This window comes from Ranitomeya imitator, chromosome 3, assembly GCF_032444005.1.
Source record: "Ranitomeya imitator isolate aRanImi1 chromosome 3, aRanImi1.pri, whole genome shotgun sequence".
In the NCBI taxonomy this organism is placed as follows: domain Eukaryota; kingdom Metazoa; phylum Chordata; class Amphibia; order Anura; family Dendrobatidae; genus Ranitomeya; species Ranitomeya imitator.
Window position 1 is genome coordinate 249,497,946 of NC_091284.1, and position 144,179 is coordinate 249,642,124.

General features: G+C 44.6%; 3 protein-coding genes across 3 annotated transcripts in view; 1 reads left to right on the forward strand and 2 right to left on the reverse strand.

Moving 5' to 3' along the window:
• The window catches only part of CYB561D1 (cytochrome b561 family member D1), a 15,443-nt gene extending 7,091 nt beyond the window's left edge, over positions 1–8,352 (reverse strand). Inside the window, exons 1-2 of the mRNA XM_069756346.1 lie at positions 8,272–8,352; positions 4,429–4,594 (exon numbers count right to left, since the gene is read on the reverse strand). Of these exons, the coding sequence (XP_069612447.1) occupies positions 4,429–4,591 (163 nt within the window). The 5' untranslated portion in view covers positions 4,592–4,594; positions 8,272–8,352. The remainder of the gene's footprint in view (positions 1–4,428; positions 4,595–8,271) is intronic.
• Positions 8,353–25,098: 16,746 nt separating this feature from the next.
• On the reverse strand, positions 25,099–70,231 carry SYPL2 (synaptophysin like 2). The gene is made up of 6 exons (XM_069756347.1): positions 69,685–70,231; positions 69,527–69,595; positions 42,156–42,286; positions 29,525–29,723; positions 28,062–28,253; positions 25,099–25,983 (listed from the first exon to the last, which is right to left on the reverse strand). The coding sequence occupies exons 1-6, from the start codon at positions 69,748–69,750 to the stop codon at positions 25,852–25,854; spliced, it is 789 nt and encodes a 262-aa protein (XP_069612448.1). The 5' UTR covers positions 69,751–70,231; the 3' UTR covers positions 25,099–25,851.
• Positions 70,232–88,520: 18,289 nt separating this feature from the next.
• Positions 88,521–101,441, forward strand: PSMA5 (proteasome 20S subunit alpha 5). The gene is made up of 9 exons (XM_069756348.1): positions 88,521–88,658; positions 93,559–93,625; positions 95,321–95,447; positions 96,482–96,549; positions 96,630–96,737; positions 96,832–96,890; positions 97,392–97,494; positions 100,812–100,898; positions 101,225–101,441. The coding sequence occupies exons 1-9, from the start codon at positions 88,630–88,632 to the stop codon at positions 101,300–101,302; spliced, it is 726 nt and encodes a 241-aa protein (XP_069612449.1). The 5' UTR covers positions 88,521–88,629; the 3' UTR covers positions 101,303–101,441.
• The last annotated feature ends 42,738 nt before the right edge of the window (positions 101,442–144,179 follow it).

The window sequence follows — 144,179 nt, forward strand, 5'->3', positions numbered from 1 at the left end:
AAGTTCTCCTGAACCAGTCATTTCCTGAGTCAGGAATGTAACAATCTGTCTTCACTAAATACAGATTTCACCCAAGAAATGAGAAATCTGAAAATGAATGATCAGACCAGGAGGAGAAAGAAGAAGATTACTCTGAGAAGCGATATTACAAAGCTTCTTATTTTCATGTGTATTTTATACATAATTAAGGATTTAGCAGGATTTAGCACTATAAAGTAAAGGCATGGCCATAATGGCGCTGGTGAAGGAATCCGATCAGTGGTTGATGTTTAATTAGCCCCTAAGGTTCCCTTGTAATGATATATCTGTGCATCGAGGTGGGCCTAGGGAGTAGGGTCTTCTGCTCCAGCCTCACCGCCAGCCTCCTGTGTTTCCTGTACTGATCACTGATTATTCCGCACTGCTGCCGACATTATTGGGCTGAGCGGCGCGTACGCAGATCGGGATTTCGGCTCAGTGAGAACTGATACTTATGCCTGAACAACTTCTTTCCTACTTTACAAAGTAGTAGTTTCCTACCATATTCAATCCTTTTTTTAAAGTATGGAGTCTTCTGGCCTCTGTAGGGCTAATGTGTCTTTCCACATGTGATGATCCACTAATGTATCTAACCACAATATGGGCCATCACTCATTATTTTTGTACTTTTCTCCATATACTACAAAACATGCAGCAAAAACTACCCGTTCAAGCCTTCTGACCCGAACTGCACCACTAATCGCATTGTGACTCTTTAATCTCTGAGATAAAACAAGAAAAAATAATCAATGTCGGCTTCATTTAAGATAAGAAGTAATCATCTCCTATCTGAATTCTTCCACATTTCCTCATAATAATGGCAGCACTGTTTTCTAAGGCTCATTATCTGTCAGTGCAGTCTTTCCGTGAAGCGAGAAATCTGGCCGCCTGCCTAATAACTCCTCTAACAGCTGCTGTGTGTTGCTACACAGAATTCGCACACTTTTGAGTTTACAGGTTCAGAAACTGCATAGATCAGCAATTCCAATCCTAATTACCAGGGAGGAACCTTACTGTAAAGGGAGCCTGTTGGCAGATCTGATTCATAGTGCCTGTGGTTCAGAAGGCACAGATAATGTGACAGGTTCCCTTGGAAGGGCACCTGTCATGTCCCCAGTTATTAGCTTGGAGATATAGGATTAATCTGCTAGTTAATAGCGTTACAAAGCTAATTGACCGCCGTGTGACTACCATGAGAAGATGACCCTTATGCCTCCCGAAAGACACCGGCTGTCAGTCTTGAGTGCATGTACGGAGATGATACAGACACAACTAAAGGTACCGTCACATTTAGCGACGCTGCAGCGATCTAGACAACGATCCCGATCGCTGCAGCGTCGCTGTGTGGTCGCTGGAGAGCTGTTACACAGACAGCTCTCCAGCGACCAACTATGCGAAGTCCCCTGGTAACCAGGGTAAACATCGGGTTACTAAGCGCAGGGCCGCGCTTAGTAACCCAATGTTTAGCCTGGTTACCAGCGTAAACGTAAAAAAAAAAAAACACTACATACATTCCGGTGTCTGTCCCCCGGCGCTGTGCTTCTCTGCACTGACTGTGAGCGCCAGCCGGAAAGCACAGTGGTGACGTCACCGCTGTGCTCTGCTTTCCGGCCGGCACTTACACAGTGCAGAGAAGCACAGCGCCGGGGGACAGACACCGGAATGTAAGTATGTAGTGTTTTTTTTTTTTTACGTTTACGCTGGTAACCAGGCTAAACATCGGGTTACTAAGCGCGGCTCTGCGCTTAGTAACCCAATGTTTACCCTGGTTACCAGTGAAGACATCGCTGAATCGGCGTCACACACGCCGATTCAGCGATGTCTGCGGGAGTCCAGCGACGAAATAAAGTTCTGGACTTTCTGCTCCGACCAACGATGTCACAGCAGGATCCTGATCGCTGCTGCCTGTCAAACTCAACGATATCGCTAGCCAGGACGCTGCAACGTCACGGATCGCTAGCGATATCGTTCAGTGTGAAGGTACCTTTAGTACATGGTGAGCAGGAAAGAAATATATCTTGGTACCGTGTTAGCCAGTAGATAGAAAAATATTTAGAATTGAGAGTCCTCAGTGGTTGATACCTTTTAATGGCTAACTGAAACCCTAGCAGAGACCCTAATCACAGGACAATAAAACAATCCTTATCTAAGAATTGGCCCAATATTTATGGACATAACTGTTTATCACCCATGGTAATTCTGCTTCATGTCACCTGGCTTATCCATGGTTTTTTCCCCCTCTTTTTTTTTTTCTATACTATGTTGTGCATAAATATGTGATTCCTCAGGATTTGTTTTAGTCTTCGCCTGATGAAGAGATCTGTGCAGTCTCGAAAGCTTGCAATTTGTTACCATCTTTTCAGTTAGCCATTAAAAGGTATCAACCAACGAGGACTCTCAATTCTAAATATTTTTCTACATGGTAAGCAGCAGCTTTGAAGGGGTTGTCCACTACTAGGACAACCCCTTCTTAATCTAGATAATTGGCCCTGGTAAAATAAGAAAAAAAAAAAGCTTATACTCGGCTCCCAGTGTCGGCACTCACGGTGTCTGGGCTCTCGCATGGTTGTAGGACACGTGGCGCTCAATCAGCGATGGCGTCACTGTCCCCGCCATCGGACAAACTGAAAAGGAAGCTAGGGCTCGTACTAAGGTGGGGAAAATAAAGCCAGCATTGATGGGGCACCACAACTGCACAAGAGCCCCAGGTCCACGAGTGCCGACACTGCTGGAATGATGTGGGCACAAGGGGTGAGTATAAGCTTTTTTTTTGGGAGGGGGGGCAAACATTTAGATCAGCGTCTCCCACTCACACACCACCTCCTCACCTCGCCCCCTATCTGTCGGAGTCCCGCAAGGTTCAGTTCTAGGACCCCTGCTCTTCTCCATTTACACCTTTGGCCTGGGACAGCTCATAGAATCTCATGGCTTTCAGTATCACCTCTATGCTGATGACACACAGATCTACATCTCTGGACCAGATATCACCTCTCTACTAACCAGAATCCCTCAATGTCTGTCCACTATTTCATCCTTCTTCTCCGCTAGATTTCTCAAACTTAACATGGACAAAACAGAATTCATCATCTTTCCCCCATCTCACGCGACCCCCCCAACGAACCTATCCATTACAGTGCATGGCTGCCCACTCTCCCCAGTCCCACAAGCTCGCTGCCTCGGGGTAATCCTTGACGCTGATCTCTCCTTCAAACCACATATCCAAGCCCTTTCCACTTCCTGCCGACTTCAACTCAAAAATATTTCACAAATCCGTACATTCTTCAACCAAGAATCTGCAAAAACCCTAGTCCATGCCCTCATCATTTCTCGCCTTGACTACTGCAACCTCCTGCTCTGTGGCCTCCCCTCTAACACTCTTGCACCCCTCCAATCTATTCTAAACTCTGCTGCCCGACTAATCCACCTGTCCCCCCGCTATTCCCCGACCTCTCCCCTCTGTCAATCCCTTCACTGGCTCCCCATTGCCCAGAGACTCCAGTACAAAACCCTAACCATGACGTACAAAGCCATCCACAACCTGTCTCCTCCATACATCTGTGACCTCGTCTCCCGGTACTTACCTACACGCAACCTCCGATCCTCACAAGTTTTCTCTCGCACACCACCCCTACTCTGGAACTCTCTACCACAACACATCAGACTCTCGCCTACCATCGAAACCTTAAAAAAGAACCTGAAGACCCACCTCTTCCGACAAGCCTACAACCTGCAGTAACCACCGATCGACCAAACCGCTGCATGACCAGCTCTATCCTCACCTACTGTATTCTCACCCATCCCTTGTAGATTGTAGATTGTGAGCCTTCGCGGGCAGGGTCCTCACTCCTCCTGTACCAGTTATGACTTGTATTGTTTAAGATTATTGTACTTGTTTTTATTATGTATACCCCTCCTCACATGTAAAGCGCCATGGAATAAATGGCGCTATAACAATAAATAATAATAATAATCAAGAAGGGGTTGTCCTAGTAGTAGACAACGCCTTTAAGTACAGATTGACATCTGGATGTGCACTGCAGTACCAACTGTCAAAGTGTAAGGGTGTGCTTACAGCCGCCACTCTCAATGCTATGACCGATTGAACTGCTTGTGCATGCCACCCATGACTAAAAGCCAGCAGCTCCTATTTCTGTAGGGTAACAGCCTTTAAATGCCAGATATTTCCCTGAATTTTAAGCGCGCTAGTTCGAGAACACTGATTAGATGATCAAAAAGTCTGGACAAATATCTTGCACACATCATACTTGATTCTTCCCCCTGTCTTTTTAACCTGACATTCTTAATTCCTTACATTCTTGGAATGATATAAAGAAGGACACAAGACAGGATGGTATAAATTATGACTATAAAATATATACAGCTTAGAATCTAAATGCTACGTGTACTCACTAGTTCCAGGCCGAGCAAGAATCACTAAGAAGATGGTGAAACCAAGGGTGAGAACATGTGCCACAAAGCCGCTAAACCTCCGCAGACATTTGTAGAGCCAGTAATCTGGAACCCGTGGAGATTCTGCCCCAGGTTGGGCATAAAGGGCCGACACGTCCGGCATTGCCTACAAAGCATTTAGACAGCCTTTCAAAACACGGACAATTTCCACACACAGTAGATTATATTTACAGTATATAATGTGCGTAAAAGATTAACTATAACCTACTTGCTGCTCCCGAGTAATAAAACAGAAAACCTTGTATATGGCATTTTATGGTGTCGCGGCACACTAAGGTCTTACCTGTGAAACTTCCCACAGGGACGGTGCACCACCTTATCATTTGGTGGGAAATTCCATGACATCCTAAGATTTCACCTCTCGCTTCTGCTTGCCGTGCAGCTTTATCTGCGGCATTTAGGAGATGCTTTGTACGTGCGGGAGAGGTTTTTTGTTTCTCTGGATAAGTACATACCTGGTGAGCTTTCAGCGGTGTATAGAAACGGATTCAAGATAAAAAGATTGCTGTGTTCTAGACATTGAATTTATGGAAAATATCTTGTGCAATTACCGCAAGCCATTTACAAGTTACTGGAGAACACGAAGCCGCGCTCAGAGCTGTTACTCTCCAGCTTTCTCTGCTGCTTTATACTCACTAATGACTTCAGGGAGTTGCTAAATGGCTTAAATGCAGAAGATATTCAGAGTAGGAAGCATTTTTATGGGTTGTGCTAGAACGACCACTGCCATTAAAGGGGCTGTCCGGGAAAAAGATATTGATTAAGTATTCTTAGGGCGTAATCAGACGGCCCTCTAAATCGGACGGAGATTGGACCGCAATGCTCGGACTGGCCGTGGCTCTCCCAGCCAGAGCATGACAGCAGCATAGAAATACATAAAGCAGTCATGCTTGGGTCAGGACAGCCGCCATCCAGTCCATACATTGCGGTCCGATTAATACAGCCATCTGACAGAGCCCCAAGGATAGGTGATCAATATAAAGTCGGTGGAGGACCTACTGAGCACCACATCCCAACCACCAAGTCAGTGGAGGTCCTACTGAGCACCACATCCCAACCACCAAGTCAGTGAAGGTCCTATTGAGCACCACATCCCAACCACCAAGTCAGTGGAGGTCCTATTGAGCACCACATCCCAACCACCAAGTCAGTGGAGGTCCTACTGAGCACCACATCCCAACCACCAAGTCAGTGGAGGTCCTACTGAGCACCACATCCCAACCACCAAGTCAGTGGAGGTCCTACTGAGCACCACATCCCAACCACCAAGTCAGTGGAGGTCCTATTGAGCACCACATCCCAACCACCACATCCCAACCACCAAGTCAGTGGAGGTCCTATTGAGCACCACATCCCAACCACCAACTGATGACAATGATAGGTCAGTATAAGGCTGGGGCTACACGGGGACTTTGGCTGAGTGACCTGTGTTGTGGTCAAAGATCGCTGGGTGTCACTGCCACATCACAGAGCAATACAAGAGCATATGGTCGCATTGTGACCCCAAGGCTACCATGACAGGCAAGTCACAAAATATCCAACCCGACGCAAATGTCTGTGACTTTCTTGTGGTGGACCTGTACCCTGAGGATAGCAATGTAACCCTATCCACTTGTATTGTGCTGTGATATAATGGCGATAACCACCAATCTTCAGCCATGTGACTTATGTCACGGCCAAAGTCACCGTATCGCCCCAGCCTAAAAGGTGATAAATGCTGCCGATCTATCATTCACAGACCATATTTCCATGGGGCCACAATTCGGAAGATTGCTGGGGTGATTATTTCCCCTTGTATTTATAGGTTGTGATGAGTAGCTTGTTGCAGAACTGAGGAACTTTGGTCTCATCTACTGTTCATCTGGTACTTGGAACCTGTAGTGTGTGGTAGGAACAATTTCGGGGAACACGCTGGGCTAGGCTCACACACACTGGGACAGACTGTATATGCCCCAGAAATATGCACCGGTTGTTATTTTTCTGCATGTATAGTCTAGGGCAGGGATGTCAAACTCAAATACAAAGAGGACCAAAATTAAAAACTTGGACAAAGGTGAGGGCCAACCTTGATATTTATTAAAAAAAAAAATGTCTACAATTGAGGACATTTTTCTTTATCAAATAGAACGAACTTATTTTTAAAGGGGGTGTTCCACGAACAAAGTACATTTTAATTAAATAGATCTTAGACTACAATAAACACAATCACAAATGGGGCATACTGTAATAACATATGCTATCTAAGAGCAGTAAGAAGTATATTGCTCAATAATATAATATAAATATATATCAAAGCATAAAAAACTTTGAATTAATAAATACTACAGGTAATGTATCATGTCCACAAGGGTGACCCCAAACACACTAGGATATCCCCACAGTGAATTCCTCTATGGTCCTATTCACAAGCACGGTGAAATGACCCTATTGTATACCCCCTCAACTCTTCGTAGCCCTCCATACAGTATAAAGGGCCCGGCCCAGTCCTCCATACAGTATAAAGGGCCCGGCCCAGTCCTCCATACAGTATAAAGGGCCCGGCCCAGTCCTCCATACAGTATAAAGGGCCCGGCCCAGTCCTCCATACAGTATAAAGGGCCCGGCCCAGTCCTCCATACAGTATAAAGGGCCCGGCCCAGTCCTACATACAGTATAAAGGGCCCGGCCCAGTCCTACATACAGTATAAAGGGCCCGGCCCAGTCCTACATACAGTATAATGGGCCCGGCCCAGTCCTCCATACAGTATAATGGGCCCCGCACAGTCCTCCATACAGTATAATGGGCCCCGCACAGTCCTCCATACAGTATAATGGGCCCCGCACAGTCCTCCATACAGTATAATGGGCCCTGCACAGTCCTCCATACAGTATAATGGGCCCCACACAGTCCTCCATACAGTATAATGGGCCCCGCACAGTCCTTTATACAGTATAATTGGCCCCGCATTACCTTACAGTATAATGTCCTCACATAGTCCTCCGTACATGATAATGAAGAAAAAGAATTAGCCTCCTATCCTGGTTCCCCTGCTGCCCTGGTCGCTGCAGCGAGTGCTCTGAAGCTCTGTACAGCTGACGCAAAATAGTGACGTGATTGCGCGGAGATGTCAGACGCAGAGGGAGAGTGACGACGGAAGGAGTGGATGGCTCCCTTTCATTGCTTGCAACTGTATCAGCATCCAGGATACATTTGAAGGTGCGACGCCGGGAGGTGACAGCGCTTAAGGACAAATATAATCACCTTTCAAACCAGAGTTTGACATGTGCAGTCTAGACTCATGGAAAGTATACAATTCATACACAGACAGGGCAGACATATTATTGGTGCTACGTGTGCTGCAAAGGCGCCCAGCAGGTAAGGGGGCCACCATCAAATCAGCAAGCAGGTCCTATCACAGACACAGAGGGGGTCCCTATACTGTCCTTGCCCAGGGCGTGCGTGTGTGTGTGTGTGTGTGTGTGTGTGTGTGTGTGTGTGTGTGTGTGTGTGTGTGTGTGTGTGTGTGTGTGTACACACAAACTGTACAGGTAGGTGGGTGTGTGTGTATATACAGGTGTATATACAGTATGTATGTATATATAGGTGTGTTTATGAAGCGCGTGCTGTAGTGTGGGAATAGGCATACAAGCAAGGTATTATAGGCACCATAATCACCAGGGATTACAGCCATGCTGGGAGTTGTAGTGAGCCATCAGCCAGAGGACCACAGGTGGTAACAGAGTGCAGACTGCCGGTGCTGGCAGTGTACAGAGATGGCCATTCGGTCACTCACACTGACATACCGCGTACGATGCCGGGCCCGGGGACACAGAGCAGCCGGATGTGGAGGCTCCGCGGACACAACTTCCTCGATGTTACGTTTCCTGGTTTCTGTGTCAGTCAGACTCAGACATAACGTACCGGCGACCACAGCGCCACCCAGCGGTCCCCTGATGTAACATGTCAGCTGCTGTGTCCCAGTGCCACCGTGCGCCTCTCAATGCCCAAGCACCATGCCCGCTTCATATATATATTTTTAGGTTAGCTCATGTCTAGCCATTAATAAAAAGTGGCACTATGTGCACATTGGCCACCATCATGTCCTGCCTCAGGGTCCCTTAGTGATAAGGCTGTGGTAACAAGCGTCTCAATTCACGTTCTGGTTCTTGTGGGGTCTGGCTACCCTGTTACGGTACCATGGCCCCTAAATATGCCCATGTAAGGCTACGTTCATACTAGCGTTGTGCGCCGCTGCGTCGGCGCACAACGCACGCAAAAATGCGGCAAAACGCACGCAAAAACGCTGCGTTTTGCGACGCATGCGTCGTTTTTTGCCGAAAATCGGACACAAGAAAAATGCAACTTGTTGCGTTTTCTTGGTCCGACGCTTGCGGCAAAAAAGACGCATGCGTTGCACAACGCAACTAACAAAAACGCATGCGTCCCCCATGTTAAGTATAGGGGCACATGACGCGTGCGTCGCCGCTGCGTCGCCCGACGCTAACCCGACGCACACTAACATAACGCTAGTGTGAACGTAGCCTAATAGCGACATGGTGGAGGGGCGCTACAGGGGCCATGGGGGTCGGGTTTGTGGGTGGTGGAACAAGGAGGGCATCATTTCTATTTTAGGGAGCACCAAGGGGAAAAAATACTTTCAAAATGGGGCACAGTAATTAGGGGTCATTATTTATGAGTTAGGGGGCTTTGCCCTGGTCACGTGACTGCATCCACCGTTCATAGGAGATTCGCAATGACAGACATAGGGGGTCTTCTGCAGACCTCCGGCGCTCATGATAACCCGTCGGCGCCACTCGATCACTTGACAGGTACGCCGTTGGGTGGAATTTGTGACGTGTTTACGGCTGGTGCCAGTTAAATTCTACTGTCCTGACCGGGATTTATCAGGTTAACAGCCGTGAGTAGAGCACCCGCGGCTGTTAAATCAGCCATCACGTGTGAGGAAAGATGTGAACTCCAGATCAGAGCCCGCATCAAATGCAGGGACCTTTGACATAAATATACGCCAGCAGTGGTGAAGGGGGTTAAAGGAAATTTTCAGCAAAATTTCGCCCCCTAAACTAAGTATATGACCATGTAATTCTTTCAAAGACAAGTCCAGAAATACCCGTACATGACTAGTTCATTCCTTTTTTTTCTGAGAAATCAGTGCTTAAATTGATATGCAAATGAGGCTGAAGAACTATGGTAGATCTGAAAGCCTTTGTCACTCCAGCTCTATTTCCCACCCCGCACTGCCTCCTGCTTGACTGATGACTCCTTTGCCTGAAGACACAACACATAGAGGCTGTCGGTTAGGCTAAGGTCACACTGTCAGAATTTGAGCAGTATTTTTCATCAGTATTTGTAGCCAAAACCAGAAGCGGAACAATCAGAGGAAAAGTATAATAGAAACATATGCACCACTTCTGCATTTATCACCCACTCCTTGTTTTGGCTTACAGATACTGATGTGAAATACGGACCACATACTGATAGTGTGAACGTAGCATTAAGCAGGAGGTGGCGGCACTGGGTGGGGAATAGAGCTGGAGTGACAGCCTTATTTGCATATCAATTCAAACGAGGAACGGACTGGCCTTGTAAAAGTATTGCTGCATGTGCGTATAAATAGCTTGGGAAGTGAAATCCTTTAGATAGATTCTCTCTAAATGTTCTGTAGCAAACACTGTCCATGTAGGGGCTTGGCGGCCCCACTGGGGGATTCACCTGTTCCTCTGTGGGCCAGTCCAAGCTTAATTGTGTATGTGCCATAGTGGAACTATTGTGTGCAATAGTTATTGTACTGTGGCACAAATGAATATACTCTCCTCAACATTAAGAGTGGACACTAAGAAGGAAAAGTAGTGGAATTCGGGAAACCACAGATAGAGTTGATGTTGACATTTGTTTTTTAACTTCAAAAATGTGCCAGTCCTGCACTGAATCGCGTTGGTGTAATAAAAACCTTAAATTTATGCCATCGAGATTTCTTCATTTCCGCAGCGCAGGCCCGTGCAGCACCGTGATCTCTCCACTAAAGTCTGAAGGACAAAGGCCTCTTTCACACGTCCGTCTTTTCAGATCCATTGCAATGCGTCGTTTTGGGAAAAAAACTAATCCTGCAAATGTGCCCGCAGGATCCATTTTTTTCCCATAGACTTGTATTAGCGACGGATCGCGACGGATTGCCACATGTTTCGTCCGTCGTGGAGCTGCCGGTGCCTCCGGGCTTTGAGGAAATGCCGGAGGAGCCCCGACTCTGCACGAAGATACGCCGCCCCACAGCACAGAGCCCTGACGCTGCACGAAGAGGAGCCGCCGCCCCACAGCACAGCACCCTCGCGGCACAAAGAGGAGCAGCCGCCGCCGCTCCCACCACAGAGACCCCACGGTGCAGCTACAATGAGGAAGTAGGGGGATACTCCACTCACACTTTCCTGTGGGACGCCCCCCTCTTCGTCATCGGGACCACTCCCCCCCCCCCCCAAAAGGCACATTAGTCACCGGCCCTATAAGACGACAGATGGCATATCAGAAGATCCCCCGACTTTTAAGAAGATTTTATATTTTAACTGGAAAAGTTGGGGGGTCGTCTTATACGCCCAGCCGTCTTATACGCCGGAAAATACGGTATTAATTATTTATAAAGCACCATTGATTCCATGGTGCTGTCCATGAGAAGGGGTTACATCAAAGGGGTTACAGTAGACAAACTAAAAATGACAGACTGGTACATAGGGAAGAGGACCCTGCCCTTGCGGGCTTACATTCTACAGGATGATGGGCAAGGATACAGTAGGTTTGGGGTTTGCAGAAGCTCCGATGGTATTGAGGTGGCAGGGTGGTTATTGCAGGTTGTAGGCTTTCTTGAAGAGATGGGTTTTCAGGTTCCGTCTGAAGGAGACAAATGTGGTGGATAATTAGACGTGTTGGGACACAGAATTCCAGAGGATGGGGGATATTCTGGGGAAGTCTTGGAGGCGATTGGGTGAGGAGCAAATAAGTGTAGAGGATTGAAAGAGGTCTTGGGAGGACTGGAGATTACGTGTGGGAAGATATCCTGAGATATACGGAGGGGACAGGTTATGGATGGCTTTGTAGGTTACTGTAAGTAATTTGAACTGGATACATTGGGAAATTGGGAGCCAATGAAGGGATTTGAAAAGGGGGGAAGCAGGAGTGCAGCAAGGAGAGAGATTATTTAGTCGGGCAGCAAAGTTAAGGATGGACTGGAGAGGTGCAGGAATGTTAGAAAGTAGGCCACAGAGGAGGATGTTGCAGTAGTCAAGGAAAGAGATGATTAGGGCATGTACAAGTGTGGCACCCCAGGAGTCCCGTTGCCAGAGTGGCATTGCTTTCCTCAGGGGGGTGATGCCATGCCTGGAAGCAGGAGGGATCCCCTTAGCAGGTAATACAGTCAGCATGCAACACCTTTCCAGACTCCAGACCAGAAGGGGGAGCTCTAACCCGGTTTTCAGGGGAACTTCCCTATAAGTTCTGGTCTGGAGACGGGGTTAGTTAGTGTGTGTGAGGGAGCAGACTGAGAAGGAGAAAGAGGCAAGTGAGGAGAATCTGTGGGATAGGAGCTGCGACTGAGCTCACCCCAGGACTGAGCGCCGAAGATTGGACACCGGAGTCCATGGTTGTGTGGGAACTGAAGGTCCTGCAAACAAATTCTGAGGACAGCGAGATTGCAGGTCTCCTGGCCCCATAGGACACCCAAAGGCACAGCAGCATACCAGAGCCCGAATTCACCACGAGGGAGTGACACCTGGAACAGGCTCAAGCCTTAAGCTGCCTCCCATGCAGGTAGTGTTTCACTTGGTGGATAGACTGAGAGAGGGACTTGAGGAGAAGTAAAAGCACCAAGCACCCAGAGAACAGTGCAGCAAGGAGGCCTCCAACCCCACCTGGCTAGGAGGATCCTGAATTGCTTCCAGGCTGCCCAGATTTCCATCACCAACTGTGACTTGTGCCCCGGACTGCACCTGCAACCTGGGATTAAAGGTAAAGTAAACTGCAATCCTTGAGTCCTCTAGTTGTTCCTGAAACCTCATTCCTGCACTCCAATGTCCACCATCCCTCACAGACTGTTCTGGTATCCCTGGGCCCCCGCTCCACCTGTGGGGAGCAGAACCATCCCAGCTGCATCACCATCATCCTCAGTGGTCCCTTTAAGCAGCGTCGGCCATCCCTGGCTGAGTACCACAGGTGGCGTCACGAATGATCCCCTTTTTCTAAATAAACTTTATTCCTTTCCATCAGCCATCCCTTTTAATTGCGCGCCACCCAGGGCCACAGACCGTGTTACTGCTGCCGTGACCACCCCTTTAAGAACCATCCGACCCTGTTCCGAGTACCCCACGGCCCGAGGGGTGTTGCACAAGCATTTTAGTAGATAGTGGGTTGAGGAAAGGACGGATTCTGGAAATATTTTTGAGCTGGAGGCGACAGGAGGTGGCGAGAGCTTGGATGTGCGGTTTGAAGTACAGAGCAGAGTCAAGGGATACTCCAAGGCAGCGGAATTTTGGGACAGGGTAAGGGCTCCTTCTCACTTGCGTAAAATACGGCCGAGTTTCGCAGGTTAAAACCCAGCTCTGCCGCCGACACTCCAGAGTGGAGCGTTCAGCTCCATGTATTGCTGTGTGGCCGACGCTCCGCTCTGGAGTGCCGGTGGCAGAGCCGGGATTTAAGCTGCGAGACTCGGCCGTATTTTACGCAAGTGAGAAGGAGCCCTAAGTGTGATGTCATTTATTGTGATAGATCAGGTAGGGAAGATATGCAAGATGGAGGAAAGTTAATTAGTTCAGATTTGGCCACATTGAGCTTGAGGAAGAAGGAGGATATGGCTGATAGACACTCTGGAATTCTGGACAGCAGAGAAGCAAAATTTGGGCCAGAGAGGTAGATCTGACTGTCATCAGCATATAGGTGGTACTGGAAGCCATAGGACTTTGGAGCGCCAGCTAGGGCCGTGGCATACTTGGTACCGGGTTGGCACAGTTCTTAAAGGGGTGGTCACGGCGGCAGTGACCCGGTCTGTGGCCCTGGATGTCCAATTAAAGAAAATGAAGTGTAGTGGGAAATAAAGTCTAATGTAGTAATGTTCATGACGCCACCTGTGGCCCCAGGGTTACCAGGACAGTCTATGAGGGGTTGTAGATGTTGGGGTGCAGGAAATAATTGGAGGACACAGGATTCGCAGTCTCTTTACCTTTTAATTGTCAGTGCAGTCCGGGGCACAGTTTACAGGTGATCTTTGAAATCCGGACAGCCTGGAAGCAGTTCGGAATCCCCCTAGCCAGGTGGGGTTGGAAGCCTTCCCTTCTGCGCTGAATTCTAGGTTCTTGATGCCTTAGCTTTAATCAAGTCCCTCTCTCAATCTGTCCCTCAGGTGGGACACTATCCGCATGACAGGTAGCTCGAGCCTTTTTACAGGTGTCCCTTTCTCGTGGTGACTCCAGGCTCTAATCTGCTGCTGTGCCTTCGGGTGTTAGATGGTCCAGGAGACCTGCAATCTCCTGCCCTCCGGTTTCAGCTGTGGGGCATACAGTTCCCACACAACCTTGGACCTCGGGGTCTGGTTTCTTGCGCTTAATCCTGGGGGTGAGCTCAATTGAAGCTCCACTCCCAGTTTCTCTCTCCTTTGCTTCTTCTCCCTTCACTGTCTCACACAGACTGACCGTAACTCCTCCCCCAAGCTAAAACTTATAGGGAAGCTACCCTGAATCCGGGTTTAGAGCTCACCCTTCTGGCCTATGCTAGTGTTACATGCTAAGGGAATTCCTTCTCGCTTCCAGGCATGGCATCACCCTCCCTGGAGGAAGGCAATAGCACTGTGGCATCTGAACTCCTGGGGTGCCACAACGTTATGAGTTGTCCCAGGCCAAGGGTATATATTGAGAAGAGAAGGGGTCCTAGGACAGAGCCTTGAGGGACACTAACACAGAGAGAGTGGGATGAGGAAGTAGTGTGGGAGTAGGAAACGCTAAATGTGCGGTTGGAAAGGTATGAGGAGATCCAGGATAGGGCAAGCTCTTTGACGCCAAAGGAAGAGAGGATCTGTAGTAGGAAGCAGTGGTCAACTGTGTCGAAAGCAGAGGACAGGACTAGATGGAGGAGTATAGAGAATGTAGCTTTCTTTGGCTGTAAAGGCCCCTTCACATTTAGCGACGCTGCAGCGATACCGACAACGATCCGAATCGCTGCAGCGTCGCTGTTTGGTCGCTGGAGAGCTGTCACACAGACCGCTCTCCAGCGACCAACGATGCCGGTAACCAGGGTAAACATCGGGTAACTAAGCACAGGGCCGCGCTTAGTAACCCGATGTTTACCCTGGTTACCATGCTAAAAGTAAAAAAAAACAAACACTACATACTTACCTACCGCTGTCTGTCCTCCAGCGCTGCGCTCTGCTTCTCTGCTCTCCTCTTGTACTGTCTGGGAGCCGGAAAGCAGAGCGGTGACGTCACCGCTCTGCTTTCCGGCTCACAGCCAGTACAGGAGGAGAGCAGAGCACAGCGCTGGAGGACGAACAGCAGTAGGTAAGTATGTAGTGTTTGTTTTTTTTTACTTTTAGCATGGTAACCAGGGTAAACATCGGGTTACTAAGCGCGGCCCTGCGCTTAGTTACCCGATGTTTACCCTGGTTACCAGTGAAGACATCGCTGGATCGGTGTCACACACGCCGATCCAGCGATTTCTCCAGGGAGTCCAGCGACGAAATAAAGTTCTGGACTTTATTCAGCGACCAACGATCTCCCAGCAGGGGCCTGATCGTTGGTCGCTGTCACACATAACGATTTCATTAACGATATCGTTGCTACGTCACAAATAGCAACGATATCGTTAACAATATCGTTATGTGTGAAGGTACCTTAAGTCGTTAGTAATTTTGGACGGAAGCCAGATTGTAGGTTGTCAAAGAGCAAGTTAGATTCAAGGTGAGAGGAAAGTTCAGCATGGACGTGCTGCTCCAGCAGTTTGGAAGCAAATAGGAGCAACGATATGGGGCGACAGCTGGACATAGCGCTCGGGTCAAGGGATGGCTTTTTAAGGACGGGTGAGACTATGGCATGTTTGAAAGCAGAGGGGAATCTTTAAAGTATATTTTCTCTTATTTTTTCATAGAAAAATATATCCGGCTGTGATCATGTAATCAGACTCTGACTCATGCTGCCCGCAATTTGGGCATCATGAATCGAATGACAGATTCCCTTTAAAGGAAATCTGTAACTAGATTTTGGCTACTCCACTGGGTTGCTTTTGATAAAATCACTGTAATCTAGTAGTTGTCTGAATGCTGAGCTCTGTGTAACCCCGCCCACACCACTGATTGGCAGCTTTGTGTGTACATGGGCAGAAAGTTGCCAATCAGTGGTGGGCGTGGGGTTATACATTGTTTAGGAATGTGGAAAACTACATGGCAGCAGGTTTACTAGTCCTCTAGTGATAATCTCCTACTGATAAAACAGTGATTGCATAAAAATTACACTAAGTCGCCCAGTAAGTGACACATTGCTGGAATCAGGATCTCTACATTATACTACTCTCAGATTAGGTAGCAAAAACCTTGTGACAGATTCACTTTAACCCCTTCCCGACCCATGACGCCACGTAGGCGTCATGAAAGTCGGTGCCAATCCGACCCATGACGCCTATGCGGCGTCATGGAAAGATCGCGTCCCTGCAGATCGGGTGAAAGGGTTAACTCCCATTTCACCCGATCTGCAGGGACAGGGGGAGTGGTAGTTTAGCCCAGGGGGGGTGGCTTCACCCCCTCGTGGCTACGATCGCTCTGATTGGCTGTTGAAAGTGAAACTGCCAATCAGAGCGATTTGTAATATTTCACCTATTATAACTGGTGAAATATTACAATCCAGCCATGGCCGATGCTGAAATATCATCGGCCATGGCTGGAAATACTAATGTGCCCCCACCCCACCGATCGCCCCCCCAGCCCCCCGATCTGGCCGGTACACTGCTCCGGCTCCCCTCCGTCCAGTGCTCCGCTCCCCCCCGTGCTCTTGTCCGCTCCCCCCGTGCTCCAATCACCCCCCCCCCCCCGTGCTTCAATCACCCCCCCTGCACTCCGATCCACCCCACCGGTGCTCCGTTCCACCCCCCCGTGCTCCATTCCAGCCCCCCCGTGCTCCGTTCCACGCCCCCCGTGCTCCGTTCCACCCCTCCTGCGCTCCGATTCCCCCCCCGTGCTTCGAAACCCCCCCCCCCCCCCGTGGTCCCCCCCCACTCCATCATACTTACCGATCCAGCCGGGGTCCCGTCCATCTTCTCCCTGGGCGCCGCCATCTTCCAAAATGGCGGGCGCATGCGCAGTGCGCCCGCCGAATCTGCCGGCCGGCAGATTCGTTCCAAAGTGCATTTTGATCACTGAGATAGATTATATCTCAGTGATCAAAATAAAAAAAATAATAAATGACCCCCCCCCCTTTGTCACCCCCATAGGTAGGGACAATAAAAAAATAAAGAAATTTTTTTTTTCCCACTAATGTTAGAATAGGGTTAGGGTTAGGGGTAGGGTTAGGGTTAGGGGTAGGGTTAGGGTTAGGGTTAGGGTTAGGGTTAGGGCTAGGGTTAGGGGTAGGGTTAGGTATGTGCACACGTATTCTGGTTCTCTGCGGATTTTTCCGCTGCGGATTTGATAAATCCGCAGTGCTAAACCGCTGCAGATTTATGGCGGATTTACCGCGTTTTTTTCTGCGCATTTCACTGCGGTTTTACAACTGCGATTTTCTATTGGAGCAGTTGTAAAACCGCTGCGGAATCCGCACAAAGAAGTGACATGCTGCGGAATGTAAACCGCTGCGTTTCCGTGCAGTTTTTCCGCAGCATGTGTACAGCGATTTTTGTTTCCCGTAGGTTTACATTGAACTGTAAACTCATGGGAAACTGCTGCGGATCCGCAGCGTTTTCCGCAGCGTGTGCACATACCTTTAGAATTAGGCTATGTGCCCACACTGCGGATTGGCCGCTGCGGATTCGCAGCAGTGTTCCATCAGGTTTACAGTACCATGTAAACATATGAAAAACCAAATCCGCTGTGCCCATGGTGCGGAAAATACCGAGCGGAAACGCTGCGTTGTATTTTCCGCAGCATGTCAATTCTTTGTGCGGATTCCGCAGCGTTTTACACCTGTTCCTCAATAGGAATCCGCAGGTGAAATCCACACAAAAAACACTGGAAATCCGCGGAAAATCCGCAGGCCTTTTATCCGCGGATTTTTCAAAAATGGTGCGGAAATATCTCACACGAATCCGCAACGTGGGCACATAGCCTTAGGGTTAGGGTTGGAATTAGGGTTGTGGTTAGGGTTGTGATTAGGGTTATGGCTACAGTTGGGATTAGGGTTAGGGGTGTGTTGGGGTTAGTGTTGGAGGTAGAATTGAGGGGTTACCACTGTTTAGGCACATCAGGGGTCTCCAAACGCAACATGGCGCCACCATTGATTCCAGCCAATCTCGTATTCAAAAAGTCAAATGGTGCTCCCTCACTTCCGAGCCCTGACGTGTGCCCAAACAGTGGTTTACCCCCACATATGGGGTACCAGCATACTCAGGACAAACTGCGCAACAATTACTGGGGTCCAATTTCTCATGTTACCCTTGTGAATCTAAAAAAATGCTTGCTAAAACATAATTTTTGAGGAAAGAAAAATTATTTTTTATTTTCACGGCTCTGCGTTGTAAACGTCTGTGAAGCACTTGGGGGTTCAAAGTGCTCACCACATATCTAGATAAGTTCCTTGGGGGGTCTAGTTTCTAAAATGGGGTCACTTGTGGGGGTTTCTACTGTTTAGGCACACCAGGGGCTCTGCAAACGCAACGTGACACCCGCAGACCATTCCATCAAAGTCTGCATTTCAAAAGTCACTACTTCCCTTCTGAGCCCCGACGTGTGCCCAAACAGTGGTTTACCCCCACTCATGGGGTATCAGCGTACTCAGGAGAAACTGGACAACAACTTTTGGGGTCCAATTTCTCCTGTAACCCTTGGGAAAATTAAAAAATTCTGGGCTAAATAATTATTTTTGAGGAAAGAAAACGTATTTATTATTTTCACGGCTCTGCATTATAAACTTCTATGAAGCGCTTGGGGGTTCAAAGTGCTCACCACACATCTAGATAAGTTCCTTTCGGGGTCTAGTTTCCAAAATGGGGTCACTTGTGGGGGGTTTCTACTGTTAAGCCACATCAGGGGCTCTGCAAACGCAACGTGACGCCCACAGAGCATTCCATCAAAGTCTGCATTTCAAAACGTCACTACTTCACTTCCGAGCCTCGGCATGTGCCCAAACAGTGGTTTACCCCCACATATGGGGTATCAGCGTACTCAGGAGAAACTGGACAACAACTTTTGGGGTCCAATTTCTTCTGTAACCCTTGGGAAAATAAAAAATTCTGGGCTAAATAATTATTTTTGAGGAAAGAAAACGTATTTATTATTTTCACGGCTCTGCATTATAAACTTCTATGAAGCACTTGGGGGTTCAAAGTGCTCACCACACATCTAGATAAGTTCCTTTGGGGGTCTAGTTTCCAAAATGGGGTCACTTGTGGGGGGTTTCTACTGTTAAGCCACATCAGGGGCTCTGCAAACGCAACGTGACGCCCACAGAGCAGTCCATCAAAGTCTGCATTTCAAAACGTCACTACTTCACTTCCGAGCCCCGGCATGTGCCCAAACAGTGATTTACCCCCACATATGGGGTATCAGCGTACTCAGGAGAAACTGGACAACAACTTTTGGGGTCAAATTTCTCCTGTTACCCTTGGGAAAATAAAAAATTGCAGGCTAAAAGATCATTTTTGAGAAAATAATTTTTTATTTTTATTTTCATGGCTCTGCGTTATAAACTTCTGTGAAGCACTTGGCGGTTCAAAGTCCTCACCACACATCTAGATTAGTTCCTTTGGGGGTCTAGTTTCCAAAATGGTGTCATTTCTGGGGGATCTCCAATGTTTAGGCACACAGGGGCTCTCGAAACGTGACATGGTGTCCGCTAATGATTGGAGCTAATTTTCCATTTAAAAAGCCAAATGGCGTACCATCCCTTCCGAGCCCTGCCGTGCGCCCAAACAGTGGTTTACCCCCACATATGGGGTATCAGCGTACTCAGGACAAACTGGACAACAATATTTGGGGTCCAATTTCTCCTATTATCCTTGGCAAAATAGGAAATTCCAGGCTAAAAAATCATTTTTGAGGAAAGAAAAATTATTTTTTATTTTCATGGCTCTGCGTTATAAACTTCTGTGAAGCACCTGGGGGTTTAAAGTGCTCAATATGCATCTAGATAAGTTCCTTGGGGGGTCTAGTTTCCAAAATGGGGTCACTTGTGGGGGAGCTCCAATGTTTAGGCACACAGGGGGCTCTCCAAACGCGACATGGTGTCCGCTAACAATTGGAGCTAATTTTCCATTCAAAAAGTCAAATGGCGCGCCTTCCCTTCCGAGCCCTGCCGAGTGCCCAAACAGTGGTTTACCCCCACATGTGAGGTATCGACGTACTCGGGAGAAATTGCCCAACAAATTTTATGATCCATTTTTTCCTACTGCCCATGTGAAAATGAAAAAATTGAGGCGAAAAGAATTTTTTTGTGAAAAAAAAGTACTTTTTCATTTTTACAGATCAATTTGTGAAGCACCTGAGGGTTTAAAGTGCTCACTAGGCATCTAAATAAGTTCCTTGGGGGGTCTAGTTTCCAAAATGGGGTCACTTGTGGGGGAGCGCCAATGTTTAGGCACACAGGAGCTATCCAAACGCGACATGGTGTCCGCTAACGATGGAAATAATTTTTCATTCAAAAAGTCAAATGGCGCTCCTTCCCTTCCGAGCCTTACCATGTGCCCAAACAGTGGTTTACCCCCACATGTGAGGTATTGGTGTACTCAGGAGAAATTGCCCAACACATTTTAGGATCCATTTTATCCTGTTGCCCATGTGAAAATGAAAAAATTGAGGCTAAAAGAATTTTTTTGTGAAAAAAAAGTACTTTTTCATTTTTACGGATCAATTTGTGAAGCACCTGGGGGTTCAAAGTGCTCACTATGCATCTAGATAAGTTCCTTAGGGCGTCTAGTTTCCAAAATGGGGTCACTTGTGGGGGAGCTCCAATTTTTAGGCACACGGGGGCTCTCCAAACGGGACATGGTGTCCGCTAAAGAGTGGAGCCAATTTTTGATTCAAAAAGTCAAATGGCGCTCCTTCCCTTCCAAGCCCTGCCGTGCGCCCAAACAGTGGTTTACCCCCACATATGAGGTATCAGCGTACTCAGGACAAATTGGACAACAACTTTCGTGGTTCAGTTTCTCCTTTTACCATTGGGAAAATAAAAAAATTGTTGCTAAAAGATAATTTTTGTGACTAAAAAGTTAAATGTTCATTTTTTCCTTCCATGTTGCTTCTGCTGCTGTGAAGCACCTGAAGGGTTAATAAACTTCTTGAATGTGGTTTTGAGTACCTTGAGGGGTGCAGTTTTTAGAATGGTGTCACTTTTGGGTATTTTCAGCCATATAGACCCCTCAAACTGACTTCAAATGTGAGGTGGTCCCTAAAAAAAATGGTTTTGTAAATTTCGTTGTAAAAATGACAAATCGCTGGTCAAATTTTAACCCTTATAACTTCCTAACAAAAAAAAATTTTGTTTCCAAAAATTGTGCTGATGTAAAGTAAACATGTGGGAAATGTTATTTATTAACTATTTTGTGTCACATATCTCTCTGGTTTAACAGAATAAAAATTCAAAATGTGAAAATTGCGAAATTTTCAAAATTTTCGCCAAATTTCCGTTTTTATCACAAATAAACGCAGAATTTATTGACCTAAATTTACCAATAACATGAAGCCCAATATGTCACGAAAAAACAATCTCAGAACCGCTAGGATCCGTTGAAGCGTTCCTGAGTTATTACCTCATAAAGGGACACTGGTCAGAATTGCAAAAAACGGCAAGGTCTTTAAGGTCAAAATAGGCTGGGTCATGAAGGGGTTAAAAGAAAAGAGAGTCACTTTGTTTCAAATGACTTGAAGCACAAATGCAGCACAGAGCCAGGTGGTGATGTTGGTATTGGTAAACATATAGGATACATGTCTATAACGCAGAATTATGAAACTAGCTGCAGGAAAACTGTCATTGTTGCTCATGGAATCCATCCAATCACAGCTCACATTTCATTTCTCAAAAGAACTATGAACACTGAAAGCTGCACTGTTATTGGCTGCCAATACCTTTTTGGATGAAGGGAACCTGACAGTTGGTGCTACCCGATTCATGCAGCAGGTATCAGACACTGGCTGTATTATTCCAGCCTGGGCCGGCGTCAGCACCCGGTGCACTTGGGCAAGTGCCGGGGCCCTGAGCAGGCAGGGGGCCCACTCGCCGTCAGGGACACTGGCGTGTTATAGTGCCGGCCCCCGCGAGTGGACCCCCCACCTGCTCCGGGCCCCGATACTTACCTCTCCCGATTCCAGAGCTGCAGCGTCTTCCATCCTCTGACTGTGACGTTCAGGTCAGAGGGCGCGATGACGTCACCAGTGCGCGCCCTCTGCCTGAGCAGTCACAGCACAGAGAGCAGGAAGATGGTGAGGAGTCCAGAGCAGCGACAAGCAACGAGAGGTGAGTATTTCAATTTTTTTTATATTTGGAGCAATATATGGGAACCATCAGAAGGGGCCCATATATGGAGCATTATATGGGGCTAATTCTATATGGAGCATCTTATGGGGCAAATAATATAGGGAGCATCTTATGGGGCCAATTTAATAGGGAGCATCTTATGGGGCCAATTTAATAGGGAGCATCTTATGGGGCCTATTGTATAGGGAGCATCTTATGTTGCCAATTCTATAGGGAGCATTATATGGGGCCAATTTAATATGGAGCATCTTATGGGGCCAATTCAATATGGAGCAGTATATGGGGCCAATTACATATGGAGCAGTATATGGGGCCAATAATATATGAAGCATCTTATGGCACTAATTATATATGGAGCATTTTATATGGCCAATTATATATGGAGCATTATATGGGGCCCATTATACATGGAGCATCTTATGGGGCCAATTATTTTTGGAGCATTATAGGGGCCCATTCTGTATGGAGCAATATATGGGACTCAGTATACTGTATGGGGCCGATCATATACTGTATGGAGCATTATATGAGGCCCATTATATATGGTGCAATAGATGGGGCCCATCATATACTGTATGGAGAATTATATGTGGCTCACTATACTGTATGGAGCATTATATGGGGTCAATTCCGTATGGAGCAATATATGCGGCCCATTCTGTATGGAGCACTCTGTGGTGCCCATTGTACTGTATGGAGCATTATATGAGGCTCAATATTCTGTTTGAAGCAATATATGGGGCTCATTATTCTGTTTGGAGCAATATATGGGGCTCATTATACTGTATAGAGGACTATACTGTCCGGTTTCTGAGCTAATGTAGAATGTACAATAGATATCACTCATGTAATGTAAGAAGTAATTGAAATCTTTGGCATTGCACTATACCTATATTTCTCTGCCGTATCGGTGCATTATGAATTGTGGTATGTGTTAAAGGGGCCCACAGGGACTCATCCGCCCAGGGCCCATGAAAACCTGGAGCCGGCCCTGATTCCAGCCATATATGTTTAATTCTGAAATGTTACGGCGTTTCAGAGAAAGACATAGTGTAATAGTCGCAGGGGACCAAGTCGTGCTGGAGACTAGTTTGTCGGGTCCCTGGCTGCATATTCCCTATATACAGGTAGAGACCTATCACTTAAGGTCAGTGGGAGGGGAGAAATGTGGCTGGAAACTTGCAGGCACCATGGATTCCATGTTTCTATCTGTTATGATAAGATTGAATGTTTTTTTTATTAAACACAAAAAATTAACGGGCATTCATTAGATCGTATCTGCACCAAAGTGGTATCATTAAAAACATCAGCTCGGCACGCAAAAAATAAGCCCTCACCCAACCCGAGATCACGAAAAATGGAGACAATTTTTTTTTAAACAAAGTTTGGAATTTTTTTTTCACCACTTAAGACAAAATAGAACCTATACAAAAGGGCTCTAAAAGTGAACCTGGAAATTATAGGCCAGTAAGTCTAACCTCTATTGTTGGTAAAATATTTGAAGGGTTTCTGAGGGATGTTATTCTGGATTATCTCAATGAGAATAACTGTGTAACTCCATATCAGCATGGGTTTATGAGAAATCGCTCCTGTCAAACCAATCTAATCAGTTTTTATGAAGAGGTAAGCTATAGGCTGGACCACGGTGAGTCATTGGACGTGGTATATCTCGATTTTTCCAAAGCGTTTGATACCGTGCCGCACAAGAGGTTGGTACACAAAATGAGAATGCTTGGTCTGGGGGAAAATGTGTGTAAATGGGTTAGTAACTGGCTTAGTGATAGAAAGCAGAGGGTGGTTATAAATGGTATAGTCTCTAACTGGGTCGCTGTGACCAGTGGGGTACCGCAAGGGTCAGTATTGGGACCTGTTCTCTTCAACATATTCATTAATGATCTGGTAGAAGGTTTACACAATAAAATATCGATATTTGCAGATGATACAAAACTATGTAAAGCAGTTAATACAAGAGAAGATAGTATTCTGCTACAGATGGATCTGGATAAGTTGGAAACTTGGGCTGAAAGGTGGCAGATGAGGTTTAACAATGATAAATGTAAGGTTATACACATGGGAAGAAGGAATCAATGTCACCATTACACACTGAATGGGAAACCACTGGGTAAATCTGACAGGGAGAAGGACTTGGGGATCCTAGTTAATGATAAACTTACCTGGAGCAGCCAGTGCCAGGCAGCAGCTGCCAAGGCAAACAGGATCATGGGGTGCATTAAAAGAGGTCTGGATACACATGATGAGAGCATTATACTGCCTCTGTACAAATCCTTAGTTAGACCGCACATGGAGTACTGTGTCCAGTTTTGGGCACCGGTGCTCAGGAAGGATATAATGGAACTAGAGAGAGTACAAAGGAGGGCAACAAAATTAATAAAGGGGATGGGAGAACTACAATACCCAGATAGATTAACGAAATTAGGATTATTTAGTCTAGAAAAAAGACGACTGAGGGGCGATCTAATAACCATGTATAAGTATATAAGGGGACAATACAAATATCTCGCTGAGGATCTGTTTATACCAAGGAAGGTGACGGGCACAAGGGGGCATTCTTTGCGTCTGGAGGAGAGAAGGTTTTTCCACCAACATAGAAGAGGATTCTTTACTGTTAGGGCAGTGAGAATCTGGAATTGCTTGCCTGAGGAGGTGGTGATGGCGAACTCATTCGAGGGGTTCAAGAGAGGCCTGGATTTCTTCCTGGAGCAGAACAATATTGTATCATACAATTATTAGGTTCCGTAGAAGGACGTAGATCTGGGGATTTATTATGATGGAATATAGGCTGAACTGGATGGACAAATGTCTTTTTTCGGCCTTACTAACTATGTTACTATGTTACTATGTTACATGTTTTGTGCCTATGAACTCGTAATGACCTGGAGAATCATAATGACAGGTCAGTTTTAGCATTTAGCGAACCTAGTAAAAAAAAATATCAAAGAAAAAACAACAGTGGGATTGCACTTTTATTTCAATTTCATCGCATTTTCAAGTACACGACATGGTAAAACCAATGGTGTCATTCAAAAGTACAACTCGCCCTCAAAAAACAAGCCCTCACATGGCCATTTTGACCAAAAAATAAAGAAGTTATGGCTCTAGGAAGAAGGGGAGCAAAAAATGAAAATGCAAAACCAAAGGGCTTAAAGCAATTTCTTTGAGGAAACTGCTGAAGGTAGCCAAGCGCTGACTAGCCCCAATCAATAAATTAACCGGTCTGCAGACCCTCTGGAGTTCAAACTGTAAATCTTCACCAAAAGTCCAAGGAGAAGGCTCAGTTTTCTGCTACAGATGGAAAATTAGCATTCTGTGTGTTATTTTTCAGAGAAAGTATTGAATTGTAGCTGTGAAAAAAACTGCCTACTCCTCGATTTAAGGCATTTGTGTGGTTGGCACGCAGACAGGGCTACTGGAGGCAAGAGTCTGACCAAGACCAGAAAGTGGACATCATTTTATTTAATAAATAGCACCAGAGGAGGTAACAACTTGGAGACGGATTAATGACTTTGGAAATCAGAAAGATGTAAGAAAAATATTGTATTGGAGTGGATTTGTTTCTTTTTTTGGTACAAGGTGACTTAAGACCCGCATAAGAATACTCAGCAATTCTAAGTAAATAAAAGCAGAGTCACTTAAGAAGTCCACTCGAAGGAGCAAGTAGAGAGTCACAGTCAGAGAACGGCTTCCTGATCTAGATGCACAGGATCACTGCAGATCTTCAGCCTCCCCACGCTCAGCAGACTCCTCTTTGCTGGTGGCAGGTTTGCTCCATGCAGTTTCTTTGAACACAAACCATGCATTCGCTGCCCAGATCAGAAAATTCAGAAATCCAAAGAGCTGTGGTGAAAGCAAGGAAAAGTGAGAGTACAGAAATGTGGTAGAATACTGTAATAAATAAATCATTACAAAATAAGGACAGAAGTTCTGGCAAAGTCATGACTTAACTGTGCTCAAGCTAAGGGCTCATTTAGATGTCCGATTGTTGCGTACGAGTGCACTCCGTGTTTTTCATGGATAGCACTCATACCAATGATATTCTATGAGACCATTCACGTATCTGATTTTTTTTCTCAGACTGAGTGTAAATATCAGAGACATATCTGATTTTTAACCGAGGGTCAGATCAAAAATTGGCAATACAAGTCAATGGTTCCGTCTCTGTAGTAGATATTCAGAAGCAGCAGGAGCATGGGGAACATTGCAGTATTGAGCAGTGTAGCTGTCAATCCAGCACTGGGGCTTGATAAAGCTTTTAATAGAAAGAAGCATCACAGTCTGTGTAGATCTGCATCATTAGCTCTGCTCATTCTTCCCTTTCCCTCTCCATAGACTTTGATAAGTAGCTGTAATGTGGTCCCTCAGTGAGTTGGCAGTCTATCTGGTCTTAAGCAAGATGGATATTACCAGTATTCATAAGTAAATTATCAGTTCAGGGGCAGGGGGAGGAAGAGAAGTGGATAAAAATGCATATTTAAATAATAAGAAAGTTTCTTCTATTTCTTACTTATAGCGTAGATTAGTTTGGTGGAGTCCTGACAATGAAGACATGCTATCCCTTTTAATGCGGTAAATTAGTGGCCATTGGTCATTTACCTATCCTGACACATAAAATCATTGCTCTATACTGATTCTGTCCCCACACAGCTGTTCTTATCGGACATAATTTTCTTTAGGAAATCTTCATCTCTTTAGTAGGTCACCATGCAAAAAAAGGACAGTACATATTATACTCTTTTATAGGTGGCCAATTATACTGAAAAAAGGGTTTACTTACATGTACCTGCTTGTTGGATGCTAAATGATATATCTAAACTATCCATTCGGTGTTCAGCTATGGATGTAGCAGAACTATCTCCTAACACATGTGCTGAACGCTGGCACGGAATGTGTTAAACTGAAAACTGGTAGACCTCCAGGGATATAAGTCATTGATGCTTCATGTACAGTATAGCCGTTCTGTCTGACCAGTTGATGCTTCGCATTGGCTCGAACAGTGATGACAAAGTTGAGCACTTTTTATATCAGTCTGGACTTGAAAGACTTCTGCTGGTGGAACTAATACAACTCTAGAAGAAACTATGGGATCAGTTTTGACATCAGTTTTTACTGATTTTCTTCTATGCCAGCACACTTTTTTTGTAGACATATTTAGTACCTTCGGATTTGAGGTGGACATCTCTGTATATAACATTATTATTATTATTTATTGTTATAGCGCCATTTATTCCATGGCGCTTTACATGTGAGGAGGGGTATACATAATAAAAACAAGTACAAAAATCTTAAACAATATAAGTCATAACTGGTACAGGAGGAGAGAGGACCCTGCCCGCGAGGGCTCACAATCTACAAGGGATGGGTGAGGATACAGTAGGTGAGGGTAGAGATGGTCATGCAGCGGTTTGGTCGATCGGTGGTAACTGCAGGTTGTAGGCTTGTCTGAAGAGGTGGGTCTTCAGGTTCTTTTTGAAGGTTTCGATGGTAGGCGAGAGTCTGATGTGTTGTGGTAAAAGGTTCCAGAGTAGGGGTGATACGGGAGAGAAAACATCTGCATATACTGTATACAGTTACAGTATAATTATAAAGTGGGTTTACTGTAAGAAAAAAATTATCACCTAACCAAAGGATAGGCGCTAAATATGTGACAGCTGGGGATCGCATCAATCTCCATTTCCTTCTCACAGCTATCCGAATTGAATGGAATAGCATGATCACACATGACTTCTGCTGCTCCATTTATGTCTACGGCACTGATGGAAATAGCTTCGTTATCTCTGTCAATTCTGTAGTCACTAAATTCTTTCCTATTTTTCTTTGTGTTCTTTATTAGGTATAGTTCAGTAAATAGTATATACTCTCAAGTATATAACACTTTTGGCACATGGTACAGAATTTCATTTAGCGATTACTCTTACCACCGATATGTTGGCAAGGCCATAGTATGGTGTAACTCCGGCACTGCAAGACGCGTTTTCCAGCTGGCACAACGGCATTGACGACAAGATACTAGATGGGTGAGTAGCTAATTTCACATCCATGAGACCTTTTCCCCATGCTGAAGCAGCTACAAGCCACAAGAAGGCAAAGCCACCGGTCACACAAAGATCCTGCAAAATGACATCACCATGAAGGCCGTCAGTATTTGATTAATAGAGAAGATCTAGTGTAAATCAGCTAACGTTAATGTTATACTACAACATATTTTATATAGGAACATAACATAATAAATGCAAAGAAAAAGGATAAAAATGCTCTTCAGATACATTACTTATAATATTCTACTTTTAGTAATTAAAGAGATCCTGTCAGCAGTATTTCGCTATGTAAACTACAGACATGCCCATATTAGTGCTGTAATACTGATGAAAATGATACGTGCGGTGAAGAAATCCGTACTGTTGTTCTTGTGTAATGAGTGTCTAAAGTTTTGCTGTAATCATGTCTTCGTGCATCGGGCTGGGACTATGGGCAGGGTCTTTTCTTGTTGCTCAGGTCCTCCGTCTGCCTCCTGTTTGAATGACAGGTCACTGATCCGTCAGTGATTTGCCTCCTATTTTACACATCGCGCCTGCGCAGTACTTATTTTGTGTCCAAAAAACATTAGGTCTCCCACAAAATGGTGGTGGCTGCGCATGCATGGTACACAAGAACCACAAAACAGATTTCTTCACCGAACATATCATTTTAATCAGTATTATAGCACTAATATGGGCCTGTTTGTACTTTACATAGTGAAATTCTGCTGACAGGATCTCTTTAAATGGCAATCTGTCATCAGGTTTTTGCCCCATAATTTGAGAGCAGCAAGATGTAATGGCAGCAAACCTAATTTCAGCGGTGTCACTTACTGGTTGGCTTGCTGCAATAACGATAAAATCACAGCTTTATCAGCAGCAGATTATCACTAGAGGACTAGTAAACCTGCTGCCATGCAGTCCTCCATATTCATGAGCCATATATAACTTCACCTCCACCAATTGGCAGTTTTACGCCTATGCACGGTATACACAAGAGTTCTGCCAATCAAAGGTGTGTGGGCGGGGTTATACAGAGCTCAGCCTTCAGGGAATGGCTAGATCTGCAGCAGATAAAAAAGTGATTTTATTAAAGTTGCAGCAAACAGCCCATTAAGTTAAACATTGCAGGAATTAGGGTCTCTGCCCCTACATCATGCTGGTGACAGGTTCCCTTTAAAGGGGTTTTCAGTGCTTAAATGCAAAAATAAAATAAAAAATCAACACATTGCTTTTAGGCATCAGGTCATCATAAAGGAACCCCACTGCAGTCAGAAGAACTACTGATACATCCAACATTAAGACGTGTCCTCCTAGTTTTACTTAGGACCCCAGTAACTCTTGACATGACTAGAGCCACTTACCACAATTGGTACTCTCCGAATCTGAGTGTATCGTTCATGGAAGAGCAAGTAAATTACCAATGCAAACATGGAATAAAAGAAAGCAAACACGGACAAGGTAACAAAGAATTCAGCTGGTGCAGAGAAATCCCCAGAGAGGTGCAAGATACGACTTTCGGTGTCCCCACAGGCTGGCATCTCATACCGCTGTCGATACAGCCTAAAGACATGTGCAAAGATACAATCAGACGCGGAGTAGAGGCAGCATACAAGAGCAACTATTTACCCCTTACTATGTAATCATGTAGCCAAATTATAAGCAAATAATGAATGTGAACGCTTCCATAATAATGAATGTCAAAGCTAAGCAAATACTGCAGGATGAGGAAATGTCTAGTTTTATACATTCATGGTGTATGCTTTATTATGTTTTTATTAGATTATACTTTGGCAGAATGGCGTTAGTTATGCCCCTTATAGACTACAACCCACCAGGTTAGCTGAGACATTTTTATTACCAAGAGGAAAATCTCAGATAAAGATTGTTTTATACCATTAAACACTACTTTTTATATAAATAGGTCTGAAATTCTGACGTTATGGTAATTATTTATGGGACTGTAGGAAAAAATAACATTTGGGCTCGAACATTAATACAACCCCTCGCAAAAATTATGTAATCACCGGCCTTGGAGGATGTTCATTCAGTTGTTTAATTTTGTAGAAAAAAAGCAGATCACAGACATGGCACAAAACTAAAGTCACTTCAAATGGCAACTTTCTGGCTTTAAGAAACACAAAATGTGGTAGACAGTAATGGTTACTTTTTGTAACCAAGCATAGGGAAAAAATTATGGAGTCACTCAATTATGAGGGGAAAAAAATGGAATCATGAAAAACAAACAAACAAAAAAACAAAACATCACTAGTATTTTGTTGCACCTCTGGCTTTTATAACAGCTTGTAGTCTCTGAGGCATGGACTTAATGAGTGACAAACAGTACTCTTCATCAATCTGGCTTCGACTTTCTCTGATTGCTGTTGTCAGATCAGCTTTGCAGGTCGGAGCCTTGTCATGGACCATTTTCTTCAACTTCCACCAAAGATTTTCAATTGGATTGAGATCCGGACTATTTGCAGGCCATGACATTGACCTTATGTGTCTTTTTTCAAGGAATGTTTTCATAGTTTTTTCTCTATGGCAGGATGCATTATCATCTTGAAAAATGATTTCATCATCCCCAAACATCCTTTCAATTGATGGGATAAGAAAAGTGTCCAAAGTATCAACATAAACTTGGGTCTAAGGGGTAACGTTTCTCCTTATGGAGAGTGACATACCATCTCTGGCTTGTCAAGGTAAGGAGGCTTATTTGCCGTACAATGCTCCTCTGGGAAATATAATATGCAAATTGCCTCTTCTGAGAAAAAGAGGACTTAAACTCTATAGCGCCACCTGTTGGAAGTAGCGATCCTACAAGTCACAATCAACTCTTTAACGAGTCATGCAATATGACTTAGGATAAAAGCCAAATTAGTATCTCAATTCGCAGACACGGTGTTTCGGGCTGTTGGCCCTCGTCAGGCCCTTAGACCCCAGTCCAGAGCCTCTCACCTAGCCAAATTAGTTCTCATGCTTCGCACTGACGAGGGCCAACAGCCCGAAACACTGTGTCTGCGAATTGAGATACTAATTTGGCTTTTATCCTAAGTCATATTGCACGACTCGTTAAAGAGTTGATTGTGACTTGTAGGATCGCTACTTCCAACAGGTGGCGCTATAGAGTTTAAGTCCTCTTTTTCTCAGAAGAGGCAATTTGCATAACATAAACTTGTGCATTTATTGAAGATGTAATGACAGCCATCTCCCCAGTGCCTTTACCTGACACGTAGACCCATACCATCAATGACTGTGGAAATTTGCATGTTCTCTTCAGGCAGTCATCTTTATAAATCTCATGTGAATGGCACCAAACAAAAGTTCCAGCATCATCACCTTGCCCAATGCAGATTCGCGATTTATTACTGAATATGACTTTCATCCAGTCATCCATAGTCCACAATTGCTTTTCCTTAGCCCATTGTAACCTTGTTTTTTTCTGTTTAGGTGTTAATGATGGCTTTCGTTTAGCTTTTCTATATGTAAATCCCATTTCCTTTAGGCGGTCTCTTACAGTTCGGTCACAGACGTTGACTCCAGTTTCCACCCATTCATTCCTCATTTGTTTTGTTGTGCATTTCCTGTTTTGGAGACATATTGCTTTAAGTTTCCAGTCTTGACGCTTTGATGTCTTCCTTGGTCTACCAGTATGTTTGCCTTTAACAACCTTCCCATGTTGTTTGTATTTGGTCCAGATTTTAAACACAGCTGACTGTGAACAACTAACATCTTTTGCAACATTGCGTGATGATTTACCCTCTTTTAAGAGTTTGATAATCCTCTCCTTTGTTCCAATTGACATCTCTCCTGTTGGAGCCATGATTTATGACAGCCCATTTGGTGCAACAGCTCTCCAAGGTGTGATCACTTCTTTTTAGATGCAGACTAACGAGCAGATCTAATTTGATGCAGGTGTTAGTTTGGGGAATTAAAATTTACAGGGTGATTCCATAATTTTCTTCCCTCATAATTGAGTGATTCCATAATGTTTACCCTATGCTTGGTTAAAAAAAAGTAACCACTATTGATTGCCACATGTTTTGTTCTTGATTTCTTTTAGTGTTTCTTAAAGACAAAAAGTTGCCATTTGAAATGACTTGTAGTTTTGTGCCATGTCTGTGATCAGCTTTTTTTCTACAAAATTAAACAACTGAAAGAACATCCTCCAAGGCCGGTGATTACATAATTTTTGCCAGGGGTTCTATACTGGTGGACATTTAAAGTAACTCCAAAGCTTATGTACACCTATTTTAACAGTTCAAGTATAGAATTAAAATCTTGACTAATATTATAATATATTGCATTAAGTCCCATCTATATGGCTGAATTGTGGCTTCATTTTGCACGCAGCTATAACTCAGTGCCCATAGACGAGTGCAGAGTCTTTCTTGAATCTCCATGTGCTTAGTGCTGTGTGCGCAAGTCTTGTACTGCACAGCCTGACAGTCCAAAGCTGCATGCACAGTTCTGCTGGTTTAAAGTGAATTTACAACTAGGTTTTTGTTACAACTTCTGAGAGCAGCATGATATAGTGGCAAGTGACAGACCCTGATTCCAGCAATTGCTTATTTTACCAGGTGCTGCAGAGATCTACTGGTTCTTTAAATGACGAGTCATGTATAACCTCACACAGCTCTCCGTGTACACTGTGTATAGTGTAAGGTGTTTACTGGACACATAGGTGATGGGAGGTATGTATCACAGAGGTGGTTGTCATCTGTGATGTAAACCTGGAATATTTCTCTGGTGCACATACTGTAGTACTAGGAGTCTTGTTTGGTGCATCTGGGCAAGGTTCTACAAGCAGCCTTAAGAGGTTGGCGGGTCTGGCTGCCGACATACCCCATCTTTGAGTGTGGTTCAGATGTAAACATGGAGTCTGCTGTTTGACACATGGTCTGTGTGTGTAGAGGAAAAGGGCCTCCTATGTGCTATCCCCAGACTGAGTTGATATAATGGATGCTATCTAGCCTGTGTGACCAGGACTGGCTCTAAAGAAACTTTGTCAAGAACTCTTTTGCCTGCACTAAAAAGCTGTTTATTTTTCCTTTTTTTGTGGCTGGTTTATGAAACACCAATAAACCAGTATAAACATTTAAATGGAAAGGCTTCCTATGTAGCCAGATGATGCACCCAAGTGAGTACCAATCCAACAATTGATGTTAGAAGTGTGCACAGCATTGCCAAGGAACACATGTGACGGCTACAGAAGTACTGCATGTCCCGGGTGAAGGTGGCCATAAGTCAGCAAATAACGTCAGACAGCATGAAGGACCTGGTGACACACCTGGTGCAAACCCAGCTGTTGCAGCAGCACCAACAACAACAGCTGGCACAGCAGGAGGTGAATAAACTGCTTATGCAACAGATCCAGCTTGATCTACTTGCAGAAGTGGCTTGTGGTGCAGTGGCAGCTCCGACTCCAAGGTCGACTGATTTTTCCATCCAGAAGGCGGTAAGAGGAGCCCTGCAGAAAAAGACTGAGGGTGACGACATAGAGGCCTTTTTGACCGTTTTAGAAAGGGTCGCCGAGAGGGAGAAATTTCCGCCAGAGCAATGGGCAGAAGTGCTGGCGCTATACTTAACAGGGGAGCCCCTGAAGGCCTACTAAAACTTAGCCTTGCAAAACGCCAAGGAATATGTCAAACATAAATTTTGGTGCGATTAGGGGTGGTGTTGACTGTCAGGACGCAGCGGGTGCACCGCTGGGCGTATCACCGTGACAAACCCCCTCACTCCCAAATGTTTGATCTGCTACACCTGGTCCAAAAATAGTTGCAGCCAGAGTCCTCTACCCCTGCGCAGATGGTAGAGCAAGTGATGATGGACCGGTTCGTGCATTCTCTTCCGAGGCCAATACAGACTTGGGTTGCCCAGGGTGATCCCCGAAATGCCGATGACCTGGTCGGACAGGTCTATACTGGGGGGTCCCAACAGGGGGTGGGGTGTCCAAGGTCCAAAGGGGCAGGGGAGGTGGAGGTAATGCCCAGGGTCCCAGCTGGTGATATTATATGCTAGAAATGTCACAGCCCAGGCCATATAGCTGCCTGTTGTTCCCTGACCTCCATGTAGAATGACTGTACCCTGGGATGCCGCTGTTCATACTATGCATACCTGGCCTGCAGTGTGAACCATCCACCCAGCGAGGGGCCACAAGCTTTTCCTGTAAAGGTGAATGGTTGGAAAGTGACTGGACTGCTAGACTCAGGGAGTTTGATAACCCTCGTGAGGGCCACACTTCTTCTCCAGCTGAGAAGAAGGTTGGTGGCTGCTGCCATTCATGGGGATGCTAAGGACTATTCAAAGGCCAGAGTGGACATTGAAATGACCAAAGGTACTGAGTCCCACGAGGTCGGCATGGTCCAGGACTTATTGCACCCCATTATCACAGGCCGGGACTTTTGTTTGTTTTGGGACCTGGGGACAGGGCTCAGTGGTTTGGATAAGAGACTAATCGGCCCTTAAGAAATATCACCACACCCAGAGTCTGAAGGGTTTCCCTTCTGTGCTCTTGTGGGGGATGAGGAGGTAGTGTCCCCTGAGGCCAACATTCCTGAGTAAGGGGTGAACGGCGAAAATTTGGGGTTGACCCAACACAGGGACCTAACTTTAACCCCTTCATCACCTTGGGATTTTTCGGTTTTCCGTGTTCGTTTTTCACTCCCCTCCTTCCCAGAGCCATAACTTTTTTATTTTTCCGTCAATTTGGCAATGTGAGGGCTTATTTATTGCGGGACGAGTTGTACTTTTGAATGACATAATTGGCTTTAGCATGTCGTGTACTAGAAAACAGGAAAAAAATTCCAAGTGCGGTGAAATTGCAAAAAAGTGCAGTCCCACACTTGTTTTTTGTTTGGCTTTTTTGCTAGGTTCACTAAATGCTAAAACTGACCTGATATTATGATTCTCCAGGTCACTACGAGTTCATAGACACCTAACATGACTAGGTTATTTTTTACCTAAGTGGTGAAAAAAAATTCCAAACTTCGCTAAAAAAAATTAAAAAATTGCGCCATTTTCCGATACTCATAGCGTCTCCATTTTTCACGATCTGCAGTCGGTTGAGGGCTTATTTTTTGCGTGCCGAGATGACGTTTTTAATGATAACATTTTGGTGCAGATACGTTCTTTTGATCGCCCGTTATTGCATTTTAATGCAATGTCGCGGCGACCAAAAAAACGTAATTCTGGAGTTTTGAATTTTTTTCTCGCTACGCCGTTTAGCGATCAGGTTAATGCTTTTTTTTAATTGATAGATCGGGCGATTCTGAATGCGGTGATACCAAATATGTGTAGATTTGATTTTTTTTTTTATTGATTTATTTTGATTGGGGCGAAAGGGGGGTGATTTAAACTTTTATATTTTTTTCACATTTTTTTTTTACTTTTGCCATGCTTCAATAGCCTCCATGGGAGGCTAGAAGCAGGCACAACGCGATCACCTCTGCTACATAGCAGCGATCTGCTGTTCGCTATGTAGCAGAAAATCAGGTGTGCTGTGAGCGCCGACCACAGGGTGGCGCTCACAGCTACCGGCGATCAGTAACCATAGAGGTCTCAAGGATCTCTATGGTTACAATGTACAAGCATCGCCGACCTCCGATCATGTGACGGGGTCGGTGATGCTGTCATTTCCCGGCCGCCCGGCCGGATGCGGTAGTTAAATGCCGCTGTCTGCGTTTGACAGCGACATTTAGCTAGTTAATAGGCGCGGGCAGATCGCGATTCTGCCCGCGCCTATTACGGGCACATGTTAGCTGTTCAAAACAGCTGACATGTCCCGGCTTTGATGCGGGCTCACCGCCGGAGCCCGCATCAAAGCGGGGCTTCTGACCTCGGACGTACTATCCCGTCCGATGTCAGAAAGGGGTTAAGAGAGGCGTTCAATTATATAACCGTCATAAATGGTATAACGCAGGAGCCAGGGGCTGACTCCAGATTTCCCAATTTTATGTTGAGTGGGGACTTATTGTACCGGGTTACGAAAGTGAAGGAGGAGATAGTGGAACAGTCATTGGTACTCGGACCCTATAGACAAAGGGTGTTGGACATGGCCCATTCACATGTCTTGGGTGGCCATCTGGGGGTGGACAAAACTAAATAGTGGGTCATGCAGAGGTTCTATTGGCCTGGATGTCACCAAGAAATCTTAAAGTATTGCAGGTCCTGTTCCACATGCCGGCTAACCACCCCCACCTCTCACTTTCGAAGACACCTCGTGCCATTACCCATCATAGAAATGCCCTTTGAGTAAATTGCCATGGATTTGGTCAATCACCTGGCTAAATCTGCTCATGGGTATCAATATATATTGGTCATTCTTGACTATGCTACGCGATGCCCAGAAGCAGTTCCCTTAAGAAACTCCTCTGCAAAAAGTATAAAAGTATAGCCCTCGAGTTGGTCCACATTTTTTCCTGGGCAGGGTGACCAAAGAAGATCCTGACCAATCAATGAACACTGTTTATGAGTAAGGTGATAAGGAAATTGTGTAAGGCCTTGGAAATTACACATCTGAAGACGTCAGTGTACCAAACCCACATGGACGGCCTTGTGGAAAGATGCAATAAAACATTGAAGAGTATGCTTAGAAAGGTCACAGAAAAGTACGGTTGAGACTGGGACTGTCTCCTACCGTATCTGATGTTCTCTATCAGGGAGGTTCCACATGCCTCCATTGGGTTCTCTCTGTTCATACTTCTGTATGGTTAACATCCGCAGGGTCTCCTTGATATAGCGTAGGAAACTTGTGAAGCCGTTGTCAAGATTTGAATTTAACAAGGGGATATTGGCAAATCCCCATGTCACAAGAAGCCAAGGAGACAACGGCACTTTCTATGCCCAATGGATGCTTCCAATACGTCCTGATGCCGATTGGACTGCAGGATGCCCTGGCCAGCTTCCAGAGGGCCATGGACTGGATCCTCGCACCCCATAAGAATTATGTTGCAGCACACGTGGATGATATTGTAATCTTCAGCACGGTTTGGGGAGGTTATCTTTGAAAGGTCCAGGCGCTGTTTGATGCTCTCAAGAAGGTGGTGTTTTCGATAAATAAAAAAAAATATGGCATGGGGAAAGGCCAAATAGCTAGGATATGTAGTAGGTAGAGGAGAGATCAAACCCCAGATAAGTAAAGTGGACGCAATCCAACAATGGCCGAGAAAGCGCTCAAAGAAGTAAGTTAGAGCCTTTCTAAGAATCATGGGGTACTACAGGATACTAATTCCAAACCTTGCCATGATGGCCGCATCCCTAACTGACCTCCTTAGGGGGACAAAATCAGCGATGGCGAAATGGACTGCGGAGGCAGAGATGACCTTTCAAGAGCTGGAAGTAGCTCTGTGTAAGCTGCCGGTCCTAGTTGCCCTCAAAGTCAAGAAGGAATTTGTACTCTAGACAGATGCCTCAGAAGTCTGTTAACGAGCAGATAAAGAGATACATGGGGATGAGCACCCTATTCTCTACCTTAGTAGGAAGCTGTGAAAATAATTATTCCATTGTAGAAAAGGAATGCTTGGCCACAAAGTGGGAGGTGGACACATTATGGTACTATCTGTTAGGGTGAAAGTTTAAATTAGTATCAAACCATGCCCCACTCAAGTTGATGAGGGAGAAAAATTGGAAAAATGCTTGAGTTATCTGCTGGTTTTCAGCCCTGCAGGATTGCAGCTTACATGTGGAACAAAGAGCCGAGAAGCTACGTGGTAATGCCGATGCCCTTTTGAGAATCCCGTGTCTAGTATACGAAGATGCCAAGCCCCACGGCTTTAAGCACAGGAGGAGGTATCTAAGGTGACTACTGGACACATAGGTGATGGGAGGTAAGTCTCACAGAGGTGGTTGTCGTCTGTGATGTAAACCTGGAGTATTTCTCTAGTGCACATAGTACTAAGAGGCTTGTTTGGTGCATCTGGGCCAGGTTTTATGGGTAGTCTGGTGGATGGGCGGGTCTGGCTGCCTATATACCCCACCTCTGGGTGTGGTTCACATGTTAAAATGGAGTCTATTGTTTGACACATGGTCTGTCTGTATAGAGGAAGAAAGCCTCCTGTGTGTTATTCCCAGATGGCATAATGGATGCTATCCAGCCTGTGTGACCAGGACTGGCTCTAAAGAGACTTTGTCAAGAACTGTTTATTTTTTTTTGCCTGCACTGAAAGGCTGTTTGTTTTTGATTTGCTTGCGCCTGGTTTATGAAGCACCAATAAACCACCATGGACATTTAAATGGAAACACTTTGTGTGTTGCGTATCGATGCACCCAAGTGAGTAGCAATCCCACAATAAACAGAAAGTTGTCAATCAATGGTGAGAGCGTGGATGAACTACCTGGCTGCAAGTTTGCTAGTTCTCTAGTAATTATCTCCGATTTTTATAAAAACTACACTAAGCAGCCAGGTAAGTGATGCATTGCTGGAATCAGGGAAACTGACCCTACATAATGCTGCTCTCAGATTAGGAAGCAAAAACCTGGTGACAAATTCCATTTAAGAGCTAAAATCGTCATACATTTATTTACTTCACACAAGGTGTTAACTCGGCAACAAAAGGCAGCAGTATTTACCTGCAAAGGTCGCAGAACTAATGCACTATCATGATGCAGCAAACCTATATAGTAAAGATGGCGGCAACACAGGTGCAAAATACTGTTGAGACAACCACTCACAACCTACCAGTTCACTCACCCATACTATTAGATTAGGCATGCTGTCCAGCACTATCTAAGTGCCCCTCATGAGAACGGACACCCTAGTTTACAAGTCCAAAAATACTGGGCTTGGCTGCACCTTGAAAAATGAAGTGCAAAAAATATACATAATATATGAGGTCTTGGTCGCTTAATCCAATAGTATGGGCGTCACTAATAGGCTGTAAGCCAGATACTGCAATATCTGTGTGACCAGAGCCCTATACAAGCCTCTTTCGTGCATTCCTATACTAAGCAATCACCCCTTCCATGAACTGGTAGGTTGTGAGTGGCTGTCTCATCAGTATTTTGAGTCTGTGTTACCGCCATCTTTACTACATGGGTTTGCTGCATCCTGCACTAGTTCTGAGACCTGAGCATGTAAATACTGCTGCACGTCTTATGCTGTGTTAATTCACATTAATTTAAATTAGAATCAACACAAGTCAAGCACCACTCTATGAGTGCTAAGGTACAGTGGGGCAAAAAAGTATTTAGTCAGTCAGCAATAGTGCAAGTTCCACCACTTGAAAAGATGAGAGGCGTCTGTAATTTACATCATAGGTAGACCTCAACTATGGGAGACAAACTGAGAAAAAAAAATCCAGAAAATCACATTGTCTGTTTTTTCAACATTTTATTTGCATATTATGGTGGAAAATAAGTATTTGGTCAGAAACAAACAATCAAGATTTCTGGCTCTCACAGACCTGTAACTTCTTCTTTAAGAGTCTCCTCTTTCCTCCACTCATTACCTGTACTAATGGCACCTGTTTAAACTTGTTATCAGTATAAAAAGACACCTGTGCACACCCTCAAACAGTCTGACTCCAAACTCCACTATGGTGAAGACCAAAGAGCTGTCAAAGGACACCAGAAACAAAATTGTAGCCCTGCACCAGGCTGGGAAGACTGAATCTGCAATAGCCAACCAGCTTGGAGTGAAGAAATCAACAGTGGGAGCAATAATTAGAAAATGGAAGACATACAAGACCACTGATAATCTCCCTCGATCTGGGGCTCCACGCAAAATCCCACCCCGTGGGGTCAGAATGATCACAAGAACGGTGAGCAAAAATCCCAGAACCACGCGGGGGGACCTAGTGAATGAACTGCAGAGAGCTGGGACCAATGTAACAAGGCCTACCATAAGTAACACACTACGCCACCATGGACTCAGATCCTGCAGTGCCAGACGTGTCCCACTGCTTAAGCCAGTACATGTCCGGGCCCGTCTGAAGTTTGCTAGAGAGCATTTGGATGATCCAGAGGAGTTTTGGGAGAATGTCCTATGGTCTGATGAAACCAAACTGGAACTGTTTGGTAGAAACACAACTTGTCGTGTTTGGAGGAAAAAGAATACTGAGTTGCATCCATCAAACACCGTACCTACTGTAAAAGCATGGTGGTGGAAACATCATGCTTTGGGGCTGTTTCTCTGCAAAGGGGCCAGGACGACTGATCCGGGTACATGAAAGAATGAATGGGGCCATGTATCGTGAGATTTTGAGTGCAAACCTCCTTCCATCAGCAAGGGCATTGAAGATGAAACGTGGCTGGGTCTTTCAACATGACAATGATCCAAAGCACACCACCAGGGCAACGAAGGAGTGGCTTCGTAAGAAGCATTTCAAGATCCTGGAGTGGCCTAGCCAGTCTCCAGATCTCAACCCTATAGAAAACCTTTGGAGGGAGTTGAAAGTCCGTGTTGCCAAGCGAAAAGCCAAAAACATCACTGCTCTAGAGGAGATCTGCATGGAGGAATGGGCCAACATACCAACAACAGTGTGTGGCAACCTTGCGAAGACTTACAGAAAACGTTTGACCTCTGTCATTGCCAACAAAGGATATATTACAAAGTATTGAGATGAAATTTTGTTTCTGACCAAATACTTATTTTCCACCATAATATGCAAATAAAATGTTAAAAAAACAGACAATGTGATTTTCTGGATTTTTTTTTCTCAGTTTGTCTCCCATAGTTGAGGTCTACCTATGATGTAAATTACAGACGCCTCTCATCTTTTTAAGTGGTGGAACTTGCACTATTGCTGACTGACTAAATACTTTTTTGCCCCACTGTATGTCACTTTTTATGCAGACTATACAGTGATCAACCTTAATCTTAAAACCACCTGGCTCATATTGCACAGATCCCCCTGGTGCTGCCAAAACATCTGAACCCCCACAAAATGGGATTCAAACATATAGACTAATGTGGACATAGACAGTAATGATGCAGATGGACATCATTTTTGGCCATATACGCCAATGGAGATAATGAACTATGTCATTCTGCCACCCTCAACTAGGTGTATACTGCCGGAAACAATGTACGACAGAGCACATTATGACTCCGTCTGCATCATTAGTGCCTATGACCCCATCAGTACAGACGCCCAAATCCCATTTTGGGGGGGGGGGAGGGGGGGGGAGGGTTCAGACTTAAGCCCCGGTGGAGCCACTGAATGTATGCTAAAATGCTACGTGAATATAGTCTTACTCTAAACAGTACTGAGCAATTTTTGCAGTGTGGCAAGCACATTATCCTGCTGAAACTTTGCCATCAAGGGTTCTACATGGTCTGCAATAATGCAGAAGTAGATCTGATTGTCAGAATAACATCCATAAGAATGCCAGAACTCAATGTTTCCCAGCAGAACATTGTAAAGAGTATCACACTGCCTCCATTGGCTTGTTTTCATCATCATTTGATGTCATCTTGTCCACAGGTGAGCAGGCCCATTACCAGCTGTGGATAAGGATCAGGAGCATGCCCAGGCGTTGTAGGGAGGTCATACAGGTACATGGAGGCCACACACACTACTGAGCATCATTTCCTTGTCTTGAGGCATTTCCACTGAAGTTGGACCAGCCTGTAATTTGATTTTCCACTTTGATTTTGAGTATCATTCCAAATCCAGACCTCCATGGGATATTAATTTTGATTTACAGTACATTGATCATTTTTATATTTTATTGTTCTCAACACATTCCACTATGTAATGAATACAGATTTGCAACTGAAATATTTCATTCAGTGATATCTAGGATGTGGTATTTTAGTGTACCCTTTATTTTTTTTGAGCAGCGTATATATATATATATATATATATATATATATATATATATACATATATATATATATATATATATATATATATATATATATATATACATGCACACACATACAATGAGGGGTACCTGGACGAACCCTTTACTGATCAGGCAAAACAGGCAGAAAAAAACTTTCAGTATTCTATTCTACTGGCAGGGAATCAAGTGAAGATGACAAGGCATTACCTGAAAGGGTAGGAAAAAGGCACCGAAATGAGATCTGTGTCTGTCTGCGTTTCTGAAACCTTACACATCACGACTGCTGCTGTCTCGCCAATGAAAGAACCACAAGTTCCAAAGGCAAAGATGGCAAACAGCTGAGAAACAAAAGTGGACAGGAAATTTAATCAGCAGTAGATTAAAAAAAGGTCTTAAAAGTAATGAATTACAAAACATGACATCTGAAAGATGAACAAATATTTATTACACGGTTACAGGCAAATATAAAATCTATCTGTTTATGTATTTGAGGACAAAAATCGATATATCGACAATGTTTAATGTTATATGACTAAGGGTATGTGCACACGATGCAGATTTCGTGCAGAATTAGGCTATGTGCACACGTTGCAGATTTGCATGTGGAATTTCCTGTGCAGATTCTGAATTTCTTGGCAGAAAACGCAGGTCAGAATCTGCACCTTTTTTTGGTCTGTGCACACGTTGCAGATTTTTTTGCAGATTTCTTCCTTTTTTTACCCCTGCAGATTTCTATTATGGAATGGGTGCAGAGACGCAGCAGTTCTGCACAAAGAATTGACATTTAGTGCAGTTCTGCAGCGGATTTTTCTGCTGCAGAAACGCTGCAGATCTGCACTGTGATTTACAGTTCAATGTAAATCAATGTGAAAAAAAAAAAGCTGTGCACATGGTGCAGAAAAATCCGCGCCGAAACTCTGCAGATTTCAAAGAAGTGCATGTCACTTCTTTTGTGCGTTTCTGCAGCGTTTCTGCACCCCTCCATAATAGAAATCCGCAGTGGTAAAAACTGCACAAAAACTGCACAAAATCCGCATCAGTTCCGCACAAAAAAAACGCACTAAACCGCATCAAAAACGCATAAAAAATGCACCTGCGGATTCTGCCAGGAGATGCAGATTTAGTGCAGAAAATTCTGCACCACATTTCCTACGTGTGCACATAGCCTAAAGGTATATAAAACTATGTAACATAAACACAAAAAGTATTAAGTATTCAAGTAATCCAAATATGTATACACAAGAAATTACTAAATCAGGTAAGCAATTACAAGGGTAATCCTATACTCTGCCCTCCCTAAACAGAAAATACAATCCTTACAGCCTGTCAAAAGCAAAACAATACAGCAATGTACATAACTGGGCTCAGAACAAAAATCACAACAAATCTAGCAAAGTAACCAGACTGAGAGGGGCAAAGGCCCTGCTCTCTCCGTACGTACATGGATGAAACCAAAATGATCATAGGTGTACTACTCCTAAAGCATATAACAAACTAGAGAACATGGAGTACAAAAAGCACCAACTGATTGTAAAAGTAAAACAATCATTTTATTAATACATTAAAAACATACAAAAGCAGCCCAATCTGAGGGCAAAATACCATAAAGAGGAAAAATAATATACATATGTATAGGGAACCTACTAATACAGCAGACTCTATGGACCAATACTACAATATATGTACGGGTGGGTACAGTTAATCCTGAGTATAGTGAGAAGGGGGGAGAGATACACTCTATATAGGTCTAACATCCAGACTCCATGTGTAACTATATACGGATGCTACCTTAATTACAAAGTCCCCATATTCACCACACCTCTAGATCGGATGCCATCACTCACCCATAATAACAAGTGTCCTAGGTCCTCCTGCTGACCCCTTGACGCGCGTTTCGCACGAGTGCTTCTTCAAGAAGAAGAAGCACTCGTGCGAAACGCGCGTCAAGGGGTCAGCAGGAGGACCTAGGACACTTGTTATTATGGGTGAGTGATGGCATCCGATCTAGAGGTGTGGTGAATATGGGGACTTTGTAATTAAGGTAGCATCCGTATATAGTTACACATGGAGTCTGGATGTTAGACCTATATAGAGTGTATCTCTCCCCCCTTCTCACTATACTCAGGATTAACTGTACCCACCCGTACATATATTGTAGTATTGGTCCATAGAGTCTGCTGTATTAGTAGGTTCCCTATACATATGTATATTATTTTTCCTCTTTATGGTATTTTGCCCTCAGATTGGGCTGCTTTTGTATGTTTTTAATGTATTAATAAAATGATTGTTTTACTTTTACAATCAGTTGGTGCTTTTTGTACTCCATGTTCTCTAGTTTGTTATAACTGGGCTCAGACTGTATTAGCTAAATATACTATAAAACTTATCTGTATTGTATTACTCATTTCACACTGTGCACATTCATGTACCATGCTAAAAGGAACCTGTCATGTCCCCAAGAGCTGCAGGTTAATAGTATTCCTAAGCTGTCAGTCCGCTTTAGGGAAAGTGCAGCTACAGGGAGAAAATGAGCCTTATTCCTCCCAGGAGCCGTCTGATAGAGTGACTGCTCAGTACACAGTGAGCGGCGGCATAAAGCATTACCTGGTATTTTGATTGACAGCTGTTTCTGCACAAATACATTTCAGAGTGAGCTGTCAATCAAACTGCCGAGGTGAGTGTCTGCAGCCGTTTTGGGCAAGCCTTTATGACTGAAAGCAGGCATCTCCCGGGAGGAATAAAGTTAATTTCTCCCAGTAGCCGCACTTTCATTAAGGCGGCCGAACAACATTGGAATGCTAATAACTTGCAGATTAACCCTATATCTGCAGGTGAATGACATTTGGTGATATGAAAGATTCCCTTTAATGTGTTCATGTAAGATGTTAAAAGATTTTCTTTACATAGCAGCGTGTATCTGAGCTGTAGATATTGGTATGGCTTGGGTGACCAGGGAATGTTTTTTTCAATGGTTTATACAGTATTGAAGCTGTAATATATTTATCTGCTTGGTACATCCAGTAAAAACATGGAAAAATAGAACCTGGATACCAGTGAGTAATTGGAAATTAATATAGCAGTTGACAACGTGGACAGACATAACATACATTAATATTTTTGGAAGGCTCAGATTTACAAATGTTGCCCTCATTGTTGACGAACTCATGCATTCTAACAAGCTGCTTGGGTATATCAAAGAAATATGAATATTACCAGTCACTGCTCACTCATATGAAAATATAACATACTACTACTACTACTATCTGCTATTCAACCAAGCCCTATATATCCTCTCTCATCTCTACCACCCTACCTGTGCTTTATATTCTTCCAATGTTTTAAGGCCAACATTGTCCATAATCCGAACCTGACATTCCAGTCTCTAAGACTTATCTCATGTTGCACTAGTTCTCTGGAATGCTCTATCCCAGATAATCCGATTAATTCCCAGTATCCACAATTTTAAGAGGGCTGTCAAATCAAATCTATTTACATAGGCCTATCACCTCCATAACTTAACATATCTCAGATCTCACTTTCTACATTTCCCTCAGAATCTGGGACTTTTTATCTTCTAATTACACACCTTTCATGTCCTCATTAGCACTCTGTATCTGGACATATGCAGATACTGACTGTTGACTGGTTCATGAAGCTTTACATGAATATCCCTACGCTACAAGCACTTGTTACCTTATTTGTCCCCTCGATTTCCTTATAGATTATTAGCTTGGAAATAGGGTGCTCACTCCTCTAAAAATTGTTGAATGATGCTTACCATTTGATTTGTAAAATGCTTCAGAATATGTAGGCGCTATATCTACTATATAATTGTCTAAGGGTCACTTCCATCTGTCTGTCTGTGTGTCTTTCTGTCTTTCTGTCACGGATATTCATTGGTCGCGGCCTCTGTCTGTCATGGAAATCCAAGTCGCTGATTGTTCGTGGCAAAACGCCCACGAGTCCACGACCAATCAGCGACGGGCGCAGTCCGGCGGCAACATGGCCACTCCTTCCTCCCCGCAGTTAGTGCCCGCTCCATACTCCCCTCCAGTCAGCCCTCACACTGGGTTAATGCTGGTGTGGTGTGACGCACTCCAGTTACGCAGCTATTAACCCTGTGTGACCAACTTTTTACTATTGATGATGCGTATGCAGCATCAATAGTAAAAAAATCTACTATTACAAATAATAATAATTTTAAAAAAAAACGTTATTCTCACACTCCGAAGTGTCGTCCTGTCCTCGGCAGTGCAAGCGGCAGGTTCCGATGCTAAGGATGCTATGCGACAAGGACCTGCCATGACGTCACGGTCATGTGACCGCGACGTCATCACAGGTCCTGCGCTCATACCAAACCTGGGACCGGAAGCTGCCGCGTGCACCGCACACAGGACCACAAGGGCCCTTAAGAAGGTGAGTATGTTTATTTTTTATTTTTTAACCTGTTACATACTTGGCTGGGCAATATACTACGTGACTGGCCAATATACTACGTGTCTGTCCTGTATACTACGTGGCTCTGTGCTGTATACTACGTGGCTCTGTGCTGTATACTACGTGGCTCTGTGCTGTATACTACGTGGCTGGGCAATATACTACGTGGCTGGGCAATATATTATGTGGCTGGGCAATATACTACGTGACTGGCCAATTATTTTTTATTTTTTAACCTGTTACATACCTGGCTGGGCAATATACTATGTAGCTGCGCAATATACTACGTGACTGACCAATATACTACATGTCTGTGCTGTATACTACGTGGCTCTGTGCTGTATACTATGTGGCTCTGTGCTGCAGTGGCGTATCTAGGGGGGGGCAGCTGGGCATGTGCCCCGGGCGCAGCTGGCAGGGGGGCGCAGTCGGGCCACCTAAAGCGGCGGTCCGCAGTGTCTCCCCTGGCGGCTGCATTCTGCCTCCCCCCGCACTGGGAGTCAGCTGTTCTCTGTGCCGACTGTCAAGCTGACAGCCGGCACAGAGAAGCTGCAGCGCGCCGGCTCCCAGTGTTCAATTGCACTGCATCTGAGATACGTGTACAATTGAAGCTCTGACTGCCGGGTCAGAGCAACGCCAGCAGCGTGATCAGGTCATGTGATCACGCTGCTGATGTCACTCGCCCACGCTGCAGAGCAGAGGCACTGAGACGCAGATCGGTGGTAAGTGCTCCAGTGGAGCTGAAGACACCGAAGGTGCGGGGGGGATATAATGTGAGTGGGAATGGGGGGGATATATTGTGGGGTGGATTTAATGTGGGTGGGGATGGTGGGATTTATTATTGGATGGGGGATATATAACCCCTTTATCCCCAAGGGTGGTTTGCACGTTAATGACCGGGCCAATTTTTACAATTCTGACCACTGTCCCTTTATGAGGTTATAACTCTGGAACGCTTCAACAGATCCCAGTGATTCTGACATTGTTTTCTCGTGACATATTGTACTTCATGATAGTGGTAAAATTTATTTGATATTACCTGCGTTTGTTTGTGAAAAAAAACAAATTTGGCGAAAATTTTGAAAAGTTCGCAATTTTCCAACTTTGAATTTTTAAGCAATTAAATCACAGAGATATGTCACACAAAATACTTAATAAGTAACATTTTCCACATGTCTAATTTACATCAGCACAATTTTGGAACCAAAATTTTTTTTTGTTAGGGAGTTGTAAAAGTTGTCCTCAAATCTCCCCCACACATTAAATCCCCCCCCCCCCCGACAAGTGACACCATTTTGGAAAGTAGACCCCCTAAGGAACTCATCTAGATGTGTTGGGAAAGCTTTAAACCCCCAAGTGTTTCACTACAGTTTATAACGCAGAGCCGTGAAAATAAAAAAATATTTTTTTTTCACAAAAATTATATTTTAGCCCCCGGTTTTTATATTTCCAAGGGTAACAGGAGAAATTGGACCCCAAAAGTTGTTGTCCAATTTGTCCTGAGTACGCTGATACCCCATATGTGGGGGGAACCACCATTTGAGCGCATGGCAGAGCTCGGAAGGGAAGGAGGGTAATTTGGAATGCAGACTTAGATGGATTGGTCTGCAGGCGTCACATTGCGTTTGCAGAGCCCCTGATGTAACTAAACAGTAGAAACCCCCCACAAGTGACCCCATATTGGAAACTAGACCCCCAAGGAACTTATCTAGATGTGTTGTGAGAACTTTGAACCCCCAAGTGTTTCACTACAGTTTATAACGCATAGCCGTGAAAATAAAAAAATCCTTTTTTTTTCCACAAAAATTATTTTTTAGCCCCCAGTTTTGTATTTTTCCAAGGGTAACAGGAGAAATTGGACCCCAAAAGTTGTTGTGCAATGTGTCCTGATACCCCATATGTTGGGGTAAACCCCTGTTTGGGCGCACGGGAGAGCTCGGAAGGGAAGGAGCACTGTTTTACTTTTTCAACGCAGAATTGGCTGGAATTGATATCGGACGCCATGTCGCGTTTGGAGAGCCCCTGATGTGCCTAAACAGTGGAAACCCCCCAATTATAACTGAAACACACCCCTAACCTTGACACACCCCTAACCCTAATCCCAACTTTATTCCCAACTTTAGCCCCAACCCTAACCCTAACTTTAGCCCCAACCCTAACTGTAGCCTTAACCCTAGCCCCAACACTAGCCCCAAGCCTAGCCCTAACCCTAGCCCTAACCCTAATGGGAAAATGGAAATAAATAAATTTTTTTAATTTTTTAATTTTTCTCTAACTAAGGGGGTGATGAAGGGGGGTTTGATTTACTTTTATAGCGGGCTTTTTAGCGGATTTTTGTGATTGGCAGCCGTCACACACTGAAAGACGCTTTTTATTGCAAAAAATATTTTTTGCGTTACCACATTTTGAGAGCTATAATTTTTCCATATTTTGGTCCACAGAGTCATGTGAGGTCTTGTTTTTTGCGGGACGAGTTGACGTTTTTATTGGTAACATTTTCGGGCATGTGACATTTTTTTATCGCTTTTTATTCCGATTTTTGTGAGGCAGAATGACCAAAAACCAGCTATTCATGAATTTCTTTTGGGGGAGGCGTTTATACCATTCCGCGTTTGGTAAAATGGATAAAGCAGTTTCATTCTTCGGGTCAGTACGATTACAGCGATACCTCATTTATATAATTTTTTTATGTTTTGGCGCTTTTATACGATAAAAACTATTTTATAGAAAAAATAATTATTTTTGCATCGCTTTATTCTGAGGACTATGACTTTTGTATTGCGAATGTTTTTTTGCGGGACAAGATGACGTTTTCAGCGCTAACATGGTTATTTTTATCCGTCTTTTTGATCGCATGTTATTCCATTTTTTTTTTACGGTGTTCACTGAAGGGGTTAACTAGTGGGACAGTTTTATAGGTCGGGTCGTTACGGACGCGGCGATACTAAATATGTGTACTTTTATTTTTTTTTATTATTTAGATAAAGAAATGTATTTATAGGAACAATATATATATTTTTAGGAATTTAAAAAAATTTTTTTTAACACATGGGGGCATCATGTTATAGTGTAAGATCGCTGATCTGACACTTTGCTGTGCACTGTGTGCCGGGGGTTAATGTGCCGGGGGCGGTCCGTGACTGCTCCTGGCACATAGTGCTGGATGTCAGCTGCGATAGTCAGCTGACACCGGGCCGTGATCGGCCGCGCTCCCGAGAGCGCAGCCGATCGCATATGACGTACTATCCCGTCAGTGGTCATACGGGCCCACCCCACCTCAACGGGATAGTACGTCTAATGTCAGAAAGGGGTTAATATGAGTGGAGATGGGGGGATTTATTGTGGGGAAGGGATTTAATGTGAGTGGAGATGGGGGGATTTATTGTGGGGGGGGGATTTAATGTGAGTGGGGATGGTGGGATTTATTATTGGATGGGTGAGATTTAATATGAGTGGAGATGGGGGATTTATTGTGGGGATAGGGGGATTATTGGATGGGGAGATTTAATGAGTTTAGATGGGGGGATTTATTGTGGGGAAGGGATTTAATGTGAGTGGAGATGGGGGAATTTATTGTGTGTGGGGAGAGTTGGAGGGGAGATGGGGGATTGAATGTGTGTGTGGGGGGGGAGATTTGTCATGGGGATGGGGGTGTTTAATGTGTGGGGTGATATTTGGAGTGGGGATGGGGGATTTAATATGTGGGGGAGATTTGAGGACACAAAATGAAGAGCAAAGGGGGAGATGGGGGGCATGTATGAGGAAACAATACCGGGGAATGGGGGGCATATATGAGGAAACAGTATGGGGGATGGATGCAGACAGTTTGAGGAGCAAACGGGGGAATGTATACAGACACAGTATGAGTAGCGATGTGAAAAACGTATGTGGACAGAGAACGGGGAGTGAGAGTGCTGGGATGTGTGCATGCGTAGCATGGGGGGACGGTGTAAGGGCACAGCCAGGAGGGGACAGTATACCAAGGAGGGGGAGTGTGATGAGAGAGTACAGTATAAATACTAGGCTCTATAGGGGGGACACACTGAGAGGACAGTGTGAAAACGGGGGCCGGTATGGAAAGGGGAGGTCAGTGTAAAGAGCATGTACCATAAGAGGGACAGTGTGGGGGTAATATTTTATGCAGACAATATAGTGAGTGGCAATTTTTCATTCAGGAGCATTATAATAACACTTGTATCTTCAAGGGCATCATGTGGAGATTTTCTGCAAAAGAGCGGACAAAATGGAAGTCTGCAGAGACGGCTGTGGATGAGAAAACTCATCATGGGGTCTGGACAAGATGAAGAAAAGGAGAACGGCTCAAGAGACGACGCCATCTATAAGGTATCTGGATGTAAATGTTATTTGTGATACTGACTAACTCATGTTTTTATTTATGTTAGGAGCATTAAAGGGGATGTCCAGGTTTGTGATGAGTCTGTAGTCATTCTTTGTGACTGCAGACTTTTGAGTTCTCACAGTGCGCCCTGCATGCTGTCAGGCTTCTCTCGTGCTGGCGATTTACGTACATGCGTTCACGTGCCGACTAGACATACCGTATATACTCGAGTATAAGCCGACCCGAGTATAAGCCGACCCCCCTAATTTTGCCACAAAAAACTGGGAAAAATTATTGACTCGAGTATAAGCCTAGGGTGGAAATGCAGCATTTACCGGTGAATTTCAAAAATAAAAATAGATCATTATTTCCCCATAGCTGTGCCATATAGTGCTCTGCACCGTTCATTATTTCCCCATAGCTGTGCCCCATATAGTGCTCTGCACCGTTCATTGTGCCCCATTGCTGTGCCCATATACGGTGCTCTGCACCGTTCATTGTGCCCCATTGCTGTGCCATATACGGTGCTCTGCACCGTTCATTGTGCCCCATTGCTGTGCCATATACGGTGCTCTGCACCGTTCATTGTGCCCCATTGCTGTGCCATATACGGTGCTCTGCACCGTTCATTGTGCCCCATTGCTGTGCCATATACGGTGCTCTGCACCGTTCATTGTGCCCCATTGCTGTGCCATATACGGTGCTCTGCACCGTTCATTGTGCCCCATTGCTGTGCCATATACAGTGCTCTGCACCGTTCATTGTGCCCCATTGCTGTGCCATATACGGTGCTCTGCACCGTTCATTGTGCCCCATTGCTGTGCCATATACGGTGCCATATGCTCCCTGCATGTCCCACATATATACACAGCTCTGCCGCCTGCATGTCTCACATATATACACAGCTCTGCCGCCTGCATGTCCCTCATATATACACAGCTCTGCTCCCTGCATGTCCCACATATATACACAGCTCTGCTCCCTGCATGTCCCACATATATACACAGCTCTGCTCCCTGCACCGTTCATTGTGCCCCATAGAAATCTCTGCCGCCGCCGCCGCTGCTGCAATAAAAAAAAAAAAACACATACTCACCTCCCTTGATTGCAGCTCCCGGCGTCTCGTTCCGGCGCCTCCATCTTCCCGGCGTCTCTGCTCTGACTGATCAGGCAGAGGGCGCCGCGCACACTATATGCGTCATCGCGCCCTCTGCCTGAACAGTCAGAGCGCAGACGTCGGGAAGATGGAGGCGCCGGCCGGGAAGATGGAGCGACGCCCGGCGGCTGGAACGAGGACAGGTGAATATGACATACTCACCTAGTCCTGGCGATCCTCGCGCTGTCCCTCTGCCTGGTCTTCGGTGCCGCAGCTCTTCCTGTCAGCGGTCACCGGCACCGCCGATTAGAGGAATGAATAGGCGGCTCCGCCCCTATGGGAGGTGGAGCCGCTTATTCATATCTCTAATGAGCGGTCCCACGTGACCGCTGAAGAGAGGAAGAAGCTGCAGCACAGAAGACGGGGAGGAAGGCAGGGACAGCGCGAGGATCGCTTGGACTAGGTAAGTATACCTCAGCGCCCTCACCCCCTCACCCGCCGACCCTGCCACCCACATTGACTCGAGTATAAGCCGAGAGGGGCACTTTCAGCCCAAAAATTTGGGCTGAAAATCTCGGCTTATACTCGAGTATATACGGTATGTGGCCTCAGTCAATGAAAATGAACTGAGCGAGGCCGGGCACGTCTAGTCGGAATGTGGTCAGAAGTATACAAATCACATGCTTGTGCTGACATGACTGTCCACCAGCCAGGGAGAATCCTAAAAGTGTGCAGTGCATTAGTTGTGAGAATTCAGTAGCCTGCGATGCCAGGATTCAGCTCTGCAGGTTCCAGTAGTCGTCACATGGACACTTCACTCATATGCGATTGTCATACGTATGGTCCTGTGACAACGAGCTTCTCTTCAGCTTCTCTCAGTTTTTCACTGAACATTGAGAGCATTAGGGAGAGGAGCTCGTGGGTACATGACTAAGTGTGCAAATCGCATATGTCCTTGGGGGGAGGGGGGCAAAATGAATTCTTGCCCCAGGTGCCAGAAACCCTAGATACGCCTCTGCTGTGCTGTATACTACGTGGCTCTGTGCTGTATACTACGTGGTTGGGCAATATACTACGTGGCTGGGCAATATACTACGTGACTGGGCAATATACTACGTGACTGGGCAATACACTACGTGGCTGGGCAATATACTACGTAACTGGGCAATATACTACGTAACTGGGCAATATACTACGTGACTGGGCAATATATTACGTGACTGGGCAATATACTAAGTGGCTGGGCAATATACTGCGTGACTGGGCAATATACTACGTAACTGGGCAATATACTACGTGGCTGGGCAATATACTATGTAACTGGGCAATATACTACGTGACTGGGCAATATACTACGCGGCTCTGTGCTGTATACTACGTGGCTCTGTGCTGTATACTACGTGGTTGGGCAATATACTACGTGGCTGGGCAATATACTACGTAACTGGGCAATATACTACGTGACTGGGCAATATACTATGTGACTCTGTGCTGTATACTACATAGCTGGGCAATATACTACGTGACTGGGCAATGTACTACGTGGCTGGGCAATATACTACGTAGCTGGGCAATATACTACGTGACTGGGCAATATACTACGTGGCTCTGTGCTGTATACTACGTAGCTGGGCAATATACTACGTAACTGGGCAATATACTACGTGACTGGGCAATATACTACGTGGCTCTGTGCTGTATACTACGTCACTGGGCAATATACTATGTGGCTGGGCAATATACTACGTGGCTGGGCAATATACTACGTGGCTGGGCAATATACTACGTGGCTGGGCAATATACTACGTCACTGGCCAATATACTACGTAGCTGGGCAATATACTACGTGGCTGGGCAATATACTACGTGGACATGCATATTCTAGAATACCCGAAGCGCTAGAATTGGGCCACCATCTAGTAAATATATAATAATGTAGAAATAATGTATACATAAATGGGACATATCCAAATAGCAAGTCATGCTTAAATGGGTTTTCCGATCTAAAGTCTGAATACTCTGTGTGACTGCAGATTTGTTAATCCAGGATTCGCCGGTGTCTGTGCCAGGAACAGCAGTCAAGTATACAATATGCATTCTCCTGGGCAGAACCCAACTAGTGGGCGCAGCCTCTCTCAATTGGCTGTTCCCATATTAGAAACATATCACGTAATAAGAATAGACAATAACTTGCTGATCTCTGGGTATCCTATCACCAAGACCAACACCAATCCAGAGCGCAAGATTCAGAAGGGTTCCACTTGGTTCAATATCCAAGCATTCTGCGCTATTCTATTCTTTGTCTATGGGACTGCTGGAGGTAGCCAAGCAATAAAGTCTCAGTGACCAGCAATAAAAAGGGACTGTGTCATCAGAAAATTACCCATTGTTTAAATCAGTTTTTTATATGGAATGCATCATTTTAAAATTTTTGATCATTTATTTTTCAAACTTCTATATCACTATTTACAGTATATAAAATAAAAACAACAGATAACTAGCAATCTTCACACAGGTCAGTGGGTTTAATATTAGACTTAAGAATCAAGATTTATTGTGGCATCCTGTATACCAGCCTTATTGAAGGGAGACCTGGAGTAAGATATGACTAATTTATTAAGGGGCATTTGCCTCACATTGAATTTGGAGCATCTTTCAACTGCTATACCCAATTGCCAGAAATTTCATTCGGAATTTACACCACTTTTGTGACGTAAATTATGATGAATTTGTCAGGTGCCAAGGTCGATGGAGCTGTGTAAGGTTTTGGGTTTTCAGCTGACATTTCTATTGACACAATTTTAGGATATATGCAGTGTTTGAATAATTTATCAGATTTTTTGGGTGAGGTGCAGCAACCTAAAAACAGAAATTTTGGCATTTTTTTATTCTCTTGACAGCGATTACTATTCTGGTTAATTAATTATAGATTTTCATAGATTGGACTTTATGGAAACAGCTATATCAAATATATATTTTTATTAATAATAATAATAATAATTTTATTTCTATAGCGCCAACATATTCCGCAGCACTTTACATTTTAGAGGGGACTTGTACATACAATAGACATTACAGCATAACAATAAACACATAGATCAAAACAGATACCAAGAGGAATGAGGGCCCTGCTCGCAAACATACAATCTATGAGGAAAAAGGGGAGACACGAGAGGTGGATGGTAACAATTGCTTTCGTTGTTCGGAGCAGCCATAGTGTAAGAATGGGGTGTTCATGTAATGCTGCATGAACCGGTTATGAGCCTAAGTATGGACACAGAGGGCTACTAAATGCATAAAGCATGTGAGAACATGATACGAGGAACCTGGTTATGGTAAAAATGAATGGGCAACACAGGAATAATCAGGTTAATGCATTGAGGCGGTAGGCCAGTCTGACCAAAGACATTTTTAGGGCACGCTTAAAACTGTGGGGATTGGGGATTAATCGTATTAACCTAGGTAGTGCAATCCAAAGAATTGGGGCAGCACGTGAAAAGTCTTGGAGACGGGAGTGGGAGGTTCTGATTATTGAGGATGTTAACCTCAGGTAGGAGAGACCGATTAGTAGAGAGTTACAATAGTCCAGACGAGAATGAATAAAAGAATCAGTAAGAGTTTTTGCAGAGTCGAAAGTAAGAAAGGGTTGAACTCTAGAAAGGTTTTTGAGGTGCAGATAACAAGAGCGAGCCAGTGATCGGATGTGGGGGAGGAAATGAAAGCTCGGAATCAAGTATGACCCCAAGACAGCGGGCATGTTGCTGTGGAGTAATGGTGGTACCACATACGGAAATGGCAATGTCGGGCACAGGTAGGTTAGTAGAGGGAGGAAACACAAGGAGTTCAGTTTTTGACAGGTTCAGTTTCAGATAGAGGGAGGACATGATGTTGGAGACAGCGGTAAGAAAATCACTGATGTTTTCTAAAAAGGCAGGCATGATATTAGGGGAAGAAGTATAGAATTGGGTCTCAGCATAGAGATGGTACTGGAAACCAAATCTACTGATTGTCCAATAGGGGCAGTATACAAAGAGAAGAGGAGGGGGCCTAGAACCAATCCTTGAGGAACCCCAACAGTAAGGGGACGATGACAGTGTCGAGGGAGGATCTAAAGTGATCCTTCACGGTTAACTCAGTGATTTCCAAATTAAGGCTGAGTTCACACGTTGCGGTTTTTTCATGGTTTTTTCGCGGTTTTCCCGATAAAAACGCTATAGAACCGCAAAAAAACCCGCATACAATAAGCATCCCATCATTTAGAATGAATTCCGCATGTTTTGTGCACATGATGCGTTTTTTTCCGTGAAAAAAAACGCATCGCGGCAAAAACGCAGCATGTTCTATAATTTTCAGTTTTTTTTGCGGATTTCCCACTCCAAAATGCATTGGGAAGTGTCCGGAAAAAACCGCGGCAAAAACGCGGCAAAACCGCGGCAAAATCGCGGCAAAAACGCATGCGGTTTTCTTGCGGATGTCTTGCAGAAAATGTCCGGAATTCTCAGGAATTTTCTGCAAGAAATCCTGAACGTGTGCACATAGCCTAATCTACAGGGCGTTGCCGGCAACTGAAAATGACCAGACGGAGACGTATGTCTCTGTTTGGGGGGGGATCAAGCAGATCTCTGGCCCCCGTTTATTGTGTATGACTTTTCATAGTCATAGAAATTATACTTCAACCAATCAGCATAAGTACACGCTCACAGTTCTTAACCTATAAGAATGCAGGAACAGTCTGTACATCAAAGTCTCGTAGAACAATACACCCTCAGTCTCATGTTCTGTTCAGATTGCAACAATCAAGGTCTCATAACAGCTGTAAACTTTAGCCTAGTAACAAAATTTATATCAAAACAACAAAATGGAGTCGAAAAGCACAAAATGGAGAATCTTTCTTAATATGTTCCTTCACAAGAGGAGGAGCCAGAAAAGATACAGTGAAGGAGTGGTCAGAGAGATAGGAGGAGAATCAGGAAAGAACGGTGTCCTTGAGGCTGATGGAGCGGAGCATAGTGAGGAGGAGCTGATGATCCACAGTGTCGAATGCTGCAGACAGATCCAAGTAAATTAACATGGAGTAGTGACCATTAGATTTAGCTGTTAGTAGATCATTAGAGACTTTAGTGAGGGCAGTTTCAGTAGAGTGTAAAGAGCAGAAACCGGATAGCAGAGGGTCAAGAAGAGAGTTAGCTGAGAGATAGCGGATAAGACCGGCGTGGACCAGGCAATCCAGGAATTTAGAGATGAAGGGAAAATTAGAGACATATCTATAGTTAGCAGCACAGTTTTTTGGCATGCTTAAATGAGGAGGAAAAGATACCGGAAGAGAGGCTGAATATTTTTGCTAGGTGAGTGGTGACAGCAGGGGAGAGAGGGACTGGAGGAGATGTGACGGAATGGGGTCACTGGTGCAATGGTAGGGCGAGAAGATGCAAGGAGCCTGATTACTTCTTCTGTGACTGGTTCAAAATCAGAGAGTGAGCTAGATGCAGTGGAGGAGCAAGGACAGTGCATGGTATGAGGGGACTGGGAGATAATTTATTGTCGAAAATGGTCAATTGTTTCTTTGAAATAATTGGCCAGATCATCAGAGCTGAGATACGTGGTTGGGGCCTGCATTCTTGGGTTGAGTAGGGAATGAAAAGTGTCAAAGCGACGTTTAGGGTTATTGGATAGTGAGGTGATCAGGGTGTGAAATAGGTTTGTTTGGAGAGGTGAAGGGCAGTGTTGTATGTTTTAAGCATAAACTTATAATGGATGAAATCTTCGGGTAGATTGCATTTTTTCCACAGATGTTCGGCGCATTTGGAGCACCACTGTAGGAAACGTGTGTGCCAGGGTTGTCGCCGTCTGTGCCGAGTTGTTCCATGCATCGGAGGTACAGTTTCATCCAGGGCACTTTGCAGTGTTTTATTGTAATGCTTCAGTGCAGAATCAGGACATGAGAGGGAAGAGATAGGGGCCAATCATGACTGCAAGTTCTTCATAAGTTTCTGGGTGTTAATGGGCGTATATTTCTATAAGTGGGGGTGACCTGAGCGGGATAGCAGTTCTTGATAGAGAATAAAAGAAGGTTGCAGTCAGAGAGCGGGAGAGAGGCGTTTGTTAAATCATCCACTGAGCAAAGCCGAGACGAGGGAATTTCCGTCTTCATGCATAGGAGAGTTAGTAAACTGCGAAAGGCCGAAAGAGGTTAGAAATAAAAGGTGAGTGGCAGATGGGGAGAGGGGAAAAGCAATGGGGATGTTGAAATCACCCATGATGAGGGTGGGGATGTCACAGGAGAGAAAATGTGGAAGCCAGGTGGCAAAGTGATTCAGGAACTGATGGGAGGGGCCCGGAGGACGATACACAACCGCCACTCGCATGGAGAAGGGGATGTAGAGTCTGACAGCATGGACCTCAAAAGAAGGGAATACAAGTGAGGATACTTGAAGGATAACCTAAAAGGTAAATTTGGGTGATAGGAGTAGACCAACGCCTCCACCTGCTCTGTTGCCCGATCTTGGGTATGAAAGAAGTGTAGTCCACCATATAAGAGAGCAGCAGCAGCAGCAGTGGTGTCTCACTGCTGGATCCAGGTTTCAGTAAGAGCCAGAAGGTTAAGAGAATCCATCCTCTATCAGAGATTGAAAGTAGCATTTAAATGCTTAAAAACATAGCAAAGAAAATGGGTTAAAGGCTAGTTAGTAACTTGCTAATATGGGAATAACTATTTGAAAATATCTTTATTGTCAAAGACAAATATGTCTACCATTCATCTACATTCAGCTACCATCAATTAAACCAAAGGAAGTATCAGAGAAAACGCTGAGCCTTGGGAGATACTGGCTGAAGACATCACAGCAGAAACATGAGGAAGATTGTATAATCAATTGATACTTTACTAACATATTATTTAAAAATAAAATAATTTAATAAAACAAATGTTATAAAAGGAAAGGTGGGAAAAACCTACATACTGCAACATGTTTCAACGCTATACTATTGTTTTCATCAGGCACACAAATCAGTGTACAAAGCTTCCATAAATATAAATGATTCAGCAATGAAAGCACGTACACGTTGAATATATATATATATGTATATATATATATATACATACATACACATACAGTGGGGAAAAAAGTATTTAGTCAGCCACCAATTGTGCAAGTTCTCCCACTTAAAAAGATGAGAGAGGCCTGTAATTGACATCATTGGTAGACCACAACTATGAGAGTCCAAATGACAAAACAAATTCAGAAAATCACATCTGATTTGGCATGATTTATTTTGCAAATTATGGTGGAAAATAAGTATTTGGTCACCTAAAAACATGCAAGATTTCTGGCTACCACAGACCTGTAACTTCTTCTTAAAGAGGCTCCTCTGTCCTCCACTCATTATCTGTAGTAATGGCATCTGTTTGAACTTGTTATCAGTATAAAAGACACCTGTCCACAATCTCAAACAGTCACACTCCAAACGCCACTATGGTGAAGACCAAAGAGCTGTCAAAGGACACCAGAAGCAAAACTGTAGCCCTGCACCAGGCTGGGAAGACTGAATCTGCAATAGGCAAGCAGCTTGGTGTGATGAAATCAACTGTGGGAGCAATAATAAGAAAATGGAAGATATACAAGACCACTGATAATCTCCCTCGATCTGGGGCTCCACGCAAGATCTCACCCCATGTGGTCAAAATGATCACAAGAACCACAAGAACAGTGAGCAACAATCCCAGAACCACCCAGGAGGCCCTAGTGAATGACTTACATAGAGGTGGGACCACCGTAACAAAGGCTACCATCAGTAACACACTACGCCGCCAGGGACTCAGGTCCTGCAGTGCCAGACGTGTACCCCTGCTTAAGCCAGTACATGTCCGGGGCCGTCTGAAGTTTGCTAGCTTATCCATAAGAGTATTGGGAGAATGTCATATGGTCTGATGAAAGCAAAGTAGAACTGTTTGGTAGAAACAAAACTCATCGTGTTTGGAGGAGACAGAATGCTGAGTTGCATCCAAAGAACACCATACCTACTGTGAAGCATGGGAGTGACAACATCATGCTTTGGGGCTGTTTCTCTGCAAAGGGACCAGGATGACTGACCCGTGTACATGAAAAGATGAATGGGGTCATGTATCGTGAGATTTTGAGTGCAAACCTCCTTCCCTGAGCAAGGGCATTGAAAATGAAACGTGGATGGGTCTTTCAACATGATAATGATCCCAAGCACACCACCAGGGCAATGAAGGAGTGGCTTCGTAAGAAGCACATGACGGTCCTGGAGTGGACTTGTTAGTCTCCAGATCTCAACTCCACAGAAAGCCTTTGGAGGGAGTTGAAAGTCCGTGTTGCCCAGCGACAGGTTCAAAACAGCACTGCTTTAGAGGAGATCTGCATGGAGGAATGGGCCAACACACCACCAACAGTGTGTGCCAAACTTGTAAAGACGTACAGAAAACGTTTCACCTCTGTCATTGCCAACAAAGAATATATAACAAAATATTGAGATGAACTTTTGTTGATGACCAAATACTTATTTTCCATCCTAATTTTCAAAATAAATCTTGCTAGATCAGACAAGGTGGATTATCTGGATTTGTTTTCTCATTTTGACTTTCATATTTGTGGTCTACCTATGACATCAATTACAAGCCTCTCTCATCTTTTTAAGTGGGAGAACTTGCACAATTGGTGGCTGACTAAATACTTGATTTCCCCACTGTATATACACAGACAGAAGAGCAAAAGGGTAACAATATTTTGAACTTTTGACTTTCATCATTTGATCGTGAGACTAGCTTCATTTTATAGACAATTATCTGGGCTATCTCATACATAAATTTGACTTGCAACTATTTAGCATATGATTAATTATGCAGATTCTTGTCATGTCACGGCATTGTTACTGTTTTGCTCCTGTCAGTGGAAAAATATTTTTCTTCCTGAATACTACAAAATACAACCTGTTTTCACATTCCCTAATAGCTCAGTGTATTATTAGGTTGATTCCTAAGTGAAAGGTCACTGGTTCAAATTGAGGAGCAGCCATGAAGACGATTTCCCATGAAAAGAGAAACAGCATCATCCAGTTCATCGATAGTGGTCTCTTGGCCAAGAAAATTGCCAAACTGCACCATGTGAGTGCCATGATAGTTTGAAGAATACGAAATGAAGTCCGTCCATCCATTCAGAAGCCAGAAGGTAGACATCCAGGCAAAATATTTGAGTCAACAAGTCAGCTCATCACAAGGTCTAAGTTCTGGTGCGACAAACACGGCAATGGAGGTGGATCATATGCTTGATAATAGTGAGATCACAGACGTCGATGCAAGTGCCGTGCAACCCACATTACACAAGTCTGGAACGGTGGTCCAAAAAAAGGTGAAGAAGCCTCAACTTAAATAACGTCATATGAAGCACTGGTTCGAGTTTGCAAACAATTACGAAAAGTGGACATTTAAAAAGTTGAAATTGGCAATTTTGAGCAATGACATGAAAGTCAATAGACTAGGCTCTGACAGATGAAAATGGTTCTGAAAAAAACAAGGGAAAAATGGGCTAACGGATTGAGCAATTGAAGTTCGGTGGAGGAAGCCTGATGATATTGGGTTGTTTCACAGACAAAGGTATTGGATACTTGACCAGGATTGATGGTGGTCTCAATGCTGAGCTATATTTGAGTATCCTCAAGTACTATTGGTATTAAAAGGACAATATAATGTTCCAATAGGACAACAGCACACAGCATACGTCAAGATTGGCAAAGAAATGGTTCAATGACAATGAAGTAGAGGTGCAGGATTGGCCCCCACAGTCCCCAGATCTCAATCCAATTAAACACTTGTGGGTTGAATTGGAAAAAAAACCTGTATACATACCCAAGTGAGTCGATCAGTATGCACCTACTTTAGGAACGTGTAGAAAAGGCCCGAGATCAAATTTCCATTCACATGTTTGAATCTGATATAGAGCATGCCCATGGGGATTCAGGCAGTGTTGAAAGCCAAACCTGGAGTTACAAAATACTAATAAAATAATAAAAATTTAAATTTAGATCTTTAGGAGCAAAACAGTAACAATGCAGTGACATGACAAGAATCTGCATTACTAATCATATGCTAAAATAGTTGAAAATTTAAGTATCAGATATCCAAGATGATTTTCTATAAAATGAGGCTAGTCTCAGGTTCAAAGCAGAAGTGGATAATGAGATATGGAGCCTGAAAGTCAAAAGTTCAAAACATTGTTACCCATTTATTCTTCACTGTATATATATGCAACCCCTGGCAAAAGTTATGGAATCACCGGCTTTGGAGGATGTTCATTCAGTTATTTAATTTTGTAGAAAAAAAGCAGATCACAGACATGGCACAAAACTAAAGTAATTTCAAATGGCAACTTTCTGGCTTTAAGAAACACTAAAAGAAATCAAGAACAAAAAATGTGGTAGTCAGTAATGGTTACTTTTTTAACCAAGCATAGGGAAAAAATTATGGAATCACCCCTGTAAATTTTAATTCCCAAAACTAACACCTGCATCAAATTAGATCTGCTCGTTAGTCTGCATCTAAAAAGGAGTGCTCACACCTTGGAGAGCTGTTGCACCAAGTGGACTGACATGAATCATGGCTCCAACACGAGAGATGTCAATTGAAACAAAGGAGAGGATTATCAAACTCTTAAAAGAGGGTAAATCATCACGTAATGTTGCAAAAGATATTGGTTGTCCATGGTCAGCTGTGTCTAAAATCTGGATCAAATACAAACAACATGGGAAGGCTGTTAAAGGCAAACATACTGGTAGACCAAGGAAGACATCAAAGCGTCAAGACCAGAAACTTAAAGCAATATGTCTCCAAAACAGGAAATGCACAACAAAACAAATGAGGAACGAATGGGTGGAAACTGGAGTCAATGTCTGTGACCGAACTGTAAGAGACCGCCTAAAGGAAATGGGATTTACATACAGAAAAGCTAAATGAAAGCCATCATTAACACCTAAACAGAAAAAAACAAGGTTACAATGGGCAAAAGAAAAGCAATTGTGGACTGTGGATGACTGGATGAAAGTCATAATCATCGATGAATTACGAATCTGCATTGGGCAAGGTGATGATGCTGGAACTTTTGTTTGGTGTCGTTCCAATGAGATTTATAAAGATGACTGCCTGAAGAGAACATGCAAATTTCCACAGTCATTGATGATATGGATCTGCATGTCAGATAAAGGCACTGGGGAGATAGCTGTCATTACATCGTCAATAAATGCACAAGTTTATATTGATATTTTGGACACGTTTCTTATCCCATTAATTGAAAGGATGTTTGGGGATCATGAAATCATTTTTCAAGATAATGCAGCCTGCCATAGAGCAAAAATTGTGCAAACATTCCTTGAAAAAAGACACATAAGGTCAATGCCATGGCCTGCAAATAGTCCGGATCTCAATCCATTTGAAAATCTTTGCTGGAAGTTGAAGAAAATGGTCCATGACAAGGCTCCAACCTGCAAAGCTGATCTGACAACAGCAATCAGAGAAAGTCGGAGCCAGATTGATGAAGAGTCCTGTTTGTCACTCATTAAGTCCATGCCTCGAAGACAGCAAGCTGTTATAAAAGCCAGAGGTTTGTGCAACAAAATACTGGTGATGTTTTGGAGTGTTTTTTTGTTTGTTTTATGTGATTTCATAATTTGTTCCTTAGAATTGAGTGATTCCATAATTTTTCCCCTATGCTTGGTTTAAAAAAGTAACCATTACTGACTACCACATTTTTTTTATCTTGATTTCTTTTAGTGTTTCTTAAAGCCAGAAAGTTGCCATTTGAAATGACTTTAGTTTTGTGCCATTATTATTATTATTATTTAGTTATATAGCACCATTAATTCCATGGTGCTGTACATGAGAAAGGGGTTATGTACAGAGTTATAGATATCGTTTACAGTAAACAAAGTTACAAAGACAGACTGGTACAGAAGGGAGAGAACCCTGTCCTTGCTGACTTACATTCTGTGTCATGTCTGTGATCTGCTTTTTTTTCTACAAAATTAAACAACTGAACGAACATCCTCCAAGGCTGGTGATTCCATAATTTTTTGCCAGGGGTCGTGGGTATATATATAATGTGTTTTCATTGCTGAATCATTGTATCACATCTGTTTCTGCTACCTTTTGTGGTATTTGTTTAGGCTTTGTACTCAGTAGTTCCTGATGAAGATGCCGATATGTTGCCTAGTTAAGATACTTTTTACCCCCATTACCTTTTACATCATTTATTATATTATTTTAAGCATTTTATTTTTGACTATCATTTAAAAAAAATGTCCATTTATTGCATATTCTGATGGATCCTCCTCATATTCCTACAGTGACATCTTCAACCATCTGCTCTCAAGGCTCTGCATTTGCTCTTCGGTGGGTTGGTATCAAACTGGGAACTTTGGGAACTTATTTTGAAGTTATTACGACAGGTGATGTCATTCCTGTGTTAGTTGATGACACCAAGAATGGCATTCCTACATATTATCCTGCAGGATAAGGGTCAGTCAGCGGGGTCAGTGCTATGGTGCTCCGCTTCTGAACTGAATACATTGCACTCCGTATTGTCAGGTGGAGTTGATATGCGTCCAGAAAGCCTGTATGCTTGTGAGTCTGGAGAGTGTGTGCATAGTAAGCATACAAGAGACAGGAAGACTTATGATGGGACGGATTGGAAGCCTAGGCCTAGTCAGCCACGAGAAGCATGCCAGTGGCTAATGGGAGAGAGGCTGAGAAGTGATTCTGAGGAGGAGTGGTGACCATCTCACTACGAAGTAAGGACAGTGTGACACAGAGACAGTTCTGGAAATTGCACACCTCAAAGGAGTTACTTGGAGATTGAGAAAGTCGTAGAGGCTGGTGAGTTAGAGAGACTGGTAAAAGGGAGCTGGTTGCTGTGTATTGTCCCAGAGTTTACCATTGTTTTAGAACTGTTTTTTTCCAAGGCCTGAACTGTAAGAAAGCATGCACTGTGATGGAGAAAGATATGAATCGTGTCTACTGGGGACCACACCAGAAGTACTAAATACTAATATGGGATCAGTGTCTGTAGTTATTCCAATTTTTGCAAGTCTAGATGGGTGTAAGTCGAACGCAGAGTCTTAGAGGTGTAATTAATGAGATTACTGTAAATGTTAAATGTTGTGCTGTTAATCCAAGCCAGGATGGTACTTGAGGGTCTTTTGCAGCCTATGAGCGGCCACTGGCTGGCAGCAGCCTCTACTATTTCATCATAACGAACTTTCCATCTCACTGAATATTGATGAGCTACACCTGATCAGCGACCACTGCCCATTGGCTGCAGCAGATCTGTGATACAACAATGTCATGTGGCCTGACGCGAACAGCAGCTGGATCGGCGCCGCTGTGGGAGGCGAGTATCCACTGTTCTTTTTTTAAATGGGATCCTGAAGCAATTAAAGGAATTGTCCGGTCCAAATGAATGATACTGCAGTCACTCTGTGTGACTGCAGACTTATGAATCCCCCAGTGCATACACTGTGTGCTGCAGGGATTCGCCAGTTTCTGAGCCAGGATTGGAGGGTACGTGTGCATTATACATACTCCCTGCTAGTGGGCTTCCATATACATGTATGGAGCGAGGCCACGCCCTCTAGTCGACCATGCCCACTAGACGGGGCACGGCCTCACTCAATATAAGTGTATGTAACGAGTCAATGCCCACTAGACGGGTCCTGACCGGGAATATGTATATACACATACATACCCTCCAGTTACTGCTCAGAAACTGGAAAATCCCTGCAGCACACAGTGCATGCGCTGGGGGATTCATAAGTCTGCAGTCACACAGAGTGACTGCAGAATCATTGATTTGGACCAGACAATTCCTTTAACCAGGGGTTGTCCAGCAGTGGACAACCCCTTTAGAGAGGGACTGTCCACTGTTAATTGCAAGTGTTAGTGACATGCTTATTAACCCCCTTGTGAACCCTGCCTTTACATGTACTGTACATCAAGGTGCTCTGTGTATGGCACAGGCTCAAAAACTGTGCCTGCATCATAATATGCAAATTCTGGCTGTTCACCTGTAACACATAGCCGCCATCTGTCTGTAACAACAGCAATTGCCGCGGTTTAAAAAAAAAAAACAATAATAAACATAATTGGTATCACCACATATGTAAAATTCCTATCAGTTACAAAATAACATTATTTAAATCATACGTTGAATATAAAAAACAAGCGAAAAAAATCAAAACTTCAGATTTACAGTTTTACAGTCACTGTATTTCCCCCCAAAAAAAGTAATCACTATGTCATATGTACCCCAAAATTGTATAAATGAAAAGTACAGCCTGGCACACAAAAAAACAAGCTCCATTAATGGAAAAATAATCCCAGCAGATGTGGACACATACAAACATTTTTTTGTTTACAAATGTCAGAATTTTTTTTCACTACTAAAATAGAAAAATACTACACAAATTTGGTATCATCGTAATCGTATTGACATAGAGAATCGTACTGTCAGATCATTTTTATTATATAAGAAACGCTGTGCAAACAAAACCTGAAAAAACATGGCAGAACTGCAGTTTTTTCACAATTTCACAACGCTTGGAATTTTTGTGCCGTTTTTCAATACCTGATATGGTAAAAATTAATGATTTCATTAAAAATTACAGTTCCTCTTATGACTATAACAATGGAAATGAAAAAGTCATGGCTGTTTGGAAGGATAGGAAAAAAAACAAAAGCGCAAAAATGATTAAAAAAAATTGTCTGTTCCCAAAGGGTTCAAAAGTATGTACTGTGAATGGTTAGGGGCCATTCTGGAAAGTGACCTAATATGGGTGCTTTTTGACCACACGGTATTAACAATGGAGTGTGCTATATACCGTATCTAAAACTGTTCTAGATAATTTCTGAGAGTAACCATCGAGCATTGTACGGACCAGATCGTTCAGCTGCATTGAAATACATGCAGCCGCACACTCCGGTCCCGACTCCCGAGTGCTGGCGGCAGTGCCGGGTATTGAGGCGCGAGTTTCTCGCATTGCAGTTGCAAGTGTGACACCGGCATTAGGATTACTTTCACCAGCAAGATATTTTAGCCTCGTTGTGAGAAAAATATGCTTGTTTGCATTAAAAAAGTCTCTAGGAACCTTTACTTGCCCATTAATAGAAGTTTGTAGCTGAGTGAGTGACGTAATCCATTGTAATACAGTATATTTAAGCTTAGTCTGCCACGCTTACTTCATGCCAATCATCCTGGCGTGAGGGTAAATCCAAGAAATATAGCTCATATATAACAACCAATTATTTCCATGATTTTTTCATTTACAAAACAGAACAATATATAAAGATGCCTCTTTCATAGATGACCACAAAAACCCAGGTAAGTCCCACTGCTGTGCATGTTGTGTTGTGGAGATGACATAACCTTTATATTAGCCTTGTGTTACTCTATTTCATGCACCCCTCCAGTGTCCAACCGTGTAGCTGCCAGTAGACAATTAGATGTTTAAGTCATGTGATGACCTCCATTTATCTGCGTATTAGCATTAATGTGTTTGAATGAACAGTAAATACGATGATAATGCGATGAATGCCTTTCTACTCCAGTGACCAATCACCGGTGACATGTGTTGTGCCAAACTGAAAATGCCGTGACGCACTGTAATATTGGATGTAAAGATTTTCTAAGGTGTCGCCTTGTGATCTGGGACATTCTACATGTGTGACACAGAGTTGCAAATGTTTCCAAATGTCTTGGATTTTCTATCGCTAGTCACAAGTCACACTTGCTATAAACTTCAATGCTAGTCGTACGCGACATGCGACTTCCTGCACAATCAAAGTTCTAATGTAGTCGTGTGACAGCAAGTTCTTTTCAAAGAACTGATGTCTCGTGACACGTGTCCTATCTTAGCCCTATCCTTAAAGGGGTGTCTGCTTTCTGCTCACATGCTATAGATTTACATAATAGCCTATGAACCACTCATTGCAAGTAGAACCTACATGCTACCAATCTACCAATGGGTTCGGTATGGTCATACCTCTCAAGATGACCGTGGTCACATGATTTACCCATGTCTCACGTGACTTTGTCATTCACTGCGCAGAGGATAAAAGTGTTCAGTGTGGGCACGTATACAAAAGATTCTGTATCCACACCAGAATTGTGAACTATCAACAGACGTAGCCCAGGAGGTAGCCATGTGGGTCGATAATGTGATTGGCGTCATTGTTTATACATGGTACTTGCGGCTTCTGTACTGCAATAAGCCGCTTTAGCCATTCCTATGCCAGTACAAATAGGCATTTCAGAATGTTCAGCAAAAAGTGGACAACTGTTTCTTTTTCATCTTTTACATTTATGGGATATCCACAGGATATGACAAAAATGTTTGATAGATGTAGTTCCCAGCTCAGCAATTTTCACAACTTCCATACAGAAGAATGGAGAGAGCTGCTCATGCGCAGCCACCTCCCCAATGACCGTTGCGCACAGCCAGTCCCAGGTTCCCAGCACAGATGAGGGCATCATCGAGCATATTTAAAAGGCTACTGGGATCACTATCCACTACATAGTATAATTTCCTTGTCGGAGTTACTAGATGTGAAAGACATGTGTACTACACAGAACATACGGTTGAAATTTGAACACTCCGTGGCACAAGTTAAGTGCAGAGTGATCCCAAGCATGTGGAGTATGGAGATGGTGGAAAGGTTACTGGCTGGAGAGATTCCATAACGGCAGTGAAATGTGAGAGCAGCTATTTGTGATTGGCATACGGATCCATCCAAGTTGGGGGCTGGGAGAGTCGAAATATACAATATTGTGTACAAGAAATGCTAATAGGGAAATAAAATAATAGTGAGTGACTTGCATGGGGTCATGCCCATGATTTGGGATCCCATTACAAGAGTATTGCAATCCTTAAGCAAACATCCCTTATAGTGATGGATATCTCCGCATACAGGCAGGACACTTGTCACCATTTGAGTGCACAAACAGCTGAGACTGTGACAGGATGCCGAAGGTACAATATCTTTTTATGCCGTCGTTATACCCCACAATTTATCTGTACGAATGTAATTCAAATGTCATAAGAAAAACAAACCTGAAGCTAAGCTATCTCATGGAAAGAGGAAAGAAACTGCTGATGTACCTGACTGTAAAGGTTACCAGGAGCTCTGTACAAAAGAGGACTTTAATGGCATCATCATTTGAACAGATGGTTTTCCTTGCTATATATACACATATATTTTGTTTAATGCAACTTTCCACCAGCAATGTGTGCACCAACATATAGGAACAGGTTAGGGTTAATATAACTTTCCACCAGCAATGTGTGCACCAATGTATGGGAACAGGATAGGGTTAATATAACTTTCCACCAGCAATGTGTGCACCAACGTATGGAAACAGGTTAAGGTTAATATAACTTTCCACCAGCAATGTGTGCACCAACGTATGGGAACAGGATAGGGTTAATATACGTCTTTCAACCAGCAATGTGTGCACCAACGTATGGGAACAGAATAGGGTTAATATACGTCTTTCAACCAGCAATGTGTGCACCAATGTATGGGAACAGGATAGGGTTAATATAACTTTCCACCAGCAATGTGTGCGCCAACGTATGGGAACAGGTGAGGGAACTATTCTTAAATTGATGGAGATTGTGCACATCTTAGGTTGTAGCTCGTCTTACCCATTCCAGCAATTTGATGAATCCAAGTGGCTCTTCCAGTCGCTTCCATCGCAGAGCTGGCAGCGGATTCTAGTGAATCAGGGGTGAGATGTGATTATCTAGATCATTCACATTGAGTAAAGACTATATCATTCATATTGTCCGTGCTCTTGAGCTACCTTGAAGACAAAGCCCGCGTGGCCCCCTTCTCTATCCATCGTCGAGGATGACACTGGTGTAGACATATTCCAAAATCACAGTTTTCCAAACCAGATGAAGGAAATCCAAGTATCCAAATAAAAGAGCTTCCGGTTCCCAGGTAGTGATCGTGTGGCCGATCGCCAGACTCTGTATAACTGGGTACTTAGCTGGTACTTTTCGCCCTGTCTAAATTTGTGTAACCCTGTCTATAATTCCTTTTTTTGCATTTCCACTTTGTAATTCTTCTTCCACTTTTGTGTTGTGTAGATTACCTTGTGCTATAGGCAGATCTGATCTTTCCACTAACACGTACTTTTATATATAAATATCTGATAAGAGTGTGCACCCTTTATAGATATACCTGTCTATCACCAATCCTAGCAGGTTTTCTCTAAAAAATTGTATGTAGCTATATGTTAACAATTCCCTGTCCCTGGCTCAGTGCCCTTGCCAATCTAACCTTCTGCCCCCTCCCTACCCACTCTCTAACACTCACCTACTTGCTCCCTCTCTCTGCGCACTGACAAAAAAATCCTAGTTTAGTGTGGAGCTGTGAGAATGCAAAGGACACTTGATCCCTATGCACACCCCATCCCAAAACAGGACATAAGCAGTCATCGGTCCAGCTGGTAGGAGGTGGCACACAGGGCTTCTTTACTTGGAACAGGGAGCACAGGCCGGTGGCATGATCCTAAGGTTTAAGTAGCAAAGAAAATACAGTCAATTAATATACAATTACTAACTCTATAATAGAAGAGGGAATGATCTGTCACAGTATTGTGAAGTATGATCAGCAGATGTACAGTACCGCACAATAACAGTGCCGGGTGCGCCAGAATCATAACTTGGAATGACTCTACAGGTCAAGATGAAGATAAAATCGGGACACATAAAAAAAAAAGATTCTCAAAGAAAATGTTTAAATATCTTGGTTTGCTTGTTTTAAAATAAAAAGAAATGTTCCCTTTTCGGGGCAAAAAATATGCAAGTCATCATCATCTGGAAGACACTGAAATCTAGAAAGAAGAGAAATCCTGGCATCGCTTTAAAAAATATGGCACATGGGCCCTGATTCATTAGAACTGGTTTCTTATATGCCAGTCTCAATGAAATCATTGCTGGAGTAAAATGGCACCAAACTAAGAAGTGTGCATGGTGCTGGCATCCTTTCCGTCTGGAAGCTGTCATCACAAAGGCTTTTGTACACAGTATTAATTACATTTCAGTAAGTGTGCACAATACTTTTTCCCTGTGTCATTTCTCGCTATTAAACATACCATAATTTACGGACATCTACAGTGGGTACGGAAAGTATTCAGACCCCCTTTAAATTTGTCACTCTTTGTTTCATTGCAGCCATTTAGTAAATTCAAAAAAGTTCATTTTTTCACATTAATGTACACTAAGCACCCCATCTTGACTGAAAAAACAGAAATGTAGATATTTTTGCAAATTTAATAAAAAAAGAAAAACTGAAATATCACATGGTCATAAGTATTCAGACCCTTTGCTCAGACACTCATATTTAAGTCACATGCTAAGTCACATGCTATCGGTTTTCCTTGTGATCCTCCTTGAGACTGTTCTACTCTTTCATTGGTCCAGCTGTGTTTAATTAAACTGATAGAACATGATTTGGAAAGGCACACATCTGTCTATATATGACCTCACAGCTCAGAGTGCATGTCAGACCAAATGAGAATCATGAGGTCAAAGGAACTGGCCAAGGAGCTCAGAGACAGAATTGTGGCAAGGCACAGATTTGGCCAAGGTTACAACAGAATTTCTGCAGTACTCAAGGTTCCTAAGAGCACAGTGGCCTCCATAATCCTTAAATGGAAGAAGTTTGGGACCACCCGAAGTCTTCCTAGACCTGGCCGTCCAACCAAACTGAGCAATCGTGGGAGAAGATCCTTGGTGAGAGAGGTAAAGAAGAACCAAGATTACTGTGGCTGAGCTCCAGAGATGCAGTAGGGAGATGGGAGAAAGTTCCACAAAGTCAACTATCACTGCAGCCCTCCGCCAGTCTGGCCTTTATGGCAGAGTGGCCCGATGGGAGCATCTCCTCAGTGCAAGACATATGAAAGCCCGCATAGAGTTTGCTAAAAAACACACATGAAGGACTCACAGTCTATCTATATATATAATCGTCTAAGGGTCACTTCCGTCTGTTTGTCTGTCTGTCAGTCACGGAAATCCCGCATCGCAGATTGGTCACGGCCGCCAGGCCGCAACCAATCAGCGACGGGCACAATCCAGCCACAAATTCACCCCTTCCTACTCTCTGTCAGTGCCCCCTCCAGTCAGCGCTCACACAGGGTTAATGGCTGCGTTACACCGAGTTATGTCGCGGTGTAACGCAGTCCGTTAACGCTGCTATTAACCCTGTGTGACCAACTTTTTACTATTGATGCTGCCTATGCCTATGCAGCATCAATAGTAAAAAGATCTAATGTTAAAAATAAACAAAATAAAAAATCATTATATTTTCACCTTCCGCCGCCTTTCCCGCTACTCCTTGCGATGCTCCGGTCCATGCATTGCGGTCTCGCGAGATGATGACGTAGCGGTCTCGAGAGACTGCTACGTCATTGTCTCGCGAGACCGCAATGCATTCTTGGGACCGGAGAGTCGCGAGGAGCATCGGTAAACGCCTGGGCTGGATCCGGGGGCCGACGGAAGGTGAGTATATAACTATTTTTTATTTTAATTCTTTTTTTGTTTTTTAACAGGGATGTGGTGCCCACATTGCTATATACTACGTGGGCTGTTAGATAATGCATGGGCTGTGGTATATATTACGTGGCTAGGCAATATACTGTGCTCTATACTATGTGGGCTGTTATATAGTGCGTGAGCTGTGTTATATACTACGTGGCTGTGCTATATACTACGTGGCTGTGGTATATATTACGTGGTTGGGCAATATACTACATCGCTGTGCTCTATACTACGTGGCCTGTGTTATATACTGCATGGGCTGTTATATACTACGTGGCTGTGCAATATATTATGTGGCTGGGCAATATACTATGTGGGCTGTGTTATATACTGCGTAGCCTGTGTTATATACTGCATGGTCTGTGCTATATACTACGTGGCTGTGGTATATATTACGTGGCTGGGCAATATACTACATCGCTGTGTTCTATACTACGTGGCCTGTGTTATATACTGCATGGGCTGTGCTATATACTACATGGCTGTGCAATATACTACGTGGCTTGTTATATACTGCATGGGCTGTTATATACTACGTGGCTGTGCTATATACTATGTGGCTGTGCAATATATTATGTGGCTGGGCAATATACTACGTGGGCTGTGTTATATACTGCATGGGCTATTATATACTGCGTGGGCTGTTATATGCTACGTCTGTGCTATATACTACATGGCTGTGCTATATACTATGTGGCTGTGCAATATATTACGTGGCTGTGCAATATATTACGTGGCTAGGCAATATACTATGTGTCTGTGCTATATACTATGGCGGCTGTGCTATATACTACGTGGGCTGTGTTATATACTACGTGGGCTGTTATATACTACATGGTCTGTTATATACTACATGGTCTGTGTTATATAGTACACTGCTGTATCTGTGCATCACTGCTGTATCTGTGCATCATTTCACTGCTGTATCTGTGCATCATGAATCGTGGTATGTGTTAAAGAGGAGGGCCCACTGAGACTCTTTCGCCAGTGGCCCTCAAAAATCTGGAGCCGGCCCTGGCTTCACTGATTGGTCACGCCCGGCCGCGAACAATCAGTGACAGGTGCAGTCTGGCCGCGAAGTGGCGCAGAATTTGAACCACGCTTCGCTAAATGGTCGCGCCCGGCCGGCCGAATCCTGTGTAGAAATTGCATTATTCTGAAAACTTCATAAATAAACTACATACATATTCTAGAATACCCGATGCGTTAGAATCGGGCCACCATCTAGTGAGAAATAAGATTCTCTGGTCTGATGAGACAAAGACAGACCTTTTTGGTGATAATTCTAAGCGATATGTGTGGAGAAAACCAGGCACTGCTCATCACCTGCCCAATACAATCCCAACAGTGAAACATGGTGGTGGCAGCATCATGCTATGGGGGCGTTTTCAGCTGCAGGGCCAGGACGACTGGTTGCCATTGAAGGAAACATGAATGCAGCCAAGTACAGGAATATCCTGGATGAAAACCTCTTCCAGTGTGCTCTGGACCTCAGACTTGGCTGAAGGTTCACCTTCCAACAAGACATTGACCCTAAGCACAAAACTAAAATAACAAAGGATTGGCTTCAGAACAACTCTGTGACCATTCTTTACTGGCCCAGCCAGAGCCCTGACCTAAACCCAATTGAGCATCTCTGGAGAAACCTGAAAATGGCTGTCCACCAACGTTCACCATCCAACCTGACAGAACTGGAGAGGATCTGCAAGGAAGAATGGCAGGGGATCCCCAAATCCAGGTGTGAAAAACTTGTTGCATCATTCCCAAGACTCATGGCTGTACTTGCTCAAAAGGGTGCTTCTACTCAATTCGGTGCAAAGGGTATTAATACTTATGACCATGAGTTATTTCAGTTTTTCTTTTTTAATTTGCAAAAATTTCTACATTTCTGTTTTTTTTCAGTTAAGATGGGGTGCAGAGTGTACATTAATGAGAAAAAAATGAACTTTTTTGAATTTACCAAATGACTGCATTGAAACAAAGAGTGAAAAATGTAAAGGCATCTGAATACTTTTCGTCCCCACTGAATGGTTTGACTTCTTTGCCTGTGTGGATTGGATGGGTTTTTACTGACATCTGGTGAGAATTTCATGTCAATAGCACCTTTAGAAATATATTCACTTAGAAATTGGGGACGGTTTAATACTTATTTCACCCAATGTGTTTGGAAAAAAAACGCTAAGTACTTATTAAAACTAATGGTTATCCATTAAGGCTATTTACATTTATTGATGCTCCTTTTTTGCTGGAAACAAGCGGAGAATGGCAGTTAATATCAGCATTAGTCGGCTCTTAGTGTCAGGGCTGTTACAGCCACTGCTCTCTATGCACAGTTCAATGACTGAAACCGCACTGATGCCGATGCAGGTGCCGGGCTGGTCCAGAGCACTATTAACCTAGAGATAAACCCCATATCTGCAGGTTAATAGCGTTTTTTTTTCACACAAAAGTTTCCCTTTCCCTTTAAGGGTATGTTCACACGTTCCTGATTTCCATCCTTTTTTTTTCAGGACTGTTTTTTAAAAAACTGCAGCTCTTGGCAAAAAACGCAGGTCCTTTTTTTGTCCTTTTTTGATGCGTTTTTTGATCCTTTTTTTGATCCTTTTTTTTATGCAGTTTTCTATGCAGAGTCTGTGTGTTTTCTAGGAAGTTTTTAGGGTTAAAATGGCTGAAAATACCCTAACCCTACCCCTAACCCTACCCCTAACCTTAGTGGAAAAAAAAAAAATTCTTAATTTTTTTTTATTGTCCCTACCTATGGGGGTGACAAAGGGGGGGGGGTGTCATTTACTATTTTTTTTTATTTTGATCACTGAGATAGGTTATATCTCAGTGATCAAAATGCACTTTGGAACGAATCTGTCGGCCGGCAGATTCGGCGGGCGCACTGCGCATGCGCCCGCCATTTTGCAAGATGGCGGCGCCCAGGGAGAAGACGGCCGGACGGACACCGGGTAAGTATAAGGGGGGGAGATTAGGGCACGGGGGGGCATCGGAGCACTGGGGGGGGGGCATCGGAGCACGGGGCGGTGGGATTGGAGCATGGGGGGGCGGGATCGGAGCACGGGGGGCAGCCACACTCCGCCCACGCACTTCCGCCCGCTTCCCCGCACTTCCTGCTGCAGCGGTTCTGCACCACAAACCGCAGTAAAACCCGCAGATATTTTTTTCATCTGCGGGTTTTACTGCGGGTTTGACCTCACAATGGAGGTCAATGGGTGCAGAACCGCTGCGGCTCCGAAAAAAGAAGTGACATGGTACTTCTTTTTTCCCGCAGCTATTCAGCGCGGCTTTTTTTTTTATTTTCCGCATTGTGGGCACAGCAGTTCCTGTTTTCCATAGGGTACAATGTAATGTACCCTGCATGGAAAACAGCTGCGGACCCGCAGCGGGAAAATCACGGCAATTCCGCATGAAAAAAAGAATCGTGTGAACATGGCCTAAAGGTGACTCTGTCGGCACCGCTGCAGCACGCAGTGACTCTGTCGGCAGCATTACAACACACGGTGATTCTGTTGGCACCGTTACAGCACACGGTGATTCTATTGGCACCGTTACAGCACGCGGTGATTCTGTCGGCACCGTTACAGCACACGGTGATTCTGTCGGCACCGTTACAGCACGCGGTGATTCTGTCGGCACCTGTTGTGAATTCTGTTGTCGAAATCCCTCCTGTGGTCGTGAATGGTACTTCGGCGAGTTCTGTCTATGGGCTCTGTTGTGAATTCTGTGGCTGAGTTCACTTCTGTGGTCACAAGTGGTATTGCAGTCTCTGGGCTTCCTCCCTCAGGTGTTTTGGTGAGCTCGTTGGCTGCCTTGCTATTTAGCTCCACCTGAGTCTGTCTTCCTTGCTCCTTGTCAATGTTCCAGTGTTGGATCTGAGCTACTGCATCTTTCCTTGGGCCTGCTGCTCTGCTAGATAAGTGCTTCTAGTTTGTTTTCTGTTTTTTTCTGTCCAGCTTGCTATTAACTTTTGCTGGAAGCTCTGAGAAGCAAAGGGGTGCACCGCCGTGCTGTTAGTTCGGCACGGTGGGTCTTTTTGCCCCTTTGCGTGGTTTTCGTTTTAGGGTTTTTTGTAGACTGCATAGTTCTCTTTGCTATCCTCGCTCTGTCTAGAATATCGGGCCTCACTTTGCTGAATCTATTTCATTCCTACGTTTGTCTTTTCATCTTGCTAACAGTCATTATATGTGGGGGGCTGCCTATTCCTTTGGGGTATTTTCTCTGAGGTAAGTCAGGCTTGTATTTCTATCTTCAGGCTAGTCAGCTCCTCAGGCAGTGCCGAGTTGCATAGGTAGTGATAGGCGCAATCCACTGCTGCTTATAGTTGTGTGAGGATAGATCAGGTACTGCAGTCTACAGAGATTCCACGTCTCAGAGCTCGTCCTATTGTTTTTGGTTATTGCCAGATCTCTGTATGTGCGCTGATTACTGCACGCTGTGTTGCCTGATTGCCAGTCCTAACAGTACAAGGAGCCACACCAATGATTCCCAATAGAGGGAAAAAAGAAATCCTGACAGCATTTTTTTTTCTTAGCTCTGTCTTCAGTCTTTTTTTTCCCCTAGACATTAGAGTGCTTCAGGACACAGCTGTGGACATGGATATTCAGGCTCTGTGCTCCTCAATGGATAATCTCGTTGTAAATGTACAAAAGATTCAAGATACTATTGATCAGAAATCGATGCTAGAACCAAGAATTCCGATTCCTGATTTGTTTTTTGGTGACAGAACTAAGTTCCTGAGCTTCAGAAATAATTGTAAGCTATTTTTGGCCTTGAAACCTCATTCTTCTGGTAATCCTATTCAACAGGTTTTGATTATTATTTCTTTTTTGCGCGGCGACCCACAGGACTGGGCGTTTTCTCTTGCACCAGGAGATTCTGCATTGAGTAATGTTGATGCATTTTTCCAGGCGCTGGGATTGCTTTACGATGAGCCTAATTCAGTGGATCAGGCTGAGAAAAATCTGCTGGCTTTATGCCAGGGTCAGGATGATGTAGAAGTATATTGTCAGAAATTTAGGAAGTGGTCAGTACTCACTCTGTGGAATGAATCTGCACTAGCGGCTTTGTTCAGAAAGGGTCTCTCTGAAGCTCTTAAGGATGTAATGGTGGGATTTCCTATGCCTGCTGGTTTGAATGAGTCTATGTCCTTGGCCATTCAGATCAGTCGTCGCTTGCGCGAGCGTAAATCTGTGCACCATCTGGCGGTATTGTCTGAGAGTAAACCTGAGCCTATGCAGTGCGACAGGACTATGACTAAAGTAGAACGGCAAGAACACAGACGTCTGAACAGACTGTGTTTCTATTGTGGCGATTCTACTCATGCTATTTCTAATTGTCCTAAACGCACTAGGCGGTTCGATAGCTCTGCCGTTATTGGTACTGTACAGTCCAAATTCCTTTTGTCCATTACCTTAATGTGCTCTTTGTCATCGTATTCTGTCATGGCGTTTGTGGATTCAGGCGCTGCCCTGAATCTGATGGATTTGGATTATGCTAAACGTTGTGGATTTTTCTTGGAACCTTTGCGGTGTCCTATTCCGTTGAGAGGAATTGATGCTACACCTTTGGCCAAGAATAAGCCTCAGTACTGGGCCCAGCTGACCATGTGCATTGCTCCTGCACATCAGGAAGTTATTCGCTTTCTGGTACTGCATAATTTGCATGATGTGGTCGTGTTGGGGTTGCCATGGCTACAAACCCATAATCCAGTATTGGATTGGAACTCTATGTCGGTAACCAGCTGGGGTTGTCAGGGAGTACATGGTGATGTTCCATTTTTGTCTATTTCGTCATCCATTCCTTCTGACATCCCAGAGTTCTTGTCGGACTTTCAGGATGTATTTGAAGAGTCCAAGTCTGATGCCCTACCTCCGCATAGGAATTGTGATTGTGCTATCGATTTGATTCCTGGTAGTAAATTCCCTAAGGGTCGTTTATTTAATTTGTCCGTACCTGAACACACCACTATGCGCAGTTATGTGAAGGAGTCCCTGGAGAAGGGACATATTCGCCCATCGTCGTCACCATTGGGAGCAGGGTTCTTTTTTGTAGCCAAGAAGGATGGTTCGCTAAGACCGTGTATTGATTACCGCCTTCTTAATAAGATCACTGTTAAGTTTCAGTATCCCTTGCCATTGATTTCTGACTTGTTTGCTCGGATTAAGGGGGCTAGTTGGTTTACTAAGATTGATCTTCGTGGTGCGTATAATCTGGTGAGAATCAGGCAGGGAGATGAATGGAAAACGGCATTTAATACGCCCGAGGGTCATTTTGAGTATCTGGTGATGCCGTTCGGACTTGCCAATGCTCCATCTGTTTTTCAGTCTTTTATGCATGACATTTTCAGTGAGTATCTGGATAAATTCTTGATTGTTTACTTGGATGACATTTTGATCTTCTCAGATGATTGGGAGTCTCATGTGAAGCAAGTCAGAATGGTTTTCCAGGTACTGCGTGCTAATTCCTTGTTCGTGAAGGGATCAAAGTGTCTCTTCGGTGTGCAGAAAGTTTCATTTTTGGGGTTCATCTTTTCCCCTTCTACTATCGAGATGGATCCGGTTAAGGTTCAGGCCATCCAGGATTGGACTCAGCCGACATCTCTAAAAAGTCTGCAGAAATTCCTGGGCTTTGCTAATTTTTATCGTCGCTTCATCTGTAATTTTTCTAGCATTGCCAGACCATTGACCGATTTGACCAAGAAGGGTGCTGATTTGGTTAATTGGTCTTCTGCTGCCGTGGAAGCTTTTCAGGAGTTGAAGCGTCGTTTTTGCTGTGCCCCTGTGTTGTGTCAACCTGATGTTTCTCTTCCGTTCCAGGTCGAGGTTGATGCTTCTGAGATTGGTGCAGGGGCGGTTTTGTCACAGAGAGGTTCTGGTTGCTCAGTGTTCAAACCATGTGCTTTCTTTTCCAGGAAATTTTCTGCTGCTGAGCGTAATTATGATGTGGGCAACCGAGAGTTGCTGGCCATGAAGTGGGCATTCGAGGAGTGGCGTCATTGGCTTGAGGGTGCTAAGCATCGCGTGGTGGTTTTGACTGATCATAAGAACCTTACTTATCTTGAGTCTGCCAAGCGCTTGAATCCTAGACAGGCCCGTTGGTCGTTATTTTTTGCTCGTTTTGATTTTGTGATTTCATACCTTCCGGGCTCTAAAAATGTGAAGGCGGATGCTCTGTCTAGGAGTTTTGTGCCCGACTCTCCGGGGTTATCTGAGCCGGCGAGTATCCTCAAGGAAGGAGTCATTGTGTCTGCCATCTCCCCTGATTTGCGGAGAGTGTTGCAGAAATTTCAGGCTAATAAACCTGATCGTTGTCCGGCCGAGAAACTGTTCGTCCCTGATAGGTGGACTAGTAAAGTTATCTCTGAACTTCATTGTTCGGTGCTGGCCGGTCATCCAGGAATCTTTGGTACCAGGGAGTTGGTTGCTAGATCCTTCTGGTGGCCGTCTCTGTCGCGGGATGTGCGTGCTTTTGTGCAGTCCTGTGGAATTTGTGCTAGGGCTAAGCCCTGCTGTTCACGTGCCAGTGGGTTGCTTTTGCCCTTGCCGGTCCCGAAGAGGCCTTGGACACATATTTCGATGGATTTCATTTCTGACCTTCCCGTTTCTCAAAAAATGTCGGTCATTTGGGTGGTCTGTGATCGCTTTTCTAAAATGGTCCATCTGGTGCCCTTGGTTAAATTGCCTTCCTCCTCTGATTTGGTGCCTTTGTTCTTCCAGCATGTGGTTCGTTTACATGGCATTCCTGAGAATATTGTTTCTGACAGAGGTTCCCAGTTTGTCTCGAGGTTCTGGCGAGCCTTTTGTGGTAGGATGGGCATTGACCTATCTTCCTCCTCGGCCTTCCATCCTCAGACTAATGGCCAGACCGAACGAACCAATCAGACCTTGGAAACATATCTGAGATGTTTTGTTTCCGCTGACCAGGATGATTGGGTGTCATTTTTGCCGTTGGCTGAGTTCGCCCTTAATAATCGGGCCAGCTCGGCTACCTTGGTCTCTCCATTTTTCTGCAATTCTGGGTTCCATCCTCGTTTCTCTTCAGTTCAGGTTGAGTCTTCGGACTGTCCTGGTGTGGATTCTGTGGTGGACAGGTTGCAGCAGATCTGGACTCAGGTAGTGGACAATTTGACCTTGTCCCAGGAGAAGGCTCAGCTTTTCGCTAATCGCAGACGCCGTGTGGGACCCCGACTTCGTGTTGGGGATCTGGTTTGGTTATCTTCTCGTCATATTCCTATGAAGGTTTCCTCTCCTAAATTTAAACCTCGTTTTATTGGTCCGTATAGGATTTCTGAGATTCTCAATCCGGTGTCTTTTCGTCTGACCCTCCCAGACTCCTTTTCCATACATAATGTATTCCATAGGTCGTTGTTGAGGAGATACGTGGCACCTATGGTTCCATCTGTGGAGCCTCCTGCCCCTGTTTTGGTGGAGGGGGAATTGGAGTATATTGTGGAGAAGATTTTGGATTCTCGTGTCTCTAGACGGAAACTCCAGTATCTGGTCAAATGGAAGGGTTATGCTCAGGAAGATAATTCCTGGGTTTTTGCCTCTGATGTCCATGCCCCAGATCTTGTTCGTGCCTTTCATGTGGCTCATCCTGGTCGGCCTGGGGGTTCTGGTGAGGGTTCGGTGACCCCTCCTCAAGGGGGGGGTACTGTTGTGAATTCTGTGGCTGAGTTCACTTCTGTGGTCACAAGTGGTATTGCAGTCTCTGGGCTTCCTCCCTCAGGTGTTTTGGTGAGCTCGTTGGCTGCCTTGCTATTTAGCTCCACCTGAGTCTGTCTTCCTTGCTCCTTGTCAATGTTCCAGTGTTGGATCTGAGCTACTGCATCTTTCCTTGGGCCTGCTGCTCTGCTAGATAAGTGCTTCTAGTTTGTTTTCTGTTTTTTCTGTCCAGCTTGCTATTAACTTTTGCTGGAAGCTCTGAGAAGCAAAGGGGTGCACCGCCGTGCTGTTTGTTCGGCACGGTGGGTCTTTTTGCCCCTTTGCGTGGTTTTCGTTTTAGGGTTTTTTGTAGACTGCATAGTTCTCTTTGCTATCCTCGCTCTGTCTAGAATATCGGGCCTCACTTTGCTGAATCTATTTCATTCCTACGTTTGTCTTTTCATCTTGCTAAGTCATTATATGTGGGGGGCTGCCTATTCCTTTGGGGTATTTCTCTGAGGTAAGTCAGGCTTGTATTTCTATCTTCAGGCTAGTCAGCTCATCAGGCAGTGCCGAGTTGCATAGGTAGTGATAGGCGCAATCCACTGCTGCTTATAGTTGTGTGAGGATAGATCAGGTACTGCAGTCTACAGAGATTCCACGTCTCAGAGCTCGTCCTATTGTTTTTGGTTATTGCCAGATCTCTGTATGTGCGCTGATTACTGCACGCTGTGTTGCCTGATTGCCAGCCATAACAGGGCTCCCTCTGGTGGCTATGAGTGAAGCTGCTGCTTCTGAGGTTCCTTACACAGGTGACGTGGTTTATCCTGTGGTTGGCTGTTCTATTTAACTCCTCTCAGATCGTTACTCCATGCCAGCTGTCAATGTTTTTGCATTGGTTCAGTTCGCTCCTGGGTCTCTCTGGAGACCTGCCTTCTCCTGCAGAAGCTAAGTTCCTGATAGTCATTATTTGTTCACTATTTTCTTGTCCAGCTGGTTATCATGATTTTGTCTTGCTAGCTGGAAGCTCTGGGATGCAGAGTGGCCCCTCCGCACCATGAGTCGGTGCGGAGGTCTTTTTTGCACACTCTGCGTGGTCTTTTGTAGGTTTTTGTGCTGATCGCAAAGTTACCTTTCCTATCCTCCGTCTATTTAGTTAGTCTGGCCTCCCTTTGCTGAAACCTGTTTCGTTTCTGCGTTTGTGACTTTCATCTTTACTCACAGTCAATATATGTGGGGGGCTTCCTTTACCTTTGGGGAATTTCTCTGAGGCAAGGTAGGCTTTATTTTCTTTCTCTAGGGCTAGATAGTTCTTAGGTTGTGACGAGGCGCCTAGGTCTGGTCAGGAGCGCTCCACGGCTATTTCTAGTGTGTGTGATAGGATTAGGGCTTGCGGTCAGCAGAGCTCCCACATCCCAGAGCTCATCCTGTATGAGGTTTAACTATCAGGTCATTCCGGGTGCTCCTAACCACCAGGTCATAACAGTACAGCTGGCCCAAAGTATTAATGCATCTCAATAGAGGGATAAGAGAACTTCTGAGACCATTTTTTTTCTTTGCACTGTGTTTTGTCTTTCTTTTCCTCTAGACCTTTGGGTGGTTCAGGACACAGGTGTAGATATTGACATTCAAGGTCTGTCCTCTTGTGTGGATCATCTCACTGCAAGGGTACAAAACATTCAAGATTTTGTGGTTCAGAATCCTATGTTAGAGCCTAGAATTCCTATTCCTGACTTATTTTCTGGGGATAGATCTAGGTTCTTGAATTTCAAAAATAATTGTAAACTGTTTCTAGCTTTGAAACCCCGCTCCTCTGGTGACCCCGTTCAACAGGTAAAAATCATTATTTCTTTGTTGCGTGGTGACCCTCAAGACTGGGCATTTTCCTTTGCGCCAGGAGATCCTGCATTGCGTGATGTTGATGCGTTTTTTCTGGCGCTTGGATTGCTTTATGATGAACCAAATTCAGTGGATCAGGCAGAGAAAATCTTGCTGGCTTTGTGTCAGGGTCAGGATGAAGCGGAGGTGTACTGTCAGAAGTTTAGAAAGTGGTCTGTGCTTACTCAGTGGAATGAATGTGCCCTGGCGGCAATTTTCAGAAAGGGTCTTTCTGAAGCCCTTAAGGATGTCATGGTGGGATTTCCCACGCCTGCTGGTCTGAATGAGTCTATGTCTTTGGCCATTCAGATCGATCGGCGCATGCGTCAGCGCAAAGCTATGCACCATCTGGCGGTATTCTCTGAACATAGGCCTGAGCCTATGCAGTGTGATAGGACTTTGACCAGAGCTGAACGGCAAGAACACAGACGTCGGAATGGGCTGTGTTTTTACTGTGGTGAATCCACTCATGCTATCTCCGATTGTCCTAAGCGCACTAAGCGGTTCGCTAGGTCTGCCACCATTGGTACGGTACAGTCTAAATTTCTTTTGTCCGTTACTCTGATTTGCTCTCTGTCGTCCTATTCTGTAATGGCATTTGTGGATTCAGGCGCTGCCCTGAATTTGATGGACTTGGAGTTTGCCAGGCGCTGTGGTTTTTTCTTGGAGCCCTTGCAGTATCCTATTCCATTGAGAGGAATTGATGCTACGCCTTTGGCCAAGAATAAGCCTCAATACTGGACTCAATTGACCATGTGCATGGCTCCTGCACATCAGGAGGATATTCGCTTTTTGGTGTTGCATAATCTGCATGATGTGGTCGTTTTGGGGTTGCCATGGCTACAGGTCCATAATCCAGTGTTGGATTGGAAGTCTATGTCTGTGTCCGGCTGGGGTTGTCAGGGGGTACATGGTGATGTTCCATTGCTGTCAATTTCGCCTTCCACTCCTTCTGAAGTCCCTGAGTTTTTATCAGATTACCGGGATGTATTTGAAGAGCCCAAATCTGGTGCCCTACCTCCTCATAGGGATTGCGACTGTGCTATTAATTTGATTCCTGGTAGTAAGTTTCCTAAGGGCCGTCTGTTTAATTTATCTGTGCCAGACCACGACGCTATGCGGAGTTATATAAAGGAATCCTTGGAGAAGGGTCATATTCGTCCGTCGTCGTCACCATTGGGAGCAGGGTTCTTTTTTGTGGCCAAGAAGGATGGTTCTTTGAGACCTTGTATTGATTACCGCCTTCTTAATAAGATCACAGTCAAATTTCAGTATCCTTTGCCGCTGATGTCTGATTTATTTGCTCGGATTAAGGGGGCTAGTTGGTTCACCAAGATAGATCTTCGTGGTGCGTATAATCTTGTGCGAATTAAACAGGGTGATGAATGGAAAACAGCATTTAATACGCCCGAGGGCCATTTTGAGTGCCTGGTTATGCCATTCGGGCTTTCTAATGCTCCATCTGTGTTTCAGTCCTTTATGCATGACATCTTCCGAGAGTACCTGGATAGATTCATGATTGTATATTTGGATGACATTTTGGTCTTTTCGGATGATTGGGAGTCTCATGTGAAGCAGGTCAGAATGGTGTTCCAGGTCCTTCGTGCGAATTCTTTGTTTGTGAATGGGTCAAAGTGTCTCTTTGGAGTTCAGAAGGTTTCATTTTTGGGTTTCATTTTTTCCCCTTCTACTATCGAGATGGACCCTGTTAAAGTTCAGGCCATTTACGATTGGACTCAGCCGACATCTGTGAAGAGCTTGCAGAAGTTCCTGGGCTTTGCTAATTTTTATCGTCGCTTCATCGCTAATTTTTCCAGTATTTCTAAACCGTTGACTGATTTGACCAAGAAAGGTGCTGATGTGGTCAATTGGTCCTCTGCGGCTGTGGAGGCTTTTCAGGAGTTGAAACGTCGTTTTGCTTCTGCCCCTGTGTTGTGCCAGCCAGATGTTTCACTCCCTTTTCAGGTTGAGGTTGATGCTTCTGAAATTGGAGCAGGGGCTATTTTGTCACAAAGAAGTTCTGATGGCTCGGTGATGAAACCCTGTGCCTTCTAGAAAATTCTCGCCTGCTGAGCGCAATTATGATGTGGGCAATCGGGAGTTGTTGGCCATGAAGTGGGCATTCGAGGAATGGCGACATTGGCTTGAAGGAGCTAAACATCGCGTGGTGGTCTTGACGGATCACAAGGATTTGACTTATCTCGAGTCTGCCAAACGGTTGAATCCTAGACAGGCTCGATGGTCACTCTTTTTCTCCCGTTTTGATTTTGTGGTTTCATACCTTCCGGGATCTAAGAATGTGAAGGCTGACGCCCTGTCAAGGAGTTTTGTGCCTGACTCTCCGGGTGTTCCGGAGCCGGCGGGTATTCTTAAAGAAGGGGTAATTTTGTCTGCCATTTCCCCTGATTTGCGGCTTGTGCTGCAAAAGTTTCAGGCTGATAGACCTGACCGTTGTCCTACGGAGAAACTGTCCCTGATAGATGGACTAGTAGAGTTATCTCTGAGATTCATTGTTCAGTGTTGGCTGGTCATCCTGGAATCTTTGGTACCAGAGATTTGGTGGCTAGATCCTTTTGGTGGCCTTCCTTGTCACGGGATGTGCGTTCTTTTGTGCAGTCCTGTGGGACTTGTGCTCGGGCTAAGCCCTGCTGTTCTCGTGCCAGTGGGTTGCTTTTGCCTTTGCCGATCCCGAAGAGGCCCTGGACGCATATTTCCATGGATTTTATTTCTGATCTCCCTGTTTCTCAAAAGATGTTGGTCATTTGGGTGGTTTGTGATCGCTTCTCTAAGATGGTCCATTTGGTACCCTTATCTAAATTGCCTTCCTCCTCTGATTTGGTGCCATTGTTTTTCCAGCATGTGGTTCGTTTGCATGGCATTCCAGAGAACATCGTCTCGGACAGAGGTTCCCAGTTTGTTTCGAGGTTTTGGCGGTCCTTTTGCGCTAAGATGGGCATTGATTTGTCTTTTTCTTCGGCTTTCCATCCTCAGACTAATGGCCAAACCGAACGAACTAATCAGACTTTGGAGACATATCTGAGATGCTTTGTTTCTGCTGATCAGGATGATTGGGTGTCCTCCTTGCCTTTGGCTGAGTTCGCCCTTAATAATCGGGCCAGCTCGGCTACTTTAGTTTCTCCTTTTTTTTTGTAATTTTGGTTTCCATCCTCGTTTCTCTTCAGGGCAGGTTGAGCCTTCGGACTGTCCTGGTGTGCATGCGGTGGTGGACAGGTTGCAGCAGATTTGGACTCATGTGGTGGACAATTTGACATTGTCCCAGGAGAAGGCTCAACGTTTCGCTAACCGCCGGCGTTGTGTTGGTCCCCGACTTCGTGTTGGGGATTTGGTTTGGTTGTCATCTCGTCACGTTCCTATGAAGGTTTCCTCTCCTAAGTTTAAGGCTCGTTTCATTGAGCCATACAAGATTTCTGAAGTTCTTAATCCTGTGTCATTTCGTTTGGACCTTCCAGCTTCTTTTGCCATCCATAATGTGTTCCATAGGTCGTTGTTGCGGAGATACGTGGCGCCTATGGTTCCCTCCGTTGATCCTCCTGCCCCGGTGTTGGTCGGGGGGGAGTTGGAGTATGTGGTGGAGAAGATTTTGGATTCTCGTGTTTTCAGACGGAAACTCCAGTACTTGGTCAAGTGGAAGGGTTATGGTCAGGAAGATAATTCCTCGGTTTTTGCCTCTGATGTTCATGCTGCCGATCTTGTTCGTGTCTTTCATTTGGCTCATCCTGATCGGCGTGGGGGCTCTGGTGAGGGTTCGGTGACCCCTCCTCAAGGGGGGGTACTGTTGTGAATTCTGTTGTCGAACTCCCTCCTGTGGTCGTGAATGGTACTTCGGCGAGTTCTGTCTATGGGCTCCCTCTGGTGGCTATGAGTGAAGCTGCTGCTTCTGAGGTTCCTTACACAGGTGACGTGGTTTATCCTGTGGTTGGCTGTTCTATTTAACTCCTCTCAGATCGTTACTCCATGCCAGCTGTCAATGTTTTTGCATTGGTTCAGTTCGCTCCTGGGTCTCTCTGGAGACCTGCCTTCTCCTGCAGAAGCTAAGTTCCTGATAGTCATTATTTGTTCACTGTTTTCTTATCTAGCTGGATATCATGATTTTGTCTTGCTAGCTGGAAGCTCTGGGATGCAGAGTGGCCCCTCCGCACCGTGAGTCGGTGCGGAGGTCTTTTTTGCACACTCTGCGTGGTCTTTTGTAGGTTTTTGTGCTGATCGCAAAGTTACCTTTCCTATCCTCCGTCTATTTAGTTAGTCTGGCCTCCCTTTGCTGAAACCTGTTTCATTTCTGCGTTTGTGACTTTCATCTTTACTCACAGTCAATATATGTGGGGGGCTTCCTTTACCTTTGGGGAATTTCTCTGAGGCAAGGTAGGCTTTATTTTCTTTCTCTAGGGCTAGATAGTTCTTAGGCTGTGACGAGGCGCCTAGGTCTGGTCAGGAGCGCTCCACGGCTATTTCTAGTGTGTGCGATAGGATTAGGGCTTGCGGTCAGCAGAGCTCCCACATCCCAGAGCTCGTCCTGTATGAGGTTTAACTATCAGGTCATTCCGGGTGCTCCTAACCACCAAGTCATAACAGGCACCGTTACAGCACGCGGTGATTCTGTCGGCACCGTTACAGCATACGGTGATTCTGTCTGCACCGTTACAGCACGCGGTGATTCTGTCGGCACCGTTACAGCACGCGGTGATTCTGTCGGCACCGTTACAGCACGCGGTGATTCTGTCGGCACCGTTACAGCACGCGGTGATTCTGTCGGCACCGTTACAGCACGCGGTGATTCTTTCGGCACTGTTACAGCATGCGGTGATTCTGTCGGCACCATTACAGCACACGGTGATTCTGTCGGCACCGTTACAGCATGCGGTGATTCTGTCGGCACTGTTACAGCACGCGGTGACTCCATCAGCACCATCACAGTTAATGGCCAAGTCGGAACATACGCCAAATCCCATTTTCCGGGCTGGGGGGTGTTGAGGCCGTAAGCCCCGATGGGACCACAGAACGTGGGACACAGCGCAGTGTGACTGGGCCCTTAGCACTAGAAGTCCCAGAGAGGGGTCATTTAACATTTCTACCTTAGAGCTCGAAATTTCTGGGATTTCTAGTGTTAGAAGATGCCGGCTGTCTTTTTGTTTGGGCTTAAAAAACCCGCTGGTAGGTCTTTTATTCTTGAGTGGAGTTACCGCTCCAGAAACGATAAAAAACCACTTAAAAAGTTGCCTCATAAAATAATGCCAGCGTTTCTGGAGCGTCTTTCCAGCCTAGATAAAGACGTGTGAACATAACGCAATGTCCCGACACTGGGTTTCATGTCTGTCAGTTTGCTTTCCCTATTACTGTCAGACCGGCTAAAACCACAGACACAGCAGAAGCCACGCACCACAGCGTGACACTACCGAACGGCGCGGCACGGCACTGCACTCACGCTCAACACATCAGTGTGCGACAACCTCCAGCGGTTCGCAACAATCTCTGGCCTACAAACTACACTTCCCGTCATGCCTTGTACCCACTCCCGGACGTGCTGAGCCACGTGGTGCGGCTTTTGGCCAATCAGAGGTTGCGGCGGTGTGACCTGAGCCGTGTGTGCCGGCAGTAGTAGGCCCCAGTGAGTTAGCAGCTGCGGTGCCTCCTGAGCTGTGCGCGGTCTCCGGTATCACCATGTTCCTCACACGGTCCGAGTATGACAGGTGAGTGTGATACCTGGCGGGGGGAGACATCACGTGATGCTGGACATCAGCTTCCAGAACCACGTTAGAAAATGAAAGTAGTTAACCATGTGTGTCCTGGGCTCTTCTGTTCCTTGTAGTGAGGGGGTCTCCTTTATAGTGGGTGGGCTATCTGTAGGTGCCGGGATCTGTCATCATTGCTGATCATGTACATGCCGCCATGGTGGATCTGCCTCTTTATAGGTATGGCCCCCTTGTGCTGGACACGTTGATGGGGGCAGGTGGCCGGGTGTCTGGCTTATGGGTTATTCCCACTGATGGGTATTGTCACATAGCGCTTATAAAGACGAGCACTTTTCCAGTTTACTGCTTCTTTCATTTTGAGCTATTCTTTAGATATAAACGCTTTTATTTACAGCTTGTTGCCTTGGAGATCGACCACCGCTGCTAGACATGCTCGTGCTTACAGTAGCTTTTCTCTTGCGCTTATAAGCGCTGTTTTGTAGTTGGGAAGGATCTCTCGTGCGCTGTTACCTCCTAATCCTGGCAAGCTTCAACGCAGTGGTGGTCGGTCTCCTAGGTAACAAGCTGTAAACAAAAAAATCCATACAATGCAGGGATTCTAGCGGTGATACCTAGTTGACCGTTAATTCACGGACCACTGTGGACAATCACTCATGTGACTAGGTTGTACCCACAGACAGTGTACTATTGCCTCGAGCTTTTCCAGCGTACCCGCCTTATAGACTTATTTTCACCTCCAGATCTTTGTCCCCCACTTCACTGTGTGTAAAAGCTTTGCTGGTGCTGTGTCACATGACTGTAACAGCCACTCTCGGCCTTCTGAGGTCATGTGACATGTCCGCACACGGAGCAGTACAATGTCTAAATGGGCTCATTAGGAATTTATATGGATGCCCTGGGAAAAGAAGTAATACATTTCTTTATTTGGCAACTGATTCTTGTTTTGTGTAGGGGTCAATAACCCGTCCGCTGCCCTGACTCATCTCGCCGTGTATATTCCTGAACATATGAACAGCAAGTCAGTTTGACGTAGAAATGTACGCCCTCATTCTTTTGAGGTTTTTTGTCGGTGGGTTTCGGAGTGTAGCTGCCTTAAAAAGACAGTGTGCACAAACACTAATACTGTATGTCCTGTCAGGCTGACTAGCAACAAATCAATTTTCAGTCATGACAGGATGGCGGCCATTTTAGTTCCCCCAAACAACCCCCTTAATATACAGTTTACAGACTTCAGGCACGGACACCCACAAAATGTACTTAAAGGGGAGAAAGTATAAGCGTATGTTCACACTACAAACAAAAATCCAAATCTGTGACAGAACCGTGACAGGAAAAACACGGCTGTATGAACCACAATGCAGTTTTGTAATTGGAGCCAAAGAGTTCTGTTCACAGATTTTGGAACGGAAACGTATTCATTCTGATAAACTCCATGCAATAGCGCTCCATGTGAAAACACCCTAAAGGAAGCGCAATTTCCAGTTTGAAGATAAAAGTCTATTTCCCAGAAAGCGCCGTCATCCTTATATAATGTACTGGTGTTGGTGGCGCTCAGTCGCCGTCATCCTTATATAATGCACTGGTGTTGGTGGTTTTAGTCGCCGTCATCCTTATATAATGTACTGGTGTTGGTGGCGCTCAGTCGCCATCATCCTTATATAATGTACTGGTGTTGGTGGCGCTCAGTCGCCATCATCCTTATATAATGTACTGGTGTTGGTGGAGCTCAGTCGCCGTCTTCCTTATATAATGTACTGGTGTTGGTGGCGCTCAGTCGCCATCATCCTTATATAATGTACTGGTGTTGGTGGAGCTCAGTCGCCGTCTTCCTTATATAATGTACTGGTGTTGGTGGAGCTCAGTCGCCGTCTTCCTTATACAATGTACTGGTGTTGGTGGCGCTCAGTCGCCGTCATCCTTATATAATGCACTGGTGTTGGTGGAGCTCAGTCGCTGTCTTCCTTATATAATGTACTGGTGTTGGTGGTGCTCAGTCGCCGTCATCCTTATATAATGTACTGGTGTTGGTGGTGCTCAGTCGCCGTCATCCTTATATAATGCACTGGTGTTGGTGGCGCTCAGTCGCCGTCTTCCTTATATAATGCACTGGTGTTGGTGGTTTTAGTCGCCGTCATCCTTATATAATGCACTGGTGTTGGTGGAGCTCAGTCGCTGTCTTCCTTATATAATGTACTGGTGTTGGTGGCGCTCAGTCGCCGTCATCCTTATATAATGCACTGGTGTTGGTGGAGCTCAGTCGCTGTCTTCCTTATATAATGTACTGGTGTTGGTGGTGCTCAGTCGCCGTCATCCTTATATAATGTACTGGTGTTGGTGGTGCTCAGTCGCCGTCTTCCTTATATAATGTACTGGTGTTGGTGGAGCTCAGTCGCTGTCTTCCTTATATAATGTACTGGTGTTGGTGGTGCTCAGTCGCTGTCTTCCTTATATAATGTACTGGTGTTGGTGGTGCTCAGTCGCCGTCTTCCTTATATAATGTACTGGTGTTGGTGGCGCTCAGTCGCCGTCATCCTTATATAATGCACTGGTGTTGGTGGCGCTCAGTCGCTGTCTTCCTTATATAATGTACTGGTGTTGGTGGTGCTCAGTCGCTGTCTTCCTTATATAATGTACTGGTGTTGGTGGTGCTCAGTCGCCGTCATCCTTATATAATGCACTGGTGTTGGTGGAGCTCAGTCGCTGTCTTCCTTATATAATGTACTGGTGTTGGTGGTGCTCAGTCGCCGTCATCCTTATATAATGTACTGGTGTTGGTGGCGCTCAGTCGCCGTCATCCTTATATAATGTACTGGTGTTGGTGGTGCTCAGTCGCTGTCTTCCTTATATAATGTACTGGTGTTGGTGGTGCTCAGTCGCCGTCATCCTTATATAATGCACTGGTGTTGGTGGCGCTCAGTCGCTGTCTTCCTTATATAATGTACTGGTGTTGGTGGCGCTCAGTCGCTGTCTTCCTTATATAATGTACTGGTGTTGGTGGTGCTCAGTCGCCGTCATCCTTATATAATGCACTGGTGTTGGTGGAGCTCAGTCGCTGTCTTCCTTATATAATGTACTGGTGTTGGTGGTGCTCAGTCGCCGTCATCCTTATATAATGCACTGGTGTTGGTGGAGCTCAGTCGCTGTCTTCCTTATATAATGTACTGGTGTTGGTGGTGCTCAGTCGCCGTCATCCTTATATAATGTACTGGTGTTGGTGGTGCTCAGTCGCTGTCTTCCTTATATAATGTACTGGTGTTGGTGGCGCTCAGTCGCCGTCATCCTTATATAATGTACTGGTGTTGGTGGCGCTCAGTCGCCGTCATCCTTATATAATGTACTGGTGTTGGTGGCGCACAGTCGCCGTCATTCTTATATAATGTACTGGTGTTGGTGGCGCACAGTCGCCGTCATTCTTATATAATGTACTGGTGTTGGTGGTGCTCAGTCGCCGTCATCCTTATATAATGTACTGGTGTTGGTGGCGCTCAGTCGCCGTCATCCTTATATAATGTACTGGTGTTGGTGGCGCTCAGTCGCCGTCATCCTTATATAATGTACTGGTGTTGGTGGCGCACAGTCGCCGTCATTCTTATATAATGTACTGGTGTTGGTGGTGCTCAGTCGCTGTCTTCCTTATATAATGTACTGGTGTTGGTGGAGCTCAGTCGCTGTCTTCCTTATATAATGTACTGGTGTTGGTGGTGCTCAGTCGCCGTCATCCTTATATAATGTACTGGTGTTGGTGGTGCTCAGTCGCCGTCTTCCTTATATAATGTACTGGTGTTGGTGGAGCTCAGTCGCTGTCTTTCTTATATAATGTACTGGTGTTGGTGGTGCTCAGTCGCTGTCTTCCTTATATAATGTACTGGTGTTGGTGGCGCTCAGTCGCTGTCTTCCTTATATAATGTACTGGTGTTGGTGGTGCTCAGTCGCCGTCATCCTTATATAATGCACTGGTGTTGGTGGAGCTCAGTCGCTGTCTTCCTTATATAATGTACTGGTGTTGGTGGTGCTCAGTCGCCGTCATCCTTATATAATGCACTGGTGTTGGTGGAGCTCAGTCGCTGTCTTCCTTATATAATGTACTGGTGTTGGTGGTGCTCAGTCGCCGTCATCCTTATATAATGTACTGGTGTTGGTGGTGCTCAGTCGCTGTCTTCCTTATATAATGTACTGGTGTTGGTGGCGCTCAGTCGCCGTCATCCTTATATAATGTACTGGTGTTGGTGGCGCTCAGTCGCCGTCATCCTTATATAATGTACTGGTGTTGGTGGCGCACAGTCGCCGTCATTCTTATATAATGTACTGGTGTTGGTGGCGCACAGTCGCCGTCATTCTTATATAATGTACTGGTGTTGGTGGTGCTCAGTCGCCGTCATCCTTATATAATGTACTGGTGTTGGTGGCGCTCAGTCGCCGTCATCCTTATATAATGTACTGGTGTTGGTGGCGCTCAGTCGCCGTCATCCTTATATAATGTACTGGTGTTGGTGGCGCACAGTCGCCGTCATTCTTATATAATGTACTGGTGTTGGTGGTGCTCAGTCGCTGTCTTCCTTATATAATGTACTGGTGTTGGTGGCGCTCAGTCGCCGTCATTCTTATATAATGTACTGGTGTTGGTGGTGCTCAGTCGCCGTCATCCTTATATAATGTACTGGTGTTGGTGGAGCTCAGTCGCCGTCATCCTTATATAATGTACTGGTGTTGGTGGTGCTCAGTCGCCGTCATTCTTATATAATGTACTGGTGTTGGTGGCGCTCAGTCGCCGTCATCCTTATATAATGTACTGGTGTTGGTGGCGCACAGTCGCCGTCATCCTTATATAATGTACTGGTGTTTGCGTCATTATAACACTGTATAACGTGCAATCTCTTTGTCTCCTCTCTCTCATTAGGGGGGTGAATACTTTCTCACCAGAAGGTCGACTCTTCCAAGTAGAATATGCGATTGAAGCGATTAAGGTAATTATTGTTTGTTTATGCAGTAACTTGTGTGTGTTACCAAACAGAAACTGAAAGTAAATCCGCAAGTCATCCTCGGAGGGAGACCTTCCTGGGTTTCTGTGAATGTCTCTGATCCGGCTTAGTCAGCTGCCACCTTTCCTTTATTGGGTATATTTATTAGCACTACAGCTTGGAAGTATAAAGGGTCATTTTTGCTTCTTGCAATTTTATGTATTTCACTTTAATGTAAAGTTTTTTGCGAGCCCCACTCTTTGATGTTCTCACTTTGATATGTAACCTGACTAGCACTACAATATCCCAGAATATAATGCCTATGAACCTTATAAAAAAACAGGATAAATATAAAGATATAATAATTTAGTTTTGCTTGTAAATTTGAGACATTACATCCACACAATATATTAGTTATTTATAGTGATGGTGGCTAATAAATGTTGTCATGCCTGCGGCTCAGTTCCGATGTGTTTGTACTACTGCACCATTTGTATTTTTTTAATTGGCTGCCAACTCTTCGGCTATGTGCACACATTGCAGATTTGACTGTGGAATTCTCTGTGCAGATTCTGAAACCACAGGTCAGAATCTGCGCCTTTTTTTGGTATGTGCACACGTTGCAGATTTTTCTGCGGATTTCTTCCTTTTTTTTTACCCCTGCAGATTTCTATTATGGAATGGGTGCAGCAGATCTGCAAAAAGAAGTGACATGGTCCTTTTTGAATCTGCTGTGTTTTCTGTGCAGAATTTTCTGCACCATTAGCACAGCCTTATTTTTTTTTGCCGTTGAGTTACATTGTACTGTAAATCACTTCCGGATCTGCAGCGTTTCTGCGCGGGGAAAAAAGCTGCAGATCTGCAGGAAATTGCAACGTGTGCACATACCCTACATAGCTACCTTTGTTGCCCCTGACAAAGCACATTGTGCGAAACCAGCATGTGAAAACATCTGGGCATCCCCGTCCTGTTCTGACTGTTTGGTGGACTGCTTTGGTATCTTCCCTGCCACATACTCCATGTGATAGAAGTTTATGGCTTTCGACGTATATGGTTGTTCTTGCTCAATATTTCTGCACTGCTTTGTTTCCTGCAATCCTCCCTGTAGAATGTTTTCTTGTCTTTTATAATTACACTATATTTGGTGCAATATTCATGTACTTTTCCATACAGCAAGTATTTTGTTGATGTAGTTGGTTTTGCAAAAATACCAAGCTGCACCATAATTCCAACTTATTTTACTCCCGCCTCCCTTGTTATAATAATCTTTATCTTTATTTTTATATAGCGCTAACATATTCCACAGCGCTTTACAGTTTGCACACATTATCATCGCTGGTCCGTTGGGGCTCACAATCTAAATTCCCTATCAATATGTCTTTGAAATGTGGGAGGAAACCGAAGTACCCGGAGGAAACCCACACAAACACGGAGAGAACATACAAACTCTTTGCAGATGTTGTCCTTGTTGGGATTTGAACCCAGGACCCCAGCGCTGCAATGCTGACCACTGAGCCCACCGTGCTGCCCATTATGGGTCATCCTTGTTTGGCATGATGATTTGCATATGACACATGGACCTCGACAACCAGTTTCTTGGCTGAAGCTTGGCTTTACTACAACTATGTGATTGAATAAATGGGCTACCTTGTGGGTTGTTGTGCCTTTGTGGCCACTGTAATTGTGCTCTGTATTTCGCAGCTTGGCTCCACGGCCATCGGTATCCAGACATCGGAGGGAGTATGTCTTGCTGTTGAGAAGAGAATCACCTCTCCATTGATGGAGCCAAACAGCATCGAGAAGATTGTAGAAATAGATGCTCATATAGGTAACGTATATCGGCTACTACCTATGTTTAATTGATTGCTGACCAACCATGTTGTACCTTGGTGCTCCCCACAAATTGAAGACTAAGAACACAGCAGTTGTTCGAAACGCGTTCAGTCGTCCATGGCTGCTCCCTAACTATTTTGCTGCTTATTTGTAAGCCCTTGTTCCAATTTTTAAATGTTTGAATAAAGTATTTTTTGATATTTTACATCCTGGAGCTGGACTCCTACATTTTTCTACTCCCCACAAATTGCCCATCGGGCTTGCTGTATGTACCTTCCGAACTGTTGGCAGTGGCTGATACTGCTGCAGGTCATAACATTTTTAGAATGTGATACAAAAGTCATAACCATATCATAGTTTGATAAAGCAAATTAATTGTAAAATGTCTTCCCCTCTTTTGTATTTGCGAGAAGTGTGGAACATACAAATGTTTTGGGACCTTAAGTATAGCAGATAACAGTTGTATATAGGATTAAAGGGAATCTTTAATCAGGTGTTTACCACCTAATCTGGGAACAGCGTTATGTAGGGGCAGAGACCGTGATTCCAGCAATGAGTTACTAGGCTGCTTGCTATTATTCTGTTTTATCAACAGGAGATTATCGCTAGAGGACTAGTAAACCTGCTGCCAAATAACCCAACCATGACTGGCAGCTTTCTGCCTATGCACAGAGTACACAAATAGCTGCTAATCAGTGGTGTGGACAGGTTTATACAGCGCTCAGCAATCAGAACTACTAGACTTGCAGCAGAGAGAATAGTGGTTTAATCAAAACTGAAGTACGCAGCCCAGTAAGTGATACGTCGCAGGAATCAAGGTCTCTGCTCCTACATTATGCTGCTCTTAGATGGGTTAACATAACCTTAGTGACAGATTCCATTTAATAATGCCCGGTGCATGTGTATAGTAAAGAACGACACCAGTGTGAACTTGGCCCCCAACAGCGTGTGCTCTGTTATGAAGATTTCTATTTTCCAATTCTTTCTTTCTAACCTCTGCTCCACTCTAATGATTTCTTTCCGATCCAGGCTGCGCCATGAGTGGGTTGATTGCAGATGCGAAGACATTAATTGATAAAGCTAGAGTTGAAACCCAGGTATGATCATATCCCAGTCCAGTTTTCAATGCCGGCATCTCTGGATACAGTTGTATTCATCGTTCTGTCTCTTCTTCTAGAATCACTGGTTCACATATAATGAGACGATGACTGTAGAGAGCGTCACGCAGGCTGTCTCTAACCTGGCGTTGCAGTTTGGGGAAGAAGATGCTGACCCTGGAGCAATGGCAAGTGCTACTCCCAAGGACGCAGATCTTCGCAGCATTCTGATATTTCTGTGTAAATTTTCCTTTCATTCTTTTTTTTTTTATTGTATTTTAGAGTCGCCCATTTGGAGTTGCTTTACTGTTTGGTGGAGCAGATGAGAAAGGACCGCAGCTGTAAGTCAAGCAATAGTATAGGCAATCACTATATAAAATTCTAGATCTGATTGATTAAAAATCATTATTCAAATTTAACCTCCGCCGGATTCCACTTTTTTTTTAGTCTATTTAGTTATATGGGGCTTTTTTTTTTTGTAAGGCGTGTTGTATATTTATGGGACGTTATTTTGGGGCTCATAAATAATTTTTTTTTAATACTTTTTATCATATTTTGAGAAGTTTTAGAAAGGACCTGTCGCCAGGTCAAAATTGGTCTCTTCGTCCCCTTATAAAAACCAGAAAAATGATCCAGTTCATGGAGGTGGGATCATACATCGTGGTGTGTTTAGGGAATAGAGTAATTTCTCAAGTGAAGATCTTCACGATGCAAAGCACAAGTACAAGGCTATTCTTTATGCATAGCGATAATGTACTTTGGTCTGTCATCTACATGATTGTGGATTCTCTTCCGGCTTCATAGCAGTTTTTTGTGTGACCTGTCCCCCTCATGTTCCGCAGCTTTCACATGGATCCCTCGGGGACTTTTGTGCAGTGTGATGCCCGTGCCATCGGCTCGGCTTCTGAGGGGGCACAGAGCTCTTTGCAGGAGGTCTATCATAAGGTGAGTCTGAAGCTTGGTAACTTTCCTGCATTACATGAAGGCACATAAAACTGTACAGTTGACATAAACAGGGGCATTTATCATTCCAATACCCAAAACACTCTTATGTGCTCGTTGATTATATAACATATGCCTGAAATCATTCTAGAAAAATATTTAGAATTGAGAGTCCTCCGTGGTTGATACCTTTTAATGGCTAACTGAAAAGATGGCAACAAATTGTAATTGCAATTTGTTACCATCTTTTCAGTTAGCCATTAAAAGGTATCAACCACTGTGGACTCTCACGTCTAAATATTTTTCTATCTACTGGCTAACACTGTACAAAGATATACATCTTTCCTGTATTAAATCACTCTGGAAATCTAAAAAAAAATTGGAGACAAGGAATAGGGATGATATAGCCAGCCTTTAATCAGTGTGCATAGCTGCAGGTAGGAGGTCCAGTTTCATACATTGAAAGCTTAAATAGACACGCAATAGAGTTCAAACATAAAATGTTTTTTTTACATTATTTTTAACACTTTCACGACCTTTGACAAATAGATACATCAGATGTAGTGTCCCTCCCTTTGATGTGGACTCTGGCGCTGAACCCTCGTTTTTTCCTGGCACATGACATCTGATTTGATCAGCTATCATGTGCCTCTTAACAGCCGTGGGTGGAATCACGATCCACACTTTTTTTTTATCTCCACAACATTGCAATACCGGGCAGTTAAGACATTGTATCTACTCCAGAACGGTTATCAATGAAAACATCAGCTCTGTGCGTAAAAATAAAGCCCTCACCCAGCCCAAGATCCCGAAAAATGGAGACGCTATGGGTGTCGGGAAATGGTTTATTTTTTCTTTTCAAATTGTATTTTGAAGATTTTTCATGGTTGAACCTCTTTAACGCAAATGGATTTCTATGTATATACTGGTGTGTAGTGATCGTGTGGCCTCTTTTGTACAGTCCTTTTAAAAGTAGTAATAAAAGTTATATTTGATATGGCCTTTCTTCTTCGAATGTAAACTGCTGGTATTGAAACTAGCCTCAGTCCCAGTAGATGCAGCGGGAGCGGAGCTGTATGTTCCAAGTCCTGTGATGGCGCCATCTCTGGACGCACATGTACATCCTAATATGATAAATTAATTCACACCAGTGCATACATAGAAATCCATGTGCGTTAAAGAGGTTCAACTATGAAAAATCTTCAAAAACCAAAGTGGCCTTAAACCAATATCTGACAAGAATTTTTTAACAATACACCCAATTAGTTAGTGTTTCAATTTTTTTTCCATGTGTGATAAAATTGGACTAATTATTCCGATCAGACTCTGACCAGAATGTGTTACAAGTGTCAAGTGATTTTCTCATACATGGAGAAATTGAAAAATAAATAATTCTCAAGTCTTCATTCTGACAGTCAGTTAAATCGGACTGCACTCTGATGTCAAAGGGTTGCGGTCTGATTTATTTATTTTTACATGGACTTTTTCAATTGCATTTCTAATTTTTGATCCGACCCTCGGATCAAAATGGGACATGTCTCTGATATTTTCCGCTGACCACTCTGTCTGAGGTTAATATTGGGCATGTTAATAGCTATATAGACTATCGCAGGCACAAGTGCTATCAGTAGAATAGCACTACTATGCAAAAAATGGATGTGTGAATGAGGCCTTAGTCATAGGAGGAGCCCTCCCTCTGTTAGCCCATCAGCACCCCGCAATCTGGGAGTCTTATGTCTTTAGTTTGCAGCCCCCGTAATATGGCTATATCTGCAAAAAATGAAAAAAGTGTGGCTCCTGGATCACACAATAAATAGACTGGGGAAAAAAAGTTTTGTCATTGGGGTCAAAATAGGCGCCGTGTTTTTTAACACGTTATGTAATTTCTAACAGATGTGTTGTGAACATGACTGTCTGACCCTTAATAATATACACCTTTGCACCCAGCAGCTGGTGGTGGAGGAGCCTGGGGCCGGATCGGCCCATCAGGCCCCTACTGTAGAGCAACACCTCACATGGAAAGCTGGCTTTTGTTTGGGGGCTGATGGACTAATGACATGGTCCTCCACCGGCAGCCATCTTTAACCCTGGAGAGCTGTGCAGTCTGTGAAGAAAGCTTCTGTAACCAGAAGTGCCTTTCATATTTGGTGGCAGAAAGTCATGTCCTCAGCACAGCAGCTACCATGAAGGTGAAGTGTAACTGTCACTTCACATTTTATTGTATATGATAAACACTGAATAACTGCCAACCGGTGGTGGTGGTCCTAAACCAATCAGTGGTAGTCTGCGATCTGAGCCCCCTTTTGATAACTCAAAATGCTGCTTTTGTATGTAGGGCAGTATATGGCCTTATAATAAGCCTATGCATCTGAGCTGTGTAGAGACCCCTGCCGTTTGTATTAAGCCTGTACACCACTGTGCGCGCTACATAGGAGAGCAGCACACTTCACACTGGTGTGTTCAGCGAGTTGTGGTGGTTTTATGATCCGAACCCCACTAATTTACAGCTAGTTACAGTTCCTGTTGTAAAATGACAATGCCGACATGCGCGTATAGGGAGAGACATGTCACTGTAGGGCAGCGGGTGGGAAGAAGCTGCCGGGGACCCGCCAGTCTGACTAGTCTCTTGTGCTTTTTGGACCCCGAAGTATGTCTTCCTCTAGAACTCGGCAGTGTTTCAGAGTAATACGTACCTGCCTGAGATAATATAGCCCGTGCCTGATACCTGCTGAGCCGTAGATCGGGCAGCATGTGTCAGCTTCACTTTTTAATTATATTTTCTAATATAGTATTTCAACTCATTACTAGTGATGAGCGCAAGTGCTCGTTACTTCAGTGTGCCTAGGGTGCTCGGGTACGTCCAGAGTATCGCGGGTGCTCGAGTGACATGTTCGTGGCCCCACGGCCGCATGTTTCTCGGCTGTTATACTGCCACACAACATATGAGGGTTACCTGTGTCTGGCAATCCTTGCATATTTTGTGACATTCTGCCGCGAAACATGCGAGTGCGGGGTCTCAAAAATGTCACCCGAGCACCCGCGATACTCTGGACATACCCGAGCACCCTAGGCACACTCGAGTAGGAAGCACTTGCGCTCCTCACTACTCATCACCACGGCTTGTCGTAGGTGACCGTGTTTTGCTTTGCATTCCGATAATTTCTGTCTGACTGGTACGCAGCTTTTGGTGTATCTCAGCTCCATCTTACTGTAGGTTAGATGTGACCAGTACAGCTGCGGCAGTAACATGAAGGATTGTATAAATTACCATTACTAGATGCCTAATATGTGAGATCTTAAATATATGTTTTATTTTAAAGTCAATGACCCTAAAAGAAGCCATTAAATCATCACTCACAATCCTAAAGCAAGTGATGGAAGAGAAACTGAATGCCACAAACATTGAGGTAGGTTATTCTTCCCTGTGGAATAAAATGTATCCGTGCACTTTCTGCTTTCTGACTTGTGGGCGACAGCTTCTATGTTTTACCCCTCCACCTTCAGGAAGTGAACCCACATTGCTTTACTGATGTAAAAGGTTCAGCTCTAATTTCTCACCGCTCAGGCTCTCCGATGAGCTATTCTGGGTGCGGGTGGCTATATTTGGGGGATTGCAGTGGCAGATTCTTTGTTGACATCAATCACACTCACAGCAGCTGCTCCGTCCATCTCCTGCTGGTCTTTACCTCCCACCACTGTCATTCTTCACCTTTCTCCTTCCTCCCCTTTGCAGCTTGCCACGGTAGAGCCTGGGAAGAAATTTCACATGTACTGCAAGGAGGAACTGGAAGAGGTTATCAAGGACATCTAAGCAGCAAAATCACAGAGCTGATTGGTCCACAGCTGCCCGGATCTTAGTTGATTTTTCCTTGTTTTTTTTATATATAATTATCTGTATAGAGATGCAGGTTCCAGACGTCTCAAATAAACCTTTTTCTTATACTTGAGAACTGTCATGGTTTCTCCATATGCGATAACCTGACTTATCACTGATAATTTCAATTATTGTAGAGCTGCCTCCTGTTAGTTTTCATGCATTTTACTGATATCGATTAATAGCAACTCGCTGAAAAGGACTTAACATCAAAAAGCATCACAGAATAAAGGCAGCTGTATTTACCAACAGCAGATCACAATACTAAAGCACTACAAGGTGCAGCAAGCCCAATGATAAAGGAGGAGGCAGCACAGATACTGATGATACGACCAATCATGGAGGGATAGTAGTATAATAAATGCACACAGCTAAGGCCTGAGTAGGGCACCCATACTATTAGATTAGGCAGGCTGCCCAGCAATATATTAGTGTACCCCACAAGGACAGTGACTGGCTTATTCATCAGTGACACCCATACTATTAGATTAGGCAGGCTGCCCAGCACTATGTTAGTGAACCCCACAAGGACAGTGACTGGCTTTTTTATCAGGGACACATGCTATTATATTATGTGCTCATGTAACAGGAGCGATTGCCACTTCTTCAAACCAAATCTAACAGTGTAAAGGGGTATTCCCTATAGAACTATTCTCTTAGAATAAGTAAAGTACAAACATAGCTAATATAATGAAAAGCATGGTGTAAACAAACAGGGCACACTTAAAGTACCGTTACACTAAACGATTTACCAACGATCACGACCAGCGATACGACCTGGCCGTGATCGTTGGTAAGTCGTTGTGTGGTCGCTGGGGAGCTGTCACACAGACAGCTCTCTCCAGCGACCAACGATCAGGGGAACGACTTAGTTTCAACGATGCCGAAGTCCCCGGGTAACCAGGGTAAACATCGGGTTACTAAGTGCAGGGCTACGCTTAGTAACCCGATATTTACCCTGGTTACCGTTGTGTAAAAAAAAAAAAAAAACACTACATACTCACATTCCTGTCACGTCCCCCAGCGTCAGCTTCCCTGCACTGTGTAAGCGCCGGCCGTAAAGCAGAGCGGTGACGTCACCGCTGTGCTCTGCTTTACAGCCGGCCGGCGCTGACACGCTTACTTTTACAATGGTAACCAGGGTAAATATCGGGTTACTAAGCACGGCCCTGCGCTTAGTAAGCCAATATTTACCCTTATTACCAGTGAACACATTGCTGGATCGGCGTCACACACGCCGATCCAGCGATGACAGCGGGTGATCAGCGACCAAAAAAAGGTCCTGATCATTCCCAGCGACCAACGATCTCCCAGCAGGGGCCTGATCGTTGGTCGCTGTCACGCATAACGATTTCGTTAACGATATCGTTGCCACGTCACAAAAACCAACGATATCGTTAACGAAATCGTTGTGTGAAGGTACCTTTACTCGTGTTGTTCCCTGTCTGATGAGCTATACCAGCAGCCCCAACACGCGTTTTGTGTGGGCTTCCTCGGGTGGCTGTCACATCCATCTAATGGATGCACCTTTTCTGGGGCATCTGCGGGCTGCTATTTTTAGGCTGGAAAGGGCCTAAAAACAAAAAGACGTGAAGTCCCCTTTATTTTTTGATAACAAGTGGAGGTAAAACAAACTGCTGCCGGCTGAAGCTCTCAGCTGTCTGCTTTGGCTTGGCTAGTTATCAAAAATAGGGTGGTCTCTACGCTGTGTTATATTATTTATTTAAATAATTCGGAAAAATGGCTTGGGGCTCCTCTATTTTTGGTAACCAGCCAACATAAACCAGACAGGTGTGGACTGCAGCTGTCTGTTTTACTTCAGTTGTTATCAAAAGTACACAGGAATAGCTTCTTGATTGGCTGCGCTGCCTTTCAACAAGATTTGTTTAGGCTGCTAAACCAAAACAGTAACACGGACTTCCGGGATTCCTTATTCAGGGTCCATGCATGGACACTAGATGACCAGTACGGACCCCAAACTTTATCGTTCGGGTTCGCTTATCTCTCAAGACCAACTGTACTATTGAAACTGTAGGCCTTCATGGTTGAATTTCTGTAAAGAAGCTACTATTGAGGACTACTGATGAGCGAATTTGTTCAAAAAACAATCACCAAACATAAAACCGGCATGAATATGGTACTTCCGTATTCATGATTGGGAACAATAGCAACATTTTATAAAATAGGAAAAATATGAAACATTCAGTAAAAAGTATGTGAAAATATTTTGATTGCCACTAAGGTTTTTTGAGCACTTTGGCTACGATAATGGTCGTGTATGATGAACGTGGGGCACGTGTTTGATGAGGGAAGGGAGCGGGGAGATCTAAGAGGAGTGGCGGGTTGTACTTTTTTTTTTTTTTTGTTTTGTTTTCCCTTCTAACTTTGTGTGCGCATTGTGGCTAGGCAGTCAGGGCTCAGGAAACATCCACAATGTCCTGACACAACGGCTTGTCTTTGGCTGCTGAAATTACACTTGACACTAATAGCACAGAGAGGCTCCTCCTGGGATTGTTTGCTTATAGATTTTAGCTAATTAGCTAGGTTTCTAAGGGTACCGTCACACAGTGGCACTTTTGTCGCTACGACGGTACGATTCGTGACGTTCCAGCGATATCCATACAATATCGCTGTGTCTGACACGCAGCAGCGATCAGGGATCCTGCTGAGAATCGTACGTCGTAGCAGATCGTTTGGAACTTTCTTTCGTCGCTGGATCTCCCGCTGTCATCGCTGGATCGGTGTGTGTGACACCGATCTAGCGATGCGTTCGCTTGTAACCAGGGTAAACATCGGGTTACTAAGCGCAGGACCGTGCTTAGTAACCCGATGTTTACCCTGGTTACCAGCGTAAATGTAAAAAAAACAAACCGTACATACTTACATTCCGGTGTCCATCAGGTCCCTTGCCGTCTGCTTCCCGCACTCACTGACTGCCGGCCGTAAAGTGAAAGCAGAGCACAGCGGTGACGTCACTGCTGTGCTGTGCTTTCACTTTACGGCCGGCAGTCAGTGAGTGCGGGAAGCAGACGGCAAGGGACAGACACCGGAATGTATGTATGTACTGTTTGTTTTTTTTTACGCTGGTAACCAGGGTAAACATCGGGTTACTAAGCGCGGTCCTGCGCTTAGTAACCCGATGTTTACCCTGGTTACCCGGGGACCTCGGCATCGTTGGTCGCTGGAGAGCGGTCTGTGTGACAGCTCTCCAGCGACCACACTACGACTTACCAACGATCACGGCCAGGTCGTATCGCTGGTCGTGATCGTAGGTAAATCGTATAGTGTGACGGTACCCTTAGTTTAGATAGCTAGTGTCCTGTGTTGCTGTGAATGCGACGTTCCAGCAGATTTTTTTTTCTTCGTGTGCGCGCCATTACGGACATCCAGACAAAGACCGCAGGTCACATTTAGTAGAAGTGTGTTGTGCACTGCTTCTGTTGTGCTCCATGTACAAGCAAGACCATTCTAAATCTTATTTTTGCATTTGCTAATTGTGATACAACAAGGCATATGTCATTTTGTGGTGTGGTGACCTTGTTCTGTGATTTGAGCTGTTGGCCATGAAAAATCTTTTTTTTTTGGCAGCTGCTACCATGATTCAGCATGCCATATCTCACCTTATGTAGTGGTGGTGAAATTTATCTGCATAGCTCATGCAGATTAAAAAAAAAGATTCTGTTGCTGAACATGATACAGCCTGCCATATCCTACGTTGTAATTTTGTGGCGTTGAAATTAAGCTATCTGCAGACCTCACACACATTAAAGTTTCTGTTGCTAAACGTGCTACATCCCGTCTTATCCCATGTTGTAATTTTGTACTGGTGAATTCTGTGTAGAGCTGTTGTACAGTAAAAGAAATTTTCTTTGCAGCTGCTAACTTGATTCAGCACGTTGTATATCACCTTGTCATTTAGTGGCGGTGAAATTGAACTGTCTGCATAGCTCATGCAGAATTGCACATAAAAAAAATTGTTGCTAAACGTGATACAGTCCACCATATTGTATTTTTGTGGCGGTGAAATGAAGCTGTCTGCAGAGCTCATACACATTAAAAAAAAAAAAAAATTCTGTTGATAAACGTGCCCAGTACATTGCACGTTGCACCTCAAAAAAAGTGTGTATGTATATACTGTATTTTTCGCTTTGTAAGACGCACTGTTTTGCCCCCCAAAGTTAGGGGGGAAAATGGGGGGGTGCATCTTACAAAGCGGACATTGCTTACTGATACTGTGGGTGTAGGTCGCAGGCTCGGATGAGGGGGTGTCAGCGCTGAAATCTCATCTCTCGAGATCTTGGTGGCGGCCATATTCCTGGAGTACTCCGCACACGCACAGGGAACAGTGGAATTACCGGGGCTCTGGCCTGTCGCAAAATGCTGGCAGAGCTGGACACCCATGCATCTCCGCTGGGCATCGGAGACACCTGCAGCGCCTTCAGAAACCACTGGGCACCCGGCAGCAGCATCGGACATGTACCTGCACAAGACCTCCGCACCAGCACGCCGCACATCAGAGCCCCCCCTCATCCTAGCTTGCAGCCTGCAGCATTACTCCACTCCCACCTCCCCCAGCAGCGACCCTGGGACTGCGCTTCACCGCACCCACCACCCCGGGTAAGCAATAAGACGCATGGATTATAAGAAGCACCACCATTATTTATTATTTTTCCTATCGCCACGATAGCACCCCTACGAGAGGGGATCTGTCCACCATCTTGACAGGAACCTACAGGATTTAAAGGGGCGGTCCCCCTCACCACTCCAGTTTGGGTTCCTGTCTGGACAGCGGGAGCCTGCAGGATGGACTTACCCGGGTCCACCATGCTTCTGTGCGGTATCCGTTGGGAACGGCAGAATCAGGGGCCCGGAAGCAGCGTCGGGGGTGTCCTGCGTGCAGGCGTCCCTGGAGTCGGGCAGTGCCGTCCTGGTCCGCAGATGTAAGATCTTCAGCGTTCTCACCGGCGCTGGTGAACCCGGAAGTAGTTGTAACACTTCCGGGGTAAGCCGGGGGAGGAGTGCGACTGCGAATATGAAAGAGCGGCGGCTATGGAATGCATTGTGCAGCAAAATGTCCTCAGTAGGGGATGCGGAGCACCCTCGGAGAGGGACCGGAGCGGTTTAGGCCGCTCAAGAAGTAGCAGCAGAGTGGTACGGGGGCAGCAGCATGCGAGCGCCCCAGCGTCACAGAGGGATTCTTCTCCAAAACCGGTATTCACGGGATCAGCCTTATGGTGAGTGTTAACAATACACCTGATGCTGATATGATCCGTTATTTGGTGCTTTGTTTTAGGGTAAAAAGACATCTAAATCTAAGCGTAAGCAATGTGCTTTATGCACGACTCCAATGCCTGACAGTTATAGTAAAAGGCTTTGCCAGGCTTGCGTCTGTCGGACCTTAGAAGAGGAGGCTCCCCTTCGTTCATCAGACCTCAGAGCGGTCATCAGGGAGGAAATAATTTATTCCCTTAGAGGCAGCCGCCATGAAAGGTTGGTCAGGGACGTATCTCCTGGATCTAGTCTGTCCCTGCAAGAAGGTGAATGTTCCCGCTCCTCATCACCATCCTCCTCAGATGAGGAGGGAAGGCCATGTTTTTTGGTTGAAAATATGGATATGTTAGTTAAAGGAGTCCGAGTAACCATGGGCGTTGCAGAGAACAGAGAACCAAGATCTGCGCAAGACATAATGTTTGCGGGCTTGTGCCAGAAGAGTCGTAAGTCATTCCCGGTAGTGGATACAGTTAAGACCCTTATTAAACGGGAATGGGATAAACAGGATAAAGGTTTCCTGCCGTCATCAGCCAAAAGAAGGTATCCCTTTGACGATAATGACTTGGCGGAATGGATGAAAGTCCCTAAAGTGGACGCGGCGGTGGCTTCTACATCTAAAGCTGGTACCTTGCCTCTGGAGGATGTAGGTCTTCTGAAAGATCCGTCAGAACCTCTCTTCCCAGCAGCAGCTTCTCCCTGGCAGCTCCTGCTATGATCGCACACACTGAGCTGTGTGTGCGATGACAGAGGAAAATAAAAAACAAAATGGCCGCAATCTGCTCTCACAGCTGTGACGTAGCAGCTCAGTGGGCGTGCCCAAGTCACAGCTGAGAGGCAGGAGAAGCAGCCTCAAAGAAAGAGATGCGGTCGGGTCCGACCGTTGGCTCCTATGTCCATGGCTGCCGTAAGTGAGGTGTGCAAGTGTCGTGCCCAGACACACCCACACTAATGAAAATGGCGGTCTCCAGTGGTAAAAGTAAAAATGAATAAATAAAAAAGTATGAAAGTAGTACATTTACTTTTGTATTAAAAATAATTGATTATATAATCAATAATTATTAATACAAAAACTAAAATCACGGCACCCTCCCTTTAAGTCGGGTTTAAGATTAGAATTCCGGGAAAAACCTAATTTTTATATTTTGACTGCCCCTGATTCCTTAGACCAACAGAAGGCCCTGGAAAAAGAGGTTCTGATGTTAAGACAAAAGAAGGTTATAGTAGAGGTTCCAAAACATCAGCAGGGGGAAGGGTTCTATTCCCCTTTATTTTTGATCTCCAAACCAGATGGATCCTTTCGAACCATCATAAATTTACGGAGATTGAACAAGTATCTACAACACCATGCCTTTAAAATGGAATCAATTAAAACGGCGACTAAACTTCTTTTTCCCAGATGCTATATGACAGTCCTGGATTTAAAGGATGCGTATTACCATCTGCCCATTCACAAGGATCATCAACAATTCCTCAGAATGGCGGTGCGCTTAAACGATCAGGTCAGACTTACTGCAATGCCATTTGGTCTATCTATGGCACCGAGGGTGTTTACTAAGATCATTGCGGAAGTGATGGCCTATGTCAGAGAACAAGATATGTTAATTATACCCTACTTGGATGACTTCCTGGTAGTGGAAAATTCGTTTTTTCAGTGTAGGAGTCGCCTAAAGCATGTAATATCTTCCTTACAGGACTTCGGTTGGCTAGTCAATCTGGAAAAATCAAGATTAGAACCATCAACGACTCAGACTTTCCTGGGTATTCTGCTAAGTTCGGAAAATCAACTATGTTTCCTTCCGGAAGAAAAGAAGCAGAGGATTGTGCACAAAGTCAGTACTGTGACAAAAAAACAAGATCTGACTTTGAGAGACGCAATGTCCCTTTTGGGGTCCCTAACATCTTGCATACTGGCCGTCCAGTGGGCTCAATTCCACACTCGAGTATTGCAGGCCCAGGTCTTGGATGCAGAGAGGAGTCTTCAAGGTCAGCTAGGCGGAAGACTCAGGCTATCCACCACCACTCTACACAGTCTGAGATGGTGGCTAAATATGGAACATTTAGCAAAAGGGGTACACTGGAGTGTAGTACCAGACAATACGGTCACAACCGATGCCAGTCTGATAGGATGGGGAGCTCATATAGGAGATGTTTGGACTCAAGGGCAATGGTCTTGAATTGGAAAGAGCTTACGGCAGTAAAAAAGGCCCTACTCAGGTGGCTACCATCTCTGCGGGATTCACATGTAAGGGTCCAGTCAGACAACACAACAGTAGTAGCATATCTCAACCATCAAGGAGGGACAAGGTCAAGGTCTCTAATGAACACCACCACAGACATACTCTACATAGCCAAAGCTCACTTTCGCTCTCTTTCAGCCGTTCACATTCGGGGAGAGCTCAACACAGAGGCAGATTACCTCAGCCGTCATTCTCTACGTCAGGGAGAATGGGTTCTAAGTCGACGGGTGTTCAAACGGATAGTAGACCTATGGGGGTTACCCGATATAGACCTATTTGCAATGAGAGAGAACAGACAGACCAGGAAGTTTGCTTCTCTTCGGATGGTGGACAAACCCTGTATAATAGACTCCCTTCAGATTCACTGGGATTTCCCTCTGGCATATGCATTTCCCACAATGTGTCTGATCCCTATAGTCCTCAGAAAGATCAGGGAGGAGAGGGCGAGAGTGATCCTGATTGCCCCCTTTTGGCCCAGGAGGGCATGGTTCTCGTTACTCAGGGCAATGTCTGTGACCGACCCCTGGGTATTGCCGGTCAGTCCGGAACTTCTTTCTCAGGGTCCATTCCGTTACCCCAATGTGGAATCCCTGCATCTGACAGCGTGGAATTTGAGTGGGAGTTATTGAGGAGGAAAGGGTTTTCAGAGGCTTTAATATCTACCCTTTTAAATAGCCGAAAAGAGGTTACCACTAAAATCTATTCTAAAACCTGCGGGTTACTAGATAGTAAAGTGTGTATGTCACGATATTGTTTGAAATATCATATAAGTTTAGTTTCTCTTGTTAGCCAGGCTGTGGGCTAAAAAACCCCCCCTTCTCTCTGTGGCTCTCTTGGTCGCTTTGTGTTGGAATGTATGGGGGAAGAGGATTTTATTGCCTCTAGCTCTGAGAGAAAAGGAATTTACGACCGGTATAGCTGCATAGATAGTTGTACCAGCTTAAACTGGTAGAGGAGCTCCCAGAACCCATGAAAGTCCTTTGTTCTGTTTTTGTAAGATATTAGGCAATCCAATTAAGATAGGAACAGGAAAATGCATATTCTTAATCTCCCTCGGTGGATCTATCCATCACTTTAACCCCTTTACCCCCAAGGGTGGTTTGCACGTTAATGACCAGGCCAATTTTTACAATTCTGACCACTGTCCCTTTATGAGGTTATAACTCCGAAACGCTTCAACGGATCCTGGTGATTCTGACATTGTTTTCTCGTGACATATTGTACTTCATGATAGTGGTAAAATTTCTTTGATAGTACCTGCGTTTATTTGTGAAAAAAACGGAAATTTGGCGAAAATTTTGAAAATTTCGCAATTTTCAAACTTTGAATTTTTATGCAATTAAATCACAGAGATATGTCACACAAAATACTTAATAAGTAACATTTCCCACATGTCTCCTTTACATCAGCATAATTTTGGAACCAATTTTTTTTTTTGTTAGGGAGTTATAAGGGTTAAAAGTTGACCAGCAATTTCTCATTTTTACAACACCATTTTTTTTTTTAGGGACCACGTCTCATTTGAAGTCATTTTGAGGGGTCTATATGATAGAAAATGCCCAAGTGTGACACCATTCTAAAAACTGCACCCCTCAAGGTGCTCAAAACCACATTCAAGAAGTTTATTAACCCTTCAGGTGTTTAATAGGAATTTTTGGAATGTTTAAATAAAAATGAACATTTAACTTTTTTACACAAAAAATTTACTTCAGCTCCAATTTGTTTTATTTTACCAAGGGTAACAGGAGAAATTGGACCCAAAAAGTTGTTGTCCAATTTGTCCTGAGTACGCTGATACCCCATATGTGGCAGTAAACCACTGTTTGGGCGCATGGGAGAGCTCGGAAGGGAAGGAGCGCTATTTGACTTTTCAATGCAAAATTGACAGGAATTGAGATGGGACGCCATGTTGCGTTTGGAGAGCCACTGATGTGCCTAAACATTGAAACCCCCCACAAGTGACACCATTTTGGAAAGTAGACCCCCTAAGGAACTTATCTGGATGTGTGGTGAGCACTTTGACCCACCAAGTGCTTCACAGAAGTTTATAATGCAGAGCCGTAAAAATAAAAAATCATATTTTTTCACAAAAATTATATTTTTGCCCCCAATTTTTTATTTTTCCAAGGGTAAGAGAAGAAATTGGACCTCAAAAGTTGTTGTCCAATTTGTCCCGAGTACGCTGATACCCCATATGTGGCAGTAAACCACTGTTTGGGCGCATGGGAGAGCTCGGAAGGGAAGGAGCGCCGTTTGACTTTTCAATGCAAAATTGACAGGAATTGAGATGGGACGCCATGTTGCGTTTGGAGAGCCACTGATGTGCCTAAACATTGAAACCCCCCACAAGTGACACCATTTTGGAAAGTAGACCCCCTAAGGAACTTATCTGGATGTGTGGTGAGCACTTTGACCCACCAAGGGCTTCACAGAAGTTTATAATGCAGAGCCATAAAAATAAAACAAAATTTTTTTCCCACAAAAATTATTTTTTAGCCCCCAGTTTTGTATTTTCCCTAGGGTAACAGGAGAAATTGGACCCCAAAAGTTGTTGTCCAATTTGTCCTGAGTACGCTGATACCCCATATGTGGGGGGGAACCACCGTTTGGGCGCATGGGAGGGTTCGGAAGGGAAGGAGCGCCATTTGGAATGCAGACTTAGATGGAATGGTCTGCAGGCGTCACATTGCGTTTGCAGAGCCCCTAATGTACCTAAACAGTAGAAACCCCCCACAAGTGACACCATTTTGGAAAGTAGACCCCCTAAGGAACTCATCTTGATGTGTTGTAAGAGCTTTGAACCCCCAAGTATTTCACTACAGTTTATAACGCAGAGCCATGCAAATAAAAAATATTTTTTTTTCCACAAAAATTATATTTTAGCCCCCAGTTTTGTATTTTTCCAAGGTTAGCAGGAGAAATTGGACCCTAAATGTTGTTGTCCAATTTGTCCTGAGTACGCTGATACCCGATATGTGGGGGGGAACCACCGTTTGGGCGCATGGGAGGGCTCGGAAGGGAAGGAGCATCATTTGGAATGCAGACTTAGATGGATTGGTCTGCAGGCGTCACATTGCGTTTGCAGAGCCCCTAATGTACCTAAACAGTAGAAACCCCCCACAAGTGACCCCATATTGGAAACTAGACCCCTCAATGAACTTATCTAGATGTGTTGTGAGAACTTTGAACCCCCAAGTGTTTCACTACAGTTTATAACGCAGAGCCGTGAAAATAAAAAATCTTTTTGTTTTCCCACAAAAATTATTTTTTAGCCCCCAGTTTTGTATTTTCCCAAGGGTAACAGGAGAAATTGGTCCACAAAAGTTGTTGTCCAATTTGTCCTGAGTACGCTGATACCCCATATGTTGGGGTAAACCCCTGTTTGGGCACACAGGAGAGCTCGGAAGGGAAGGAGCACTGTTTTACTTTTTCAACGCAGAATTGGCTGGAATTGAGATCGGACGCCATGTCGTGTTTGGAGAACCCCTGATGTGCCGAAACAGTGGAAACCCCCCAATTATAACTGAAACCCTAATCTAAACACACCCCTAACCCTAATTCCAACGGTAACCCTAACCACACCTCTAACCCTGACACACCCCTAACCCTAATCCCAACCCTATTCCCAACTGTAAATGTAATCTAAACCCTAACCCTAACTTTAGCCCCAACCCTAACTGTAGCCCCAACCCTAACCCTAGCCCTAACCCTAACCCTAATCCTAGCCCTAACCCTAGCCCTAACCCTAGCCCTAACCCTAACCCTAGCCCTAACCCTAGCCCTAACCCTAGCCCTAACCCTAACCCTAGCCCTAACCCTAGCCCTAGCCCTAGCCCTAACCCTAGCCCTAACCCTAGCCCTAACCCTAGCCCTAGCCCTAACCCTAGCCCTAATGGGAAAATGGAAATAAATAAATTTTTTTTTATTTTTCCCTAACTAAGGGGGTGATGAAGGGGGGTTTGATTTACTTTTATAGCGAGTTTTTTAGCGGATTTTTATGATTGGCAGCCGTCACACACTGAAAGACCCTTTTTATTGCAAAAAATATTTTTTGCAATACCACATTTTGAGAGCTATACTTTTTCCATATTTTGGTCCACAGAGTCATGTGAGGTCTTGTTTTTTGCGGGACGAGTTGACGTTTTTATTGAAAACATTTTTGGGCACGTGACATTTTTTTATCGCTTTTTATTCCGATTTTTGTGAGGAAGAATGACCAAAAGCCAGCTATTCATGAATTTCTATTGGGGGAGGCGTTTATACCGTTCCGCGTTTGGTAAAATTGATAAATCAGTTTTATTCTTCGGGTCAGTACGATTACAGCGATACCTCATTTATATCATTTTTTTATGGTTTGGTGCTTTTATACGATAAAAACTATTTTACAGAAAAAATAATTATTTTTGCATCGCTTTATTCTCAGGACTATAACTTTTTTATTTTTTTGCTGATGATGCTGTATGGCGGCTCTTTTTTTGCGGGACAATATGACGCTTTCAGCGGTACCATGGTTATTTATATCTGTCCTTTTGATCGCGTGTTATTCCACTTTTTGTTCGGCGGTATGATGATAAAGCGTTTTTTGCCTCGTTTTTTTTTTTTTTTTCTTACGGTGTTTACTGAAGGGGTTAACTAGTGGGACAGTTTTATAGGTCGGGTCGTTACGGACGCGGCGATACTAAATATGTGTACTTTTATTGGTTTTTTTTTTTTTATTTAGATGAAGAAATGTATTTATGGGAATAATATTTTTTTTTTTTTTTCATTATTTTGGAATATTTTTTTTTTATTTTTTTTACACATTTGGAAAATTTTTTTTTTTACTTTTTTACTTTGTCCCAGGGGGGGACATCACAGATCAGTGATCTGACAGTTTGCACAGCACTCTGTCAGATCACTGATCTGACATGCAGCGCTGCAGGCTTCACAGTGCCTGCTCTAAGCAGGCTCTGTGAAGCCACCTCCCTCCCTGCAGGACCCGGATCCGCGGCCATCTTGGATCCGGGGCTCGAGCAGGGAGGGAGGTGAGGAGACCCTCGCAGCAACGCGATCACATCGCGTTGCTGCGGGGGGCTCAGGGAAGCCCGCAGGGAGCCCCCTCCCTGCGCGGTGCTTCCCTGCACCGCCGGCACATCGCGATCATCTTTGATCGCGGTGTGCCAGGGGTTAATGTGCCGGGGGCGGTCCGTGACCGCTCCTGGCACATAGTGCCGGATGTCAGCTGCGATAAGCAGCTGACACCCGGCCGCGATCGGCCGCGCTCCCCCCGTGAGCGCGGCCGATCGGCTATGACGTACTATCCCGTCCAGAGTCAGATAAGCCCAGGGCACCTCGACGGGATAGTACGTCTAAGGTCACAGAGGGGTTAAACATGAGCTTCTAACGCCATCAGGTAGAAACATGGGGATTTCTCTGTAATGACGCATCACACATAGGACATATTTGATCTCATTAGAATGCCCATGTTAAGACTAGATGAATGCTGGGTTTGTTATGACCATGACATGTTCTGTAGCGGAGTTACAAGCATTAGAGACAATAGTCTAAAGTTGGTTTAAACTGAGGAGGTAGGAGGGACGGAGTAATCCAACCCCTTTCTGGGATGTCACAGGCTGCAGCTATAACTGTCTGGCCAGATCCCAGCAGTCAGTCTGCTGTTGGAAGAACATGTGAGTCTGATCAGAAGAGTTGTACCTCATGCATTGGGACTTTTGGGAGCTCCGCCCACCAGCATGGTTTTTGCCTGAACTGATATGAACTGACAACATGTGAGTTGTACCTTTTCTTATTTAATCCCTGTTTATTTTAGAATTATCTTGTACATATTTTCAATTGTCTCATATTGTAACATCTTTATATAACCGTTTATAAACACTGCCTGAAACTTTTGATGGGGTATATTATTTAATACTAGTTCGTTCATCCTGTTCTAAAACGTACCCTAAGTCTCCTGAAGGGAATTACGCTACTGTTTTTGGGTTAGCTTCGGACCCGTTTAATCGAAGCTGGTGGCAGCTTACCGTGTGCAGGCTTTTGGGTGTTGTAGCGACTGCGGCATTGATAATTATTGTTCCTGCCTGAGCGGGAGTAGTTTATCGCGTCGCTGCAGCGTGCCCAATAGCCAGTACATAGCAGGCAGCCTTTCTGGTGACTAATTACCCCAGGTGCAGTACCTAATCTGACCTGAGAGTAAGGGGGGCGCCAGAGAGCTGCAGGTTTTAAGTGGAACTGTAAGCGGGATATACATAAATCCCTGCAGTTCGTGGTATATTGAAGAGCAGTGGGATACCTAGAATAAGCCCCTGCTGTAAACTAAGAGGCCAATAGCCTTGTGTGTGTTTTTTCATCACATTGTGGAGTGGAGGGATAACTAAGATAAGCCCCCCTGCACATGTGATAGCCGTCTGTTGGCCTAAAGTCACCCCGATGCGTGACGTAGGGGTGACGGTCACGGTGTGAATCGTGACAGTGTAAAAATATAATTAAAAAAAATTACAGACTTATTTACAAAATAAGGTGACATATAATAAATCATTAACATGTGGCTGGGTCCTGAAGATCAAAACTTACTGGTGCATTAAGGACCCACTATATGTATGCCTACCCGTGTAATATTTTATGCTGCCCATATTGCTTCTATTATTAGTAGCGATGTTATCACTGTGTAAGCTAATATTATCATATGTTACATGCCATCTTTTAGCTTTTTGATCTGTGAAGTGGAACCATCAGCAGATTCCAGAGGGTTCTGTTTCTGCAGAAACAACAGTATGACTTAACAGAAGAAGGCTCTGTAATTTCTGTCTCCATCTTATGTACATTTAAAAAAAGAATATTGTTTCCCTCTTATGTAATCACATTAAAGGGAACCCGTCAGAAACTTTTACCCCATCTCTTCTCCAAACCATTATTGTGAAGCCCTCGTGTAGCCCTTTAAAAGATAAAGTGTTTATGATCATGACACCAATGTGCGGCTCCAGCAGCAAGAATCGTTTTTTTGGAGTTCAGTCTAGAAGTGCACTGGGACATGACAATGCACTTGCAGCTCTGCCCCCTCATTTGGCTGATTGACAGGTTGTTTGCTCTTCTATATATCTGTAGGATGGTGGGGCCAGGGCTACAGTCATGGCCGACAGAAACCCCTGTATCACTCCCTGTCCCCCTCCCAGCACACGATCATGTTTCCTTCCCTGAGTACCTCGGTACTGCTTCTCTGCGTCATCTGAAATCTCCCGGTACGGGAATGTATTCTCTACAGATGGGTTCCGCAATTAAAGAGTCACAGTCCGGCTTCACTTTAACTTCAACTTCTTTACTCAACACAGCATCATCCAGGGCACAATCAATCACAACAATTGGCAACGCTTTCCCTTGCCTCTTCTCTCTGCCGCTAAGCATGTCCCCGGGATGGATCATATCCTCCTTCCTGTCCCTCAGTGTCCTCAATGTCCAGAATTTCTGCTTCTTGTGGGGGTATTCTCTGACGTTTCGCCCCGATCCTTAGAATAGCAGCCCACGCAAATATCTGCCACATGTTGGATAACTTGCTCCCGTTCTGCTTAGCCTTCTTCCTCTAGCAACTGCAGTCCCACTAATACTGCTCGCTAGCACTGCTGCTGCTGTACTCTCTTCTGTGCTCTGGCCCCCTGGATGCTAACTGCTGGGCCCACTCTTCTTACAATGTTGCATGGTATGGTGTTGTATCAACTTAATGATCCAGCAATAATTTGTGCTACCTAGCCACATTAAATTCCGTCCGTATCACCATAGGGTCCCGAAGGAAGTGTACAGAAAGAGCACAATATCTATATTTACAATTCAAATAATTTTTATTAAATAATTTAAAAATGTACCCTAAACTACAATAACAAATAACCAAATACCTCAGATGTGAGGGACTATCCAGCTACTGATCTCTTTAATCACACAGAGTAAACATAATTAATTAAAAAATGACAGCATATTAGCTCCATGATAACAATTGTATAGTGACCCATTAATTGTGAACCACAATCCATATACAAAGGTATGCCTAATCCCATAGTCAGCTTAATATAAATTCCTCATGCCACTACAATTAATCATACAGACTTCAGTATTAAGCTCAATTGACAAGAGGCAACCAGTCCTAAGTTGCCATGGAAAGCAATGAGTAAATAGATGATAAACACTATACTTACTATGTGTGAGATAAGGGCCGAGTCCCTCGACCCCGATGCACGTTTCGTCCACACTTCTTCAGGCGGCGTGTCGGGGTAGAGGGAAATCCGGTCTCTTAACCTGCACTGTAGCCAATAATCTGCCCGTTTACAAGTCATGTGAGCAGAGGTTGCCATGGATATCTTGCACGCCGAGTCGTTCCCCCGCCACCCGGAAGTGACTCGTCTGCCCCGGCCGGCGAGCAGCAAACAAGCCCGGAGCCATGGTAACGGCTTGCGTGCCCGTCCGCTGACTCTATTGGCCGGGGGATTTAGAGTCCGTGGCTAGAGGGATCCAAACTAGCGCGCTCTGCCAGGCACCCCAGTTCACAGGGCTACTAACAGGACAAGTGTTATGTTGTGTGAAACTAATGTATTCATGTTAAAGTGACTTGTGCTTGCTAACAATAATTATTAAACTATTATTTCAACCAATACCAACTAATGGTGATTAGTAATAATTAGAATTTCTAATGTGATAAATACAATATTACATTCATATATAAACAACACCATAGCAGAATGACATGATTAAAGTGATAAAAACAGCAATTTAAATTACTAGACACTAATTATTATATTCTAAATTACTAGAATTAATCTACATAGTGTGCTTATTAAAGTGCATATAATAATCCATAATCCTACAAAAATATAATAATTTATATTACATCCATATATATATTTGTAAATATGGCTACTTCACAATGTAGCATTATTTAAGTGATATCATAGTGATGAAACAATTTAACTTTCATATTAAATAGAGAAATATGCGTGCCAATTATTATTCAACTAGATGGTGGCCCAATTCTAACGCATAGGGTATTCTAGAATATGTATGTATATAGCAGCCACATAGTATATAGCACAGGCCATGACATATTCTTGAATACCCGATGCGTTAATACAGGTCACGCAGTATATAACACAGCCCATGCAGTATATAACATTGCCCACATAGTATATAACACTGGCCACATAATATATGGCAGCCATGCAGTATATAACGCAGCCCACACAGTATATAACACTGCTCACATAGTATATAACACTGCCCACGTAGTACATAGCAGCCATGTAGTATATAACGCAGCCCATACAGTATATAACACTGCCCACGTAGTATATAGCAGCCACACAGTATATAACACTGCTCACATAGTATATAACACTGCCCACGTAGTACATAGCAGCCATGTAGTATATAACGCAGCCCATACAGTATATAACACTGCCCACATAGTATATAGCAGCCATGTAGTATATAACGCAGCCCACACAGTATATAACATTGCTCACATAGTATATAACACTGCCCACATAGTATATAGCAGCCATGTAGTATATAACGCCGCCCACGCAGCATATAACATTGCCCACATAGTATATAGCAGCCATGTAGTATATAATGCAGTCCACGCAGTATATAACATTGCACACATAATATATAACACTGCCCACGTAGTACATAGCAGCCATGTAGTATATAACGCAGCCCACGCAGTATGTAACACAACCCACGTAGTATATAGCAATGTGGGCACTATATGCGTGGTTATAAAAGACTTAAAATAAAAAATAAACATATACTCACCTTACTAAGGCCAATTGAAGTCCTGGCGCCTGTGTGCGGTGCACGCGGCAGCTTCCGGTCCCAGGGTCGGTATGAGCGCAGGACCTGTGATGACGTTGCGGTCACATGACCGTGACGTCATGGAAGGTTCTTCTCGCAAAGCATTCTTGGCACCGGATCCTGCCGCTTGCACTGCCGAGGACACCGCGCCACGTCGGAGGGTGAGAATAACCTTTTTTTTATTATTATTCGTAACATTAGATCTTTTTACTATTGATGCTGCTTACGCAGCATCAATAGTAAAAAGTTGGTCACACAGGGTTAATAGCTGCGTTAATGGAGTGCGTTACACCGCGGCATAACGCGGTCCATTAACGCTGCCATTAACTCTGTGTGAGGGCTGACTGGAGGGGAGTATGGAGCGGGCACTGACTGCGGGGAGCAAGGAGCTGCCATTTTGCACCCAGACTGTGCCCGTCGCTGATTGGTCGTGGCAATGGTCATGGGCGTTTTGCCACGACCAATCAGCGACCTGGATTTCCATGACAGACAGAGGCCGCGACCAATGAATATCCGTGACAGACAGACAGACGGAAGTGACCCTTAAACAATTATATAGTAGATACATTTTAAATTCTTCAAAAATTCATCTACGTGATGTGCTCGATTTCAAGTGCTTTGTGTTGATAGCAGCTTCCATATATACGGTACACAGATTCCCGGCTGGTATTCAGGCAGGAAAAGGAACAGGTCCTAGTAAACTATAAAGATGACAATACTATATAAAATAAATTAAAATTAGATCCTCCACCCCTAAAAAACAATATAGCACAACAAGACAATATGATAATTAAAGAAAGGCACTAAATCCAAAGCTTTCGTTGAGCCCATCTGGAGCCATTGTTCCCAACCTATAGATCCATTTACATTCCAATTTAGCTAGATTTTTAGCCAGATCACCTCCCCTTGGACCCATTTGGATCACATCAATGCCCTTGACCTTTAAGAGGCTAGAATTGCTGTTATGGCATTGAAAAAAGTGTTGAAGTATCGTTTTGCCATAACAGCAATTCTTGTTTGGGCTTGTTTGCTGCTCGCCGGCTGGGGCAGACGAGTCACTTCCGGGTGGCGGGGAAACGACTCGACGTGCCAGATATGCATGGCAACCTCCGCTCACATGACTTGTAAACGGGCAGATTATTGGCTACAGCGCATGTTAAGAGACCGGATTTCCCTCTACCCCGACACGCCCCCTGAAGAAGTGTGGACGAAACGCGCGTCGGGGTCGAGGGACTCGGCACTTATCTCACACATAGTAAGTATAGTGTTTATCATCTATTTACTCATTGCTTTCCATGGCAACTTAGGACTGGTTGCCTCTTGTCAATTGAGCTTAATACTGAAGTCTGTATGATTAATTGTAGTGGCATGAGGAATTTATATTAAGCTGACTATGGGATTAGGCATACCTTTGTATACGGATTGTGGTTCACAATTAATGGGTCACTATACAATTGTTATCATGGAGCTAATATGCTGTCATTTTTTAATTAATTATGTATACTCCGTGTGATTAAAGAGATCATAGTAACATAGTAACATAGTTAGTAAGGCCGAAAAAAGACATTTGTCCATCCAGTTCAGCCTATATTCCATCATAATAAATCCCCAGATCTACGTCCTTCTACAGAACCTAATAATTGTATGATACAATATTGTTCTGCTCCAGGAAGACATCCAGGCCTCTCTTGAACCCCTCGACTGAGTTCGCCATCACCACCTCCTCAGGCAAGCAATTCCAGATTCTCACTGCCCTAACAGTAAAGAATCCTCTTCTATGTTGGTGGAAAAACCTTCTCTCCTCCAGACGCAAAGAATGCCCCCTTGTGCCCGTCACCTTCCTTAGTATAAACAGATCCTCAGCGAGATATTTGTATTGTCCCCTTATATACTTATACATGGTTATTAGATCGCCCCTCAGTCGTCTTTTTTCTAGACTAAATAATCCTAATTTCGCTAATCTATCTGGGTATTGTAGTTCTCCCATCCCCTTTATTAATTTTGTTGCCCTCCTTTGTACTCTCTCTAGTTCCATTATATCCTTCCTGAGCACCGGTGCCCAAAACTGGACACAGTACTCCATGTGCGGTCTAACTAGGGATTTGTACAGAGGCAGTATAATGCTCTCATCATGTGTATCCAGACCTCTTTTAATGCACCCCATGATCCTGTTTGCCTTGGCAGCTGCTGCCTGGCACTGGCTGCTCCAGGTAAGTTTATCATTAACTAGGATCCCCAAGTCCTTCTCCCTGTCAGATTTACCCAGTGGTTTCCCATTCAGTGTGTAATGGTGATATTGATTCCTTCTTCCCATGTGTATAACCTTACATTTATCATTGTTAAACCTCATCTGCCACCTTTCAGCCCAAGTTTCCAACTTGTCCAGATCCATCTGTAGCAGAATACTATCTTCTCTTGTATTAACTGCTTTACATAGTTTTGTATCATCTGCAAATATCGATATTTTACTGTGTAAACCTTCTACCAGATCATTAATGAATATGTTGAAGAGAACAGGTCCCAATACTGACCCCTGCAGTACCCCACTGGTCACAGCGACCCAGTTAGAGACTATACCATTTATAACCACCCTCTGCTTTCTATCACTAAGCCAGTTACTAACCCATTTACACACATTTTCCCCCAGACCAAGCATTCTCATTTTGTGTACCAACCTCTTATGCGGCACGGTATCAAACGCTTTGGAAAAATCGAGATATACCACGTCCAATGACTCACCGTGGTCCAGCCTATAGCTTACCTCTTCATAAAAACTGATTAGATTGGTTTGACAGGAGCGATTTCTCATAAACCCATGCTGATATGGAGTTAAACAGTTATTCTCATTGAGATAATCCAGAATAACATCCCTCAGAAACCCTTCAAATATTTTACCAACAATAGAGGTTAGACTTACTGGCCTATAATTTCCAGGTTCACTTTTAGAGCCCTTTTTGAATATTGGCACCACATTTGCTATGCGCCAGTCCTGCGGAACAGACCCTGTCGCTATAGAGTCCCTAAAAATAAGAAATAATGGTTTATCTATTACATTACTTAGTTCTCTTAGTACTCGTGGGTGTATGCCATCCGGACCCGGAGATTTATCTATTTTAATCTTATTTAGCCGGTTTCGCACCTCTTCTTGGGTTAGATTGGTGACCCTTAATATAGGGTTTTCATTGTTTCTTGGGATTTCACCTAGCATTTCATTTTCCACCGTGAATACCGTGGAGAAGAAGGTGTTTAATATATTAGCTTTTTCCTCGTCATCTAGATCAGTAGCTGGATAGTCCCTCACATCTGAGGTATTTGGTTATTTGTTATTGTAGCTTAGGGTACATTTTTTAATTACCGTATCTAATAAAAATTATTTGAATTGTAAATATAGGTATTGTGCTTTTTCTGTACACTTCCTTTGGGAGCCTATGGTGATATGGATGGTATGGTGTTGCCCTGGGCTAGCCAGCCCTGTGAGCTCCTCGGGCGCCCCAGTCCCAACTAACTAAAACTGGGAAGACCTCACTTACTTATCCCACTGTGCCCCTCCTACAGTTAAATATTTGCTATCTCAACCTATAATGTAAATTCCCCACATTAGATAGTGCCCCATCTAGTGGCCAACCCGGGGTACTTCACTTTCCCTATCAAACAGTAATTGCAGAAACACAATGACCAGGGGCGGATTATCAGAGGGTCAATATGGGCGGTAGCCCAGGGCCCAGTGGTCTGGGGGGGCCCTGGGCTACCGCAGAGATTGACCCTCTGCTAATCATCTGTGAATGCCCGCCGCCGCCGGCATGTATGTGCCCCTGGACCCGGTGGGCAGAGAGAGGGGGCCTGCATCGGGCCCCTTCTCATCTGCTCACCGGGCCCCTTCCGGCGCTGCGGCGGTTTCCTATTGACGTGCGGGCGCGCACCCGCACATCAATAGTTAACAACAACAGCCGCCAGCCAATTGGAGGCTGGCGGCTGATGTCGGCCGCAGGCGCACACGTCGCCGGCGTCTGACGTCATTGTCAGTCACCGGCGAGTGTGCTCTGTTGGAGGGAGCTCGTCGCTGTAGCGCGGACAGGTGAGGAGACTGTTTGTTTTTTGTTTTTTTTTGTTTTTTTTGATAACGGTGGACACACTGGGGGCAATGTTGGTGGACACACTGGGGGCAATGTTGGTGGACACACTGGGGGCAATGTTGGAGGACGCTGGGGCAGATTGCTGGAGGACACTGGGGCAGATTGCTGGAGGACGCTGGGGCAGATTGCTGGAGGACACTGGGGCAATGCTGGAGGACACTGGGGCAGATTGCTGGAGGACGCTGGGGCAATTCTGGAGGACACTGTGGCAGATTGCTGGAGGACACTGTGGCAGATTGCTGGAGGACACTGGGGCAGATTGCTGGAGGACACTGGCAGATTGCTCGAGGACACTGTGGCAGATTGCTGGAGGACGCTGGGGCAGATTGCTGGAGGACGCTGGGGCAGATTGCTGGAGGACGCTGGGGCAGATTGCTGGAGGACGCTGGGGCAATGCTGGAGGACACTGGGGCAATGCTGGAGGACACTGGGGCAATGCTGGAGGATACTGGGGCAATGCTGGAGACACTGGGACAATGCTGGAGACACTGGGACAATGCTGGAGACACTGGGACAATGCTGGAGACACTGGGGCAATGCTGGAGACACTGGGGCAGATTGCTAGAGGACACTGGGGCAGATTGCTGGAGGACACTGGGGCAGATTGCTGGAGGACACTGGGGCAATGCTGGAGGACACTGGGGCAGATTGATGGAGACACTGGGGCAGATTGCTGGAGACACTGGGGGAAATGCTGGACATACTGGGGCAGATTGCTGGACACACTGGTGGTAATATGCTGGACACTGTCTGGGGGTAATGCTGGACACACTGGGGCAATATACTGGACATACTGGGGCAGATTACTGGACACACTGGGGGTAATATGCTGGAGACAATGGGGCAGATTGCTGGACACACTGGGGCAGATTGCTGGACACACTTTCTGGGGGCAATGCTGGACACACTGGGGCAGATTGCTGGACACACTGGGGCAGATTGCTGGACAGTGGGGCAATATGCTGGACACACTGGGGGCAGGACTGGTGGCATGGGCAGAATGTAGACACGGGGCATGATTGGAGACACGGGGCAGAATGAAAGACATGGGGCAGGATTGGATCCTGGGGCAGGATGGATACGATGGAGACATATGGGGCAGGATGTGGAGATCATATGGGGTAGAATGGATACTCATGAGGGCAGGATGCGAGAACATATGGCTGGAGCCAGGAATGAGACACACGGGGCCAGGGTGGGGAATATTATTACCATAGGGGCTAATTAAGGGATATTATTACTGCAGTGATGTATTTATTTTATTTTTTGAGTATACCGTTTTAAATGGGGGGGCGGTCCTGTTACTGTGCAGAGTGACACTATATCGCCTTTTTTTCTTCATGTGGTGTAATGTAGAAGTTGTGAAAAATTAAGTAATGTGTTCTGCAAGCGGAGCTCGAGATAACTGTTATTTCCTGCAGAAACGAGTCCTGGCTGGAAGAAATGATGGTGGTCTGTGCTGGATGAAAGATGAAGGACTTCACCTAGAGACGTCACTGGTGAGTCAGTGTTATCTATACACTGACACTATACACTGTATACTATATACAGCGGTCCTGTGTACAATGTCACCAGTGATCACTGTATTACCTATACATTATATACAGAGCTCCTGTGTATAATACCACCAGTGATCTCTGTATTACCTCTACACAGACACTGCATACTAAGTACAGATCTCCTGTGAATACTGGCACTTATGGTGATAGTATTGTGTTTTGTTTTGTTTTATTACTGATCAGTATTGTAGTATTCAGTCACTATGTGGTGGTAATATGTGGACTGGAAATGGTGTTGTGGTATTTGTCCCTTGTATGTGCTATTTGGTCACCAAGTGGTGGTAATATGTGGTCTTGACATGGTGCGGTGCTATTTGTTCCTTGTATGTGATATTATTCGATCACTGTGGTTGTAATTTGTGGTCTGGTCATGGTGCGGTGGTATTTGTTCCTTGTATGTGATATTATTCGATCACTGTGGTTGTAATTTGTGATCTGGTCATGGGGCGGGGGGCGGTGGTATTTGTTCCTTGTATGTGATATTATTGGTCAAAGTATACCTAAATTTTATTGCAGATTTTAACAAATATTTAATAGGTTACAGTAGAGTAGGGCCCGGCCATTTTTCTGGAATAATCTGGTTCGGGTATATCATGACCCCCGTCACATGACCCCCGTCACATGACCCCCTTCACATGACCCCCGTCACATGACCGGGGGGGGCCCACAGTGTCTGAACAGCCCGGGGCCCTGGCTACCCTTAATCCACCCCTGCTTGTATGTGATATTATTCGATCACTGTGGTTGTAATTTGTGGTCTGGTCATGGGGCGGGGGGCGGTGGTATTTGTTCCTTGTATGTGATATTATTGGTCAAAGTATACCTAAATTGTATTGCAGATTTTAACAAATATTTAATAGGTTACAGTAGAGTAGGGCCCGGCCATTTTTCTGGAATAATCAGGTTCGGGTATATCATGACCCCCTTCACATGACCCCCGTCACATGACCGGGGGGGGCCCACAGTGTCTGAACAGCCCGGGGCCCTGGCTACCCTTAATCCACCCCTGATAATGACAGAAATGGTAATACATGTCATTAGTGTAGCAATACCAAAAATGCAAGAGTGATAATACACTGAATAGTGTAGCAGTATCTAATATATAATTGTCTAAGGGCCATTTCCGTCTTTCTGTCTGTCCTTCTGTCTGTCTGTCACGGATATTCGCATCCGGTATTCAAGAATATGTTGTGGCCTGTGCTACATACTATGTTGCTGTTGTCATGCCGTTCTGTCTGTTTCTGGTTTTCGACATGACAATGCATATGTTTGCTTTAACCCTTTACTCGAACTTGAGCTGGGATACTGTTGGCTGTTACCTTAATGGAGCCTTCTCAGTTCCCTGCTCTGCTGCGCAGTCGTACATGGGTGTTTAGGTATTTGCTCTGCTGCATACCTTCCTCATGTGCGGTCCCTGGTTACTGCTTTGAAGCTGTCCACGGGTTGTGAGGTCATTTGCAGTTGGTGCATGATTTTCCACGTGGTTCAGTGCTTGCAGTCTCAGCCAGGTGCCCTGAGCCTCAGATCCTGCACTGTGTGCTGTAATGGTTTCTGTTTGTGCTTAGGGCGTGCGCGGCCACACCTCCCCTGCTTTTATCAGGGTTAGGGTGTGTACTTCAAATGCTGTCCCCAGCCAATTGCTGTGGGGCAGCTCATATATAAAGCTCCCCTGCCCTATGGGCTGGGCCTGAGCTACACTCACAAAGCTCTTGAACTTTGCTATGTGTGTTTGTGTTCCTGCACCTCTCCCGTCTATGTTTTGGTACCAAAGTCCTTGTCTTGAATTCTGTTCTGGCGCCTGTCCTGGAGGCGGTAAATCCAGGCCCGAATCCTTGATCCTGTACCTGTCCTGTACCTGAACCTGTCTGAACTGTGTCTGCTGTGATTATGTTCCTGGAATCCCTCTGCATCTGGAGCCTCACTCCCAGTGACTTTGAGTCTCTTGAAACCGGTGTTTCTGTTGAGCATCTACTACTCTGTGCTCTGACTACCATGCAGTGTTAACCCCGTCTGGCTCATGTCCAGTACGGCGGTGTCTGCACCATCACGCTTGAGTTCCTTCCTAGGTCCTATGCCCAGAGCCTGACGACCGCAGTCTGGAACCTGATGACCGCTGCCTGGAGCTTGGAGCCTGATGTCTCTGGTGCTGCCTGTAGGTCATGTCGGATGTCAGGAACCGAACGACTCCTGTCTGATGTCTGTCCCTGACCCTGGGACCAGATGTCCTGATGTCTTGTCTGCACCCTGATGCCCTGCCTGTGTCCTGATGTCCTTAGGTCTTTCCTGAGTCCAGATGTCCTGTTTGTATCCTGATTTCTTGCCTGTACCCTGATGTCCTTGTGTACCCTGATGTCCTGCAAGATGTGTATTGGCTGGGTCTTCCAGCATGACAATCACCCGAAACACACAGATAGGGCAACTAAGGTGTAGTTCCGTAAAAGCATTTCAAGGTCCTGGAGTGGCCTAGTCAGTCTCCAGACCGTAACCCAATAAAAAATCTTTTGAGGTAGCTGAAACTCAATGTTACCCAGCGACAGCCCCGAAACTTCAAACATTTGGAGATCTGTATGGAGAAGTGGGCCAAAATCTCTGCTGCAGTGTGTGCAAACTTGGTTAAAAACTACAGGAAACGTCTGACCTCTGTAATTGCAAAGAAAGTTTTCTGTACCAAATATTAAGTTCTGTTTTTCTATTGTATCAAATGCTTATTTCATGCAATAAAATGCAAAATTAATTTTGTAAAAATAATACAATGTGGTTTTCTGGATTTTTTTTTAAGATTCTGTCTCTCACAGTTAAAGTATAGCTACTATAAAAAAAATTATAGACCTCTCCATTCTTTGTAGGTGGAAAAACTTGCAAAATCGGCAATGTATCAAGTACTTATTTTCCCCACTCTATGAAGCTGTCAGTATGTCCACTCAGGAAGGTGCCATATCCACCATAGTGTCCCACTGTAAGGCCGGGATCACACATGCGAGAAATACATCCGAGTCTCACATGGTAATACCGGGCATTGCCGCCGTCACTCAGGAGTGGAGCGTGAAGCTGCATAGCAATACATGCAGCCTCACGCTCCGCTCCAGAGACACAGCGGCAATGGCGGGTATCACCATGCGAGACTCGGACGTATTTCTCGCATGTGTGATCCCGGCCTAAAGAAATGGCTCTTATGGCCCTCTGTATAGAGGCTGCTGTGTTTTCCTATAGAGTTAAAAAATGTAAAAAAAAGTATGCAGTTACATATCGGCCAGATAGAGGCAGAAAGAAAACACTTTTGGCCTCCATCTAGTCAATGATCACTGTGAGGAAATATATAATGGTAAAGGAAGTATATACCAAATATATACCGGATCAGTTTTTCATATAAGAAAAATCTATAAAAGGAGGGGGAATCCCAAGTAGAAGAGATATACTGTGCGTACAGCAATTATGGGATTTGAAACATAACTTTTAGTAACCAATTTATCACTACAAAATGTTAAAACCAGACACACAACACATAACAACACCTGAGTGTTAATACCAGGCAGGTAGTAAGCAAGTTACTTAACCATGAGCTGCTCTAAGATGGGTATACCAGTACAGCCCCTATAGTGTCAGGGGAGATCAAGATACAGCCTGTTATAAATCTAAGCACACCTGATTAAAAACCAGGTAGATAATTTTATTTTGAGTTGGCTATAAGCTGGTCCAAGATAAGTATACATAGTGGAGCCCTTATTTTTGTGAGGAGTGAGTAAATGTAGTTCATTATATCAACAACAAAACCAATGTAATTGATTCCAGCAATATCAAATATCGGAATATACAATAAATGGAACACTAACCCAAAGCTAGTAGTCTCCACAGGTATCTGGTATCAACCCTTCTCATGCCCATCAGGATGAAGAGTAAGTACATGCATATTGTGAGGCAGTGACCGGTGTTATATGCAAGGGTCGCTTTTTTTCCCCAGGATGTGCAAACAAGCATTTGAAGCCGTGGGGGTGCATTTCACTCACAGGCATAGCTGTGATTGCAATGCAAAACAAAAGTGAATATTGGTCTTTGGCATGCTACAGTTATATGAAAAAGTTTGGGCACCCCTATTAATCTTAAGCTTAATGTTTTATAAAAATTGTTTTTTTTTTGCAACAGCTATTTCAGTTTCATATATCTAATAACTGTTGGACACAGTAATGTTTCTGCCTTGAAATTAGGTTTATTGTACTAACAGAAAATGTGCAATCTGCATTCAAACAAAATTTGACGGGTGCATAAGTATGGGCACCCTTATCAGCCATTTGGTAAATTCAAAAAAGTAAATTTTTTCACATTAATGTACACTCTGCAAACCATCTTGACTGAAAAAAATAGAAATGTAGAATTTTTTGCAAATTTAATAAAAAAGAAAAACTAAAATATCACATGGTCATAAAGTACATATTCAGACCCTTTGCTCAGACACTCATATTTAAGTCACATGCTATCGGTTTTCCTTGTGATCCTCTTTGAGATGGTTCTACTCCTTCAATGGAGTCCAGCTGTGTTTAATTAAACGGATAGGACTTGATTTGGAAAGGCACACACCTGTCTATATCAGACCTCACAGTGCATGTCAGACTAAATGAGAATCATGAGGTCAAAGGACCTGGCCAAGGAGCTCAGAGACAGAATTGTGGCAAGGCGCAGATCTGGCCAAGGTTACAAAAGAATTTCTGCAGTACTCAGGGTTCCTAAGAACGCAGTGGCCTCCATAATCCTTAAATGGAAGAAGTTTGGGACCACCAGAAGTCTTCCTAGACCTGGCCGTACAGCCAAACTGAGCAATCGTGGGAGAAGCGAATTGGTGAGAGACGTAAAGAAGAACCTAAAGTCACTGTGGCTGAGCTCCAGAGATGCAGTAGAAAGATTGGAGAAAGTTCCAAAATGTCAACTATCACTGCACCCCTCCACCAGTTGGGCCTTTATGGCAGAGTGGCCCAAAGGAAGCCTCTCCTCATTGCAAGACATATAAAGCCCACATAGAGTTTGCTAAAAAAAAAACAGAGGCGTAGCTAGGGTTTTGGTTCAGGTGGGGTGAAGCTTCTGAGTGGGCCCCTAACCAGGAAACCTTCATTACTAGTGATGAGCGAATATACTCGCTACTCGAGATTTCCCGAGCACGCTCGGGTGACCTCCGAGTATTTTTTAGTGCTCGGAGATTTAGTTTTCCTCACCGTAGCTGAATGATTTACATCTGTTAACCAGCATAAGTACATGTGGGGGTTGCCTGGTTGCTAGGGAATCCCCACATGTAATCAAGCTGGCGAACAGATGTAAATCATTCAGCTGCGACGATGAAAACTAAATATCCGAGCGCTAAAAAATATTCGGAGGTCACCCAAGCATGCTCGGGAAATCTCGAGTAATGAGTATATTCGCTCATCACTATTCATTACAATTCGGTGACGCGCCCTAATAGTGGAGGAGAGCCTCAGCAGATGACGCCGCTATTACTGAAGATAATCTCTATATAACGACCAACATGGATATTACCGCCATATGGTCAGTGGTAGATACCAGTCCTACAGAACATATAAGAGATCACAGCACAGTTACAGATAATGACTTAGCGCTGATGTTCTTTCTGATGGAATCGTTCACTTTTCCCGTCTTTTCCATCTTGCTCAGACCGACATGACAACTTCTTCCAGCCAGGACTCATCTGCAGAGAATACAACAAAGACATATTTCATTTCTCATATTCCAGCCCCATCACCATCTATTCCCAACCTGCACAAACTCCTCATCCTGCTGATACCGCAATACTGAGCCGCTGCTGCCGTATGTGCCCCTATTACTGCCCTGGATACCCCAATACTGAGCTGCTGCTGTATGTGTCCCTATTACTGCACCTGATAACCCAATACTGAGCCGCTGCCTCCGTATGTGTCCCTATTACTGCACCTGATAACCCAATACTGAGCCGCTGCTGCCGTATGTGTCCCTATTACTGCACCTGATAACCCAATACTGAGCCGCTGCTGCCGTATGTGTGCCTATTACTGCACCTGATATCCCAATACTGAGCCGCTGCTGCTGTATGTGTCCCTATTACTGCACCTGATACCCCAATACTGAGCCGCTGCTGCCATATGTGTCCCTATTACTGCCCCTGACACCCCAATACTGAGCCCCTGCTGCCGTATGTGTCCCTATTACTGCACCTGCTGTGTGGTTATCTGTGCTTTCTAAATTCTAAAGCACCCCTCTTTAATATAGTAATGTCGGGTGCAAGTGCCATAGAAAACAGTGCCCACATTTTGCTCCCTAGAAAGTAATATTGCCATGTGTGCCCCTTTGATAGTCACAGTAACCCAAGATCCCCTATAACAAGAAGTGCCCACTTTATATTTAATAACGTCCCGAGTCTGCCCCCCCTGTACAGCTCCCCTTTACACAGTATAATGCCCCATCATTGTATAGTACCATCCACACAGTATACTGACCCCTTAGTAGACCCCAAACTGTTTGATGGCTCCAACACTGTATGATGGCCCCTTCACTGTAATCTCCACACTGTATGATAGCCCACTAGATGGCCTCCATATAGTATGCACCAGATCATCCTAAATATAGTATAATGCACTCTCCATAGGTCTCCATATAGTATAATGCACTCCCCATAAGCCTCCATATAGTATAATGCACTCCCCATAGGACTCCATATAGTATAATGCACTCACCATAGGACTCCATATAGTATAATGCACTCCCCATAGGCCTACTCTATAGCACAAGGCAGCACCCATAGGAAAACTCTATAGCACAAGACAGCATCTCCATAGGAAGATCCTGTAGTATAAGGCAGCCCCCATAGGCAGACTCTAGTAAAAGGCAGCACCCCATAGGCAGACCCTGTAGTATAAGGCAGCACCCCATAGGCAGACTCTAGTAAAAGGCAGCACCCCATAAGCAGACCCTGTAGTATAAGACAGCACCCCATAGGAAGACCCTGTAGTAAAAGGCAGTACCCCCATAGGCAGATTCTGAAGTATAAGGCAGAACCCATATAGGCAGATCCTGAAGTATAAGGCAGCCCCCCATAGGCAGATCCTAAAGTATAAGGCAGCCCCCCTATAGGCAGATCCTGAAGTATAAGGCAGCCCCCCTATAGGCAGATCCTGAAGTATAAGGCAGCCCCCTATAGGCAGATCCTGAAGTATAAGGCAGTCCCCCTATAGGCAGATCCTGAAGTATAAGGCAGCCTCCAGAAAAAAAACAATGAATACTCACCTCTCTTCCTCCTTGTTCCAGCGGTGCTCCAACCTCCCGCTCATCTTCTGACAGCGGGCGCCGGGTGGTGACATCATCGCACCCACTGTCAGTGTCGGCGTCGGTGACGCCAGATGCTGAAAGGGGGATGATGGGAGAAGGAACAGAGCGCTCTTTCCCTCATCAGTGCAGTGACTGGCAGAGATCCACTACTGGCACCGGGCCCCTCCAGCCTGCTCAGGGGCCCCATAGCACGCGCCGATACAGTTACAGTAGTGTAGCTCCTGGTGGGCCCCCTCTGAGCATCAGGCCCGGGACGATGGCCCCCCGGTAGCTACGCTACTGTAAATAACACATGAAGGACTCCCAGACTATGAGAAATAAGATTCTCTGGTCTGATGAGATGAAGATAGACCCTTTTGGTGAGAATTCTAAGTGGTATGTGTGGAGAAAACCAGGCACTGCTCATCACCTGCCCAATACAATCACAACAGTGAAACATGGTGGTGGCAGCATCATGCTATGGAGGTGTTTTTCAGCTGCAGGGACAGGATGACTGGTTGTCATTGAAGGAAACATGAATGTGGCCAACTACACAGATATCCTGGATGAAAACCTCTTCCAGAGTGCTCTGGACCTCAGACTTGGCCGAAGGTTCACCTTCCAACAGGATAATAACACAAAGCACACAGCTAAAATAGCAAAGGAGTGGCTTCAAAACAACTCTGTGACCATTCTTGACTGGTCCAGCCAGAGCCCTGACCTAAACCCAATAGAGCATCTCTGGAGAGACCTGAAATTAGCTATCCACTAACGTTCATCATCCAACCTGACGGAACTGCAGAGGATCTGCAAGGAAGAATGGCAGAGGATCCCCAAATCCAGGTGTGAAAAACTTGTTGCATCATTCCCAAGAAGGCTCATAGATGTACTAGCTCAAACGGTGCTTCTACTTAATACTGAGCCTACTGGGTCTGAATACTTATGACCATGTGATATTTCCGTTTTTCTTTTTTAATATATTTGCAAAATTTACTACTTCTCTGTTTTTTTTCAGCCAAGATAGTGTGCAGAGTGTACGATAATTAATTAAAAAAAATGAACTTTTTTGAATTTACCAAATGGCTGCAATGAAACAAAGAGTGAAAAATGTAAAGGGGTCGGAATACTTTCCGTGCCCACTGTACATATAAGGGGTGCACCGGGACCATGTGATGCCCCACTCCCTTTCTGCATATATTGCCTTTTATGTATATCTCTGCCTTGAGGCGTCGTTAAACCGTGTATATATGTTGTATTTAATATTCTGTATCTAGTGCTGCTATTTGTACATTGTTATTAGGGAAAGTGCAGTACCTCAGTTATTACACTATATGGGGGTACATTAGTCGATATAGTTACGTAGGAGGAGACAACCGTGGGTAAGAAAGGGGGTTGTTCCTGTTTTTTGGGCAGAAGGTCCTAAGAGCCCATACAGTGCGGTTGACTCCTCAACGTTAGAAGCAAGATGTCCAGCCATCCAGGGGCCAGGGGGCCAGACAGGCAGCAGTGACAGCAGCAGTGGGAACAGTTGCTGTAGCCAAAGCCACAGCAGTACAGGGATGCAAGTCGCTCATCATGTGGCAGCTTACTTCATGGGCAGATGCCCTCTGTCTGGGGCAAAGCGAACGAGGGGACCCCTGAACATAGTAAAGCTGAACAAGGAGGACGCTGCAGTACCGGATGGAATGGTACAATCCCGGCACCCACTGGAAAGCGTAGGGAAGAGTACAGAGAAAGCAAAGATTGTGAATTGTATGCAACCCTACACTGATGCTGTATTAGATATGGACATGCTGCAAACTTCTTTCCTTTATCTGTTTACAGTTAAAATTGGACTGTGTCTCTGTATATGCGCAATCGTATGGAGGGGGTCTTCAGCAACTCAGAGGAGACCCTGAAGCTGAAGAGAGCGGAGAGGCAAGTACATTGACAGAAGGTCATTGATTATATGTGATGGGAGACTAGGGTGCGCAAGAGCCATTAGTCTCAGTCACTACTACGGCCCTGGTGCTCCCTCACAATTGGCCTAGTCAGCAAGATTCCACAGCCTTGCAAAGCGGAGATGCCATGAAGAAAGAAGAAACTGAAATTCTGGATGTGACTGTTTTAGATGTGATTCGAACCTTGGACTTGACTGATACTGTATTCGTGACAAAGATGGCGGCCTTGCAGATGATGGACAATGGCACCAAAAAGGAGAATGATGACTGTGATCTCACCCTTCTTGACAACTCAGAGATGGCGCGAAAAGCTGTCTGGCAACATTCCCAGGTCCTCCCATAGTGGGCGCGTATGAGAAAAAGAAGGCCTCGCCCTCTCTAACAGACTGCAGGGACATGGGTGGAGCAGCCGGAAGCGACCCCACGTTGGAACGGGTGAGGCCCAGTAGAGAACCCTGTGTACAGCTGCGCTGCACAATTACGAGACACTCCTCTGTAGGTAACAGAAATCGGTCTGCCAGCAATCCATCAGCATCTCCCCTTTGTCGTCCGGGTCCTCTCCTCCTCCAGAGTTGCCAGCGGCTGCCAGAACCAGAACACCATCCTCAGGAGCCAGAACTTCAATGCCGTCCAGAGCCGGAAACTCCCCTTCAGGAGCCGCAATGATGGGAGAAGGAACCTCGTCGCCGGGAGCCGGAACTATGTCATCGGGAGCTGGAGACCGGCGGACCGGAAACAACGACTGCCCTGGAGGAGCCCACACCGAAAGTAAAGTCCAAGCCGGAACATCAGCTGCAGGAGTCGGAGTGTGTAGCTGCGTCCAGAGGGAAACAACGATCGTGGGAATGGCTCGGACAGGCTGCTCCCCCCAGAAGGCCGGTCTGTACCCCAGTCTCGTATTCCAGAGAGTGGGCTGCAGTATAGCGATTTGGGGCCCCTCGACTTCTCGTATGGCCACCGTGCTCCGGAGGCCAGACCTACAACCAGTGTTGGCATATCATTGGGCACATCACATTTTCACCAGGCATTGGAGGGCCCATTTCTATCCCCCGGACAGTCCGCCTGGATTGCAGGTGTGATAGAAAGGAAAGAGCAGTGGGAGAAGGAAATTTGGGTGGAGCTGCGCCAGCCAGGAGGGGGTGCTATGGCCGGCTGTCGCACTTGTGGCCAGCTCGTTTATACAGATGTTGATCGAGGCTTTGGCTTTATATGTGAAACGGGCACCAACAATAAGATATACGTTAACACTGCCTCTGTGAAATTCAGAAGACCCCTAAAAGAAGGAGACTGGGTCTCCTTCTTTAAAGAGGACTGCCCCAGGGGCTACTTTGCGGTGGCAGTAACTTTGTGTCCAAAGGAGGACTTGCTGTATACGGCCCGGACCAGGTTCGGTCAGTTCTCTGTTCCCCTTTGACCTCTCTATCCAACACTGCCTCTGCTATGCCATGGCAGCCTACGGACTCTGTGGCTGCAGAATCCTCGCCAGCCCATACAAGGGCATGAAACGTTAAAACAGAGAAGATGACACGGGATGCGTGTCGTTGAAATATATGGAACTTTCTAAAAAAAAAAGCTGTGCTCATTGCACCCTGAACAAAAAAAAAGATAAATGGATATATGGGAGTTTTCCGCGTCCCTGCGGGTGAAGGAGCCCAGGAACACTCTCAGAGTAGGAAGGAATGCGGCCAATGTGGCCAGGAGTGATCGTTGTTTTTGTTGTTAATATTTTTGTTGTGCCTGTTTGACCTTTTCTGCTGGATGGCAGGACTCTGCCCTTGGACTGAAATAAGGACCGTGTGTGGCTTCGGCAGCAGACTGTAGAGAGACAGATAGTACACACATCTAAAATGCTATGCTAAAAGAGAGGGGGATGTCTTCCTTCCCCCAAGGACTGTTGACTCAATGGACAGGTCACATAATTGTAGAATATGTTTGATACTGGTGGACAAGACCAAAATTTGATGAACTGTGAGGGTAACCTGAAGGACTGTGTGTCAGGCACCCCTCAATAGAGAAAGGACTCTCATGCGTCTTCAAAAGAGACTTTGCTCACATTGAGCAGTATATTTCTACCTCAACTGCCTCCCTGCGTGGATTATACTTTGTAAATAATAAAGTTTTACAAGTGAATGGTCAGGGATGACCATTGTTAAAGGGAGGAGGAATGTAAGGGGTGCACCAGGACCGTGTGATGCTGCACTTCCTTCCTGCATATATTGCCTTGCATGTACTGTATATTGCTGCCTTGTAGCCTTGTAGCATCATTAAACCGTGTAAATATGTTGTATTTAATATTCTGTATCTAGTGATGCTATTTGTACATTGTTGATAGGGAAAGTGCAATACCTCAGTTACTACACTATATGGGGGTACATTAGTGGATATAGTTATGTAGGAGGAGACAACCATGGGTAAGAAAGAGGGTTTTTCCTGTTTTTTGGGCAGAAGGGCCTTAGAGCCCATAAAGTGCAGTTGCCTTCTCAACGTTAGAAGCAAGAATCCCAGCCGGCCAGTGGGCCAGATGGGCAACAGTGACAGCAGCAGTGGGAACAGATGCTGTAGCCAAAACCACAGCAGTACAGGGACACAAGTCGCTCATCACGTGGCAGCTTACTTCATGGGCAGATGCCCTCTGTCTGATGCGAAGCGGAAGAGGGAATACCTGAACATAGTAAAGCTGAACAGTGAGGACACTGTGGTACCGTATGGAACGGTACGATCCCGGCACCCACTGGAAAGTGTAGGGAAGAGTACAGGGAAAGCGAAGATTGTGAAATGTATGCAACCCTACACTGATGCTGTATTTGCTATGGACGTGCTGCGAAAGGAAAGAAGTAAAGTTATCTGTTTACAGTTAAAATTGGACTCTGTATATACGCAATCGTATGGCGGGGGTCTTCAGCAACTCAAATGAGACCCTGATGTTGCAGTGAGCGGAGAGGCAAGTACATTGACAGAAGGTCATTGTTTGTATGTGATCTGAGACTAGGGTGCGCAAGAGCCATTAGTCTCAACCACGACTACGGCCTTGGCGCTCCCTCACATATATACACATATAATATATATCGATCCAAAATAATGTTTTTCCCTCCACACAAATAAAGGTCCTCATATCTATATTGTTCCCTAAACCATAATATCCAGTCTGGGCATATCAAAGAATTGGAACAAAACAAAATCCTCTAAACTGCATGCTCGCAAACGTCAGAACCTTGACAAACAAGATGGAAGAACTAGAAGCAGAAATATCTACAGGTAACTATGCCATAGTGGGAATAACCGAGACATGGTTAGATGAAAGCTATGACTGGGCAGTTAACTTACAGGGTTACAGTCTGTTTAGAACGGATCGTAAAAATCGGAGAGGAGGAGGGGTTTGTCTTTATGTAAAGTCTTGTCTAAAGTCCACTTTAAGGTAGGATATTAGCGAAGGGAATGAGGATGTCGAGTCCATATGGGTCAAAATACATGAAGGGAAAAATAGTAACAAAATAATCATTGGGGTCTGTTACAAACCCCCAAATATAACAGAAATCATGGAAAGTCTACTACTTACTACTAAGGCAGTTAGATGAAGATGCAACCCATAATTTCACTTGTCTTTCGCTGTGGGGACTTGTCAGGGAGTCACAAAAGCACTGAACTTTAGGAAGGCAAAGTTTGACCAGCTTAGAGATGCCCTTAATCTGGCTGACTGGGACAATGTCCTCAGAAATAAGAATACAGATAATAAATGGGAAATGTTTAAGAACATCCTAAATAGGCACTGTAAGCGGTTTATGCCTTGTGGGAATAAAACGACAATAAATAGGAAAAACCCAATGTGGCTAAACAAACAAGTAAGAGGGGCAATTAACAGTAAAAAGAAAGCATTTAAACTACTTAAGCAGGATGGCACCATTGCTCTAAAAAACTATAGGGAGAAAAAAAACTTAATCTAAAAAACTACCGTATATACTCGAGTATAAGCCGAGATTTTCAGCCCACTTTTTTGGGCTGAAAGTCCCCCTCTCGGCTTATACTCGAGTCATATACCCGGGGGTCGGCAGGTGAGGGGGAGCGGGGGCTATGTAGTTATACTTACCTGCTGCGGCGCGGTCCCTGCAGTCCCTGGCTTCCCCGGCGCTGCAGATTCTTCCTGTACTGAGTGGTCACATGGCACCGCTCATTACAGAAATGAATAGGCGGCTCCACCTCCCAAAGGGGCGGAGCCACATATTCATTGCTGTAAATGATCGGTAACTGTGACCGCTCAATTACAGGAAGAAACTGCAGCGCCGGGAAAGCCAGGGACTGCAGGGACCGCGCCGGGAGCAGGTAAGGGGAGCGCAGCGCTGCGCGATATTTCCCTGCTCCTCGCTCCGGTGCGGCTCCGTCTGCAGCGTCCTCTAGCAGTGATGCTCAGGTTAGAGGGCGCGGTGACGTAGTCAGTGCGCGCCCTCTGCTGAGCGTCAGTGCTGGAGACGGAGCCGCACGAGGAGCAGGTAAATATTGAAAGCGCCGGCACCCTGAGCGAAGAGAGGTGAGTATGTGATTTTTTTTTTTATGGCAGCACCAGCAGCATTATATAAGGAGCATCTATGGGGCCATAAAGAACGGTGCAGAGCAATATATATGGCACAGCATTATATAAGGAGCATCTATGGGGCCAAAAAGTACGGTGCAGAGCATTATATATGGCACAGCTTTATAAGGAGCATCTATGGGGAAATAATGTACGGTGCAGAGCAATATACCGTATATGGGGCACAGCTTTATAAGCAGCATCTATGGGGCCATAATGAACGGTGCAGAGCAATATACCGTATATGGGGCACAGCTTTATAAGCAGCATCTATGGGGCCATAATCAACGGTGCAGAGCAATATATATGGGGCACAGCTTTATAAGGAGCATCTATGAGGCCATAATGAACGGTGCAGAGCAATATATATGGGGCACAGCTTTATAAGCAGCATCTATGGGGCCATAATCAACGGTGCAGAGCAATATATATATGGCACAGCTTTATAAGGAGCATCTATGAGGCCATAATGAACGGTGCAGAGCAATATATATGGGGCACAGCTTTATAAGGAGCATCTATGAGGCCATAATGAACGGTGCAGAGCATTATATGTGGCACAGCTTTATAAGGAGCATCTATGAGGCAATAATGAACAGTGCAGAGCAATATATTTGGCACAGCTTTCTATGGAGCATCTATGGGGCAATAATGAACGGTATGGAGCATCTATTTTTATTTTTGAAATTTACGAGTAGCTACTGCATTTTCCACCCTAGGCTTATACTCGAGTCAATAAGTTTTCCCAGTTTTTTGTGGCAAAATTAGGGGGGTCAGCTTATACTCGGGTCGGCTTATACTCGAGTATATACGGTAATTAAAGCTGCAAAAAAGGAGACAGAGAAGCACATTGCTAAGTAGAGTAAAACTAACCCCAAACTGTTCTTCAACTATATCAATATTAAAAGAATCATAAGTGAAAGTCTAGGCCCCTTAAAAAATTGTGAGGAAAGAATGGTTGTAGATGACAAGGAAAAAGCTAATATATTAAACACCTTCTTCTCCACGGTATTCACGGTGGAAAATGAAATGCTAGGTGAAATGCCGAGAGACAAAGAAAAGTATATATCAAGGGTCACCAATCTAACCCAAGAAGAGGTGCGAAATCGGCTAACTAAGATTAAAATAGATAAATCTCCGGGTCCGAATGGCATACACCCACGAGTACTAAAAGAACTAAGTAATGTAATAGACAAGCCATTATTTCTTATATTTAGGGGCTCTATAGCGATGGGGTCTGTTCCACAGAATTGGCGCATAGCAAATGTGGTACCAATATTCAAAAAGGGCTCTAAAAGTGAACCTGGAAATTATAGGCCAGTAAGTCTAACCTCTATTGTTGGTAAAATATTTGAAGGGTTTCTGAGGGATGTTATTCTGGATTATCTCAATGAGAATAACTGTTTAACTCCATATCAGCATGGGTTTATGAGAAATCGCTCCTGTCAAACCAATCTAATCAGTTTTTATGATGAGATAAGCTGTAGACTGGACCATGGTGAGTCATTGGACGTGGTATATCTTGATTTTTCCAAAGCATTTGATAGCATCCCACACAAAAGGTTGGTTGGTACACAAAATGAGAATGCTGGGTCTGGCTTAATAGAAAGCAGAGGGTGGTTATAAATGGTATATTCTCTAACTGGGTTGTTGTGACCAGTGGGGTACCACAGGGGTCGGTGTTGAGACCTATTCTCTTCAACATATTTATTAACAATGTGGTAGAAGGTTTACACAGTAAAATATCGATATTTGCAGATGATACAAAACTTTGTAAAGCAGTCAATACAAGAGAAGATAGTATTCTGCTACAGATGGATCTGAATAAGTTTGAAACTTGGGCCGAAAGGTGGCAGATGCGGTTTAACAATGATAAATGTAAGGTTATACACATGGGAAGAAGGAATCAATATCACCATTACACACTGAACGGGAAACCACTGGGTAAATCTGACATGGAGAAGTATTTGGGGATCCTAGTTAATGATAAACTTACCTGGAGCAGCCAGTGCCAAGGCAAACAGGATCATGGGGTGCATTAAAAGAGGTCTGAATACACATGATGAGAACATTATACTGCCTCTGTACAAATCCCTGGTTAGACCGCCATGGAGTACATGGAGTACTGTGTACAGTTTTGGAAACCAGTTCTCAGGAAGGATATAATGGAACTAGAGTGAGTACAAAGGAAGGTAACAAAATTAATAAAAGGAATGGGGGAACTACAATACTCAGAGAGATGAAAAACATGGGTCCCAAAATTATTAAATACCTTAATAATACTTTGTAGAACAAGATTTCTCTTTTATCCATGGGGAAATAAAGGTATATACACTAAAGCTTAAGAATGAGAAAACTTTATTAAATACCACATACCAATAAAATGCCATGAGATAATACAAAAACAGAGAACGACGTAATAAAAACACCACAGACACAGAAATAGCACAGTAAGCACCTCACAGTATCAAATATAAGTAGAAATGGCATATATAAATAACCTATAAATATGATCTAGACAATATGGGTGTAAATATATAGTCATATATAGTCTAATGTGCTAATACAAGGTACAAAAGACCCTATTACCAAAAGCACATGACTAACTCTATACTACCAATGAAGCACACGGGCAAAAAGTGATAAATATGAGTCATGGACTCAGAGAGACATGCAAAAATAACTATATACTCATGTGAGTTACAAATAGGTCTAACTGAGACCGTGCTGCTTAACCAGAGCCCATATACAAACAATTATGAAAATGCCTAGATTCCAATCAATATGCACAGTCTATACTTACAATGAATCCCAAGAGCCACCTTCAGCACTAACCACTAATATAGTGGTATGCTATAGGTAACAAACCATATCCCTTAATCCATATTACAAAATGTAAGAAGGTGGACTTACAAGGGGATTTGCAAGAGGTGCCGTGCGTCTGTGCTGTGACCCCGACAGCGCCGTTTCGCCACTTCAGGCTTCTTCCTTATGGGGGCGAGTATGACGGCACCTCTTGCAAATCCCCTTGTAAGTCCACCTTCTTACATTTTGTAATATGGATTAAGGGATATGGTTTGTTACCTATAGCATACCACTATATTAGTGGTTAGTGCTGAAGGTGGCTCTTGGGATTCATTGTAAGTATAGACTGTGCATATTGATTGGAATCTAGGCATTTTCATAATTGTTTGTCTCTCTGAGTCCATGACTCATATTTATCACTTTTTGCCCATGTGCTTCATTGGTAGTATAGAGTTAGTCATGTGCTTTTGGTAATAGGGTCTTTTGTACCTTGTATTAACACATTAGACTATATATGACTATATATTTACACCCATATTGTCTAGATCATATTTATAGGTTATTTATATATGCCATTTCTACTTATATTTGATACTGTGAGGTGCTTACTGTGCTATTTCTGTGTCTGTGGTGTTTATTACGTCGTTCTCTGTTTTTGTATTGTCTCATGGCATTTTATTGGTATGTGGTATTTAATAAAGTTTTCTCATTCTTAAGCTTTAAGGCCCCTTCACATTTAGCGACGCTGCAGCGATACCGACAACGATCCGAATCGCTGCAGCGTCGCTGTTTGGTTGCTGGAGAGCTGTCACACAGACCGCTCTCCAGCGACCAACGATGCCGGTAACCAGGGTAAACATCGGGTAACTAAGCGCAGGGCCGCGCTTAGTAACCCGATGTTTACCCTGGTTACCATGCTAAAAGTAAAAAAAAACAAACAGTACATACTTACCTACAGCCGTCTGTCCTCCAGCGCTGCGCTGTGCTTCTCTGCTCTCCTCCTGTACTGTCTGGGAGCCGGAAAGCAGAGCGGTGACGTCACCGCTCTGCTTTCCGGCTCACAGCCAGTACAGGAGGAGTGCAGAGCGCAGCGCTGGAGGACAGACAGCTGTAGGTAAGTATGTACTGTTTGTTTTTTTTTACTTTTAGCATGGTAACCAGGGTAAACATCGGGTTACTAAGCGCGGCCCTGCGCTTAGTTACCCGATGTTTACCCTGGTTACCAGTGAAGACATCGCTGGATCGGTGTCACACACGCCGATCCAGCGATGTCTCCAGGGAGTCCAGCGACGAAATAAAGTTCTGGACTTTATTCAGCGACCAACGATCTCCCAGCAGGGGCCTGATCGTTGGTCGCTGTCACACATAACGATTTCATTAACGATATCGTTGCTACGTCACAAATAGCAACGATATCGTTAACAATATCGTTATGTGTGAAGGTACCTTTAGTGTATATACCTTTATTTCCCCATGCATAAAAGCGAAATCTTGTTCTACAAAATACTCAGAGAGAATAGCAAATTTAGAATTATTTAGTCTAGAAAAAAGATGACTGAGGGGCGATCTAATAACCATATATTAGTATATAAGGGGACAATACAAATATCTCTCCGAGGATCTGTTTATACCAAGAGAGGTGACTGTCACAAGGGGGCATTATCTGAAGGAGAGAAGGTTTTCCATCAACATAGAAGAGGATTCTTTACTGTTAGGGCAGTAACGGGATGGTATATATACACCGTATATATATATATATATATATATATATATATGATGGTAAGAGGCTGTACTTCATGTCTGTGCATTGCATGCTGCTGTGTGCTGATTCCCTCCCTTCCCATTTTTGGAGTCTGGTGACCTGTATGTGACCTCATCTCTGCTACAGTACAGTCTGATGATGCTGGGTGTACAGATCCAGCATAACCAGGGGACTCACTATATATATATATATATATATATATATATATATATATATATATATATATATATACAGTGGGGCAAAAAAGTATTTAGTCAGTCAGCAATAGTGCAAGTTCCACCACTTAAAAAGATGAGAGGCGTCTGTAATTTACATCATAGGTAGACCTCCACTATGGGAGACAAACTGAGAAAAAAAAATCCAGAAAATCACATTGTCTGTTTTTTTAACATTTTATTTGCATATTATGGTGGAAAATAAGTATTTGGTCAGAAACAAACAATCAAGATTTCTGGCTCTCACAGACCTGTAACTTCTTCTTTAAGAGTCTCCTCTTTCCTCCACTCATTACCTGTAGTAATGGCACCTGTTTAAACTTGTTATCAGTATAAAAAGACACCTGTGCACACCCTCAAACAGTCTGACTCCAAACGCCACTCTGGTGAAGACCAAAGAGCTGTCAAAGGACTCCAGAAACAAAATTGTAGCCCTGCACCAGGCTGGGAAGACTGAATCTGCAATAGCCAACCAGCTTGGAGTGAAGAAATCAACAGTGGGAGCAATAATTAGAAAATGGAAGACATACAAGACCACTGATAATCTCCCTCGATCTGGGGCTCCACGCAAAATCCCACCCCGTGGGGTCAGAATGATCACAAGAACGGTGAGCAAAAATCCCAGAACCACGCGGGAGGACCTAGTGAATGAACTGCAGAGAGCTGGGACCAATGTAACAAGGCCTACCATAAGTAACACACTACGCCACCATGGACTCAGATCCTGCAGTGCCAGACGTGTCCCACTGCTTAAGCCAGTACATGTCCGGGCCCGTCTGAAGTTTGCTAGAGAGCATTTGGATGATCCAGAGGAGTTTTGGGAGAATGTCCTATGGTCTGATGAAACCAAACTGGAACTGTTTGGTAGAAACACAACTTGTCGTGTTTGGAGGAAAAAGAATACTGAGTTGCATCCATCAAACACCATACCTACTGTAAAGCATGGTGGTGGAAACATCATGCTTTGGGGCTGTTTCTCTGCAAAGGGGCCAGGACGACTGATCCGGGTACATGAAAGAATGAATGGGGCCATGCATCGTGAGATTTTGAGTGCAAACCTCCTTCCATCAGCAAGGGCATTGAAGATGAAACGTGGCTGGGTCTTTCAACATGACAATGATCCAAAGCACACCGCCAGGGCAACGAAGGAGTGGCTTCCTAAGAAGCATTGCAAGGTCCTGGAGTGGCCTAGCCAGTCTCCAGATCTCAACCC

Excerpts from the sequence above, each read along its gene's own strand:
- SYPL2 (XM_069756347.1), bottom strand. The coding sequence starts at position 69,750 with ATGTCTACACCAGTGTCATCCTCGACGATGGATAGAGAAGGGGGCCAC. Across the intron at positions 42,287-69,526 it reads TCATCAAATTGCTGGAATGG|CTGTTTGCCATCTTTGCCTT; the intron begins GTAAGACGAGCT and ends TTTGTTTCTCAG. Across the intron at positions 28,254-29,524 it reads TTCGGAGAGTACCAATTGTG|GATCTTTGTGTGACCGGTGG; the intron begins GTAAGTGGCTCT and ends GTCATTTTGCAG.
- PSMA5 (XM_069756348.1), top strand. The coding sequence starts at position 88,630 with ATGTTCCTCACACGGTCCGAGTATGACAG. Across the intron at positions 93,626-95,320 it reads ATGCGATTGAAGCGATTAAG|CTTGGCTCCACGGCCATCGG; the intron begins GTAATTATTGTT and ends TGTATTTCGCAG. Across the intron at positions 96,891-97,391 it reads GATGAGAAAGGACCGCAGCT|CTTTCACATGGATCCCTCGG; the intron begins GTAAGTCAAGCA and ends CATGTTCCGCAG.